General features: G+C 36.4%; 3 protein-coding genes across 4 annotated transcripts; 1 reads left to right on the top strand and 2 right to left on the bottom strand.

Annotated features, from left to right (window-relative positions):
* Window positions 1-5872: 5872 nt before the first annotated feature.
* Window positions 5873-30533, bottom strand: mpzl1l (myelin protein zero-like 1 like). The gene is made up of 6 exons (XM_023263061.3): window positions 30376-30533; window positions 26336-26517; window positions 21459-21669; window positions 18428-18557; window positions 13252-13357; window positions 5873-11778 (listed from the first exon to the last, which is right to left on the bottom strand). Exons 1-6 carry the CDS (start codon window positions 30446-30448, stop codon window positions 11683-11685), a joined length of 798 nt encoding a protein of 265 aa, XP_023118829.1. The 5' UTR covers window positions 30449-30533; the 3' UTR covers window positions 5873-11682.
* A 3357-nt stretch (window positions 30534-33890) lies between these two features.
* On the bottom strand, window positions 33891-78170 carry rabep1 (rabaptin, RAB GTPase binding effector protein 1). The gene is made up of 18 exons (XM_023263063.3): window positions 78031-78170; window positions 72268-72396; window positions 70447-70650; window positions 68031-68191; window positions 66371-66490; window positions 65722-65857; window positions 65340-65518; window positions 63707-63817; window positions 61385-61846; window positions 60221-60325; window positions 59988-60104; window positions 55432-55530; window positions 53022-53162; window positions 47747-47936; window positions 44981-45036; window positions 43801-43899; window positions 42609-42725; window positions 33891-38745 (listed from the first exon to the last, which is right to left on the bottom strand). Exons 1-18 carry the CDS (start codon window positions 78074-78076, stop codon window positions 38644-38646), a joined length of 2574 nt encoding a protein of 857 aa, XP_023118831.1. The 5' UTR covers window positions 78077-78170; the 3' UTR covers window positions 33891-38643.
* An 8-nt stretch (window positions 78171-78178) lies between these two features.
* On the top strand, window positions 78179-92149 carry LOC118469793 (uncharacterized). Of its 2 annotated transcripts, none has more exons than XM_035944850.2 (5): window positions 78179-80624; window positions 81301-81419; window positions 86551-86599; window positions 87015-87091; window positions 89700-92149. In XM_035944850.2, exons 2-5 carry the CDS (start codon window positions 81311-81313, stop codon window positions 90203-90205), a joined length of 741 nt encoding a protein of 246 aa, XP_035800743.2. In that variant the 5' UTR covers window positions 78179-80624; window positions 81301-81310; the 3' UTR covers window positions 90206-92149. The 2 variants fall into 2 exon arrangements, with proteins under 2 accessions (XP_035800743.2, XP_035800742.2); XM_035944849.2 differs by having other exon boundaries at window positions 81304-81419.
* Window positions 92150-102476: the final 10327 nt, after the last annotated feature.

The following is a 102476-nucleotide window of genomic DNA, read 5'->3' on the forward strand; positions in this document are numbered from 1 at the left end:
ACTCACTCCCTGTATATGAATCACGCCTGTGTTAATACCTGCCTGGAAATTTTTTTTTCTTTTGCCACCAACTGCCAGGTTTCTGGCATTGTAAAATCCCAGCGACCTGCAGACGTTTCCATCTGGAGATGCAGTGACCTTAGTTTGGCATCAATTTGTTTATTTCAGACAACATTTCCACTTCACATTCTGGAGTGAGTTGAATATTGTGCTTCCAACAACTAAACTACCTAAATGCTTAAAAAAATTGTAAAAAGCACTTAGTAAATATTCTCTAGTAAAATCCAGCTGAAACACTGATGCATCAGTAATAACTGTCAATAAATGAGCACAGATAATCATTTTGATATTTTAAGTACATTTTCTTGATTATATTTTCCCATCTACACTACTTCAAAAGTTTGGGGTCACTTAGAAATGTCCTTGTTTTTGAAATTTTAAAATGAAGATAACCTTAAATTAATTATAAACACAGTCTAGACAATGTTAATGTGGTAAATGACTATTCTAGCTTGAAACAGCTGATTTTTAATGGAATATCTCCATAGGGGTACAGAGGAACATTTCCAGCAACCATCACTCCTGTGTTCTAATGCTACATTGTGTTAGCTAATAATGTTGAAAGGCTAACTAATGATTAGAAAACCCTTGTGCAATTATGTTAGCACATGAAAAAAGTGTATGTTTTCATGGAAAACATGAAATTGTCTGGATGACCTCAAACTTTTAAATGGTAGTGAATAGGTTCAACAAAGTTCTAGTAATGTTTTCAGCAGGCAACTGGTTTTTATTCCCTGAATGTTTGTTTGTAAGTTAGGATACCATTCCTTTTCTGGGTGATAAAAGAATGTTCTGCAGTATGTTTCCTCAGCAAACATCCTCAAAACATCGCCAGAACACTGCAAGACAAAATGTTCCACCTTTTTTTTTCAATATAGCAAGTGAGTATTTTGACCTTATTGTCATGTTCATGCACATTTTCCAACTCCAAGCTGTATGAACTTGAATGCTAAGTGGATCTAAGCATTATCAGGTGTTGCATATTTGTGACCTGTATGAAAGGTGTGCATAATTATTAGACATCTTCTTTCCTCAGACAAAATGGGCCAAAAGAGAGATCTAACAGACTCTGAAAAGTCCCTCCTTTCAGAGGGATGCAGCACTATTGAAGTATCTAAACTATTGAGGTGTGTTTAGTGAACAATCAAACGTTTTGTTGCACACAGCCAACAGAGTCGCAAGAATTAAACATAAAGCTACTAGGAACCCATTAACCTCCAGTGTTGCCATATTCCAGAAATGCAACCTACCCGGAGAGTCCAGAAGTACAAGATGTTTGGTGTTGAGAGAGGTGGTCCAGTAAGGAAGGCTGAAACACCACCACCACTGAACAAGACTCTTAAGTTTCAAACGTCAAGATCAGATTTGAGATTTTTTTTTGTTATTTTTAAAATGAAGTGTTAATATCTAATGAGTTTTGCTGCCATTTGCTGCCATTTACAGACATTTCCATTAGAAAAGAATGACGGGCGTCTTAACCCTTAGATTCACAACTGATTGAACCCTACACTCTTCCATAAGTGGGTCAAAAATGAATTGCATAAGAATCAATGTGTTTTTATGCCATTTTGAATGATTCCGTGTTGTTGTTGTGTTTGAAATCAGTTTTTTACTTTATAACAGGTTTTAAACATTTTGATAATTGAAAAAGATGAATATTCAGAATGTCAACATCCATTCTGTGACTTTTTTCCACTCTGTTGCTGCTCTCTGCGTCACCCCTTGTACGATATTATCAGTGATAAAGAGCTTAAGGTAGAAATACAAATACTACAATTTCTTTAAAAGTATAGAAGGCAACTTAAAAATTTAAGTGAAATGATATCAAAAACATGTTTTTTGAGGAATAGCTGGAAAAATGAAATGATTACAAAGATATTATGCATCTAAGGGTTAAGAGGTTAACATCTGTGAACACTGGTTTTGACATTTTAATCATAAAATGTGACATATTACAGCCTTTCTTTATATTATATTATACTAAATATTTCTATTTATATGGAGACTAATGTCATGTGTTAAAGAAGAAAAAAGCATGTATGACTCAAAATTGCTGCTAGGTAACTTCTTGTGTTACATAAATTATAATAATGTAAACAGTTTACCCAGTAATTGTGATGGTTTACAATAATAACAACTTTATCAGCACACGTGGACAAAATTGTTGGTACCCCTTGGTTAATGGAAAAAAAAACACAATGGTCACAGAAATAATTTTAATCTGACAAAAGTAATAATAAATCAAAATTCTATGAAAATTAACCAATGAAAATCAGACATTGCTTTTGAACCGTGGTTCAACAGAATTATTTAAAAAATAAACTCATGAAACAGGCCTGGACAAAAATGATGGTACCCCTAGAAAAGACTGAAAATAATGTGACCATAGAGACATGTTCAATCAAGGTGTGTCCTCTAATTAGCATCACAGGTGTCTACAAACTTGTAATCAGTCAATCAGCCTATTTATAGCGTCTCTCTGTGGTCTGTGACAGAAATAAAGGCAGAGAGAGACTTTTTACTGGAAGGATATATATTTCCTAGGTCTTATTTTTCTTTTTATTAAATGTATATGCTTGTATTTTTAGCTATGTTATAAATTTACTTTCATGTAACCTAAAGTCTACAATTTGTAAGTTTATTCTTATGTTTAGACCTTTTGTTATTATCTCAGGAGCCATATGAGATGAAAATAGTATGTTCAACAAGATGCACATTTTCCAACTCCAAGTTTTACCCTACTGATGATGTGTTGTTGAATTACTATTGCAACAACACATCATCAGTAGGGTAAAACTAACCTGACTCATGACATTCTAATCCCAGCTCATGTTCCCAATTAGTGAGTGAACAATCCAACGCTTGGTGAATTCATGCATTCATGCATTGTTCTCCACAAACACTTCAGATTCGATCTTTTCTTCCATACTGGTCCTGATCAACCTGGTATCAGAGTCTGAGTCCAGATCGTCACTCTGGTGATGTTGCATTTTCTTGATGTTCTGATTTAGATTGTTCAATTCATTGCTACGTAGCAAGTTCTGTGTGGTAGGTAGGGAGATCAGATGGTCACCATGGAGAATGCAAATCTTCTTCTTCAGAGGTGTGGTTTTCCTCACAGTTGACACTTTATGACCCTTATCAGATTCTGGTGGAGGTAGGAGGCATCCTGTTGTCCCCAAGAGGGCCATTATTGGTCCTTTATTAGTAAACACCTGATCTGCAGATGTTGTATTTGGATGTGAGTTTTGGGTTAGCTATCTTCTGAAATGGTTCCTTACCAAATTTACAGCTTTGAAGAAAGTATCTCTGAACTATCTATATTTTGCTTTGGATTGTTCTGTTCTTCAGTCCGCTACATCAACAAATTTTATTGTAAAATTACAGTGTAATACTTTTACATTGTTTTTGACAAGGCTTAAACTGTCATTAACTACAATTTTCTACAGCATAACATGAGGAGTACTGTTTACTACTGTAACTACACTTTCTAAAATGGTATTTATAAAGGGCTGCCACTAATCAACATTAAATGAAGTAGCCTATAAATTACAACATTATCTAAGTTAAGGCTTTGACTGTTTAGATGTTACTCCTGAATTAAACTGTGGTGACCACAGGCAGAGAGGAGGAAGTTCATGGTTTTACATGATGAGGTCAAAGAAAGATGAAGATGAACACAAGCCCTCAGTTAATCTCAATGTGTGCGCTGAGCTCGGACACCAGCCAGAAATTTAATAAAACAAAGAGCTTTGATGCAGTTTAGAGACCAGAAGACAATGTTATTTAGAGTCTCCATATGACTTGGTTTCCTGTGTTCACTCTGCAGTCAGAATGCTGTTGAATTCAATGTGAAAACCACACAAAGGTGGACCATGAAGTGTGGGAACATGTTTACAGCAGGTGTGATATACAGAATAAACAACACATAGTTCACTGCTGTCACCTGTTCAGAGCTGGAAACGTATAGTAACATTCTAATCTTGGTTCTCTGAGTGAAGAGACTCTCTCTCCAACTAGCTGCATATTTCATATCATTCCCGATGGATGAAATCTTTAATTAAAAAATAACCTTCCGCTGAGCACAGGCATGTGTTATGCATGTGCATGTTATGTATGGATACCGAATTGCGTGTAAATTACTCTTATAAAGGTCTGTTGATCAGTTCACCACTTTTGGCAAGCCTTTGTTTTGCTTGTGTTAAAATAACCGTTTCCTCCATGCTTTTATTTTGAAGGCGTATGCGAATCACTTTCATCGAGCGTTGCCATGGTATCGCTGTAAACAACAGAATCTGACAGGTGGAGCGTTCCTCCCGACTCACCCATCTGTCTGCGTCCGCCTGTATCGGACCGAATACCGGCAAAGTACTGCTCCGGCGGGTCCGTACTCAGAACTGGTAGGGACGGCAGTGCGTATCCGTGCAGCTCCGGTGCAAGTTGTGGATGTGGCAGTTGAGCCACACCATTCACTTCCGATGTTGTCAAGGTCCATGACAGGCGCAGCCGACCAGACGATCCAGATGTTAGCCGGGACCGAGGCAGCAGCAGCCGACCAGACGATCCAGGTGTTAGCTGGGGCTGAGGCAGCAGCAGCCGATCAGGTGGTCCAGGTGTTAACCGGGTCCGAGGAAACAGTAGCTGATTAGGTGATTCCGGTGTTAGCCGGGTCCGAAGTAGCTGCAGCTGATCAGGTGAGCCAGGTGTTAGCCGGGGCCGCGGCAGTCGCAGTAGATCAGGTATTTCAGGTGTTAGCCTGCGCTTATGACCGCTTATGTAGCAGTTTGTGCTATCACAGGACAGGCCTGTTGTTGTTCAGCTATGACAGGTCCAGGATTAAGGTGAATATCTCCAGCCAGGAGTAGTAGTACCATAAGTACTTTGATTGTGTTGGCTCTGCCATGTCGAGATGCCTGCTTGACAGACCTACTCCTGCTGTTTCTGCACAGGCCCCTTGAGGACCAGATAGAGTGTAGGATGGAATAACCATGCCCAGATATAGCTTTGCGGATTCACCTTTAGATAAGTTGGCTGAAATCCCCCGCTTGCTATAGGTCCAGACACATGATGGGAGCACCACAAAGCAGACTAGCATTAAGACGTATAGATTGGAAGTGGAGCCCAACCAACCACTCCTCCTCTCAATGGCAGCCATCTTCTGTGATTGATGATGTTAATTTCAGTGTATCATGTGATTCACTGTTTTCTTCTTCTACCTGCTAAAAAGGTTATGCTAACATGTTGTGGGACACATGTTCCATGCATAATAATTAAATTTTATATCTTTTCCCCAACAATTACAAGCGATATCAATGAAAAAATATTACCAAAAAGAGATTTAAATTTCATTTTAAGTGTTTTAATTTGAGATTCAATTTGGTCATCATTGAGGTGGGACAAGAGAAAATGGCATTTTAGGGAGAACTCCTGATTTATTTGGTATTTTTAAAAATATTTTCAAACATTCTTTTCTCCTAGTTTTTTTTTTTTTTTTTTGATTTGGTCTCAGGACAAGTACATTTACACAACAACTGCATGTTTTAGTATTTTGTACAAGGATTATTTGAAATTTGATTTGTGGGATGTAAAATGTCCTCCAATTCCGGAATGACCCCTAAAATAAACAGGACATAATGCAGAATAGAACAATAAAACTAATTAAATCTAAAAGTAAACTTCACATAAAAGCAAGTCTATAAAAGTAGGTTTTCAGAAGTGATTTAAAAGAATATTCTGACTCTGCAAGCAAGTTTAGTCTTCATTTTGTTGAAAGGAAAGAAAAGAGTACAATAATGAGACACAAACACACTGATAATTGGCCAGGAATAAGTTTTATATAAAATTTGAACAGTGGATACAGAGGCGATATTATGTGTATAAAAAAATACATACAATAAAAGGAAAATAAATGAATCTTATCTTTTTTCTATTTTGAGCAGATGTTCAAGTTAGCTGATGAAATGTAAAAGGCACTAAATGTACAACATTCCAGTTTTAAAGACGTTAAACAGAGGCCAAGGTCATTCAGAGATGAACGAAAAAAATAAAAAATAAAACAAAAAAAAAAATCACAGGGCATTTTGTTGTCTTTGATATGCAAGACATAGTGCAGATTTTACAACATAACATACCAAACAATTCTCAAATAACACACAACTATTTACCATCGAGGAAATGCTGAGCGCCACACTTTAAGACTCGTGAGCGAACCGTGCAGCCTGCATTCACTCAAAAACACCACACGAAGCGCGACGGCTCGGTCGGATCGGAAATCTTTCATAATTTATAGTTTACACCACAATTTCTACAACAGCACTAAACACTGCAACGAGTCACAATCAGGAGCAAAGCGACCAGCAGTTAATGGTTTTTGTCAGTATCTTACATTGTTGGTTTCTTTTTTCATTTTGGTCAATACACTGAAAAAACATGCTGCTAACTAGTAAACGAAGTAAACAACAGAAACTGACAGAAAAGACTTAAAAGATGGAAGACAACACAGCACCCTGCAGCCACAGTCGAGCCAAAATGGATCGAATTATTTTTTTTCAGTCAGAATGCTGTTTCAAATTTTTTTTTAAAAAAAATGTGGGAATAAATAAACTTCTTATGCACACAGAAATTAAGTTGAAACGAAACTCTGCCAAAAAAAACAATCCTATTGACTTTAGTTGTAAATGAAAAGGCAGTTTAGCATTGTGCAGTCATGATTTATTCAAAATTAAATAAAAAGATTTCACTTTCTGTGAGCACACCGTGGCAGTAAAACAAAGAATTAAAGTGATGCACATGGTTCAAATGGTACAACTCTCTTACTTTTCACTTCTAGCTCCACTAACAGCTGAAAATGTCTGTTTAATCCTTTATTTAGCATATATAAACAAAATCACAGTGTATTTAACACATTTTAGTGTAGTTATAAGCAGACATTAATAACATTTTTAAGTACAGCATTTGTCAACAACTGGAACTTCAACAATGACATATTTCTGCATTATGTTTCAATATCTGTTTATACAGCAGCTTTACTCATTCTAGCTGTTGACAAACACATTATTAAACACACAAATTTGCTTACAGTTACATTAAAGCGTGTTAGAAACCATTTATATAGTGTTTAGAAATTCTAACTGGGAAGATTTTACACGTCCAACTCTTCTATTCCAAGAAATGAAAGCATTCCTGTCAGAGATTATTGCTAACGTAGCATGCTAATATGCTAACTGCTAGCGTGTTCTGTTGAGTTACAGCTGTTGCAATGATGTACTAGCAAAATATTACACTCCTATAATGTAATGAAAGCTAACTGTTAGCATTGTTAGCTAGTATATTAACCGTTGCACACTTTGTCAGGACAACATTTTAAAATAACAAAGTATATTTTAAATTATTGCATAACATTTATCAGTAAAGTAAAATGATCTGAAAATATAAGGATATTATTTATTTATGCTCATTTTGTGAATCTAAATAAACTCTTTGTTTCTTAAACTGCTCCTCAACCCAAAGATTTTTTGGTAACATTTGACTGCTCAAGCAAATTATTTTTTTCAGAAAACGGGATGTTGTTTTATCTGTTAATTTCAACATCCTTCACTCCTCATCTGCTAGCAAAAGATCACATCTATATATCACTCTTCTGTCGACTGATGTAAATCAAAAAGCACATTAAAAAACATTATAAAGCACATTTGACTTCGATTTGCGCCAGTTTTTTCCTGTTTTACCGACAGTGCATAAATACAGCTGACTGCTAATGTTTGCACATGATAAGAAAGGGGGGAAAAGGTAACGTTAAGTGTTTCTTTACCGTTTATCATCAGTTATATTTGGAACATATTGCTTTAACGCTAATGATTTGTGAACACATTTTCTGGCCTGATGTGATGATAAAGTTGTATTCTACGTACAGATTTAGTTTTCAGATGTGTGATGAGCTCGACAGTCTTTCAGGTTTGTAAAGTTCATCTAAACCTACTGTTACCAGCAACATGAACATGATCTGTGACATTCACAATGATACAATCAATCCTGTGTGAGAAAAAGAAGCAATACAATGTGCTGTCAGTGGTTTATGTTAAATAAACCGCAACAAAATGTTCTACATCGTGGATGTAAATGAGAAAAAAGGGTGACTTTCTAGCATTATAATAGGAAGTATAACTTATTTTCCATTTATGCTGCCTCTACTGAGACATTTACTTGCAAAACTCCTCCAGATCACATCATCTAGAAGAGCTTTTCAGGATCCAGGCTCAACTTTAAACTGTACAGGCTTAAACCTGGAATGAGCAGATCGCGAATCATTCTGTTTGTTTCCCTTTTGAAGCTATTTATTCTGGTTTATTAACTTCATCTTTTCACAATATTAAGCGATGGATTTTTAATTGAAACTAACTTAAAGCTGCAGAAACATCACATTAATTGTTTTTTTTTGTGTGAACCCAGTTGTTTATAAAAAAGAAAAAAAAAGAGCTTAATTCATTCCATTTTGGGCCGACAGGCTTGACACCGGCTGCAGGCACCGTATACAAGATGTCAGAGTGTCTGGTGACAAATAATTAAGACTAAAGAGAGGAAACATAAAGCATGCCACCATCTGTCCAGACCTCTACAGCAAACTACTTCCCACCTCTGGAAAGTCATCCACAGCCCGACCACACTGGAATGAGTTACAGTAAACAGCACTATATTTTACATGATGAGCAAGAAATATATACAAACACTGATCAGCATGGAAATTTACTGCATTCGGAATCACAAGCTGAAGGTGTTTAGACTGTATGCGACACAAGTATCATTCTCATCGGTAACCGAACCATCAACAGACAAAATTACAACATAAAATTTGGCTTTTAAATGCTTTAAGACAAAAAAAATAATAATTTGGAATGCATTTAAAGCTGAAAAGCAACTGGAAACAAAAATAAAAAAACTGTTGATATTACATATTTGGCCCATTAGTTTGGAAAAAAAGAGCTTTACATGATACATAGCTTTAAAAAAAGGACGGATATTTTCATAATCATGATTGTTATGTTAGTAAATTGCATGCAAACAGTGTATTTATAAGTCGTCTTGTTCAACAAATGACATCTCCCAGATTTTATAAAAAGGAGATATTTCACCTCAATTGAACATTTAGTTTTCAACGCACGTATTTTAAAATGAATTAAAGCTAACAAGAAATAATGAACCGCCACTAAAGGCTTCTCAGATGAAAAAAATCTATATGGGTTGCATTACTTGTGTGTTTATATGCTTTTTTTTTTTTTTTTTTTTTTAAATAAAACCGACATACAATCGGAAACTCAGAGTGATCTGGAATTAATTCAAAACTGAAAGATGCTGTATGTTCCACTGAGGTGAAAATCAACAAGGGAGGCAGTGTCTTTAAAAGGTACCACAACTACATGCCAGAACTTTTACAGAGAACTGAAGCATTCACAGTAATACAACGTCAGACGGCTTCTTCTGCTTAACAGTAGCCGAGGAGTACCAAAGTTATTTTCTGTAGATGTTATTACAACTGCATGCAGAGTTTACCGAAGGCTATGTAAAAATCTAGCTCTACATTAGACGCCTCTACAAAACAAGATCACTATGGAAGTGCCCGACGGTGGAGATGACCTGTGGCTTCAGCAGACTGTTGCACCTGCTATGTGCAAAGTAGTAACAACGTAGAATTGCGATATGAAGCTGAGACGAGGACTCTGAACTCGCGCTGGCATGCGTAACGCTGGACAGACACAGTGTGGATTAATCGCAGCACCAGGAATAACTTAAATTTGACGATCATGTGGATGGTTGGGATGTGCTGTAAGGGGGGAAACACAAACAATAACCCCTGATATCCTGGAAATTTCAAGTTTTGCTTAAAGATTTTGCTCGTGCGGCAAGGCATTCTACTTATTGTTAATTAATTTTCTAAATGTTCCACCAAAACAACTTCCCTATCACTATTTTGAAGGGGCACCATCACTACATCCTGGGCTTAGCGCCGCCTAAGACGGCTGGTTTAAAAGGCATACAAAGTGTTTTTGATCGGAATGATAATTAGATTTGATTAAGTGCAGTCAGGCCATTCTCCACAGCGGTTTAGATAGGTTCAGCTATGCAAGACTAGATTGAAGTTTTTCTGGTTGAACTTAAGGCAAGTCAGATATTGTTTGCAGTTTTAGTTGTTCCAATCCGATTTCTCACAAAACTGTTGTCAGAGATCATTACATACATTTAGTGTGCTGAAATAGTTCCGCTTAAAGGGGTTTTGAAGTGTTGTTTTAACTAAGACTTTGCTGAAAACCAGACTTTTTCACAGCCATTTGTCCATACCCAGTTTGCATTTCAGTTTCATTTTTTCCCCACTCTTCACAGTAAACCAAATCTTTGGGTTGCAGGCAAAACAAGACATTTGTCATCTTGGGCTTTCGGAAACACAGATTTTCACCATTTTCTGCCATCTTACAAAATGAACAATTAATTGAGGAAATAATGGACAGATTAGTCAACAATGTAGATAATTTTCCCTTTTATTAACAGCATTTTTTGGATGCAGACGTCTAGCTTGGATTAAAAAAAAGGTGGAAATTGCTGAAGAAACATAATCTGTTCTGTTCTGATCTGTTTTTGTCGTGAGCAGATACACTGTGAGCACCGGAGCCCAGAAAGGCAGGTAGGGTTAATGCAACGTAAACGATGAATTAAATGACGCTGTGTCTGCCCAGCTTTACTCTTTCCTTAGATGGAGACACAAGGAGCATATAGTTTGTGACTTTTTTTTTACATTTATGATGTGGCTGACATGTACATTTGATGAATAACTACAGTCTGCTGTTTATAACAGAAACATGTAAGTTGAGGTTTTGACGTTGGCAGAATTTCTTTGATACTTATTGACGTTTGTATAGTTTTTGACCAACTGGTCGTACAGCCATGATTATAAAGCACCAAAATACCGCAGAAAGCGATCGATGAATGAGGTGATGAAGAAGGTCGAACAAATGTGATATAATGTGTTTTTTTTTTTTTTTTTTAAATAACTAGTTAGTAGTGGCTTCTTTTTCCATTTCAGTTCAATGCTGCTCTGGATAAAACATCAATTTCTGCATCGATGTCTTAAAAAGCGTTCCCTCGGTTAGGATGTAGCTAGCTTAGGTAGTGATTCTAAGTTAGTGTGCTCTCAGATTTATTAATTTGAGTTGGTGCAACAGCCTGCAGAAGTTTTTTTTTATTCTTCTCGGGGGCACAAAGCTACAAGGAATAAAGTAAAATATTTTTACACTTGGAATGATATCTATGAAAGGCATTCTTATTTTAATTTGATCCCTGTTTTGGAGAACAATTTCAAGGCTGATGTGATGGAGTGATGTGAAACTGGTGTTTCTTAAGTTTTTTTGTCTTCACAACAAAGCACATGGAGACTTTATCATAGCATAGCATCATGCTTTCAGAGGACAAAATTTGGAAAAGAAAAAACAAAAGAAAGAAAGAAAGAGAGAGAGACAAGCGAGAGAAACTGCACCAATTTTTGTCCCTGTTGATATATTCCCACCCTTCCCAAGAGCAGCTGATAGAGAGGTCTCATACTTTACTGTGTTTTATTTTTTTGTCCCCAGTTCCTCTTCAGTTTTTACGAATGTCAGCGTAGACCACTGGCTCCATCTTATGGAACGAGTTTTTGCTGCCTGAGTGATCCAACTGGGCATATATCACCGGGCCCTGGAAGAAAACAACAAAACGAAAAGTAGAAAAGACACGACATGAGTTAAATACACCAAATAAATCACACAATCAACAGGAACTTTGATATATGCAGATGTTTTTGCACCACTACGTAACATTACTCACAGAGGTGGTTCAGGGTTTGTGGATAAACGGATTAATTTAAATTTTTGGTTCATTGTGAAAGTTTCTCGTAGGTTAGATTAGTGATTAGCCACCAGGGTGTAAAGGCAAAAACAAATGCACACAGGTGGTTATTCAAAAATGATGAGCTTAGACAATTAGTCCGCTAACAGAAATTAATGAGACTAAATTTTATGAGAATGTTAGGATTGTGCATATTGTATGTGCATATCTGGGTATTTCATTTTGTCATTCTTAGTAATCTACATTTTGTAAAACCTTTAGTGATAAGTGACTTTGATAAAAAGTGAAGATTTGGTGCTATTCTTTGTCATATTTGACCATAAATTGAATATTTTTCTGAGGGCTGAATTGCTTGTTGGATAACAAGAACTTTAACTTGGGCTCTAGGAAATGATTTTGACACTGACTGAAACAAACTGATTAATTATTCAAAAAACAACATTATAAGATAAGATTTTGGTGAAGTGAGACATAAATTGAATATAAATATTTTAATACTACTATAGGCAACAGAAAAAACTGTATTATAATACTGCAGATTAAAATGTTCATCCATATCAGAACAAAAGTATTACACTATTTGTATTTTTGTTAAAAATTCCAATAGCTAACTACGAGAAACGTCACTGGTGGCTCTGACACATTAGACATTCACAACGCTTTTACTGAAATCAAACTGCTGTGGTAGTAAATTCCTCAGTCACTCCTTCTTGGACGTTAATTTTATTTTAGTTTTTATACTTTTATTGGTTCTTATTTAGTCATAAATAAGGGGTGGGGGGTGGGGAGGTAGGTGTGGATGGGGCGAGCTGAGCCGAATATTAGGATCGGCTCATATCGTAACGTCTGATTGGGGGGGTCAGACGAATTGACGAAACGAATACGGATCGCGTGGAAATCCAAAGGTTCGGATACCACCGTCACGATCGAATATTCGGGTCCAGCCCCAATATATTCACAGGGAAATAAGAACTGTTGACTTTTTGTCACCTGAGACAGTCATTTTTGTGCTGTTTGTTGCCTTGGTGCTATTCTAAGCAGATTGACTGTGACTTTATAGACAGATATTTATTTACAGATTTACAGATATCAACGCTGTCTTGAGCACTTTGCACTGCTGCATTTGATACGTTCTCTACCAATAAACTTCAGTGTTTTTAAACTTATAGTAAGATTGTAATGACTAACTTGAACCAAATACTGGAACTGCAGCTACAGAGGTATTTTCATGCGTGTTTGGATAAACAACACGGCCGCATAAATGCGACCCTCTCCAAGAGAAATGGTGGCAGCCGGTAGATTTCTTTGTCCCCCAGCTCCTACCTGTAGTGGACCCGAGGGACTGGTACACCTGGAGCCCTCCAAGCTGGACTCCACCTTCTTTCGTGGCTGCGGAGCATGAGAGCTCACGCTTTCCAAGGACGTACATCTAGTTTAGGGTTACGATTTGCCATGGTGTAGAGCAATCATTGGTGCACAGTCAAATTGAGACAAACACAAATAATGGGACACAAGACAAAAATAAAACAATGAGAGATGAGCACATGAAACACTGCAGCTGAGAGCAGACTAGAGGTGCACTGATGGGATTTAGACGATACTGGACTGGTGGTCAGTAAGCTTCCAAGGACTCATAATGAAATTTAATAACGCAGGTTTGATGGGTAATGTGATAACAGACTCCTTAGCACAATATACTGTAGTATGTATAGATTTTACAGGTGAAATATCACTGTGTTTTAAGAGTAAATCTACAGTTTATCATAATCTGAGTTTGATTATTTTTATCTTATTTATTCACACTGGACTAGATTTTCCATTTATTTTCACTCCTGCTGCTCTTGTTTGTTTTATGTAATACAGTGCTACAATCTTTTGAGTGTGTTTGCTGGTTTTATATCTTACTTTTTTGTTATTTTCATACATGTAATTGTGTTTTGTGCCCAAAAAACAACAAAAACACTACATATTTTCTTGTCTAAGCTTCTCATCTGTTGAGATTTGCAGTTTTTCTTTCTCAGGTGTGTTGGCAAATTTAAATAATTTTGGGTTTTAAGCAATATCACCGTGTCAACTTGGGGTTTCGAAAACTGTACAGGCATTTCATCATCTAACTGGCAATATAAATTCAACAGGGCAACAAATACAAGCAGCCACATGATTGCATCAGTAAATAGAACTAATGGCCCAAGCTTTTAAAATAAATACAATATAAAAGGTGTAATCAAGTGTCTTTCGATTACTGTTAATCTGAATTAGTTGTGTTGGTCTGTCAGTGTCGACAGGTTCGTCATAAGAAACTACATAGCTTTTTTTTTAATAGACTATTGTCTGTTTAATCTGTTGGACTTGCGCTTATTTCAACTGGAGACACTTTTGTAAAGGTTTGGGCAAAATACATAGAATGACTGTTAATTAGAGATTAAATAATTAGTCAACTAACAGAAACTTGACAGTAGAAACTGTAATGGGCATTTCTCACAATTGTTTTGTAGATTAAACGATGAATTAAAAGTGAACAGAACTCAGCAACACTTAGTTGGTTAATAAATTAACTGAGTGAATGAAAAATAACTCGAGACAATCAAGTCATAATTAAATTTCAAAAATCTAAAGTCCCAAACATTTAATGATTCTTGCTTCTCCAATGTGAAGACTTCCTGCTTTACAAAAGAGTAAACTAAATAGATTTTGGCTTTGTCCTATAATTCAGACAAAAAAAAAAGTCTCTTTAAAGACATCACTGTGGGCTCTGGGAAGTTAAAACACTGTTTTGGTCTTTTGTATGATGTTTAAAACAACAAACTGAATAATAGAGAATATAATCTACTGGTTTGTACTTGGATCTGTCCACCTATTCAATTATTCAGTCCATTGTCTGTTGTAGAATTTAATAATCAAACAGGTTATCAGTGCATCTCTAGTAAAGACACTGTATAACAGTATGTACAGGTGGGAGAGGCGTTTTACCTCAGAAACTCAACATGAATGCTACATGTTCAATAAATGAGCTGTCAGCTTTCTGTCCTTTCATTTCTAGGTGACTGAAAACTGTCAACAAAAAGCCTCTAAACATTTTGTCGTTTCATCAAAAAAGAAAGCTGGTGATGGAGGTGTGTTAGCGATATGGAAAAAGATGAGCAAGGTGGTTAGTTCTGGATGTTAGTGGCAAAACATGATGGAAAAAGACTGTTTATGTCCTTAAGTAACCTGATAACTGTGAGAAACCTGGTTACAGCAGAAATCTGACAAAGGGTTGATTAATTTATTCAGAAATCAAGTATATGTGCAGTTTTGTTATGTATTTAAGGATGTTGCACTCTGTTATAACAGTCAACATTAAGAGCGTTTCTTTATTGCTCATCATGTTACCAAGAAACTTCATTTTGCACATGCATGAAAACTATGTGCAAAGAAAATCAGTTACCTGGCAAAAAAAATATGATGAAAACAACATGAGGAAACCAGGGTTGGCTAATCATCCATCTCAACTTCTATAACCAGGTTCCTTATTTACAGTTGACAGGTAAGAAATCAACTTACAGGAGAAAACTGACTGTAATCAGTTTGTTTGATTTAATGTTAGTGCACTGAAGACAAGACAACATGTTGACTGGCTGACAAAGAGTTCATCAGCGACGTTAACAGACACAGAAGTCGTGAAATTAGTTATGTTAACACACTGTAATGGAGGAAAGTGATTGGCACCAGTGCAAATAGCAACCCCAAAGACTGCTCGTACTTCAGCTCACCCATCAGATAGCCAAGCACAATGTTTTCTTACTCAGAACTGAGTTTAGCTGCTTCTTCAGCATCTATGACATCTCTCATTTATGTGGTTTTCTCACTGAGTTGAACAGACTAAGCTCATGAGAGTGTTGCTGAAGTATGCGAGGTAGACATGGTAAAACTACCTCAAGCGTACAAAGTCTAGTTTTTGACAAATATGTTAATAATTAGTGACATCAGATCATCCAAACACCCAAAAGCACATGTTTTATTCAGGAGAGAGAGTGAACCCGGCTCCCATGCAGAAAGAGTTAAGAGTCAGAATCATTAAAACTTTATTATTGATTGCAAAGTTGTGGACATTTGTCTTGGAAGTGGCACACACATATACACGAGGAATGAAAACATGCATGTCACCAACATTATGCACATAGTGTTAAAGGAAAAATATACACATCTGTATTTACACAGAGTTAAGAACAGTTTGTGAAGTGTTAGTGTTTTGATCTGATGAGTAAATCTCTTGAGGAGTACAAAGTCACAAAGAATCAGGAAACCTGCTCAGTCACGTGAAACTTACCTTGAATTTCAACAACATTAAATATCATTTGTATAGCAAATTCAATATGCACCAGGTACACTACCATTCAAAAAGTTTGGGGTCGCCCAGGTAATTTCATGTTTTCCATGAAAACCCACACTTACACTCATGTACTAACATAACTGCACAAGAGTTTTCTAATCATCAATCATCCTTTCAACACCATTAGCTAACACAATGTAGCATTAGAACACAGGAGTGATGGTTGCTGGAAATGTTCCTCTGTACCTCTATGGAGATATTCCATTAAAAATCAGCCGTTTCCAGCTACAATAGTCATTTACCACATTAACAATGTCTAGACTGTATTTCTGATTAGTTTAATGTTACCTTCATTGAAAAAACTGCTTTTCTTACAAAAATAAGGAAATTTCTAAGCAACTCCAAACTTTTAAACCGTAGATGTTGCTCACTTGATTGTAATGGCGGCATTATTGTTGTGCAGTTATATTTATTACAAAAACAGATTAATAGCCCAAAAAGCACCAAGACTAATCAATTTTGATTGGCTAAGAGCTTTGATTGAGTATCGTAACCTCTGCTGTGGTGTCACCTACTTGTTGGAATAGAAAACAGCATTTACTGCTTGTTAGACCCAATAGTGTTTGATATTTTCAACCATAGACTAATGTCGCACATATTGCTGGGAATAAACAAGTGGTACAGTCTATTTATCCCAACTGATAGCTACAAATAAATATCATCCTTTTGGTAACAAACACTGTTTCAGTTCATTCTGACAATTTTTCATTTAAAATCACTTGGCACTTGCTGTATGGCAGGGTCAAAAATAACTGTTAAATAGCTAAATATAAGCCAAATATAATATTACAATCAAACAGCTGCCAGTAAAACTGGCATAAACACAGATGTAAGCATTCATGTAACACCTCCATTGATTTAACATGTATAAGCACTATGCCAACATTTTACAAAATAGCTTTTAACATAATAAATGTAGGACTTTAAGACCTTCTTTAATACTACATAGAATGTGATTTAAAGCCTTGCCTTTCACAATTATTATACAGCTGCCTGATCGGAATTATTTGAGCTGACTGTGATCATTTTGTATTACTGTTTCTATCACCAGTATAAAAAAGCTGGGTGGAATTAAGAGAAATGTTATATTTTAAAAAACGTTTGTTCCCCTTCTTCTGCAGCGGTTTAGAGGACCCAACTGTTTATGTCGGGGCAAGTAACTTTTAATATTTATAGTTTATATTTATTAATAGTTGCAAAGCCAAACATCACATCATCATGGGCACATTACAGTCTTAAGCCAAATGAAACAGGAGAGCCCAGTAACTTGCAGGAGGAGGTATGCAACAGTGCAAGCAAAAAGATGGCAGTCAAAGGTGCTAACAACATTAATGTAAAACTAAAATAGATTGTTAAATTTTAATTATTTGTACATCAAGTAATCATGAACTAAAAGTTGCACTGCTTCAAGCAGTGAATAGCAATAATTAATGACAAAATAGCTACTTACAGCAACCTGTGCTTCGATAAACAGGTGAAAATAGATAGTTAAACCAATTAGAGATTGCTAATTTAGATAAAGTTTTAACTAAAGCCTACATTTTTATTTTCAGAGAAACTGAGCTCACATACTGCTGTAACTAACAGTGACCTGAAAACGCCACAAAAAGGATGTGCGTACTGTCAAAACAATTCCACTTTTATATATTTATAACATCTGCCAACAGGCTGCAAGTTCAAAAAGATTTAATGCTACCTTCTATGGAAAGCAGGATAAAAATATCCAAGACTTTTCACATATGCCAGATTTTAGTACTTTCAATGGCAAATTTGTGAAGTACTTCTCAAGGAATGCAGACTGTGTAGATACTGTATACATACAAATATGAAAACATAAAGGCCATGTAAAAAACAGTGTTTGTATCTTCTCCTAATTGTGTTTATTGTATTGTCCTTCATTAAGAAACATATCTGCTTACAGGTAGATTTTCAGGGATCATACAGGGGAACAATGTTACATAAATGTGTATACCATGTTTATAAGTGCTTAATATGGGCATTAAAGTAAAGTCTTACCAACACTCTTACTGCTTTAATACAATGTGGTGTTTTGGAAACTAGGTCTTGTGTGGCCCTACTGTACTTGTCTTAATGATAGCAATCAGAGACAGTGGAAAATTCACCTACCCTTCATAATCATGGCGGTTGTGCAGCACCCTCATGGCAATGCAGGCAGCTACAGCGATGACGACGAGCAGAAGTAAAGCACCGCAGACTATTCCGACTATAAGGGCAGTGTTGCTCTGAGGAAGAGACTCTGGACAAACACAATAAGGAGAAACAATCAGGGTTGGCGGATATTTCCAAAAATAACAGCAGTTCTATGCGCTAAATTCTCGGCTTTTATGCATTCATTATAACTTTCCTCACCCCACACGCATGGTATCCCATTTCAGCTAAAGAAGCAGCTTTGAAGTTTCACCCAGAAACACAAAATCGCAGATGTCTTTAAATATTTGTGAATCTTAGTAATAATCACCCAAAACATTTCATATAAAGATTTTTGGTATTTATGGAATTATTTTTTAGCTTTGTTTAGCACTTTGTAAATGTTACTCATCCCACATACATGGCATTTATCAGTAAAAAAAAAAGTTAATAAGTTTGACCCAGAAACCCAAAATACAAGAAAAATTACACAGGAGTCTTTAAATATTTGTGAATCTTTTGTGATAATCACCCAAAATATTACAAATAAAGATTCTGGTGTTTAAATATCAATTTTTATGTTTGTTTATTACTTTTTAAACTTTCCTCATCCCATGTGCATGGCATTCTTTTTCAGCAAAAGAAAGTTAAGTTTGACCCAAAATCTCAAAAGACAAGAAAAAAATACACAGATGCCTAGAAATCTTTGGTTATAATCACTCAAACTAAGATGGATAAAGATTGTGAAAAGCAAAGTTTCACTATTTATACCCATAAACACAACAGAATATGAGAGTAAAATAACATGTCAAGAGATTACATGTATGTCTGTATAAAAATGTCTTTCAAAACATCTACTTGGCAACACAAGACACTGTGTGGGAGGCTACTGTCGCTCGTGTAGTCACAGTTATAAACACTGTTCTAAACTTTTAGCACAACTTCAAGTCCCCACTGCTAAAAGTAAAATCCAGAGCAGAGCTGGGAGTGTCGCTGATACCCAGCAATCCCGCTGTAACAACAGCTCTGTGAGTTTGGAAATAATCCTAAGGAAACTCTTTGTGAGAGCAAAAAAAAAGAAAGAATAAAAGTTCTAGTCAAACATATTTGACTCGAGCAAACAAGTTCTATTTCGGCTCTGCATTGCTCCCTAGATACAAAAGCTAGATACAGAACAAACTCCCGCCTGGGAGGCGGCACAACCACATTAAAGCCAATAGACAACAAGTCATCACATGCACATGTGGGCTTCATGTAACCGACAACAAATAACAAGAATGCACCTGTATGATTTAGGAGTTGGAACAGTTTTTACACTGGATCCTTCCTTCAAGAATATTTGATGATATTTAACTAAAGACTGTGCAAATTCGCATTATTACAGTATTTCTAATATAGCACAGATCTATCCATTCAGACATCAGTAGAAACAAAAGCAAAAAACCCCAAACTCTCCAATAAAGTTATTACTGTGACCTTGAAGTAACCCTTGCAGATGCTCTGATCAAGCTTCCTGATTCCGATTAATCCTTTAATATTCCAATCCCATATATTTATATTCATTTATTTGCAGATTCTATAAGTATCTGACACAGTGAAATACCGACAGGTGGAGCTTTTTACACACTCACAGCCACTTGATCTAAACAGTGAAGGTCCTGATCCTAGAGATGATAACTGACAACATAGTAGTGGTTCATGCTTTTGGCTTTATGACTGAGGATACATTAAACGAAAATCTGTTCGACATGGTTTTGTGGGACTATCGTAAATCTTAATTCTACCTACTTACCTGTTCTGTCTACCTACCTGAGCATTTCTTTCACATATAACACAAATAAAGAAAGATTTCTTGGACATTTTTTAATCCACACAAAAAAAAACACTACTTTAATCTACAACATCTGTTTTCTTTGGTCACTAGGGGGCAGCCAAAACACCAGATTGAAGGCAGGTTCATGATTTACGAGAAATAATCGGTGTTTCTTAGCACCGTTTTTGGCCTCTACCAATGTCTGAGGAAAATGTCTCTTCAGTTGCTAAATGCTCTACTGTACTCACCAGTTACTTGCTTAGTGTTTGTCTGCTGTTTGGTGCTGAGCAGGTAGTGAAAAGTGGAAAAGAGCTGCCTGCTGCAATTAAAACGCCACTATGAGAGAAGTGAGAGTGAACCAAAACAGTTCGGTGAGCAGACAGCTAAACAATGAGCTAAAAGTCACTATAAAGCTCTGCAAAGCTGAGACTAGCTGCAGGGGTGGGTGATAATTCTCTCACTGTCACTGTCTTCAGTTTATTTTAGGTACTTTTGAGGCTTAACCAAAGAAACTTAAGCTTTTCCAAATCTGTTAAAATAGAAAGACTGCTGACAAAAGTGAAGCATATAATGTAGAGTCCACAAATATGCAGCTGAACTGTTTGACAAGCTGCATATACGTAACCAATTTATTGCCCAACCCTGAACTTAACAAACTGTTACTTACTTGTCACCTGCCTATGCGTCTGTGGTTTAGAGAAGACTACAGTAAGATTTAAAAATGATTTAGAGGTAATCCTGTTTGTCTTACAGGTAGGTTGAAAGCATTGTACAGCAGTGTGTTAAGATAAACTGTGCAGCCGTCTCGGTTTAAATTAATTATAGGTGTGTCCAAAATGGCACCCATGCACAGTCGATTATATTCAATCAAAGTGTAAACCCCAAAGCTAAAAGCCATATTGAAGAGAAATGTCTTCTCGTGGAAACATGACAGATTGAGCACAATGAGGCACACTGCAGGCTCATACCACTCTACACTGCGTTTTCTCAGCATGTGTGCATGTAGAGCGTCGGTGAGTGGGTGAACATAACCAACAAGGTCTGGCCAAGGCGCAGTCCTGCTCCTACTGCATGTATGGCATCTTAATATTCCTCCACCTCAGGCTCAAGCTGGTTCTCATTGTTGAAAAATGCAGATTATCAGTATTTGTTTGAGTTCACTGCATCAATGTGTATAGGAATCTGACAAAAATTCACCTTTCAGGACAACCCTGAGCTCCGTTCGAGCCTGCGTTCCCTGTACGTCTGGTGGGTTCTTGACGTCACAGAAGAAGGTGCCGTTGTCGCTGAATTGAGTCGGGCTCAGCTGTATTGAGACGTCCCTCTTGTTGATATCTCCGACAAACTGCACTCTGTCTTTGAACTCGACTGGTCCCGGGAATCCTTTCCCGTTGGAAAAGTAGTAAATCTATAAAGAGAAGAAAAATTAGATCAAACCGTCTCCTGGAAATCCAGCTGGAGTGGAAATAAAGTAAAATCCACACATTTAAGTTAGCACAGTTGTCTACCACCTAAGAGTATTATATTCTGCAGCAACAGTAAGAGTAAAGTGAAAACGCCGCTGCAGCTGACACAATTTAAGCAATATAGAGGAAGATTAATGTTCTAATTTCCTTGATTCTTTTACAGTTGATTTGGATGCAGACAAATCATTTATTATACACATTATTTTAATGCATTATAATATCATAATTGGTTAATTTGTTGTATTAGAGGGATGCAACATTCAGTGTGTCAAAAGATTATCCAACTGACAAAACCTTTCAAATATATTAGGATAATCGACAAATTTTTTTTGTCACAGTATTTAAAGCGGAAATGGAAAACTAATTCCCTGCTTTGAGCTTATCAAAATTTTTTATGGTCAGATAGATAGATAGACAAACAGATAAATAGATACTTTATTAATCCCAAGGGAAATTCAAATATTCAGCAGCTTACATACAACAACAAAAAAACAAGAAGACAAAACAGGCAGGTTAGTAACCTCATTACCATTAATAATTAAACAGTAAATTAACAGTAAATTGAATATCTTTACATTTTGGACACAATGAAGCAACCCCTGTGTCCTTAACACTTCTGGATATGAAAAATAAGAATTATGTTCTCACAACTATACAATCAATGAATGGAGAAAATTATCATAAAACTAATTGCTACAAAAACAGTTGTCTGTTGCAGCCATATTTACTACATTATTAAATGTATATATAATGTCCGACTCACTGACCAAATTACAGCGTCTCATTTTGAGTCAGAATGATGGCTTTTATTCACAACGGACATTATGATGTGTCATAACTGGAAAAGCATCAGGCGTTACTATTCGCACAAACAACAGCTCAGCTCTACTGTAGTAGTGTCTCTGCAAGTCATGACAGGGTGCCAGTAAACCAGCAAGCACAATACCAGAACTGTGAACCTGAAGCTTCCCAATGGAATTCAGCCATTTTTTATTTTATTATTTACACATGTCTGTTACTGCTGTGACGTCAAAATGCCGTCTGTGAAAAAAGACTTATAGCTGCAGGAAACAAAAAGCTGCTGCAGCTGTTTTTCTGCACTGGTAGTATTGTTCTAAAGTTCTCTCATTCTCAAAACTCAAAAACAGGCTGACATCTATCATAATTAAACAACAAGGAAGTTCAAAAACATGTCTGACTTTTCATTTTGTTGCAACACGCTGCTGTAAAATGCAGGTGGCAGCTTGTCATTTATAGTAGGTGCTGACAGGTTAAATTGATCGCAGGTGTTAAGATTATATCAGCAGCTAATTAATGTTAAATCAACACCAGCCGCACGTAAACTTTAGTCTGCTGATTACTGAGCTCCATCCAAGCCACTGATTTAATCCTCCCTAAGACTGACAGTAAAAAGACACATCAACCCTGTAACATCACGACACAACAGTGAGCGACCGGTGTTTTTGTAGTTCAACACAGCGCAATCTCTGTATCTTTAATGATCAGCTAATCTTCAAATACAGTTAAATACACAGTCACAGTTAACTCATGGTGGACAAAATCTGTCTTTGGAGCTCTTGAACTTCACGGTGGCGAGTAAAGATGTCTTTATTTAGAGGCCTTCCTTTTTTTTAATCCAGTGTAAAAGTCACAACACGTTCAAGCTGTTATTGCAGTGCGTCACAATGATCCGCATCAGTCAACAATTATCATTTCACCTCGTGTTGCTCAACTCTTCTTCAGGTTGGAGCTATAGGGTGTGAAAAAAATCTGAATGAATGATAATGTTGGTGAATTTAAGAGCTTCCACTATAAACTCTGGTCTTTCTGGCTTTATGTCAAAGCTGAATCTTTGAGTCGTAGTTATTTATACCTAGGGCTGCCCCGAATACCGATTCTGGAGCTTCGAAGCTTCAGAGAGCGGGTTTGTGCATAGAAAATGACAGGGGCGGCTGTTTTCATGCACGCCGTTCAGCAGCAGTACATTGTGGCCTTTAGTTTTCTCTGTAAACACTGAAACACAGAGCTGACGTTTTGAAATGCACACACCCCCTTTTCCTATTTGTGGAGGGAGAAAAACGATGGTTTAGTTTGAAATGATGGGGCTGGAATGTCAGACAGAAAGACGTTTTAAGAATTAACCGGTTTATTGTGGAACACACTGTAGGTGCTCGCTGCATGTATCTGTTCTGGCATGACCGCTCTTCAAATTAAAGACCCTTTGGCTATGTCATTATATTTGCGGAACATCACAGCAGACAGATGGGCCCTCGCCCAACCTGACTGGTCTGTAAACAAAAAGGAGTATGTATTGTAGATGGGACATAATCCACTGCCGTCCCTGCCCGAAAAACTAGAGCTGGCCCGAATAGCAGTTTCTGGACTCCAGATATTCAGCCCGGATTAATGACGAATATCCGAATATTTGGTTCGCTCTCTAACGTCCGAGACGAAACAAATACCGATCGTGCGACACCGCCCGACGGGGAGGGGGGAGCTGACTATTCGGATCGCAAAATAAATATTTGGATATCACTGTCACGACCGAATATTCGGATATTCGAGTCCAGCCCTACTAAAAACCTTCGGCTGACTTTCCATTCAGGGATAAATTCAAATTTGATTGAAAGCTCAGTTTAACACAAACCCTTTAGGAAAACCTCCTGAATCCCATGATCTGTCAGCAAGTTTGTAATATACTTATTCAAAAACACTGAGATTACAGCATTTTACAGAGCTAGAAACTGTAAAAAACAGAAATAATTGTCAGATTTTCAAATACTCATCGGTCACATGTGGTTCTGTCTGAAAACTTCATCAAAATTGCTCTGTTCTACTAGCTTCATTTTTCAAAATTACCAAAAATAAACCATATTGATCTTTTCAAAAGTTACTAAAACTATACATAAGTGATCAAAATTAGGGTTATTTCTTTTCTGTCAAGGAAATCATCAGTTAATTGTTTCACCTTTAATCAATAGCTCTCTGGTCCAGTCTTGCGGTGCCTTTTAAGTATAAAAAAACAAAAACGAAGGTAAGATCTGTCCACACCAGTTAATAATTCATATCTCTGAATTATTAATGTTTGCTCCCTTTCACATGACTTAATTCATTACCTCTAATAAATATCATTAAGCCATTGTAGCAGTAAGAAAGTGGGACAGCACTATGAAATTAGTCAATTATTTCCTACAAATTACTTATGATGACTTTGTTAAAATTGTTTTTATAAAAAAAAAAATACCAAAATGACACAATTTTACAGAGTAAGAAATTGTAAAAAACAGAAATAACTGTCAGATTTTCAACTGCTCATCTCTCACGTGTGGTTCTGTCTGAAAACTTAACTGAATCCAAGCTTAAAATTGTGATATTTCATCAAAATTGCTATATTCTACAAGCCTCACTTTTACATTTGCCAAAAAATAAACCGTTTGTACCAGGTTCTGTAAAAAACTAAAAAAATCTACAACTTTGGTGCAACCTTGAAGTCATGAGTGACTCAGCTGTGACAAACAGTGACGTGACAAAAACTCAGGGACTTTTCAGCTGAACTGTGCTAAACTGCAGACTGTGTTTACACCAAGCAGTCAGGGGAGGTATGGAAACAATTTTAAAATTTAAGTAGCGTAATTTCTGGACCATCTTGAGTCACTGTTTTTCCCTGTATGAGACCCTTTGGGCACTTGGAAAAATCTTATATGGGTTAATTCACTTTTTAAAAATACATAATCAATCAAAGAAATATCATTTTTGTTTTGGTGTTTTAAAAAATTTATATATTATAAACTATATGATGCACATAAGATATTTTTGAGTTCTTTCTACTTCTAGCCATGGTTGTGCTGTTTCTATAAAATTGCAGGATTTTATAATGCAGTGAAAAAAGAGCCTGCAGTAAGTAAAAATACAACAGAAGCTAAAAAAACCCCACTAAGAAGCAGCTATGGGGTTCAGAGGGTAAACCCACGAAAGTGTCTCAGATGAGTATAAGCTAATACAATCAGAGTAATATGTACAATAAACTATGCTCACTGAAACAGACGTAAGACAGTTTTAGCACCTGACAGTAAATCTTAACTGCTTGAGAATTACATCAATGATAATCACGAGCTTGATGAATCATTTCGCCAGAAACAAATCAATTTTCTTGCTACAAGTGGGCGAATCAAACATAAACACTGTATGGAAATCCTGTAGCTGAAGCCAAGGGCTTTGTGTCGTCAGTCTGCTACAGAATAAGAAATAAACATGAATACTGAAACACATCATGAGAGAAAAATTACACTTCTCAAGTGAGCCAGAGGCACACAAAGGAAAACAAACAAATAAACAGCAATACAGAAACACAAGGTGGAAGCAGGAGTGAGAATAAAAACAATATACAAACTGTACCAAACGTAAAGCATAAATAAAAGCTTGGCTCTGTATCTAAGGTGGAAACATGAAACCTGCTGCACACTGAAGCAAAATCATCACAATAAGCATTTACCAAGAGGAACAGCTGAAGCCTTTCTTCTTGTGTCAGGGCAGATAAAACAATCGCAGGAAAACATCCTGAAACTGTGGGAAATCTTCCTTGAGCGGATACAAGCAGCGAGCACTTACCACGTACGGAGCTTTGGAGAACTGATTGTCGGGCTGACTCGACTGAAAGTACCAGGTTACTGAGGTGACGCTGCTGACCACTTCGCTGGACTTGAAGGTGCATCGGAGGACACCTGTGGTGCCGTTCTGTACGATCACTTCAGGATCGGCGTGGATGTCGATCGCCGATGTAGGTAATGTGACTGTTCAGAAATGAGGAATATAAAGTTCCTGGTGTTAGTTCAAAGAAACAACAAGGAGCACCTTGTTAACAGAAGGTAATAAACATATTAGTGGGTGTTAAGACTATAGAGAAACCTGCATTAAAAGGGGGGAACCACGAAATGTAACAAGAGTCCAGTTTAAGAGATTTCTACATTAAATGGCCTGTAAGACACTAAAACACAACAAGCGGTTTGTAACAGAAATCTCAACTGATACCTGAAGTAAGAAAATCTAATTAAAAATCAATACCAATGCTGATAACTACATCTTCAGCAGAGACAGAGCCTGTTTCGTAGTATGTTTTGTGGCTTCTTTTTGAATGGACACTGCTTTCTGAAACACCATCTAACGTTACTGCTTATTTAATATTTATGTTTTTATTGGCATTTAATATTGACCACTTCCCATTAGCCCCTGACATCTGCAGGATGATCGTCACGGTTCGAGAGACAGACATGGCTGTAAAAACAGAGATAACTGAACTCTGTAGGAATTTTTAGATTGCACAAAGTGCGCACTAAAAAGCTGAAAAGTGACTTGCACAAGCTGCTGCACTTACACAGTTGCAGCAGTAGCCTTCTCTCCATTTAAATTTTGAGATTTTCACTTTCTGAGATTCAGCGCTGTAGTGGTTTCCCATTTGTTGTAGAGTATTGACAATAAAGCCCAAGTACAAAATAATGAGAGAAATGCTGAATCAAAGAGTTACAGAAGCAAGAGGAGGATTGACTGTAACATCATGACTTTCTATCAGTCCTCGCAGACAAGATTTACAACTCTGGAAAGCTATCAAGGCAGCAAGTATTTCATCTTTTATCACAGCAATCACAAACTAGACGGCAAAAATCTGGAATTAGGATTATATTATAATCTATGGTACCTTTCCAGATAACACTGCAGAAACCTTGAGCCTGGTTGAACTTTGGTCTCATGAGGGATATTTGAATGTGGACTCAGGGCTGCAACTGCCAACTGTTTCCATCAATCTGCTAATTATTTTTCACAGTTCTTCAATCTAATTGGACATCTTCAAATGCCTGGTTTGATTCAACACCCAAAGACAGATGTTTACACCACTTAAGACTATAATCCTATTTCTAAGGCAAAATAGATGGCAAACTTACATATTAGGTTAAAAATTACTTTAATAATAAACCTATGATCAAAACATTACAGAGGTGGCTGCTAACAGTGATTTTAGTCATGTTTTAATCTGTAGACTTTGTTTGATTAATTAACTGTTTAGTCTGTGAAATGTCAAACAAATGAGAGGAAATTGCAGTCACAATTTCCCAGAGCCCAAAGTGACATATTTGAATGTCCACAACTTAAATATGTTCATTTTAAAATGATTATCTACAAAACAAGCAGTAAATACTCTCATTTGAATAGCTGGAACCAGAAATCATTAGCTGTTTTTTTCACAGATTTTATTTGAAAAGTGGCTAAAACTAATAATCTATCTAATGATCAGTTAATTATTTAATCAACAGCTCTCTAGTCCAATCTTGTGGTGCCTTAAGGTTAGAAAAAACCCACAAAGGTAAGCTCTGTCCACACTAGTTAATAATTCATATCTCTGAATTATTAACGTTTGCTTCCTTTCACTTGACTTAATTCGTTGCCTCTAATAAATATCATTAAGCCATTGTAGCAGTAAGAAAGTGTGACAGCACCATGAAATTAGTCAACTATTTCCCACAAATTAAATTACTTATGATGACTGTTAGCGTGAAGAAGTGTTGTGCAAAACAAACAATGGAGGTCAGAGCACGGACAGTTTAAACTTCCTGATTGGGTTTAACACAGCTACTGTTTTACTTTGGACTATGAGACATGGATATATTATATACATTTTGGCTGATAAACACAACCTTGCGCCATTTATAAAATCCCTCAAACAGTTTTAAAGTGATGCAGGGACTGAGAGGACATAACAGTATAATTTCTCATATGGACATTCTAATTCTCTAAAATGACACCTGATAGGTTTTACACAATCTTTAGCAATTAATTAATATTGTATTTTTAACCACTACGTAGCAGAGTCACTGCTTTAGATCGGATAATATTGTTCAGGTGCATGGCAGATTGCTAACTTCAATAATTTGGGTTGATAAATGCTGAGTCCTGCCTGCACAGCTTCATGATTAATAACTGGTCCTGGCAGCTCTGAGTGGTGAATGTTTGACAGTACACTCACCTTTGTGTCAGAGTTCTGTACGAATTTAAACATCCTTAAATATCAGGTCACGTCCTTTCCAAACAAGAGACACGTGATTTTCACATCTTCCTCTACTATCAGCGGATCTAAAAGGCTGGATGTATATGAAACCGCAGCACAGACAGGCCCTGTGTTCTGCAGCAAGTAGATGTAAGTCTCTCTAATGAACAGAGAGAGATTTAGACTCCGGGGAATACTGTGCATCAAAAACAAAAGAAATTCTTACAGCAGTATCTAGTCAGACATCAGTTGAAGACAATTTCACAATATATATAAACTGAAGGAAGTTTCCCTGTCAGATGATATCAGTCTGAGATTCAAAGCAGAACACCAGTAGTCTACTTCTCCAAACTTCATGATATTGCTGTGCATTTATTTAAAAGGCAAAATTGTGTAGTCACTGAAACCATGTGGTTTGCTGGTTTCCAGATCCAATTACCAAATAAGCCCTTTTTTGCTTGAAGCTGTCCAGAATCAAATAAGAACTCAATTATCTACTGGTGGATCAGCTGCATTAGATAATGAAAAATCCATGCACATGCTTCCTAAAATGACAGTTCATTCCTTGTCTACAGAAGCAAAACATAGCCATAACATGTAAAAGACGACTTCTTGTTCTTGTTTGGGTTTGTGCTGTTTAATAGCAATTAGCAGTAACATGTACTGTAAAAACACGAAGCCATTATTGTGTTTAATACCCAAAAAAATGAAGTATTTAAAGCTAAACTCGAAACAAAATCATTTGTCTGCAGTTTTGACGCTACCTCTATCATTAAGTGAATTATTGTACGCGATGGTAAGTTCACTATCTGGGTCAGGAAAAGGTTAGGCGACTAGGAAATGAGATGTTATCTTAGGTTTCGGATGCTAAGCTAGTCAGGACGGCCAATTACCTACAGAGCTGATGTGTTGGCACAGTGTGTTAATAAAACACAGCAACAAAAAATACGATATATTGTGATTTAAAATACTGCAGGTGAGGTTAACGTGGTTTGCTAGTTAGCTTAGTAAAGCACTACCCCCATGATGACACGTAAAGACACGCCTAACAAAACAGTGATTCAAAAATCTGCGACTTTAATGTGGCTTTGTTTATAGCCCCGGCTACGTGTGTAATAGCACCCATTCGGGAATATTATCTGTATTAAGAGACGATATTCTTCAAATCGGCGTACATTAAACACACCAAGTGAGTCTTATTTCGGCTAAATATCAACGCAAACCAACTGGCTAGCCTCCCTACTTCCACAGCTGGTCCCACCGTCACCTTCCACAGGACGACACTACCAGGGGCGGTAGCCACCATTCTGTACCAGTCCCCATTCAGATTTTAGACAATTTAACTCTATAAATGATCTGTCGGTGTGCGTACACGGAGGCTCCGGCTAACATTGTTCACACAAGCGGCTACCAGTGTGTTGCTGCCCACAGCTAAGCAGGCGAACAAAGGCATATTAATTAGCAACACCGTGAACAGAGGTTAGGGGTGTAACGTACAAGAGATGTGAAGTAACATCGCTAGCTAGCTAACCTGATATCCCACCTAAAATAATGAGCCCAAATTCAACATTTCCAAATTCAAATTTAACACACGTCGGGCTTCAGCACTCACCGAATACAACACATAGCGTAAATCCAGTCAGTAAAACACGCTTGCAGACGGTATTCGACCATTTAGGCTCCATTATGTTGTTGTAAACAGGAGTAGTTCCTCTGCTTTTTTTCCACCCTCTATCGTCCAAACCGTTTCTTTTTCGTGGGAAGTCTCTATCTGCGGGTCCACAGTTCTGGGTGCAGCTGCTGCCCCCAACAGGCCCACCGGGTAACTACAGGCACCTCCCACCAGCAGTGCCACAACACATAGCAAAAAATTTTACAATTCCAAAAATAATTCCACTTCATGTTAAAAGGTAAATTTGTCCACTGAGGTAAATTATAAACATCCCCAGTTTAGTTCGATGGTTTGTTTAGTTGAGGTACTCCACATCTAGGGGACTCTTATGGACTCATTTTTATGTCATAATTTTCATTTTCATTAGATTTTCTTGATGCAGGTCCCAGTTTATTTCAGAATTAGTTTTGTAGTAGTTGTTGCTGTAGTTCAGTGATTCCCAAACACATCATCCCAGTTTATACATGTAAAGATTAGCTCAACAGTGTGGCTAATGGTTGTGAGCTAGCAGTATCGCTAAAGGTTGAAATTGTTAGTTAACAGCATTGCAAAACAGCTGAACATTTTTAGCAAAAAGTGTGGCAAACAGTTGAAACTGTTGCTAACAGTATAGCTAGTGGTTGATATTGTTAGTTAACAGTGTGGATTAATAGTTTAAGTTGTTAGCTAAACATAGTAGACAAATTCTTGACGGTGGAGCTGAAATTCGCAGCAGACAGTTGAAACATGTTAGCTAAGAGTTAAACACTTAAAACTGTTAAGTGTGTATACATATATATCATTAATTACAATTAATTGTTGTTATTAAAATTAAATAATGAATTTAAAAATCATGTATTCTGTCTACATGCTCAAAAAATGTTCTTAAAACATTTCTGAATGTTGCAGTGAGAATGTCTTTACTTTGTTCATCATGTAACATTGTTTTCTTAACCTCCCAGAATGGTTTGTGTCCTTGGTATATGATTCATGCATTTGGTTGATTGATCACTAATTCACCTGCTGTTAATAAAATCACCATCATGGCTTATTTTATTTTTTAAATTGAACATTTTTTTGTAGATGTACAAGAGGTAACAGCAGCAACTTGTCATCTCTTTTAGTAGATCTGGTGTACAATTGTCATTATGTGCAAAGAATACACACACTTCATGTTGAAAATGGATGTTTCTGGCTGTTGACCGTATTTTCTGATTTGTGGTCTGATTCAACGAGATAATCAAAATCCCCACAGTCAAAACCTTGTACTCTAATATGTCAACAGAGACTGTAGAAACAGGATTCATTCAATGTTCAGATGTCTGTGTTAGAAATGTATCCATATTTATTGACAAAGTACATAAGTACATTTATAATATATACTGGCATATTGTAAGTATTTCCAGATCATAGATCCACAAAACCACCCAAAGCAAAGGGGGGCTGCTCATTTTAGGGGCTATTTGTGAATATATGATATATTGTGTCCCGATCAACTCTTACCTTTAACATGCTTGTCTATAATTTTCTTTCTAATCTCCTGAGACAACTCTCTCCTTGGCTTCCTCTGGTCCATGTTTAGTGTGGTACACACCATGTCACCAAACAGCACAGTGACTACTGTAACCCTATAAATAGGCCGACTGACTGATTACAAGTTTGTAGACACCTGAGATGCTAATTAGAGGACACACCTTGATTGAATATGTCCCTATGGTCACATTATTCTTTTCTAAGGGTACCATCATTTTTGTCCACGCTTGATTCATGAGTTTATTTTTTAAAATAATTCTGTTGAACCACAGTTCAAAAGCAATGTCTGATTTTCATTGGTTAATTTTCATAGAATTTTTATTTATTATTACTTTTGTCAGATTCAAATTATTTCTGTGACCATTGTGGGTTTTTCTTTCATTAACCGAGGGGTACCAACAATTTTGTCCACGTGTATATCTCTGACTGGTGCCAATGGAGCTTTTCTGTCCTCCTTCAGTTACTATTGTCTTTAATAATTTTATGAGGTCTAACATGACATATTGCATGGAGAAACTGATGAAGACAGTTGTACCATTCATCTAACGGTGTGGCTAACATCAGAAGTTGTTAGCCAACAGCATAGCTAATGGCTGTGAGCTAGCAGTATTGCTAAAAATTTACGTTGCTAGCTAATAGTATGGATTAACAGTTTGAAATTTGTATTAAAATATTGTTAACAGTTGAAATGGTTGGCCAGCAATATGGGTAACGGTTGATTCTTTTAACTAGCAGTATGGCTAGAATTTGAAATTGTTAACGAGCAGTATGGCTAACAGTTGATATTGTTAGCTAACAGTATGGATTACCAATTGAAATCGTTAGTGAAACATGATAGACAAACTTTTGATGGGCTAGCTGAAATTAGAAACAAACGGTTAAAACATGTTAGCTAAAAGTATGTCTATCAAGTGAAATTGTTAATGAGCAGCATGGCTAACGGTTGATATTGTTAGCTAACAGTATGGATTACCAATTGAAATTGTTAGTGAAACATGATAGACAAACTTTTGATGGGCTAGCTGAAATTAGAAACAAACGGTTAAAACATGTTAGCTAAAAGTATGTCTATCAAGTGAAATTGTTAATGAGCAGCATGGCTAACGGTTGATATTGTTACCAGCAGTGTGGCTAATGGTTGATATTGTTAGCTAACATTATGGATTAGCAACTGAAATTGTTAGCTAAATGTGATAGAAAAACAGTTGAAATGGCCACCGGATAATAAGAACAAACAGTCAGTTTGTTCTCTATTGTTAGTTAAAACAATGGTTAAACTGAAGATTTAAGAAATTAATAGAACGTGAAATATATAGCTTGAACTAATCAACAAAGAGCTTAGACCAATGTCACCTCTTGCTAACAGGAGCTAACTGGCTAAATTTGATAGCTGTTGGTGAGGTTCCGAGCCACTGATATGAAGAATGACATTATCAAATAAAACATCAGAACTGAGAAAAAATGTCATTATAAAATAAAGATATCTGGAAAAGCAGTGTAATTACATAAATGTAATAATAATTATTTCTATAATTAGTTGACATATTATTTACTATTTATTTAATAAGGAACACTGTACAGATGTGACATATGAAATTTTCATGATTACCTTGTAAGACAGTCACCTGAGAAATTTTTGTAAGGTGATTTTGTAATGAGTAAGGCTTTGGGCACTCCTGGAAATGACACCTCAGTGGTTATGACCGTACGTGGCAACCAGTTAATCTTGTATTGTGTTCAGACATGATGATTTATAAGTCTAGGCACTCAAACCAGCAGTTCTCAAGCTTTCAGCCTGAAAGAGGGTGTGTAACCAGTGTGTGAATTTCTGATTTATTTTAATCTTCCTAATAAAATGTGCAGGTATGTGGTGGTACATGGTGAAGAAAAAAGAGAAAAAGAGCTGTTCTTCAGTGTAGGACAACCAAAACTCCACACACAAATTCAGTGGGCAGAACTTTATAGTAAATATGGTTTAAATGTCATTGTATTCATCATTCAGCGTGCTGCTCATGCCTCTCTTTCTCATATGAGTAAAATTAAAATCCCGTTCACCTTTTTTTTGTTGATTAGCAGGTTCACGCTCCAGTATTTGACCAACTGGAGTTTCTCAAGGTTGGAGCGTGACCAGCCAACACTGAGCGCTGAATTTCGACCATTTTTATGACACAAATGCCTACAAATGTATAAGCATTCAAGGCATTATGAAATACCATTTTCCCCACACTTATACAATTTTTTTTTTAAAGGTAGAAACTCAAGCAAACTGGCTCTGGAGTGTGTCCTTTAAACTGGATGCAGCAAACTTAAATATCGTCTAACCGTTGAACAGATCTTATGTGGGACACTGACGTTGCTTTGAAAGAGGACGGTATAAAATGGAATGAGAAAAGCTGCCTATGAAAGCTCAAACTGTGCACTCGAGTCAGTTTTCAATGGTTAATTCTGAGGAAAGTGCAAAAACAAAATCTGTAAAATGTCCAGTCCACATTTGCAAAGATTCTCTTCATTATTTTGTCCCATCTAAGTTACTGAAAACAAGAATTTATCTTCAATACTGTTTTAAAACAAATAATTAAACCTCATATTTAGATTGCACAAACACATCTTGGGCTTTGAGTGCACTTTATTTGTCATGAATTTGTATTGATACTAAAAACTAAGCAGCAGGTACAGCAGTACACAGTGTGAGCTTTGAGAACAAACTGTACGTCTGTCACATGTCCGTCTCATTTAAACATCTACCAATAATTTTTTTGGGATCCAACATACATTTTTAAATGATCCAGTGACGTTAGATCAGAAATTACTTCAATAAAAATCAACTTGTCCGTGGGTCACCTCACATTAATGCCATATGGGCCATGAGTAAAATTCATTACTGCAACAGACAAGACATTAAATTAGAGGGACACAAATAAAATGAGAACACACCAAGCCGATGCAGTAAGGCTGTCGGAGAAAATAACGTCCAGATTTCACACTGTAAAACTCTTGCTGTAACTTCACCGATTCAGGTTTCTGTCAGTGCAACTCAAAGGCCGGCTGGCTCACGCACCCACATCATCTCATTATACACCGCATCAATCTGCCATAAATATCAGCTCCAGATATCTACAGTATCGACATATGCAACAGAAGGAAATGGAACACATGCAAGTCAAAAACCAAAACAAAAACAGTGATCAACAGGTCCTTAAACCAAACAATGCTGCTGTATTCACGTGTTCTCTCAATCCCTCCCTCCATCTGAGGGATTATTTTATACTTTACAGGAAACTCTGCAGTCTCATGTACAACTGTTTCAAACAAGCACAGAACACACGAATTTGAGAAAATCTTATTTTCTCGAATTTGTGTATTTTCTCCATCTGCACATTAGAAAGTAAAGTATAAAGTTTCTCTCCATCTCATTTTGACTGTTGCTTGGCATTTTTAAAATAAATTTTCATTCTTATTCAAAATGCAGTTTGTCTAAATACTAATCCAAATATTCCCTGTATGACTTATTTATTCTAGTGTAAATGGGCAGCCCTGTCTAATTTGTACATCATAACGCTGGTGCACCAAGAGTTCCAGCATAGGTGCTTCCCAATTAAATATCCTGGATTAAATTTGGATTATTAAAAGGACTATTCACTTTAAATATGAGTAAAGGCCTCAGTATGCTTCAAATTAAGCGCTTGTTAGATTTACCGACCAGTTAAAAAATGCATGCAGCCACCGTGAAGTTACTTATTGGTGTGCAGACTACTATTTTAAAGCCTCAAGTTTGGATCTTTGTTGTCAATATTTTGGTTTTTCAAAACCAGACATAGCAAGAGACAAGTGAATCTGATTAAAAATTCAAGGACACAGTGCATGTACCCATGTGTTCAAGACTTGTCACAATACCCATCTTTATCATCTATTTTACTATAAATGAGGCCATTATTTGCAAAATAAACACCATGTTTTATTCATAAAGTCTTGAAACTACCCATCGAGGTCATGAACTTAATAAGAAAATGTTTACTGAGGTATTAAATCAAGTGAGAAGCTGAGCCATTGTCTTAGACTTCTATACAATCCAATTGCTATTTTCTGCCTGAGGAGTCGCCCCCTGCTGGCTATTAAAAATAAGACAGGTTTAAGATATTTACTCATTGGTTTCAGTTTTCAGAACTGCAGACTACGTCCATCTTTTACACAGCCCAATTATCAATGACTATTTTTCTTAAACAGAAGCTCCAATAATCACAAAAAAATATGCAGAAACTGGCCAGGAGAGGAAAAGCTGTCAAATTAGGGCTCTGCAGAGACAATGAAAAGACAAAAGAGTTCTTGAAAAGGTGAGGAACAGACAGTCACTTTGTCTTCAACGATGTGCTGAACAGCCCAGTCTGTCTGAAGTATACTGAGGCCTTTGTAGCATCCTAATTGTCTCTGATGGTTGTCAGTATTTTTTATGCTTGTGTCTGGGATCAGAAGCATTTATGGTTGTTTCATGATGATAAGTTTGAAGTGAAAGAGAAAAGTGAAAGTGATAGCCGGAGGGGAAGGGAGACCTGACAGTAGACTAAATTGGGGAAAGTGAAACATATTTTCTGACAGCCTTTGCTGAAAAACATTAATAAGATGCGTTTACATATAATTCTTAAGCAAAAAAGCAAAATTTGAACAGTGCACAACCTAGGAGTGCAAATTACGCTCGTCTGCTAGCTGCATAGTGTTGCAAAAGGTGGCTGTGTATGGTAAGTGGCTGTTAAAAAGAGCAAAACTCCAAAATAATATCAACGAAGAAGAAACAAACAGAACTTGTGTTAAATTGGGAAAATTGCAATTATTCTTTCTTGTCAGCTTTCATGATATCTAAAGACAGCAGAAGAAGTAGAAACAGCCGATCAGACGTGTGAGCCAAATGTTCACAACATAGAGAATTACATGGAAACACAGCTGTAGTGTTGCACTCACGCTAAAATAAAGATCGGCCACTTTACGCAGTGACTGGTTAGTTGTGCAGAACTACAAAAGCAATAGGTTTCTTTTGAAAACAGTTTCTGTCAGTTTTGTGCAACACTGTGTCTTCCAGGAGAGACTGTCAGAAAGTGTGAGCTGTACACTCCCAAAAAGCAAGACTTCTTGTAGAGAAAAGGTGGAAACACTTTTGCCTTAAGTTGTGATCGTGACACGTCAAACCATCTGGTTCATTTGGGAGCAGACTAAAGCATTTTAAATCCATTTCTAAGGATTGAGTATACTGTTGTAGAGATGCAAAAACTTTTAAATATGAAGATACAGATTCATATTTCTAGACAGTCTCTCTTCGAAAACAGCTTTTTGCATGAAATGTTACAGAAACTGAAACCAAGCACACTTTCTCACCTTTGTCACAGTGAGGAAGGTGTCAAGAATGTCAGTTTGGAAAAGAAAACCCCTAATCTGGTATCGGAAAGTTGTCGAGGGAGGAGGTTCCGGATGCTATTCAACCAAACAGACTGCAGGTTTGGTCATGTAGCAGACAACAGTTTTTAAGTGACTTAGTTTTGATCTTTAAGTCATTCCTGTGTTTTCACGATCGTACATCAAACACAGACTTCGGTAACGACAACACCGACCCTGACACTTTAAGGTTGTTCAACTGAAATCATTCAGTAGCCTCACAAACAGCAGACTTTCTCGTAGTGATGAATGGACCATTTCAGAGCTGTTTTAGTGAAGTTTGTGGTCTGATAAGACCAAGTTAGGGTTGTGCTCCTCCATCCTTTAAAAGCTGTGATTAAAGATCTCAGAAGTCAGTAATAGGAGCAAAGTATGTAATACAATCCATTCATTTTCTTGCCCTGCTTTAATTTTGACACCTTGTTCTTGACCTCAACACTTACTAGAGTAATTAGTGTTTCTCAACAATCAAGAGCTGGAAAATAAAACCCACAACCTCAAACACAACTAATGTTTCGTCACTGTATTTCTGCAGCTTTAAAACAAAAAGGTTTCTGTCGGACACTATAAAGAGCAACAACAGAGCAAAACCGCAGCAGAGGATGTTAAAGAAATGGAGGGTATTGCTTGCATTGTGTTATATTCCTGTTTTTTTCCTTTTTTTATAACCCCAATTAAACTATGTGCAAGTGTTTTCCATCCTTCATTGTGTCTTTGCCAGAAGGGTTAAATCACCAGAACAGGGTGAAAAATAGCCAGAAAAGGAGGGAAAAAAACGAAACACACGGGGAAAGAACAAGAAAGTAGGAATAAGGAAGCGATTATCAACTGCTTTGAGAACAGAAGGAGAAAATCTGTGCAGCCAATTGTTTTCTATTTAACCTGGAAAGACAAGTCGCAGATGAAAAGTGCTTTAGAAGACGACAAACCTTTTTTTTTGGTTGAGCTAATACAGACAGTCATATCTACAGTAGAAACAAGACACAGACGGACCCACAGGGAGAAGGACGTCCACTCCTTCTGTCCACAGTCACACATTTAGCTATTTACATTTGTTTTTAGTAGTGTTCTTCTTCATTATTCTCTCCATGGTGTGTTCCGAGACTTTTAATATACACAAAAAGGCCGTGAGCTCCTCGCGCCACGTCTGTCCGGGTCCCTCCAAACTGTTCCAAGGTGGTTATGGGGAGGAGGAAGGGTCAGATCAATAATGTTACTGGGCCAGTGATAGAGAAAGAGGGGAATGAAACCGAAGGCAGTCTCCGCATGACGGTATCATGTCTCTGGAAGCTGGTTGATGTCAGTCAAGTTGGTGTCATTGAGGATTATTTTGATTCGATCCAAGGAGTCTGCCTGTCGTATTCGCTCCAGTTGTACCTGAGGACACGGAAAAACATTGATTCATTAATTAAGGTAGGTAGGTAGGTACTTCAATTCAATTCAATTTTATTTACATAGCGCCAATTACAGTCAAATTGTCTCGAGACGCTTTACAGAACCCATATGCCTGACCCCCAGAGCAAGCAAGTCATTGATTGCCAGGGAAATTCAAGAAACCAGCAGCATATTAAGCATACAGAATATACAGAAATAAAAGAGAAGTGCAGAAAAAAAACATCTAATTAGACTCACAGGGCTGTAATACTTACCAAAAAGTTAGCTTAAACGTCATTTAGCTGGGTTTTCTGTGCAGAAACTTTATTCAACAAATCATCAGGGGCCTGCTGCTCAGCATTCTCCAAGTTGCTTAAATTTGTCTAATCATAAAGTATGGATATTTAAAATGCTATCTTGTTAAATTTTAGCTTGTTATGTCAAATATTTTCTGAGTATGTAAAAATTACCCGTCAACCCGCTTCCAACACGTTTTGTACAATTTTAGGCCATTTAAACATTAAGATCTCAGAAACTAGTACAGCTAAAAGCCTGAAATTTTCGTTGTTATTTCTCATCGTGTCATTGATCCAGAACCTGCAATATTGAACAAGTAGATCAAAAAATCTCTGATTATGGCTGAGTTGAAATATTTTTGGGATTTTCCATTTGATTTTGAAAGTTTATTTTGAACATTTCCACACACACAAAAAAGAAAACAACAAAAGAATGAATAACTTGCTCAAAAAGGAGTGGGAAGAAGTCAAAATTTATCTAATCCCACCTCTTCTCCTTACACAAATTCTAAAAATATTCTTCCTGCTTTTTCAAAATACTATCATTTATAAACAATAATAACAATAATTATAATAAAGAACATGATTTATAATAAATATGCACCAGTATGTCCATCTCCTTTTATACAAAAGGACAAAGACAAAAGGACTTAATAGCAAAACACAACAGAAAGAAAAGAGCCAACTAATAATATGCATAAATAAACATGGAAAACAAATCATTAAAGAAATCAATAATTAATATGAAAAAAATGAAGCCGTCATTAAAATCCCATCTTTGTACACATTAAAAATCTGATAATGCAGAAGTCAACTTGTGATATTTTCACAATAATACAAAACAAAACATGTAGATTAATTCGTAGCATGAAATACTTCACAAAATGTCTAAAAAAAGAAAAGCTCTTTTTTGTTGAACTTTCATCAGTGACTGACACGTTTCTTACCCACCTGCTCAATCAGTTATAAAAGTTTGACCTAAATTACCTTATTTTCATTTTGTGACCAAGTACTTCAGATTATTTTTATTATTGTTGAGACATGCAACCACATATGGTGCAGAAAATATCACCAGTTGACTTCCGCACAATTATTTTTTATGTGTGCTCAAACATGGATTTTTCATGACAGCTGTAAAAAAAAAAAAAAAAAAAAGTCTCATTTCAACTCACCCATAATCAGAGACTATTTGATCTATATGTCCAATATTGCGGATACTGAATCAATGACATCATGAGAAATAGCAGTGAAAATGTCAGATTTTTATTATCTTGTCATCCAAACATAGCCTCAAATTTCAAGGTGTATAAAGTGGGTCGATAGGCAATTTTTAAAAAGGAGAAAAAAAGCTAAATCAGAAAATATTTAATGCATCAATCTAAAAATTCACAAATCTCTTTACAAATATCTATATTTTATGCTATAAAAATGAGAGATGGTTGAGCAGAAACTGGTCTAAAAATTTGATGATCTGAGATGAAATGACCCAACTGCTGATGCAACTGATCTCAAAAGGATTCATTTAAAATTTCAGGTCTGGAATATAAGGAGTTTAAAGCTGCTGCCTTTTTCCATTAAAGCTCCATTTGGGGATCCAGCAGCAGACTAACAGCAGACTGAGGTCCAGCGCTGCACCTCCAGGAAAAGATTGATTTCTGCAGAGTCCTTGTTCACTCCTACCTCTGACCCGCAGAGAAAGACTGAGCTGTATTACAACACAGTGTCATGTATTGTGTCGCTGTGAGGACAACTGGAGTCACTGCTCCCTCAGCAGTGGCTGTCAGGCACAAGTCCACACCATTGTGTTTAGAGACAACTAGAGCAGATAGTTCTCAGGCTCCCTGACCAGCCACAGCTGAGACTGACGGCAACTGTGATGACGACAGCAGACGACAGCTGTCACTGAAATTTATCCCGCTGTGCTTTGTTAGTCATAATTCTGGCTTTAACACATTAGATGAAGTGACTACAAGCAGCAGTTGTGATGTATTGACGCTACAATACTGCACTACGAAGCAAGTTTGACATATATATATTTCTTTGTGCAAGTCGACTCAACAAAACTAACAGAGTTAACTGGTATCATGAATATGGTTTTCAACTGTCTTGGTTAACTCAGACTTTCTGATTCAGACATAATGCACTGATGATGAAGCGCCTCCTTCAGTCAACAGGTTTTTTTTAATGGAGAGCTACAAGGAATATGCCACTGCAAATGATGAAAGACAAGAATGTGAGCAGAAAACTCTTAATCACGTGTTAATATATTTACTTTACTGATCAACGCAGCTGATTATTTCTAACGTGACAGCCACACATTAAAGTTAAACTTCATTTATTTAAACATTACATTGTATTGAAGTGCATTTAGGTCTGACACTTTAGCTGTTGGCCAAGTCAAAGTGAAATTAAAGCTACTGACTAAATAAACACCAGTTTTCTAATCTGTGTTCTATCTGTAGTGTAAACGGACTTGACAGCAAATCAGAACCAAACATTAAAACGTATTTACGCAATTTCTGCATCACTAGCTGAATACATGTTTGGTTTCCATGGCAACGCGATCCATACAGTGTGTGATATTGTAACTGCACGGCTTCATTCAGTGGTTTAAGTAATATACAGCTCAACAGGTTCGCAGACAAAACTTATTCCTTCAGCTGAGAATCTGTATCGCTCATAGATAATCGTAAGGAAGCGATTTGGTTAAAGGGAAAAACTTCTTACAGCCAATTTAAATCTGAAACTGCTCCCAACCAGGCATCAGTTACCATGGAGATCTTGCATGTTAACGAGAGACACCTTCGCTCAACATACAGTTGTGTTCATAAGCTTACATACCCTGGCAAAATTTGTGAAATATTGTCCTTTTTTCTTTTTAGAAAATATGTTTGATCATGGAAAAACTTTTCTTTCATTTAGGGTTAAAGTTATTTATTCTAATAAATGTCTAAGAATGGTACATATTATACAAATTCTGCCAGGATATGTAAACTTATGAGCACATCTGTACCTGCTAACCCACTAATCTTGCTTCATAGTACAGAATTTTGAACTCCTGTGGCGTGTTGGTAAAGGCCAATTGAAGGTTGATGGCGCAATTCAATTTTATCTGTATCAGTGTCATTTATTTCAAGCTGATTAAAACTTTTGTGGGTTGTTAATGCTTACAGATTGGTCACACATGCGTGTTTAGATAAGCCCAGTTTCACTATTTAATAGCCACATCTCACAGAGTCATCAAAGTGTCACGTCATCTCACGTTTCTGTAGTATCTTTGTCAGTTTTTCTCTTAACTGGACTCTATGTACATATGTTTAAGAAAGGAAAGTACTGAGCAACAGAACAAAAATATTCCCCTCTGTGACGTTTTGCAGGCTCCACAGATGATCAAAATTGTTGCTAATAGCATCACATCAAATATAATGACCCCCTGTATTTAAATAAAACAAACTTTTGCTCGGGACAAAAACAGGAATGATAACAACTCAAGTCCTTTCATTCAACCACAAAACGGTTTATCATGTGCTGACAACTTATCTAAGACATAAACCAGCATTTCCTGCTCACCTGAAGGGTCTGAGAAAGTTTGACAAAATCCTTCTGAACCTGCTCGCTGACGTCCAGCTCTGTCTGCAGCCGCTGAGCTTTGTCTCTCTCATCCAGGACTTGACTTTCTAGTGCACTCTACAGCAGAAACACACATTTATTCAGAAACAGTAAATGGAGCCATTAAAATCCAGCTCAGAAGAAGCTGAACACGCACTTTATCGAGGCACTTTGCTGAATAATTTAAAACGGTGTGACTGAGTGAGAAATCGCAGCTGTTTACAAGTGATTTGAACGTGCTATAAAATATCTCTCTGTCGACAGCCTCACGCTCAACGTCTTCTAACATACAACCACTGTTATTTTTAAGAAGCAGATAAACACAGCAACTCTTACAAGACTAAAGCATTCATTAAACTGCTGACATGATGGACTGAGACTTTATTGAAATATGAGCTGTTTGGTGGATTAGATGCTTTATCAGCTAATTCTGACAAGAAAAGTAAAATATCTCGAGTTTAAAACCCTTTTCTATTGAAAAAAAGTAATATTAATAAAGCACCAAATTTACACCATTAATCAGAGTCAGGAACTGTAAAAGCAAAAACAAGAAAAACGTATGTGTGAGTTCCACTTCAATCAGGACAAGTTAACCAAATCTGAGCTTAAAATCAGGATATTTGATCAAAGTCGCTTTATTCTACATGTCTTATTTAAACATGTACCAAAAATAAACAGTTTGTTCAAACCAGGTTCTGTTAAAAAAAAAAAAAAATTTAAATTCTACACTCCTCATCTATAGTATGTAGAGTCACCATTTTTTCAGGAGTGTTAACATCTGTTGGCACTTGGAAAAATGTTATAGATTTTAAAAAAAAATTATAAAATGAATAATTGAAGAAATTCAACTGTCATTTTTGTCTTTATAAAAAGATCTGTGACATTCTAACTGTAGGATATCAAACAAAAAACATTTCTGGGTTCTGTCTACTTCTAGTCATGGTTGTTCTGTTTCTAGAGAGGTGAAGAACTTTATATTGCAGTGAAAAATGAGCCAACAGAGAGTAAAAATGTAACAGGACCAAGGCACTGCTTGGGGTTCAGAGGGTGAACAATAGAGCTCAATATCAAATGAGTGATTCTGTTAAACAGAGCAGCATTTCTGGACAGAGTTTGGTGGATCTACAGATAATTTTCTGGGCCAAACACAGACCTTTGCAGTGGTGAGCTCTTTGAGCTGCTGCTCCAGGCTGATCCTCAGGCCCTGAATGCTCTCCAGTGTGTCAGTCTTCTCTGCTAAACTGCTCTCCAACTACAGAAACCAGGTAACGCACACACATTGTTAACAAATAACAACACAACTAATACACTCAGTTTTACAACTAAAGGAAGCCAGTGTTTGCAGAGTTGTTGCAGAGATCTGCAGGATGAAGGCAGTTTTAAGCTTAACACTGAGTCTCAGCGGTATGAAAAATGAACATCAAAACTGCATGAATTGATTTTTGGCCACTGAAAATTTGATATGTCATTTTGTAAAGCTGCTATGGTGAACATAGATTTCCTTTCATTTTTAGGTCTACTTTTGTTCTTTGCTGTTAAATTACACTATTTTGTTCTTAACGTAGCTCTACTGCTCCATTTTAAGTTAAATTCACCCATTGTTGTGATATTTTATCCATGATATTTTTTTTTAAATTATGTGCATTTTGTGTTTTGTGTTAAGCACTTTTTAACACCGTTTTTTGCTCAGTGCTATACAAATAACTTTAATAGTATCACTATTTCTGTAATGATATACATCCAGCAGCAACATTAGCATTTATCTGGAGACCGTTCTTTAGTCAAATACTCCCTTTTCTCTTGTCTCCTGAAATAAATATCTGCCTCTTTCACTTTTCATTTCTCTGCAATAGTTGCAAACTAGTCCCTAACGTTACTTTGCTGTCCAGAATAACTTCATATCAACTATATAATGCACCACATTGTCAAATGTGAAATTTAAGTTCTATATAAAAGGAATAGATAAGACAAGCACACCACTTCTGCTCACAATACCAAAATAATAGGTGTCCCATTTTTATAGATGTGAAAATTAGATTTATACACTTCTTATGTTTGATTCAGGGCACTAACAGCTGTCCGAGTGGTGATCCATAATATCCAACCACTGAGTTATTTTCTGCGGGTTCACCTCCACAAATGACCCCTTTTATACTGCAGTAATTTGATCCAAATATTGATTAGTGCAGCTTTTATAATCAAGGTAAAGAGCGTGACCTTCACTGATCACGTGACAGGTAAATAACAGAAATCTCACCCACCAGCTACATATACACAATATAATTTTAAACATATTTACAGGTACAGTAATTGCACCTTCATTGATTATTTACCTGTTCCTTCTCTGCTTTTATTCGCTCCAGCTCCATCTTCAGGCTGGAGAAAGACGCTGTGGGAAGGAGACATCGTTAGAGAATCACACCGCTTGTCTGAATCTCAAAGCCCAAAGAGGATTTTCTTTCTGGAATTATTACGGAGTCCCTTGAAAGTTATGAATAATGCAACAAAGCTGAGAGTGCTGAGAGATTTTGTTGTGTGTGTTTTGGTGTGATCTACACAACAAGCCCTAAAAGCTAATAGACTGACGGAGCCTTCGAGTCACAGCTGAACTAAAAGACAACAACAAACATGAAGCACTTCAGATTTTAAGGACCACACAGGCTCTTTGGTCACTTTAAAAAGACAAGAGAACAAATAACTAAACTACTCAATCAGGTGGGAATATTCAACTTAATTTAACAACAAACTTCATAGTAATCCAGACATGGTTTTAATGGTGTTATCTTTAAAAACTGGTCAAAATCTCACAGAAAGACAAATGCAATGCAAATTTTACAGCCTGAAGATGATATTTTGTTAATTTTTTAAAATAAATCATCAGTTATTCAACAGAAAATGTATTGGTAACAATTTGGATAATCAACATACATTATAGCTGTTTTGCAAGAACAAGTATTCTTTGGTCCCTGCTTCAACAGTATCTTTATTTTACTTTAAAATCAATTTGAGTGGGCTTAGAGCAAAACATGACGATTTCAAAATACTGTCGTCAGCTCTCTGGACTTGTTTTTTGACAATTTACGCAACAAGTGAGTGTCTTTCCTTCAGTAAACAACAGAACATCTGTAAAATTAAGGTTTTCAATGCAAAAGGCATCAGATCACACACATACTTTTTAATTAAGGAGACCACATGGACGGGTTCTGATAGATGGATGGTAAAACACCAGGTTTAATTCAGATCTGTGACCCCTGAATCCCTTTACCGACCTTTCAATCAAAAAAGCTAGTAATGCATAAAAACTAGAGCTAACTGAGCAACAAAGTAAACAAGAAACTTTTGAGACGAACAATGACTGTCATGGTTAAACATTTATCTGAATAATTATTCGTCATTCATGTGTTTAATTACATACTTGTGACATTTTTGAGAACTTAAAACGTATAAGTGCTCTATCAGTTTTCTATGACCGTCAAATTGCGTGACCTGTAAAAAACAGTTTGCCTTCAGTTTACTGAGAATGACTTTGGTAAACAGTCCATATTATGTATACTAGAATATCTTTACAGGCATTAATGTTAACAAAACACCTTATTTTTCTCACATTGTATATGGTCGCAACACCTCTTCTGTCTGAAATGCTGTTTTAGCTCCTGTTTCTTTAAAGATCGCCTTCTGAAAAGCCCAGACTGCTCTGATTGGTCAGCTGACATAATGAAAGCAACGCAATGTTGGTTATAAACTCCAGACCAGGGCTGTAGCTGAAGCATAAGTAGTTCCAGTAATGAAATAATGTCGCACAGCGAGGCAATTGTTTATTCTTTGTTTGACGGCCAAACTAGCTGTTAGTCAAGCATAAATGTGTGACATGGTGATGTAGTTAGGCAACAGAAGAGAAATTTGGATTTCAGGCAGGTAAGAAGCAGTGTTTTCTTTTTTTTTTAACTTCTGCATGCACAAAATTGCGATAACACACTAATGGAAAGGGAAAAAACAAAAAAGCATAATACGGTTTCTGTAATATTCACTGAATTAAGTAGTATTGTCAGTATCATGACATATTATTGCGTCTACATTGAGGAGACAATGTACTGACGTGTACATTAGGATTTTCAGCTTGTTTCTGCAAATACATCTATCCACATAACAAAAAGACACAACAGAGAGCAGCAAAGACGGATCAAGACAAATCTGGCTTCATCGCAGAACAACCAAAAGTCACTGCTTTTAAGGGTTTTCACAGAGTATAAAGTCTGTATAACATTCAAGAAAAATGTCAGAAAACTGTTCCTGCTGCTTCCATCTGTTTTGTCAGCAATAACCTTAGGATTTTCCTGTATGCACGATAAGAAACCAGATTGTTTTCCCCAATTTAACCATTCGGAAAAGCTCCATTTTCAGAAGAGAAAAACAGCCTTTTCATCTGAATGGAAGGCCTACATGAAGCGTTTATGAATTAACCTAGCTTAGTTTGAGGGATTTATTTATCTGAGAGAAATGAATGAGGGCATCCAATCAAATAAACTATCTATTGCATCGAAAGATTTGATAAGGGATTCAAAAAGATTCAGATTCAATAAACAGACTCAGAACTCGATTTAGATTCAATAAAACGCTATCAAATCCCAGCCTCAGCTGTACATCAGTGTTACATATCAGCAGGACACACAAAGATCCCTGACATCACCTTTAACCTTATAGTGAAACACATTATGACCAGTGTTTGAGGTGCGACAACACACAGCAAGGTGAGCTAACTAAAAGCTGTTGAAGACAGTTAAAAAACGTGAAGGAAAGCGCTACGGCGTATATTAACTGCACTCATTAGTCTGATGCTATTAACACACACAAACAGGCAGTTAAAGCGAGCTTTGTCGTACCTTCCAAGATGTCTGAATGACAGTGATCAATGGAGGAAACACAAAAGTAGAAACAGAGGAGAGTTTAAAAGAATGTCCAGAAAATTAAAAAAAATGTATACGTATGCTGGATGCAAACCCAGAGGGATGTTTTACTAAAAATGATGGGTTAGTTGTTCACCTTACAGCAGATCAATGATTAGTCGATGATGTTTCCGGACAGTTTTAGTCAAGTCTCACCTATTTCCTCCTTGCAGCCCTCTATCTCCAGCTGCAGAGTGTCCTCCAGGTTCTCCTTTAAACACTGCTCTGCCTGGATCTGCTCTTTCAGAAACAGGATCTCAGCTTTCAGTTTTTCCTCCATGTGATCAGCGGACGTCAGTAATGCCACCATATCCTCACGCAACCGCAACACCAGGCCTTGAAGCTCCTAGAGAAGATGTCAAAATCATCAATGTGGGCATGAATCATTGTATACTGCAGAACAGATTGGTATGAATGAAGCAAGTAGTTTGCAGACAGGGCAGCAACTTATCGTGATACTCTACGCTGATGACACGCACCTCTATATTTTTAAAAAATTTGATTTTAGGGGGTTGGGAATTGTGCGTGGATGTGAACATGTGTTGAATGAGGGAGTATAGTAAGTCTTTCTTCTAAGTATATATCTGAAAATCACTGAAATTTTGTTGCGTATCTTGATACGATGACAATAAAGTGATCTTGAATCTTTATTCAAATGAAGACAAACACAAGTGGATTAACACTGCTGGTGGATTAACACAAACACTGTACTTGTATTGTTTATCTTGGAACTGTTGCAACAAAATAAAGTCACTGCCAATATGATAACTTTGCATATTTTGAGGAACTGCAAATCCATATTAACAATCTCTATTTATAAAGCACTTTGCAAAATTCATCTCACAAAGTGCTTCTCAAGGCAGTAAAATAAAACAGACAAGTCAACAGATTTTAAAAGAAGGCAAACAAAAACTTAGTAATGTGAAGATAAAATCAATACAGTGTTGGACAAGGTAAAACAATAGTTAAAAAAACAAAAGCTGATTTTAAAAAAAAAAATTAAAACTAAAGTAAAATCAGGAAAGCCTCTCAAGTAAAAGTATGTTTTAGGAAAGGACAGACTGCAAACACTAGTTTTCAGTTCCTAAATCGACAGAAGACCACTGCCTGAGGATCTCAAAAATATAACTGCAAAGGAGGCCATGAAGGACCTTAAATGTAAGCAATAAAATCTTAAAAATGTGCCCTAAAAAATACTGGGAGCCAGTGTAAAGATGCTAAAACAGGAGTGATACCATCGTATTTCTTGGTTTACGTTAAAACCCTGGTAGCTGAGTTCTTTATTTTAACCCTCAATTTTCTTATATTCTATGTATTCTTTTACTCTTAACCCTTTTATCTGTATTTTCATGTTTTTATTATTTTATTTACATTAATTTGTGTTTGTTTATGCTGAAATTCTGTATTCACACTTTGTATCTTTTACTGAGACTAACTATTTCTCCAGTTTTGGCTTTCTGCTTTTTTCTGTTTGGGCTGTTTTGTTTTTGAACAGTGTCCTCTTGAGTATCCTCCTTTTTTGTCTCATCTGTCAAAGCACTACGTAAATTCTGTTTTTAAAAGATGCTATATGAATAAAGTTATTCTTCAGCTCAGTCAATCTGTGCTGCAGCAACCCACACATGATAAGACGACAGTGAACAACATGGTCTTTGTATTTAAAAGTTTAGATAAATTCTATTTTTGAGATATTTCTAATTTGCAAATTCTTAATTAATACTTTTAATTAGTATTTATGCATTTGCAGCCTCACTGTAACCCAAACCACAGCCCCTTGCATAATTACAACGCCTAATTAAGGAGCAGATAAATAGTTACACCTATCAAATACCACATTTAACTGTTGGGTAGCTGGTTGGTAAAAAGACAAGATTTTAGATAATATTTTGCAATAGAGACATAAAATTACAAAATATTATTTCAATAACTTTAAGTACAAATCATTCTGGTTAAGCTGTATAATTAAATACTGAATATTAGCAATTACAAACTATTTTTCCAGGTATTCTGCAGATAATTGGAAGTTAATTTGAATTTATCACTCACTGTTTATGCAGGGTTGTTTTTTTTTTTTTGCATTTTACCTTTTAATTCGACGGTTTCAGTGGAGATAAGACAGGAAACATGGGAAAGAGAGCAGAGGGATGAATGTGGTTTGCCTTCTAACCACTCATCCATCAGGTCGCTCCTTTAAAAGGCTTCTGACTGGATGTTCTACACATGTTTCTGATTACTACTGTTTTTACAAGGTAAGACATTCTTCATGTTTTAACGACACGACTTTGAAACTAACCAGCAGTTAAATCAGGAAGGACTTCACACACCATTCCTGGCTTTATCAAATTCTAGGAGACATCCCAATGCAGCAATCTTTCTAAAAACTGAAATAGGAACAACAAGAAATTACACCACCTCAGTTCTCCGTTGGATTAACGTGATCTAACACAGTATCTAACAGTAACTGAATTAGGACATCCACACACTAACCGGAGGAGGATGGTTCACACAGTTTAGAATTAAATTATCATGTTGTGTGTGGTTTGTTTAACCACCACCAAGCTGGAAAAGTCACTGGATCTTCAGAGCTCCTCCACCTCCACTAAAAATATAAGCCCACTCTTTGTAAAAACTGCGTAACTCGCCAAGAGGCTCAGAGTAACGGTGTGGGAGGAGATGTGAGGGGAGGACAACACACAGTTGTAAAGCAGATATATGTGGTATTTTCTTCTCGTCAGATGGTTTGGAAATGGCAGTTAATCACTGAATATGAGCAGATGGAGGCATAAAGGAGCTACAGTTGAAGCAATTAGCCGACCACTTCGCTGCAGGGATTATATTCTCTGATTTGGTGTCAGTGTTTCTACTCTTGGTGGCATTAAATGGGGACACCACCATTAAAATCTAGATCATCCCCGTCTGTTAACATGTCCATCTGAGCGCACATCATTTGCATAAGACGTGTTGGAATGTGGAGAAAATTCAGAAAATAAGACGTCAGACACACCAGGGACAGTTTAGACCAGAGGCTTGACAAACAGACTTCAGACAGACACTTAGGGTGCTTTCACACCTACGTCTTTTAGTCCGCTTAAAGCGGACTGGAGTCCGCAACACCTGCAAGTACGGTTCGTTTGGGCTGATGTGAAAGCATACCAGATTTTTTTGGTTCGGACTAACGAACCGCACCGAGACCACCTTCGGGAGGTGGTCTCGGTCTGCTTCTATGTGAACTCCAGTTCGGTTCGCTCCTGGTGAGAACACAAACCTGTCTCCATTCGGACCGGCTTGATGGCGCAGCAGACTTTTTGGTCTACGGGAGCTTCCGTAGCAACCGGCACAGGGAATTTTGGGAGGCGCAAAAAAACTCGCGCTAGCTAAACCACATTCTCCACACGAGTTTGATCGAGAGCCTGCGTTTACGATGAACAGGGGACAAACTTAAACACCTTGTTTTGTAAACAGCGCCGCCAAACGACTGGGGGGAGATATAACATTAATTGGAGTAGGCTCAACTGCGAAAACACTGGTGTGAATGCGAACCGAACCAGTTGAAAATAGCAACATTGTAACAACTTTTGGGTCCAAACGAACCACTCTAGCGGACTAACAGGTGTGAAAGCACCCTTAGATTCATCCATTTCACATCCAGACTCTACGAAGAACTCATTTCCTATGAATTCTGGATCAGTTTTTCTAACCCCTAAAAACTGATGAGCAAGCAGCCTTGTCCAATCCATGAATGTATTAGAGAGGACAAACTGCTCAGCTCTGCTCACAGAAAATGTTAAACAAGACAGATAACATAAATAAACAAAGAGTTTGGATTCAGGGTAAAAAAAAAAAAAAAAAAGAAAATCAGCAAAATTTAAAAATTTTTCAACAAAGACGGGAGCTTCCGTCCATTTTAACAGGTTACTGCAGCCTCTAAAATGTTCTCATTACTCGCTCAGCAACACAACTTATGAGAAACATTTTCCATATTTTTTGTTGTTCAGTGGCATTGTGGGTCAGCAGGCGTCATTGATCGTTACCTAAGTGGATTGTAGGTCAGGTCGGCAAAATGTTTAGGATTAAAATAAGAAAAGAATTATGTAATAAATGACACATTATCGTTAGATTTTACTGCACATTTTTTCTGTGCAACATTCAGAAAAGCCTTATAACACTTAAAGAACCTTCAAAGGACAAAAACTAAAAAGAGATGAAAAAATACTATATACATATATAATATATACCTGAAGAGGGCACAAACCAACACATGTTGAAATGAAAGCATTTTACTTTTACTGTGAGTGCCTGAATCTGGATTTTTCAATGTAATTTTTTTGGTTATAATTCCTCCAACCTCCTTTATTATTATTACTATAATGTGGCTATAAACTGTATTTGAGACAACAGATTTTAGACGTTTCCTGCTTTTGTCCCTTCATGAATCCAATACCATGTCGATGTTGACCCTCGATTTCTCCAACAACTTTGGTCACATTGACGTTTGGCCACATGTGGTAAAACTGGCTGACCACTGACAGCCAGTCATTTCTAGACGTTAATTAACTTGATTTCTAAGGTTACATTAGCCAGTGTGGTGCAGAAAAGGGGCACTCAAGTGCTCAGCAGTGAGCATAAACAAGAGATCATTTGGATTTTTCTAAAAAAATTTCATCCTGTCCACGGGCTTTTATAGGCAAACGAGACATTTGAGGAATGTTTAATTTTTTTAAGTTATGTTCGCTAATTTGCAACAAAAAGCAATTAATATTTCACATTCTTCCACTTAAAACCTTTAATTAAACTTATATTTCATGCTTTATATCATCTTTATGTAAATTTAATGTTGCTTAATATTGAAATCTCATTGATTTATCAAGAGCAATTAAAACCAGGCCAAATGATTAGAGCTGGGAAACGTTTTGATACTGGTGCCAATATGAAACCAGAGCAGAGATTCAGTACTGATACCAGACTGTACTTGGCAAGACGAGCTTGGCCAAATCAAAATAATTAAAAACTGGCTTTGAAAAACAAAGACTATAATCTAGTGCAATGTCATCACATTCAACCTGTGCATTACGACTATTTTGTACATTTAAAAACTCATCATTCTTTCTGCATAAACAAGAATCTGTGCAATATCAGCATTTCTTCTGTGTATTTCCACTGTTATACCACTGATGTGTAAAATACTTTCATTTTACACTTTCAGAGGATTTTTTTCGCTGCAAATGTTTGAATATTCACACATGCAGTATGACTATGTTTTTGTATATTCTACTGATGCTCCCTACATGTTTGCACTTTCAAATTTCTTCACAGTGGGATTAATAAACCTTATCTGCTTTGATTCCTGCTACTTCAGACACACTCTCTCGTGGTTTCAAACACCTTTTTCAGATTGATGCTGAGGTTGTCTGAAAGCTGAAGCTTCACATACTTGCACAGTGTTGGGCATCTGGAAGTCCTCTTGCTGTTGCAGTTCTACATGCAGCCGGTGTTTTCCCTGCAGGCTCTCGTTGTCTCTCTGTAGTCGGCTTAGCTCATCCGCAACCTGCTCCCTCGACTTCACCAGCACTGCCTGAAACAAACAAAATAAAATCACATCGTCGCATCATGTGTCAGTTAGCTTCCCTTTTATTTTTTTTTCACCTCCCGTCATATGGAACCAGCAGCTCTTCACCACCGGGTGAAGAGTGACTCATCGGCCAGTGTCTGCTTTCAAAGCCACATTCCATCTAATTCTCCCTGCGGAGCTAATATTTTATGACTATATGAGTTAATTTATGACAGTAATAAGACTCATGCTTCTTCACATCAAAGCCAAACGAAACAAAAGGAACGTCTCACATCCCTGGAAGACAAATCTGTTTGCAGCCTTTTAAGTCACATCGATGCATGTGCTGCAACAGCTTGCATTGCACATTCATTATTGAGAATATTTCTGCCTCACGTGCTTCCTGTTTTTTTCCCTTTTGGACGATGATCTGACAGAACAAGTGAAGTTATCAAATTTAGAAGAGCACATGGCAACTTTGGCAATAATGTACAGCATCCAAATCTGTTGTTGCGTTAGAAGGAGAAGATGAGCAACTTCCAGACATATTTAACTGACTTTGTAGAACAAAGTCTGTAGCCAAGAGCACTCCAGCCTATCAGCAAATAACTATAAAAACAGTACAAGTTTTACCCCAATAATTATGTTTATCTTTTAGATTCAAACTTGACATAAAATAAGGCACTGAACAACCAAGAGAAGGTGAATAAATTGCAATGAATATAATAGATAAATGCTGAAAATGTGACAGTTTCTATGTTATTTTACATTAAATTTGACTAAACTGAATCAAATCTTTGAATCTGGGAGTGTTAGTTGGTACTTTCAGTATTCAATAGCAACTTGACAGACTTTATTGTCACTGTTTGACAAAGAAGTTATAGTAGTTATGTATACTTCTGTTAAATTTAAATGAGCAGGTCTTTGGCATGTAATTGAAAAATCTGTTCGCCACAACCTCCATCATGTCAGGGATGTTGTGACGTTACTGCCATTGAAGCAAAACAAAGTAAATCCAAAACAGTGATTCTACATCCACAATAATAATGTGGTTTCTTTTGAGAACAGCATTTTAAAACAGAAACAATTTAAAATTAGCTGGGTTTCAGAAATAATTTCCGTGCATACTGGCGCAAATCTTGTATGATCTTTCAAATATATGAGACATATGAGTGTAAAGATGAAGCATGTGGTTGGTTGCATAGTAGCAGATAATACTACGGAGAAAGAACAGCAAAGTACAATAAGAGATTTCCTTAATGACACAATAGCTGCTAGCAGAGACAACAAGGTCAGCAGCTCCTGTGATTTATTATCATTGCAGAATTACCCACTGGAGTCAAGGCTAATGTCTGTTTTCTTCTGGATAATGGTGATGTGATAGTGTAGAGCGTAGTGAAATAGAGAATGACAGCTAACAATTAAAAACCCCCTATGATGAAAATCAAATGGTTTTTTAACTTCACGTCCATATGATGTTTTTCATACGCTAGAAGGCATGTCATGGGCAAAGTAAGTAGAAAACATCATGGCTGAGTATTTCCACCTTGAAACTACAGTGTACTTATGCCAGTCTCAAAAGCATGAATTCAGACTTTCAAGGTTTTAAATGTCTCAAACTTAAAGAAACAATCCTGTAATCTTGCAGGGTGGGACTTTTCATACCATCAGTCTTCCTCAGAATGGGTATCTGGTTTCAACATGTATGACTGAATTATTACAGTATTATAACATGCCATTGTTCAAAGTATTTTTCAGTATTCAAGCAGATTTGTAGGTGAGCTGGTGTGTTCGAGTTGCCCTGAGTGGCAAGAAAGGCAATATACCTGCATGTTATAAAGAAAGCAATGGTGCTACATCTGTGCCATTTTAAGGTATGAATGAAAACTCTGATAACCTGAGATGAGTTTTTAGGGGTGTAATTAACAACTGAAGAAAAAAGTGTATGTGTTGTCTGCATTATTGTTTCCAAAAGTCTTCATTTCTGCCCGTCCAGATTAAAAAGCAACCCCAGAGTACACAAACCAGACCAGGGACAGTAGTGTTTCCTAAACCCAGCAGCAGCAGTGTGGACACTGGCCAGAAGTCATGTGTTTTAAAGCTAAAACATACCAGAAAGGAAGCGTCAGTGAGCTGCAGCTCAGTTTGGCTGCATGTCTGAAAAGTGAGTGAGAGTCTGTTTTTGATGTGCTTGTTTGGGAGGCTGCAGTCGTTCTGATATTGGGAACCAGTGATCCAGACACAGCTGGCAGCAACAGACAGAACAAATCTAACAGATGAATATGCTGCTCACCATCTGTTCCTGTGTGTTCCTCTTAGCTTCACCGAAGGCCTGCTGTAGAGCGCCGAGCAGCGTCTCCGACTCCTGGACTCTCTGCATGAGGGCAGACACCTACAACACAGAAACAACATGTTGGGAAGTTACAAACATTTAAAGCCAATTAAATGTACAGCCTGTGGTTGTGCTACACTGCGGTCATTTCACACTACTTAAGAAGGAATTGAATCCAGGTTTTAAACTGTCACTGTGAGCTCAGGTCAGAAAACTCAGTACAATGGTGTTTGTATGAGCTGTGACTGTCCACAATTGGCCACTGGTTAGTGAATTAATAAAATCAGAGTGTTATCGGAGCCCAGATAGCTCAACTGGTTGAACGGGCAACCCATAAACAGGGACTATAGTCCCCGACGCAGCAGCCTGGGTTCAATTCCAGCTCACGGCCCTTTACTGTAGGTCTTCTCCCCTTTCTTCTCCCTGCTTTCCTGTCTGTCTCTCTACTAACCTAATCTAATAAAGCCAACAAAAAAATAATTAAAAAAAAAAAAAAAAAAGCCGTTATCACATTTTTTAAGAGTCTGTTGCCAATGTGACAAGACCTGAAATGCAGAAAATAAAGAGTAATTCCATCTAAAACTATCAGGGGCCTTCTGCTCAAGCATCGCTGATTTGTCTGAACATTTTTATGAGAAACTGTGTATAGTAAAAATGGTATCTGTAAAATTTTAACTCAATATACCTTGTACTTTGCAAATTTTTTTTTTTAATTGCCTTTTTTTGCACACTCAAATTTGAGGTGTGGATGACAATATCGCGGCGTTATTTTATGGGTGCTCCAAGAAGGAATTTTTTGATGATGGCCTCAAATTTTCCCTGATAATTATACATTATTTGATCTGCTTGTCCCAAAAATGATTCTCTTGCTGTGTGATAAAAACCAATGTCACAAACTACATTCTGTGCAGAAACTTAAAGTGTGAGTTCATGTACACTACCGTTTAAAAGTTTGGGGTCACTTAGAAATGTCCTTATTTTTGAAAGAAAAGCAGTTTATTTCAATGAAGATAATATTAAATTAAGCAGAAATACAGTCTAGACATTGTTAATGTGGTAAATGACTATTGTAGCTGGAAACAGCTGATTTTTAATGGAATATCTCCATAGAGGTACAGAGGAACATTTCCAGCAACCATCACTCCTGTGTTCTAATGCTACATTGTGTTAGCTAATGGTGTTGAAAGGCTCATTGATGATTAGAAAACTCTTGTGCAGTTATGTTAGCACATGAATAAAAGTGTGAGTTTTCATGGAAAACATGAAATTGCCTGGGTGACCCCAAACTTTTGAACGGTAGTGTATATTCATAGGAATTGCTTAAAAGTTTATCTTCAAGCATCTCTTCCAAATAAGTACAGTTGTGCTCATAGGTTGACATATCCTGGCAAAATTTCTGAAATATTGTCCTTTTTTTTTTTTTTTTTTTTAGAAAATATGTCTAATCATAGAAAAACTTTTCTTTCATTTCAGGTTAGTGGTCAGACAAAGTTATTTGTTGTTATACAACTGTATTTGCTCTGATCATTCATGTTTTCATTACAGAATGGTCCATATATTACAAATTCTACCATGGTATGTAAATTTATGAGCACAACTGTATATAAACTTAAATTATAAAGTATAATGGGTAACAGATTTCTCTCGTTCTCCAGTCTCCTGAGCTCGGTCCAAAAATTAAAAATCTGTCCACATTAAAGGGAAATAATCTAGATTTTCTTAGTTATTTTTGGACATCAAATTTGAAACACCAGAACTCTGTTCAACACAACTTGTCAAACCTGTTCAATCAGTTACAAAATTTCAGTGAAAGTAATTTTTTTCTTCATTTTTGTGACCAAATATTTCATATTAAAAAGTATTCCATGTTTTGTTTTGTATTTTTGTGACATGCAGCTACAGATGGTTCAGAAAACATCACTAGTTGCCTTCTGTGTTATCAACAGCTTTGTTAATAAGGGACTTTTCTTGACAGGTTCTGCTATTTTTCATACTCTAATTTCTATTTTGGCTATTTGATTTACTTGTCCAACATTATACTTGTGTTATTATTCTGAATCAACTGCATGATGGGAAATAACAGTGAAAATGTAAGGCTTTTATCTTTAAGAGTTCCTGAGATATTGTGGTTCAAACAGCCTCAAATTTCAATGTGCGAAAAACATTGCTGAAAGTGAGTCGACAGGCAATTTAAAAAGAAAAACCCCAGAAGTATTTGATAAATCAAGCAAAAACTTCACAAATAGCCTTATAAATATCCATATTTTATCCCAGAAAATGTTCAGGTAAATCAGAGATGGTTGAGCATAAATAGTTTGAGATGTATTTTATGTTGTGACACCACAGAACTGCTCTCAGCTGCACTGCGGCATCCTCGCAGCTTTTTATCAGATCTAAAAGGAGATCAAAACAATTGCATTTTCCTTATTCCTGCTGGTGAGAGCGCTCAATGCCCACGCTCTGTAGTTTTTAGAAGAAAACCCTGGAAAACACCTTCATACCGTAGGCAGAAACTGGGCTGTATTGTCGTGATTGACGGCTCACTGTGAAAAGTACGACTGCGCACTTTTATGGTTTGCTTTGCTGGAGGCCGGTGCTGCATCCGTTAAGGCTGGAAAAGGAAGAATCCATTATCACACATTATCTGTGGGCACGTTAGCGGTTTGTGAGGGACTATTAACAATGAAGGCCAATCACATCGGCTCTTCACATCCCACTTAAAAGCAGCTCTTTTCCCATTATGTTCCCGGCAGTTTGGTAACAAAGCAGACAGCCCGGAAAAGCTTTTCATGGGAGGAAACTACAGAACTATTGTGTTATTGTGACAGGATAACACAAAAATGTCTCTTTGCAGGTTTAATTCACAGTTTTGGACTTACTGGACCAGCGTTTCCTGTCAAGATGTATAATTTTGGGGGGAAAATCACTATAATCAACAACCAGAGCGGATCAAAATTAAAACATGTAACATAAAAGCATCATTAAAGATGCCCTCCAGATTTTTTTAAGACATATAATAATACTGCGCTCGAAATATTGATCTTTTCTTGTTAATCAAACTTCAAAAACCTTGATAAGCCATATCATTTCTATTTTTATAATGCACTTTTTAAAATTCTGACTTTTTCTATGCAGAAGCATTATCCACATTTTTTTATATTGTGGTCAAACCTCAATATAATGATAGCAAATCAACTATTACTTAATCTAGTCCTTGTCTCTCATTAAAATATCCAGAATCGCAAAATATACATTCTATTTCTAACTGTTTAACTTGTGTCTCATATAAGTCAATATAAAGGAAACAAAGGTGAGGAGGGGGATTTTATTGTGCAATTATATTAAATTTAGCTAGATTTCAAGAGCAATTCATCAATAATCTGATTTCTTCATAAATAATTTCAGTCATTTCTCGGTGAGGATGACATGTAAAGATGCCATCTTGGATTTTAGGAAATTCTAAAAGGCATAGTCTGACGCTTTATAAACGAAATGATGAATAATCTGATCTCAATGTTGAAAACAGCCTTAATGTGTCTATATGTGACAGAAACATCACCACTAACAGTTCTGCAAAAACTTCCTTATTAAATCGGTGTTTCTGGTTACAGCAGTGCAAAACTGAAGCACCACAATCACATGAAAAGTCGTGGCTCCGCTCATCATCGCACCCACAGGAAAACTGAAAACAGGAAGTGCTGCAGGCGCTAGTTCTGTCAGACTTGCTGGAATAGAAAGATGATGATGATGACTCAGGCTGTCGTTGCCGCGGTAACCTGCGGTTGTTAATTAGAGAGGACTGATGGGAGTAGAAATTCCTCACTGACGTACACACAAATACACTGTACTGTTGTGTTTAAATGTTGTATCTCTGGATTTTAAACGCTGACATGCTGGAGATACAACCGACTATTATGATGTCTACAAAAAAAAAAAAAAAACACAAAAGGTTGTGTGCTTATTTTGCAATTATCTACAATGTGGTTGTTTAACATGTAATCAAGGTAACTGGCAAACACTTTGGCAATGCTACAAGTCATTAAAATTAGAGGTTGCACACACACCTGCTGCTTTCAGATGACTGTAAAAAAAACAAAAAGGTGGCAACAGTTGAAACGAAACTTTTATTAATCATAAAACTTTACTTGGCCTTTCTGGTTGAAATCTACAGCTGATCAGTTGACGGTTTAAGACATTTTTCTAAGTAAAAATGACCACAAACTCTCCAGGTTTAGCTTCTCAAATGTGAGTTTTTGCTACAATTCTTTAGTATTAAATACAGTAACATTTGTGTTTTGGGTGTTTTTGTTCTGCACAAGTGAACAATTGAAACAATGCAATTAGAAAATAACATATACTAAATATGATTACTGTCTTATTACCTCTAATTTGAAAGTAACAGACTGGAATGCAGGTTTTAGGTCTTTAAATTCATCCGTCTGTGTAGCAGTAAGCTAGACGTCTAAAAGGAAAAGAGTCGAGATAATCATCTACTGTTACATTCACCGTGTTCGTACCTTAGCAGTGGTTTCCTCATTGCTGACTTTGACTGAATCTTCTAGAGTTTGCTTCTCAGCCATCGCTCTCTCCATCTGATCGTTGGCCTGTCGCAGCATCACCTGCAGCTTCTTCACCTGGAAGAAGGAGAGTCGCTCGAATTAGCATTTTCTGTCAAGAGCGGCTGCGGTTTTTCACGTAAACAAAGATTCACGTAGATAAAAAGCAATGAAGAGACTTTAAAGACACAAACCTGATCTCTCGTCTCGGCCTCTTGTCCTTGAATTGCCTGCAGCTGCTTCTCATAGTTAGAACACATATCGCAGCGTCGGCCAAGTTTCCTGCCCGCATTTTTCACCTGGTGGCAAACCAACAAGAAAACCATGTAAAACAATGTAACACCTAATACAGGGTAATATTTTGGTTTAAAATACTTCTCAATGTGCATTTACCGCAAACTTCTTTCTGTTTCCAAACTGAACTGAACTTGTGATATTTTTACATTAATAAATCAATCCATAGGCATAGTCTTGTACTGGGCCTGAACACTGGAAATGTCATGCAGATATGGACCTGGATTTGTTCCTCCAGAAAAGCACCTGCAGCACATGTACTTGAATGTCTATGTGCACTGGAGTGGTTGTAAACCAAAAGAATATTATATAATGAAGCAAAGACGCCATCACCAGATCTCATTACAGCCTGCAGCCAGCTGTCATAGTCTGACTTTAAATTGCAATTTCTGCAGTAGACTTGATCAGTTTTCCACCTGAAGCTCTATCTTCCAATTATTTTTTATGCTAAAATGGCTGCTGGAGTCAAAATCTGTAAGCTGTGCAGACAGATTAACAAGTGGCCTAAACTTAACTGAACACTATACACTAATTCAGAGCATTATGGACAGTTTCACAAAGATATTCACGTAAGATGAAGCATCAAACGCTGGAAGTTTATCTCACAATAAGCTCCTCTTCATATATTCATCAAAATATCCCCCAGAAATGGATGCTTGTGATGGATTTTCCTTCCCTGGCACTGCACACACTAATAACCTCATTCAGATCACTCACATAGGCCTGCTCAGATTGTTAAAAGGATTTGCTGCCAAAAAAGAAGAGGAAACAGCTCTGTTTTTAATCTAGATATATGTAATTTAACAAACAATTATTAAAGAATAAAGTCAAGAAATTAGCCTACAACAAACACTGCTTCATGATGGCTCGTGTTGCTCTGATAAAAAGATGATACTTCATTTGTGCCAAGAAAAGACCAATATATTGCCAGGATGTGTAAGGCAGTAAAAACTTGAACCCTACCCAGAGCTGTAAAATCTAATGTCCTGTCATAACCATTAAGGGTTATAGACCACATTCGGCCCCTGCAGTGTTCAGACTGTTGTAGCTGTGAGGTGACTCACCTCTTGCTGCAGCAGGTTCCACTCGCTGTCGCTGACGAGTCTGTATCCTGCAGGCGGTAAATACGCCGTGTCGGGGGCGTGAGAGATGCTGGACAGCAGCGACGCCGTCTCCTCCTGCTCGGGCGTCATGGCTTTGATTGCCTTCTCCTGATCCTTAGTCAGCAGGAAGTGACTCGCCGTCAGCTTGATGGAGCTGATGGACGAAGTCTCGCCAAAACTACTGTCTGTGACGCCGCAGTCGGCCCCCACCAGGGGCCCAAAGTCCGACTCGTCCAGGTGGCTGGCTGACTTGGCTTTGTGGTTGTGGCCGCCAAGACCCTGCTGGGCGGATAGCGAGGAGCCGAGGCTGTCCGTCGACTGGACTCTCCGAAGGTTGTCCTTGTAGGGGTCCGAGGGGCCGCCAGCCACCACCTCAGTGTCTAAGGAGTGCATGGAGCCATGAGCGCTGTGGTTGGCATGAGGCTGGAAGAAAAAAAATGAGTACAATTATAAACAAGGTTCTATGAAGTCCTATCTTTTACAGTTTAGAATTAATTATTTCTTAGGATGGGAAGAATCAATACAATTTTATATATTGTAGTAGCGTCTTAACTCACATCTAAACTATAATATCAATATGATGTGCAATCTTACTTCTCAATAGTTTGTGCAAAATGAAAAAAAAGCAAAAATGATGTTTTCTAAAGCTACGCAGACACTGTGTGCTTTTAATAATTTTGTATGTTGGGTTAACTAGCAATGTCTAAAAGGTACTAGGCAGTCGAAAACTCTTTGCAGGACTTATTTTATGAATGAATCTCAGGTATTCCAGTGCATATCTACATGGACACACATTCCTGTTGGTGGTTTCACATTGTTCTACAATCGTGGAAATGCAACAAAAACACACAAAAAAAACAAACTCCAACAACAGAACGAAAAAATAGACTGCAAGTATATAAACAATGCAGGTGTAAATAAAAAGACCTTTGCAAAGTAGGTATCAACTGAATAGCAGATATAATATCAAGCACTGTTCCAGTTATCAATCTTGTTTATTATTTTACTACTTCCTGATAAAATAACAGTGTGCTTCATGAAATACTGTAAAGTATAAATCAGACTATTTGGTGAATAACAATGAAAAAAAAAAGGAAAATAAACATATTCGTTGACCTCCGCAGCAAAGAAAGGAAACATAGCCAAGCACAAACAATGAACTTTGCTGAACATAAATAAAACTCCACCTTTAATTGAGGTTTTTTGCAAGCTCGAAATTAATAATGCCTATTCTCACTCAGATTCAATAAACAGACAATCGTAACATGAAGACAAAATCTCGACAAAAAGAGAAATGCAACGTTTCTGTGTGCAACTCTATGAACTGAAGTAAGTAAAGAGTAATATGGAGCTACAGATGACAGAACATTATTGTCTGTGTCTTCAGCAGAAAAGATAAGTTTCATTTCTATCACAGCAGCATCTGCCAAAGCTACTGAGGTCCCAATATGTTAAATATTACTCCAATATTAAATCCGGTTCACAGCAGAGACCTTTAAAACGTGTCACTCCTCGGCTCTCTGTCCCCACATTTCCTGTCACTGTCTACTGTGTCTGTCTAATAAAAACAATAATCCACTTCATAATCCAGCCCACTGCAGTCTAACAGATCATCTGGGCAACAGCCAGGTGGAAATCAGACCATGAAACTGCTCAAACTGCAGTCAGACGACCAATTTGTTTCAAATCCAGCAGCAGATTTTTATCAGCCATCATGATCCATCATGATCCATCATGATCCAAAAAAAAGTATACAACAACAAACGCAGTCAAACTTAATAATCAGTCAAGAGGCAGCATCTAAAAGTAAAAATAAGAGTGAATCCACAGCATCTCAAAGACATAAAATCGTGAGACAATCTAATATGTCAGATAGGAAAACAGGCACTGGGATGCCAGGATAATTGAGACCTTTTTTAAAAATATTTTTGTGATATTTGACACATTAAACAGTATTTGTACCTTTTCTTTGGCTTCAGAATAACTTTAAACCAAAATCATATCAAAAAAAAAGTCTAATTTTCTCTCCCATTAATTTTCTCACCACAAAAGCCCATTTGTAAGAAATCACATCGACCAAAACACGAGGAAAAACAGCACTTTTGAACGTCACAAAAACCTATTTTTCAAATCATCCCAGGTTTCAGCGCAGAACCGCTGCACAACAAGGACAAGAGTGAAGGTGAAGCTCACATTACTCAAAGGGAACATAATGTGACGTAATACAATAACCGGCTGCTCTGTTCTCTCTGAGGGACGTATCTGATTACATGACGTTCGTACCTCCTCGACGCTCAGCCCCAGTAAAAGGTCCTCCAGAGGCTCGGTGTTGTCTCCTCCATCGTCGTCGTGCAGATCCTTCACTTGACTCAGTCTCTCTTTCTCATCCTCCTCCTACAATGGAGAAAAACGTGTTTAATCCTTATTTGTCACATATTTCTCCACCTACTAAATCTAAATTTACACTCAGTGGACACTTTAGGAGATACACCCATGAAATCTAATTCATTCAAATCAACAGTTCAGCCATAAATTCTACATTTACAGAGTTTTACTGACATCATCTCTGAAGAAAAATCTGACTACATGTTTACAACTGAGGTCTAAAGTCATTGTAAACTAGATTCTTTCGTTCACTCACCTCAAAACGTGATTTTACACAGGCTTATGTTTTTAAATCTGAACACAGAGCATATAACCTTGAATTCAGGCAAGACTCTGCAGGAAAAAAGGTCTTATTTTTGAAGCATTTTGAGATGTTTTGGGATATTTTGCTTCCATTACACATCTCCTTTCTGTCTTGTGGAAAGAAAGCAGCCATTACACACATTTAGGCTCCTATTTTACTACACTTTGTCTATGGAATTATTACGTAAAACAACACATATTTACAGCTCAACATGGAAGATCATACAGAAACAGCTGTTAACTTGTCTGTATCATATTCCTCAGTAGTTCTTGTGCTGGGATTTGTCCAAAATGACCAAAACCTTCTCAAAATTGTCAATATTTGTCCAAAATGCCTAAAACCTTCTCAAAATTAACTCAATATTTTTCCAAAATGACTAAACTTTCTGAAAAATGACTCAAAATTTGTCCAAAATGACTGAAACCTACTCAAAAACAACTCAGTATTTGTCCAAAACAACTAAAACCTTCTCACAAATGACTCAATATTTGTCCAAAATAACAAAAACTTTGGAGACTGAAACTTTCATCTGACTTTACATCAGCTGTGCAAAGCATCAAAAGTTTCATTTATTTCACCACTGAACAGACATTTTTTGATCTAAACAGAAAACTATAACACCAGACTACATTTTATTTGGACAAACTTTATTTAAAGCTTTTTTTCTTTTGTAAATTTTTTAAAAAGGAATTAAAACATGTTATATTCCATTTAACTGCTTTCAAATCTAAGGGCCAACTTTATTTAATAACTCATGCTCTCTGCACTTTAGATGTTAATAAACATCTATGTATTTCTACCCACCAAAACACGTCTAATTCAGACTATTAATCGTCTCTCTGACTCGGGTTGGTCTCTAACAGCAGCAAGCAGAACAACCGGCTGCTGCGTCAGGAATATTTATTTTGGATTTACAAATAGTGATGCACATTCATGCTGCTGACAGACGATGAACTTCGTGATTTTTGGGTTTGTGTTATTCTTCAAGTTAGAGGTTGTAGACTAGCAAATCACACAGGAGATCATTCTATAATGTATTAACTGCAACCACGACTCAGAGGAAAAACTTCACAGCTGGAAAGACAAAACTGAATTATCCGTCAACCCTCTGGCTGAATCTGCAGACTGAAAACTGATGCTCTGAAAGTCAGTTTCTCCAGAGCTGCACCCTTTCCACTCCACACACAGTAAAGAGTTTTATATCACTGCTGCTGCTGCTTTATGTACCTGGTCCTTCTTCTTCATCTCCTCCACCTGCCGGAGCTGCTCTGAGGACAACACGCTCTCTATCCTCTGCATGTCCCTCATGAGGAGGCGCTGAGACTCCAGGAACTGGTCATTGGCTCGCTGCCACGTGTGCTTCAGCTGGTTGTGCTGCTGCCGCTCTAACTCCAGTTTATGACAGACTAAGAACGAACCAGAGAGGAGAGCTTTAGGATGTGGATTACTTACAACAAGGTGACACAGACACGCAACAGAGAACATCGCCGTGTCTGAGAGTTTCTTTAACAACACAAGCAGCAAACTAATAGAGCTTTTTCATAACCATAGCAGACAAAACATCATCCTTTTTGACAACTCTAATTTTGTAAGAAGTGGAAGAAAATACCCTCGTGGAGCTCTTTCCGCAGTTTCTCTGCATCTTCCTGCAGGACGGACTTCTGAGTGTTCAACACGGCCACGTACATCTCCAAATCCGTACGACAAGACTTCTCAGCCTCGAGGACGTGATTCAGCTCCTTGACCTGTAAAAGAAAAAGTTTACTTGATTTCAACAGACTTTTCCCTATTAGAAGTTGGTTGTTTTGACCATTTTGAGGCAGCAAAACAGGCTGTAAACAAACACAAAATAAAGTTTTTGCATCTACTTGTCTATTTACACATCCTGCAGACATGGTAACTTAAAACAGAATTTTTCTTTTTACTGGTATTTGCATGGGCAAATTCCATTACAGGTGTACTGGAATTCTAGCGCGTTGCTAAGTCAGCTTTGTAAAAAAAAAAAAAAGAAAATAAAGAAGAGACTATACATTATATAGAAGATTCTTTTAATTATACAAGATTGCTGATGATAAAAGACACTTTAAGTTCTGAATATTTTTCTAATCTAATTAGAAAATGGCACAACAAACTTTACTGTGCATAAAAATGTGAAAGTGATAGAAAGGTTTTCTACTTCAACTCAATTTCATGCAAAGTTAACATGCTCTAAGGCATTATGTTTTCCCCAGTGAAACATGGATTAGGTGCAGACTAACCTTTGAGGCCTCCAGCTCCTTCACTCGCTCCTCGGCGGTGGTCAGTTTGGCCTTCAGCACTGCAATCTCCTGCTCCATGGGCATCACCACCGAACGCAGCTTCTCCGCATCCTCCTGGGCCTTTCAAGGGTTTCAAAGGGCCTCATTAAAAATGCAAACATACGTAAAGCTACACAAAAATTAGTCTGATGATGTGCTTAGTTTTCTTTCGAAGCGACAAAAATATTTCTGTATAAATTCACTCAGATATGAGGCAACAAATTGAAAACTTGAGAGATATTTTTTGTTCCCTGCATTATTTTGTCCATTAAGCACCTGGAACCTACATTACCCACAGCACAATGATGAACAGTCCAGCTAAAAAACAACAGGAACTTTCACCAGATGACTTGATTAACTATTTGTAAAGAATGAATCATTCTAGTGGAGTGTATCTGCAGTGAAAATAAAAAATAGCAAGCAGTTTGGAACCTTTCTTATATGATGTAGCGCTGTCGAAGTCGTCCGAAATAGTTTTTGTGCTTTGGATGACGTTCAGATGTGGCTCTCTCGTGTAAAAATCATTCATGTAGTTGCAACAGTTTCAAGATCCTGCTGACAGAGTACCTGTTTCTGGTCAACATCAGCTTTTCTGCAGCTGAATTACAACTGGCATGTATTCATTTTTGCAACCAGATCTTTAAGTGTTTTTCTCCTGTTCTTTTGCTGTGCACATGTGGATCCTGCACGTAACAAAACTCTGTGTTTTTCAAATAGAGCAAAATGAAAACCTCCAAGAATACCTAAAATGGATACATTGTACATGGATAAATGTACATTATTCCTGTAAAGTAAGACCCCTGCAAGTTTTCTTTTGGTACCAAATTGTTTCAGCATCAAAATTGTAATGCTGTAACTTTTTGTAACCTCAAGCAGAGATCCTGTGTGTTCCCTTCTTTCCAACTCACCACATTTGCTTTTATTTATAACTGAAGTCACATATTTATCAGCCTTCAAACAGCTCCCTCCGTAGCCACAAAACAGTTTATAATGCTCCTTTTTTCACCTGTAAGCACATCTTAGCTTGTAAAATTGGTGAAACATTTTCAAGTTCCAGTCCTGTTTATGAAGCTATCATTTGATTTCTGTCATAAAGATTTGAGTGTCTTCTGAGTGCCTGTAAGCGACTGGGCTTTGGGTCCAAGTGATTTGCTGTGCGTTTTTGGATCTCTCTCTGCGCTAACACGTGCTCTAATTTATTAATTTCTCCTTCATCTACAACTCAATCTATCACCGTGGGTGAAGGCCAGCAGTCCTCTGCTGCATTCATCGGCAGCTTTTGAGCGATCCAGTCAAACCTGCTCTCTTAATCACAGTGCACCTACATATTCAGTCCTCCTCGGGAACACATGGGCGCTGTTACTTTTTGTTTTCTGGGACATGAGGCTGGAATCTTTGCTATTCCTATCTTGCGAAATCCAGTATTGGTCAACACACCATAAGGAGTCCAGCTGGCTCAAGAGTCTGGCGCATTTTTAGGGGGGAAACTTGAGGGGAAATGCAGGAACTCGAGACTCCAGATCAACACAAAATATCAGTTTTCCATCTCAGAGAACATTAACGAATAACACTTCTGTTGTGGCAAATATAGTCCCTAAACTGTACACAGTAAGACGCCTACCTTCTTCATTTCATCCTCCAGGTTCTCCTCCTCCTGACCCTCAGTGAGCCGGCGTCTCAGATCACCCAGTTCCCTCTCCACAGCCTCTCGATACTGGTTCCACTGGGCTCGCTCCTGCTCCAGGCGCTGGTGGAACTGGACCTCATATTCACACACTGTGTCTGTGGGGAGACACACACATAAGGAACATGAAACAACACCAAAAACATGCACAAGAAGTCATTTAGTTGAGCTCGAATCCATGAAATCTGCTTTGTTTTTTAACTGTGGAGAAAAAAGGACACACCACGGTTCATACTGGTGGAGCGTTTCCTTCGTATTTCAAGATATTTTTGTTTTTTCCTTGAATATTCCCTCCAGATGGGCATGTAGACAAATATTTCAGGGTTGCAACTAACAATTATTGTTAGAATTGATAAATCTTACAAACTTCTTGTTGATTATTTGCTATAAAATGTTTCAAAAGCATTAAAAAAGTATCTTAAATGCTTGTTTTGTGCAAACAACTTATAACACATGATGTTACAACGATATAAAACATTGAAAACTAACAAATATTTTCATTTCTGAGCCTGAATCAACACATTTATGGCATTTCTCTACATATCAGTTACTTAAATATTACAATTTTTCAGCATCGACTTCTCCAAAACTTGTCTGCACTTTAATTTACTTCATTCTTGTGTATTTCTTTTAGATTTTATTGCACACTCTATGTCTTTAATGCTTTTATTTTTCTCATCTCTCGCCTTTTTTTTAGGGTTTTTGTCAATCTCTTTAAGCCCTTTTTTCACTTGTCTGTACTGTTTCTGATCAATTAGATTAAATTTATCAAATTTTCATTGCATGTTTTATTTTATTGCATTGTCTCCCTCACAAATTAGCTGTATGTCAATCTGAGCAAGACAATCAAATAAAATCTACAGAAAATTTGACTATAATATCACTTTAGGACATCCAATGGTGCTATGAACACAAGCCTTAGACACCAATATAAAAACAGATGCAAAACGTTACCAGCTCACATCATCTGTCAGCACTCATCAGCTCACCACACTTCATTTTTTTGTGCGTCTGAAATCCCCTAATCGCACAGTGTAAAGTCAACAACATCCTCCTGACACTGTTAAAAGGTTCTTCACATGCAACAGCAGAAAAAGCACAGCTGAAATGATTAAAATGAATGATGATTTAGTTTTAACAGACTCTGCACCGCCTTGGGTCACAGTCATACTAGTTTGCATCCAAATGTTACAAATGTAACCAAATTTGCAGAAAATCTACAAAAGAAAATGCAAATTAATGTGTTTATGTAGCGTCTCAGTCATCCAGGTCATGGTAATCCCAGAAGCTTCAGTAAAAAGCAACTGAACTTCTCTTTAAGGTTTAAGAAATAGTTGTTGAAGGAGTCAAGTTGCTTTTACTGAATCTCCCAGGGCAAATTAATGTGTATTTCTATGCACTGCTCTTATAGCAATAATAGAGGTTGAAGGGCACCAATTCTCTTGTCAAGTGTCATTAAACCACCACAGACGAAGGGTTTGCAACAATTCAAACAACAGTAAAATACTGCAGAAATGCTGATAGAAATACAGCATCTCTGTCATTTATTAATCAGAAGAGGAATCCTTATTTCCCCACACAAATCTTTTCAGTCATGATTCATTCACTGACCTGTTTCTGTCATACTCCGTCACATAATTACAGACAGACATCTCAGCTCAGCATGAAATTCATATGCATTTTGGCTTTTTTTGGTCAAATTTCCAATTTCTAAAGCAAAAATGCACAGAACAACAGCTGGAAATCACACTAGTCTCACGGCTAACAAGGACACTTAAAGGGAAAATGGTAGAGCGGTTTAAAAAAAAAACCCAAAGGAAAAATCACCAGCAATGAAATAATTAGAATTGAGGCTAAAAATACCACATTGTTAAATGTTTTAACCTGTTTTGTTAATTGGCATTTCATTTAGTCAAGCATAATCAACATTCATGTTTGCTGAATAATCAGAAATAACAGGAAAATGCATAGATTTTGCTTTGCTTTTTCTGCTATTACAAGTCAAAATAAATGATATCAGTTACCAGAGATCCTTCTCTTTTACCTACATTTAGACCAGTTCATTAAGTTCACTGACATTAAGCAGCATGTTTAAAAAAATTAAACAGTTTTCACACCTGCAGACTTTGCCAAAAACAATCAGCTTTCTGACACTTTCCACTGCTGTACAGACGATCAAATTAGCGTCACCTGGACAACTTCATTAACAGTCAGAAACCGCTCAGAGCATGAAATGAGGACGGCGATTTCGCTGAAACCAAGGAAAACTTGGTGCCGTCTTTCCATAATTATTCCACAACATTAGTAACAGAGGTTTTCACTGCAGCGTTCGTGTAACAGCAGCTTAGTCTACCTTTCATGATGGCCTGCAACGAGGCCACTTCCTCCTGCCACTGGCTGCGGACCTGGTCGATGGCTTCCTGCTTGGTGTTTTCCGACACAGTGGCCACCGCTTTGATGGTCTCTATCTCGGCTCGGGCCTGAGCCAGCTGGGTCTGGACGGAGCTCAGCTCGGTCTGGGCGCCCTCCAGTGCTGCCGTCTGCCTCTTGAGCTCCTCTGGAGAGGGACGAGATGGATCAAACATGACATGAATGATGCAGGATGGAGGTAAACGAGCAGGAATAAAAGGAAGGCTGAACAGGAGAAGAGGGGGAAAGGCTTACAGAGGAGCCGACAGCCGAGCCTGGTGAGGCAGAGATAAAGACGGCGGCACAGCGGTTTATTTGTTGCTGGCAAGGTTTCAGACTTCAATTATCACTTGAACCTGATTCAGCACAGGTTAACCCTCTGAACCCCAAGCAGTTTCACATTTTTACTCACTGTGGGCACAGTTTTAACTACAATATATAGTCCTTTAGCTCAATAGAAACAGCACAACTATGACTGAAAGTAGAGAGAAATCAAACATGTCTCCTGTTCAGTGTGACAGAAAAATCTGAAAAAGTTGGAATTTCTTTGAATATTTACATTACAACAAAAAAACCTGCATTTTTTCATGTTCCAGTAGGTGCTACTATGATGCCAAAAATGGTGTTTCTACACACTAAAGTCATTGCACAACTTATATTTTTAAAACTTCCACAAACTTAGCAGTTTTCACACAACTCTGCACATAGAAAAATATTTGCTGAATGTATCTTCCAACAGTTTGCTTGCAACTTACTCCTCTGTACACTGTCTTCGAGTCACCCTTCATTCATTTTATTGCAGAAGTATGTTTTCTCTCAATCGCTCTAATTTGTTTCCGTATTTGTCTCTTCTCCACTCGATGTAAACACTGCCTGCAGTTCAGCCGAAAACTTCCTAAATTTTTGACATGTGACTGTTGGTCGCAGCTGAATCATTTGTGGCTTCACAGTTGAGCTGACCAGTGCAGAATTTTTTATTTTTTTTTTTATTTTTTTTTTTTACAGAACATGGTTAGTACAAACAGTGTAATTTGCGGAGTATTGTAAACATGCAATGCAAGATAAAGTGATCTTGATTAAACAACACAATTTTAAGCTTATACTTACCAAATTGTCGCAGTAGAATCAAATATCACTTTATTAGTTCAAACACCTTTTGAAAATTTAAAATCTTTCTTCCTGTTTTGACAGATTCTGGCTGGTAAATGGTGTAATGTTGGTGATGTTTTTAAAGATAACATGTCTTTCAAACCATACTACACTGACTTTATGTCCAAAGTTTAACAGAATTTCTCTTTATCACAATTTAAACAGAAAAATAAGCTGCATCATGTAGAGTTTGTTGATTAGGATATCTAACACTTCCTTGGAGAGGTGCAGAATTACTGAAACCTGACAATATACCACAGTTTCCAAAACCGTTTCACCTGTTTAGACATTACAATGAAGCAAAAACAATTTCTGGCCACTCATCTCAAGCTGTTAACAAGTTTTTCTTTTCAAGAGACATGATAATGTACCATTTTTTAAAAGAAAACTACAAAACTTAGAGCAAGACTGAAAAAAAGAAGTCTAAATTGTGTTGCATAAATAGGTTTCTGTGCCGTTAATCTTCTTGCAAACTACTTTCATCCTCATCAGAACCATATGCAGCACAGCCCATTTTTATGTCTATGGTTTTACAGAATCCCTGCCCCTCCCTTCAATGACTTAACCAGAAAATGCAGCTGCACTATGTCCAGTTTAATGACTATGATTTCCGTACCTTCCTTGGACAGGTAGAGCTCTTTGAACTTGGCTCGTTTCTGGTTGAACTCGGCCTCCAGCTGCTGCTTGAGTTTGATGAACTCGGCCCTCTCCTGCTCCAGAGCAGCCACTCGTTGCTGGAGCACCTCTGCACGACCAACAGGAGAAAGAAACAACAAATCAAAGCTGTAATTAATCAACTGGTGAACGCATTTAATTAAAAGATGATTGTTTGAATGAAAGGCAAGCCCCCACAAAATCAATTTTCACTCATTATATTGGCCATGTAATGAGGTCTCATTAGCAAGACCTCAAATGAAAGGCTGAGTAACAATAAGCCATCCTTACAATACGGTTGTGCAGCAAGAAAATAATCTTCAGCAATTAACAATCCAGCTTTTTGCTGCTTCTTCTCTAAGAAGGAGACTAAATATTTTTGGCTATTGGACTTTTTAAGAACTGTGATGCACAATTTTCTATTTATTAGACTATCATTTATAAACCAGTCAAGAAAACAATGGTTGCATGAATAAATCGTGGTAATACTTGTGTTCAGTCACTATTTATGTAGCTGAAGAAAATAACTCAGGCTCTAACTAATGATAATTTTCATTACTGGTTAATCATCTGTTTGTTTCACGAACTGACATTTGTTTTAATGTCTAAAATGTCTTGAAATAGTAAAAATGCACATTAAAATGTCCTAAAGCCCAGATAATTTCTCCAAATAGCAAAAGAAAAACAACATTTTTAATTTACTGAAAAAATTCTGAGAAAATTCCAAGAAAAACTAAATCTGCAAAAAAATTTAAACCGAACAGTAGTAGATTAATTTCCTGTCTTAACACTGATGATATGATATGAGATTAAATATAGTCCTGGATATAATTTATTGTAACAATGTAATATAGCTTAAATTTAAATGTTTACTTAAAGAATACTTAAGAGGAAAAGTACTTGTACTGAATTATCTGACAACAAAGTAAAATAAATTTGTGGCCTAAGAGTTGCTTTACGCTTTAAGGATTTATTTGAATAAGACAGAAAAAAAGAAAGAAAAATGCAAAGATTAAAGCAACAAGTGGAAAAAAAAGGATGCATAAATAGATTTTTCTTTGCCGTTAATCATCTTGCAAACTACAAATCCTATCATGGCACCCTCTTGCAAGGGTCCTGATTTTTAGGTTGGTAAACACTGAATTAACCAAATTAAATTAAAACAATGAAATGCAATCGTACAGATGTTTAATTGCCATTGTTAACATTTCGCTGAATATAAACATCCTGCTATAACGCCAAATGCGACCTCTAAAATATCCAAATTTGTTAAGTAACTGCTGAGTACTTGGGGCTAGACAGAGTTTAGACTTTTGAATTTTTCTTCAGCTCTTCATTTTATTCATTTCCATTCAGCTTTACCCCTGATGTCCCCTCAAGGACATTTACGGACATAATTACACATAAATAAACAGGAGTAAAGTAAGAAGACAACAGCAACTTCTGTGCAGCAACATGTAAATGCACTATATAATAAAGAAAAAGGAAAATAAATGATAGGTTAATAGGCAACTAGGTACTGAAATGAGCAGATTTTAGTGACAATTCAACAGTTACGTAAGGTAGCCATTATCAGTATTTTTTCACGTGTTTCTTGTATTGTAAAAACAAAGAAAAATAAACACACACAGAGCCACTAAAAAAGCCTTAACTTGCAACCAAAACGCTGTCAGTCACAGGTTTTTCCTACACCAAGTGCAGCTTAAATCTGATTTATTTCATCTCTTATTTAAAACCAGCGTTCTCAGCAGAGAGACGATGACATTCCCAAATGCAGACAGACAAACGGAAACATTTACAACTCCTCCATGGTCATGTGACAGCTGAACAAACTCTGCAGAAATTCCACCACCACATATTCACGTGGCCTCTTGTTGTGTTTTAGCACAACGTATGTTAAGCTCTTTTGTACATTCACGACTTACTTTCACTGAAACACGGACATGTGTGTTTTACTTCAGTGGTTTTAAAGTGACGTCTACCTGAACTAGCTGTTGTTGACTTTCTGTTCTGCTGAGAAAAACTCAAACGTTCATGTGAGGAAGTCACAAAGATCAGATGAATCACCGTGTAAACAAAGCTGGTAATTAACCAGCAGATAACCGACACCAACTATGTGCAAAGGATGAGCCTTAATCTCGCTTTTGCAGCCACAGAAATGTGTCAGCGACTCGAAACTGTCAGCTGAAGCTCATTAACAATGGACAAAGTCTAGATTAAAAAAGTATGACTGACAGTGGACCAAGAACTGAGTTGACCTCTGAGTATTTCTAATACTATATATCATTTCTAATAAATGTATGCAACGATAAGTCTTAGGGACAGAAACTTAGGGCAATTTTAAATCATAAACTGGTATTATTGTGGAGGTTTTATACCATTTACAGACAACAGATCACTGCAGAAAAAGAAAAAAAACAGATGTATTTTAAGGTTTAACTTAACCAACAGAGGATTTACTCAAATCTGAAGTTTTCTCATAAGCTGCAACACACGCTGCTAAAACCATTACAACACGCTCCATTTCCAAATATTATTTGTTTTGTACATTTCTCATCTTAAATTAAATAAAGCCAGCTGACCAGGAAAAGCAATTACAAAACATGTCACCATTTAGTTGTCATTTGTTTGTCAAGGTTTAGGTGGTAATTCCACTGTGTACCAACACAGACCCGACACTACATTAAACAGAGATCATTCAAATGACTGTCAGATATTAACAAATACAGACTAACAGCCTGTGCTGGTCTGAACTGGAGAGATTACGCTGCTGTTTAATCTTTGTAGCAGTCACCAGTAAATCATTTTTATACTGTGGTTCTCTCATATTTCACTGCATGATGAAAAAGGGACCAAAGTTGCATATAAAAAGATATTTGTTGCTGTAGTATTAACTGTACAGCTGGTGAAAGAAACAAGAGGTGCAGTGAAATATACATAGATGATATGCATCTAAATAAGGTGCAAAATAATGACTTTATGCGTAAATATATATAATAAGGCATTTTTTTTTTTTTAAAGTAGTTTTTCCAAATGATGGAAAACAGGGCTGAGTAGATCCAAGTTATAATTTTAGTGGTATTACTCATTTTTGCATTTGTTTTCCTCTGAAAAACAAAAAATATTAAAATGTCGATGTGATTTTTGCTGTGATCTGTGCCAAACAGATGTTTCCTTGCATCAGGAGAATATGATTTGTGGGCTGGAGCACTTCGGTAGCATTATAATACTACATTAATAATGGCACCTTGTGACACATTTTACATTTATCCAAAAAATTGCTTCTCCTGGACATTGCATGAGGTCATATTGTGATTTTGATAAAAATTTCCAAAGTCTCTAGTGGAAATTAACTACTTATAGGGACTCAGTTGTAGCTGTGACTGATGACAAACCAGAAGTTGTTTACTGGAGGGTGAGACTGTGCTAGTAAATAAAATCTTGCAAAATTAAACCCACAACATCCATTTCCTGTAGGACTTAAGGATGGTCCCTGGACCGCTGATTGAGAACCAGCAGAAAAGACAGACCAGCATACTGTTTTATGGTCCATGCCACCTAAATGTGCAGACAGGACAAAGCACATAGTACTAGACTGATCATGACGTCAATATTTTCAATATCCAGATTTTTTTGTGACTTTATCAGGTCAAAAAGTGCAGCAAAGCATGTTTTAGTCACAATTACACTGAGTTCAAATATATGTGATATCTGAATCTATTTTCTGCAGGGAATTCAACAACTCAGTGGTTTTTAATTAAACAAATGCATGCCACAGGCTGCACAGCAAAAGGTAAAGTGACAGCAGTACTGCATGAAAGTAGACTAAACACACAGAACTCAAGTCAACACACGTCCTTGGCAGCGGTCTACACGTTAAGCAAATTTTCTAGTTTTCTATTGGGCCAAAATATTTTTTTAAATAAAAATTAGCGAGAACAGACTCTCTCAAAGATAGTTTACAATCTACATTGTTTGAATAAATATTTAATATTGTATTATCTTTATTGATCAGTGCTCAAACAGCAAATTGAATTCTTAAACTTTAGTGTTTTCTCATCTACTTCTCATCTATTTCTAGCTGTACTCACTTTAAGCTACAGCATGCATTCTCTGCAGGACCCAAGGATGGTCCTTGGACCATTTTTTATGAACCAAAAGTAAAGTCTGCTGCAGGATTAATTTGCATCTTGCATTATGGTTCAGCCCCAAAGTGTGCAGAGGGTACACAGCAAACAGTACCGGACTGATATGAACCATTTGAATCTTATCCTAAGGAATTTTATTTGCTCTAAAACACTGAAAATGTGTTTATGACAAGCATCACCACCATTAGACTCAGTTCAGTTATGATCTGTGACATCTGAATTAAGCCTGAACTAAGTAGAAGTTATTTTCAGTGGTGGATTCAACAATTCAAGGGTTTAAATTGAACACATGCATACCACATCGTGTACTTTGAAAAGTAAAGTGACAGGCATTCATATGTAATAATTATACTTGCATACATAAAATGCAACACTTGTTAAAGTATTTTTTTCCAAGTGGTTGAAAATCACTAATTGTTTTCAGTCACTAAACAGAAAATGCTAAAATGGAGGGTGTGATGGTCCTACAAAAAAAATCCCACAAGATTAAATGTGTTAAATCTACAGCATCCATTCCCTGGATGGGAAGGTCCCCGGAACCGTTTGGGAACCAGAGGAAAAGCCTCCTGCAGAATACATCAGCATCCTGTATTATTTTTCCAACCCTTCAGTAAGTAGACAGTTCACAGCACCAGTACCGGACTAATATGAGCCCTTTGAAGCTCATCTTACGCAATTTTACCTGGTCAGAGAACACTGCAAAATGTGTTTCAATCATCCATACCATTAGACTCAGTTCAGATTCAGAATAGAAGCTATTTTCTGGAGTGCATTCAACAATTCAAGGGTTTAAATTGAACACACGCACATCACAGGACACACAGTGAAAGGCATCTCAATATTGTTCAAAATAATTTACTTACACATATATAATACAACACTTTATAAGTAGCTTCTCCATTTGGTGGAAAGTTACCAGTTGTATTTACTCAATTGTGGCTGATGACTTACTAGAAATTATTAAAAATGGATGGTGTGACTGTTCTACAAAAGAAATCCCACAAGAATAAATCTACAGCATCCATCCCTGCAGGACCCCAGGTAGGTCCCCGGACCCCTGTTTGGGAACCAGAGGAAAAGCCTCCTGCAGGATACACCAGCGTCCTGTATTATGCTCCAACCCCCGGGTGTGCAGACGGCACACAGCCCCAGTACCGGACTGATAGGACCCACATGACCGGTACTGGAGACTGTCGGAGCTGGGCCAGACTGCCAGAGGCCAGAGCCCAGAGCCGACCTTAACATCAAATTAGTCAGACTAGCTCAAGCTCACCAGCTAGGTGGTGGAGTCAGTGCTACAGAGAAAACAACGTTAGCATGGCTAGGTTAGTCTGTAGCCTCACGTAGCTCCTGTTTAGTGACACACAGCTTCAGTAGTTTCCAGCAAATTAGCACAAGTTTCTAATTTCTGGTGCTGCGCAACGTTAAATGTCCAAAATGAGGCAGTGACAGCCAGTGACACGTCGCCCTGATGTTGCTAACGAGCTAATGTTGTCAAGGATGCAGAGGCCGCTGCCTTCGCTGCTCACAGCCCACAACACTGCCGTCGAGAAACGGCACAAAGTCAGCAAATTTACCGTCATGTTGGGACGACAGAGGGGATCCCTCGGCCTCCTCGGCCATGGTTTCCTGAGGGTGCTGGAGGCAGTTAGCAGGGCGGTGGGATAACAGTTAGGAGCGTCCAAGAAAACAGGCTAACATCACAACTACCTTCAAGCTAGCGAGAAGAAACGCCGCGCGTTCTGGTAGGACTTTCAAAGTAAAATGCACATATTCGGTGCTGCGTAGCTGTGTTTCGAGCTTTAATATGTATCAATTGAGCAAGATGCACGCTTTAAAAAGAAAATTGAAACAACTAATTAAAAATATGTACAATTTCAGAACAATTTATAACTCGACATTCTTTTTTACCATTATGTAGCATTTTTGCGTTGATATTTTGAAGGCATTAAGCCGATTTCCTGCAATGCTAAATTTCGCTAGCTTGATAGATTTCTGTTCCATCTTTCAAAATAAAAACCATATACAGAGAATTACTTCAAATTTAAAGGTCTCTTATGTTGAAAATCCATTTTATTGCGTTTTGTGGTTATTATAAACTTGCAGGTGTAAAGTTAAAGCTGTTAAGATATAAACTCGTTTATTTCTGCCATTCCTCAAGCCTTCACACAAGTAGATAATCTCCCAGCTTTACAGGCCAGTAAGAATTTAACCTAAGTCCTATATACCACCACAAGCCAAAAGTTGTCTAACTCAAACTTTGTATAATTCTGCCTCTTTACTGCCTGCTGCTTCACAATCCACCAGGCTTGTTTACTTTCTAGAGCTGCTTTTGCTAACTTTAAAATGTATTAGCCAATAGCAAAGCTCACCAAATGTTCTACTGTTGGCTGTAATAGTGAACGCAAGAGTCTTGTTGCACTCCCAGCATCCGAGGAACTGAAGACTTAGTGGATTGCATTTATTGCCAATGGCAATGTCCCCACAACTGCGAAATCCTCAGTGTTAGCATGTTGTGTGGCTTATGTGGCTAATGTTAGAATTAGCTGTGATCGTATGTCCACAAGTCAGAGTTTGTGTAAAGCTGAGAGACATTCAGAAGACTGATTAGAAACCAATTAACCTATCTTGGGTGGGTAATATTCTCTCCTGCTACCTAAAATAATCACTCAGAAAGAAAGCTGGAAGCAACTGAAGGCATTCACAGCTGTGTTGGCTGCTGTTCAGTCAGCTCTTTTAGGTACCCGCTGTCAATCACTGACACAGAGAGAGTCTTCTTCCTGAAGGCACCTGGGACAGCAGCAGCTCAGGTGCATTTAAAGTTACAGACACTGAAACAGCCCTTTTAGAACAGGACTAAAACCAGGAGTTACGCAGTCATAGTGAGAGGAAGCATCTTTGCAGTACTTTGAGCTAAACTGAGCTGAAAGACACACTATGTTGACATGTGAGACTTTCATTAATATGCTGAAAAAGGGTACAAAATGCAACTTTTAAGTTCTCTCTTACAAGTAATTCTTTAAAGCTTTAGGATATTTTGTAATATGACATATGAAGCAATTATTATTCCTTAGATGCATGACTGATTGGACCCTACTCTCTTCCGTAGGTGCATCAAAAATGAGCCGTAGAAGAATCAATGTCTTTTTATACAATTTTTGTCATTTTGGTTAAGAATAATCAATTGTAATATTGATTACATTATATTTTTGTCCACACAAGAATTATTTCATATTTGAAATATTTTTATTTTTCCACTTTATAACAGATTTTGAACATTTTGCTAATTGAAAAAGAAGAATATTTCAAAGAACAGTAACAGAAGAATGTCACCCTCCATTTTGGTGATGTTTTTCACTCTTCCTCAAACTGTTGCTCCTCTCCGCCCCTCCAGTTTTGTGCACTTCATCACCTCTTCTATGATATTATCGGTGATAAAGAGCATGGAGTAGTAATACAAATATTAGAATTTCGTTTAAAAGTGTAAAAGATAAATTAAAAATCTAAATGGAATGATATTAATGCATGTTTTCTGAGGAATACCTGGAATATGAAATGATAAAAACTTTTCATTACAAAGATATTGCAAGAAAACGACCTCACCGGGTCATTTTTGACCCACTTAAGCAGCAAAGGGTTAATTAGGGCAAACTTGCAGCTGCAAAAGAAAACAGATTTTTAACCTAATCCCTAAAGGCTGTACAGTTATCAACTAATGTAGCATCATGCTGCTAGAAGAGGAACTGAAAATGTAAAGTAAGGGACTCGGAAATTAATGCAGTTTTCTGTCCAAGTGCTGCCGTCATTTGCTCAACTCGGTGAAAAATTTATGCCTAAAATATTAGCCTTGACATCTGTGAGATTACAGATCACACAAAAACAGAGCATTTCTCAAAACACATCTTCTCACAGATGTATAGATTTACTAATCTTGTCTTACTGTCCCACTGACACCCACATGCTGTGGTCGGTGAAGCATGGCAGAGGGTGGGGATAGAGCAAGTCTCAGCCTTCAGATTCTTTACTAAGAAAATTAGAAGCAGCCATGCAAAAATGCGGCCCATGACGACTCTTGCTGCATCTCGCCATCCACTTTCGTCTTCCATTTACTGGCATTAGCTGCCACCTCGCTTGAACCAAACTTCAGAGCCATCAGCGGTTCTCTGGAAAGGTAAGACACAGTCTGAGTGTTTGGAAGTTGATTTATGGTGAAATTATTTAGAATAAACATTATTTTATTGTTTTGAATCCAAAAAGTAAAGGCTACACCCAACTTTAACATTTTTATGAGCATATTTTGCAAAAAACAGATCAGAATACCCTGCAAGAGTCCATTCTGAATCAGCACTCTTTGGGTTTGGAAGTTGTCAGGAAGCTGTTGCAAGCTGAGGATGTGGTGCATACAGATAAACTGGAAGAAAGTACATTTATATGATCCTGTTCATAGAGATAAAGGAGTACGTCTTCCTGGCTGGAGCAAACAATTCATTTGAAAGCTGCCCTCGTCTCCTCAGGTTCACAGCAGGCTCGGATGCCTTCACTGAGTGACTTCAGGTCCGCAGAAATGATCTGTAAATGTGTAAAGTGTGTTGGCAGTGCAGGAAGCAGACTTCCTCACAAAAAGAGTCCCTAGAGGAGGGTTTGTTTGATTCTCAGAATGCTAATGTAAACACCAAAATAACCTTAAGACTTAGTCAACGCATAAAAGAGGAAGTGGTGAATGGCCTTCTTTCCGATCCACAGCTGTGTATACTGAAAAGCAGCTGCTCAGTGTGATCTTAATATAAAGTGTGACTTTAATGTGTGTTTTTTTTGTCATTTTCTTTGTAATATTCTGCGGTTTGAAGCAGAGCGGCCATGGACTTTTTTCGCCAGTACGTCTTGCTGTTGCTGATTGGGATGATTTTAATCTCATTAGTGATCATCTTCATCTTCTTTCTCATCAATAAGTGCATCTCCAGAAGAGGTAGGTGGAATTGCTGCTCGGCACCTCTGACAAAAGTTAACAACGTTTGTATGTCACACAATTTCTTCTCTTGCTCTTATATCAGGAATACCACAACTAGAACCTGTGACAAGACAAATGACCAAACATTTTGCAATGAATGTTGAATATAAACAGAGCTGAAGAGATTGTTGTAAATAAACACCGCATTATGGTCAGTGTTTCTCCTTTAGAATGATAGTCCTGGTAGTGCTTTTATCATCCAGTTTTCACATAAAGCGGAATTTAATGTGCAGAATATGTGAAATATACTGAATAAAATGTGTAGAAGTTGAACATCTTAAATCATATCCTCAGTATTTTCAACGTCCAGGTATTTTCTATCATTTTATTTCACGAAAAGTGCTATAAAATGCATTTAAACCTGTCATCATCACTTGAATTAAACAGAATAGAATAGAAGGTATTTACAGCTGTGAGTTCAACTTTCATAAATGTACTTTCAATTTAAAGTACAATAATTTTATGTCACTTTATACTTAGTCTCCACTACATTCCGTTTATTTCAGTTTTTAGCTACACTGTTAAAAAAAAGGTTTAATTTACATATCAACAGCAAAGCAAAGTTTGAAAAACCAGCCAAACCTTTAAATAACATCCACATTAAAACTCTGTCGTTTTCTAAAGAATAATTCATTCATTTACAACATTTCACCATAAAATTACACTACTGTCACTGTATTAAAATCAGCAAAAAATCTATTGCTATTCTTGTATTTTTACAGATAACTGCCATTATTTGAAAAAAAATGTACTGTATGTATATTAGGGATTGAAAAATTGTAAATACATTTTTAAATCTGCTGCTATACAAATTTTCCCACAGAAAAAAGGTAAAATTTGCATGTTGACCATAAAATAAATAAACAGGACAAAACTGTACAATAATATCCACTTAGAAAAGCTATATTTCTCATTTGTTTGTTCTTTCATAATATGTGGTGTTAAAATTATAAACATTTTTGTGACTTTAAAAAAACCTGCTGTATGTAATGAAAGTTTTTTTAAAACACTTTTTAACCTCCAACCAAAAGTCAACATAATGTTCACATCCAAAATCTGCAGGTTTGCAAATTGCAGTTTGTTCTTTCACCATAGAATTACATTATTGTCACTGCATTTAAATCAGCAAAAAATATATATATAATCATCTTTATATTTTGACAGATATCTGCCATTATTGGAAGAAAATCTATGTATTTTTAAAAATTGTAAATAATTTTAGAAACTATTATTTTGCAAATCTTCCTGCTGAAAAAAAGATAATTGCAAAATGATGTCCACTTGATAAAAATCTGTTTTTACAAATAGTACTTTGTTCTTTTATAATATGTGGTGTTAAAATTATGCAATTTTTTGTCATTTAAAAAAAATCCACACTTTAATTAAAGTTTTCAGGGGAAAAAGCACAATTTGCGTGTTGACAAAACTGAAAAACAATATCCACTTAAAAATCAGCATTTCTACAAATATTACTTTGTTCTTTTATAATCTGTTGTCTTAAAGTTATGCAGTTTCATTGTATTTAAATAAAGCTAAAAACATTATCATTTTTATCTTAACCACTGTAATATTAAGCTACTACTCACATGAATCCATCAATAATTAGAAATCAAGAAAATCTTGTTGATAATGAGGAATATTTGACATAATGCATCATTAGTTTGGAGAAAACTACAAAACTGAAATGTTACTGAGCCCTGGAAGCTGAAATATAATATAATAACTAGAGGTTTAAAGGGTTCGTTCACCCATTTCATAATTCTGTAGCCTTACTTTTTTTGCATTGTTTGGGGTTGGTTTGAGATTTTGAAATATTATCCATTAAAGTTGTGCCAGCAAACCACATCACTGTGGGTAAAAAGAATTTAGTCTTTACTGCACTAAGAAGAAAAAACATCATTGTTCCTGTGTGTTCAGTCCATGCTGACCATCATTACTGCCGGGAATCCCTCCTTTAATTCTGCTCATGAGATTTCTTCTTCATTTTCCCTCTTAAACTGCTACCTAAGGGACTTTCTCTTTGTCCAGATCGAGGGTCAAAGGCTGCAGACTGTAAAGCAGATTTGGTGATTTTGTGCTCTGTAAAAAAAACAACTTGACATCACATGATGTGACTCGTTCATTCTGGGAAATCCACAGACTTTGCCAGAGAAGTTAGTTCCTGAGAAACCAGTAACAAAACCGCTGTTAGGCTAAACTAAACTCACATATGTTCAACGGTACAAAAAAGAAGCTTGAGACATTCTGACAGACAAAATCCTTCCATTTCATATTTAGATATGAGAGCTGCCATTAATATACTACTATGGTTTCTAAGCTTATATTATACACAAAGAGGTGCAAACATCCCAGAAAGCTTTTTCGCAAGAGCATAAACGGTTTTAACAGCAAAAAATCTGCACACTGCCTGATTAATACAGGTGATCATGCAAATTATTGAGATTTGAGAAATACAGAAAGTGTGAGAAGAAGATGCTACTGATTAAAAATATGACTTTGTTCGTAATATTTTGTGGGAGCACAGCAGAACTTTTCTTATTAATTTTTCATGCACCAGCATTATTCACAGTTATGAACAGCAGTATAATATAATCATTAATTTATGACAAGTCAAATCAAGTCACAGTTATTTAAATGGTACATTTAAATCAGCAGATATTAAGCCGATTTCCATTAAAGAAATAAGATTAAAATTACAAATATGCCCGTTTAACGTTAAAATATTCAAGTTAAGACCATACAGTAATGTTTGTTATACATATTTCTGTGACTAATTTAAATAAAGACCCCACAGTATTATATATAAAATACGAATCAAGCCACAGTATAGCTAATTAAAGGCACAACTATATCTGCTATTACTTGAAGTATGTATTGTGCTCTGTCTAATATTGTAGTTAGAACTATACTATAATTAGCTCTGCTAAAATTCTTATAGACACACACTATTGATGATGATATGCTGCTGCTTTGTGCAACTAGTTATGTTCTGAAAGTGTGTCCCTGTTTAAGATGTTTTTGAATCCAATGCTCCAAGATAGGTACGGTGTTTTGAACTGCGGCCTCTCACTGAGAAGCTTCTTCAGATTAGAAAGCTGCTGGATATTTCAAATAACGAAGACAAAGATACAGCGATAAAAAACCCAGAAACCACAAAAGAAGCATACATTTAAAAAATCTCAAGCAATATTATGTCCCTGTAAATATGTAACACTGTATTCCTACAAAAACAGACGCATACATGTTGAAAAGTGTTTCACTGGTGCAGCTATTAGGGGAAATTTCATTTCAACTACTTTGTAAACAGTTTATTCAAGTTGTTCCCAGCATACAGCCCTTCAAAATAAAACTGTTTCAAGATAAAATCGTCCTGAGTTAATAAATGATAAAGATGGATAAACTAAATGTGGCTTCACAAGTCACCATCAAAAATCTGTAGTTTTTTTTTTGACAATGTCTGACGGTAAGCTATTTTTTGACTGTGTTGAAATATTATTATTATTATTATTATTATTATTATTATTATTATTATTATTATTATTATTATTATTATTATTATTATTATCAAGGGTTTTTGATGTGGACATTATTTACATTTCTGACCTTTTGTGGTTAAAATGCAAGTTAATAAATAAATAAATTAATGTTATTTCACAAGGTGTTTTTTTTTTTGCAATTTCACAAAACAGGAACAATCTTTAAAAATAGCTGTAAATTTTTCCAAAAATTACCATTAAAAACAGATTTTTTTACAGTGCACTGTGCCCTTATTCTTTTTCTTATTCTTGTTAGCAAGGGTTCCAGAATTTTTTTCACAAACATGGTAAAACTGTAACATTCAAAAACTGTAAAAACACTGGAAATAATGATGAAATTAATTATATTTTTGGTGGATTTAAATATAGTAAGACGGTGTTACTTTATTGCTATTTTATTTTCAAGCAGTGTAAAAGAACAAATTATAATTTCTAAAAACACAGACTTTTGATGTGGACATGTTATTTGACCAATTATTTTTGTAATTTAGCAAAGCAGGAACAATCTGTTAAAAAAAAAAAAGGAAATTGTTCCAAATTTACAATTAAAATTACAATTAAAAACAGATTTTTTTACAGTGCACCGTACCCTTTTTATTATTATTATTATTATTATTATTATTATTATTATTATTATTATTATTATTATTATTATTATTATTATTATTATTATTATTATTATTATTATTATTATTATTATTATTATTATTAAGAACAAAAACTCTGCCACAAAAAAGAAAAAAGAACTTTCTTTTTACAATGCACTGTGGCCTTATTATAAAGCGTAGTCAGTTTCGGTAGAAGTTAACTTCAGAGATAAATGAAGTGACCAATGGACACTACTTTCACTTTCAAATTCCACAACTACCCGTTTTCTTTAGTTAACTGAAAAACCAAAACTCGCACATCTTTGCCGCGCATGTAGAAGCAGAACGGGAAGAGAAACTGAGCATCAACACTCTGTCAGTGTAGCTGTAAGATCACCCCGTCTGAGGCAAAACAGAAGGAAAACTATTATAATTATATGAATTGCTATTATTAGTGGGACCCTCTGGATCTGATTAGCTCAGATGAAACTTTAATGATCCCTGCGGGGAAACTGGGCTGCAGCAGCTTGTGCAGGGCTTCGTGCTGATTTAGAGTTTGGATAAAAAAAGAGCAAATAAGGGGAAAAAACATCCTACAAATAGTAATCAGAAGTGACACCACATGTTGAGATAAGACAAGAAGACAGAAATATATGTGTGCTTATACATTCTGACATTAAAGTATGCTTTGTAGAAGGTATATTTATGGGTTTTTTTGTATGATTTTCTTATAGTTTTGACCTACTTTAGCTCCAAGTAGATGCAGAACCTTATTGTTTGGTCGTAATGTAATAATAATAATAATCCTGATTTGTTATATTAATTTCTTTTATAATGTCAGCCAAACAATCAATTGCCTTCTGATTTTTTAAAAATCCTCCAAGATTTTTACATTTTATACAAGTTTTTTTTTCTGCCACTCATGTCAACTGTATTTTCTCTGTTTGTTTTTGTATTTTTTCACAGGTAAACACAAAATCCCACATCTTGAGAGAGGAGCTCTCTTCAAAGCCGAGTAAATATATACAGTATATTTCTTGTGTTTAATATTTTATACACAAATTAGATTGTAGTTTACTGTAAAAAAAAATAATAAAAGAAAAAGTAAGGAACAGTTCTATGTAGTTATAAAGAAATGGGCAGACAGTTAGCTTAGCACAAAGGCTGAATGGAAACTGTTAGCCTGGCTGTGTGTGAAGGCAAATATTCATTCTTCATTTTTTGTTTTTAAAGGGGAGATGTACACAATTAAAATAAAGGTTTCCATTTTATGTGTTTAGTTAACACGAAGTTAAATTACATCTACAGGCTATAAACTGCTGATTATTGTCTATTATTGTTGTCTATATGTCAGCAAAGGAACTGGACAAACACATTTTGCTAGATTCCTCACTGAACCTAACCACAAGATACTTTATGCAACTTTTCAGCAGCAACAAATACCAGGAGAGAAACCCTGACGCTGTCAATCCTCCTCTTCCTCCTCGGACGCAGTTTCTCACAGCAGGCAAGTCTCTATCGCATCTCTATCATCTCTATCCCTGAGTCCCCCCATCTCTTCTAAACCACACTCCGTTCATGCACTTTCAACAGATTATCGCAAAAACACTGAAATAAAACCTTCATTCATTCTGTCTTTTGACCATAAACCAAAACCTTAAACACAAAAATAAAAGGGTATTGTATTTGCGGTCGTCAAACAAACACGGATGACAGTGAAATTACGCTATAAAGAAATGGCAGAGAAGAAATCGCCCTCTGTGACTTTTTGTTTTTGCAAAACCTCAAGACTCGGATCCAAAAAAGAACCAGATATTCTCATCCAGACTGAGGTTTTGGGACCAGAGTTTATTAAACCCAACTGAGAAAGAAGCCGAGATTTTATCTGATCTGTCAGTGAGCCGGACAAAACAAGAAAAACAAGAGAATCCATGGTCATTTTTATAAATCAGACCAAAGTCAATGATTTTTTTGGCTCCATAATTACAACTGTAACTGTGGAAAAATTCACAGAAGCCTTTGAATGTGTAACAGCCTGCTGAAAACAAATAATACTTTATGTAAAAACTCTTTAACTTCAAAATGTTCAATTCATCATAACATGTAATTTTCTTAAAACACTACATATATGTACAGAAGTAGATAATAAATTCAACCTTGATTATGGAAACAACAAGACACACAGCTTGTTTCCATTGTGAATAGTTGTTTAATACCAGAAATAAAAGAGTTTTCCCTCTGAAAAAAAGTCAAAATAGGAAATCTGCCTTCTAAAAACCTAATTTGATAAGTTGAGTGAACTTTCAGGTGTTCTTTCATTCAACTCATCAAGTTAAAAGACTTCTGCTCAGAAGAATTTGTGTTTATAAGTAGTGAAGTTGACTGCAATAAAATTTCAAAGTAAAAGCCTCAAATGTAAAAATAAAAAAGCTGGTTTGACCTATAGCTCTTAATCTGCTGTCTGATAAATATTGCCATTTACCTCTATTTCTTTGCACTTTTTTAATACTGAAGCCCCTTAACCTTAAAATATTAAGTTGTGATAAATAATGCTGACTAAATAGTCTGATCAGACGCTAGCAACATGTTTTTTAGTGACATGGGCAAGACTTTTCATTAGAAATTCTAATTAAAATGACTGCTAAAACCAACAAACTTGTATTACAATCTTAAAATGTACAGACATGAAAATTAAAGTTATTTTAAAAAAGTGCCTTGTTGAATCAATTTATCTTTTAAAAGCAGGAATAGTTCATCTTCCTTGTAATGAAAAGAGTTTCATTCAAAAGAGTTAGTTGCATAATTTGCCCACACAACAAAATGATTCCATTTCATAACAGTAAAATATAAAATTGATTAATCATTATTAAATAACATTTAAAAAGAGTCTACTTGTTATAAAAACTCTGAAAATTGTGACAAATCCTACATATTTAGCATGATTCTTTAGTGCTTTGTTGCATGCATTTTTAGAGAAGTTTAATGCAGAAACATTGTGTGGGGAAGCATAATTCAGGGGAACATATTTCTAAGAATCTGATTATTATTATTAATTCTGATTATTAGAATGTTAACCAACACTGAGAAGTGCATCATACAAACATGTGAAAAGGGAAGTTTAAAACTGCTTCTGTTATCAGGAAACAGGTCTTTTTAACACCCTCTTCTTTGTTGCCCCATAAAACCTCAACATTTTGGTACAACCACCACACGCCCCCTGTGGTTGGGTTTGGTATTACACCCGATGACTGAACCTGAATCTGTTGCCGAGTTTCCTCTTATCAGAAGTTGTTTTAGCAGATATTGATTGCAGCAGTGCTACACATAATTATAGTATTTGACCAATTATATTAGAACACTTTACGTAATAATCAGTTAAGCTGCATAAATCTAGTAGACAGTAAAAAAAGAAAAAAAATGTAGATTTACAGAAATGTGCAAAAAAAAATTATAAAATGTAAAATAGCAATAAAACCTATAACTTTGGATTATTGGATTCGGATTATTTTTTAATATTTTTACAATAAAACAGTAATAAATGCATTCACAATTTTATATTATTATTTTATTACAAATATTTCTTCTTTTTTTTAACAAATTCAGGTACAATACTATAAATATATTTCTAAAAGTACTGACAATTAGCAGGAAAAAAGCACTGGTTCTATAATTTTACATAGATTTGTTTGTTAAATGAGAGATATCAGGAATTACGCCCCCCCCCCCCAAAATTACAATCAGTTTTTTTTTTTTTAATCAAAAATCAGTGCACATTATCGATATACATTTGGAATTTTCCGTTGTTTTTATTAATACATATACAATCGATGTAACTGTATCATTTAAATATATATGATTATTATTCATTATACATAATTATTTTGTTTTTAAACACACACACACACACACACACACACACACACATATATATACTTCATTAAACATGAAAAGACAAAATATATATTATAAACATATTATAAATATATTACATATAAATAACTGTATTTTTACTGTTATTTTACAGCATTTTTTTGGTGCCCAGTTGCTGGAATCTTGTCCTAATTTTACAGTTCAATTTGTGCACTAAACCTCTAATATGTAATTTGTTGTTTCAGAGGCCCAAAGCTATGAGAACCTGGTCGAGGTTTCCGACTATGAAGAGTGTACAGCCGACTACGAGCAGAGCACCGACCAGCAGCCGGATTACGTGAAGGTGGAGGAGGAGATCCTTCCTCCTCCTCCACCGTATGAGCATCAAGGTCCAGGCATGACAGCTGGTGTTGCCGGGCAAAGCTATGAGAACCTGGCCGAGGAACACGACTACGAGCAGAGCACCGACCAGCAGCCGGACTACGTGCAGGTCCAGGAAGAGGAGGAGATCCTTCCTCCTCCTCCTCCAGGCATGACAGCTGGTGTTGCCGGACAAAGCTATAAGAACCTAGCCGAGGAACCCGACTATGAGCAGAGTCTGGACCAGCAGCCGGACTACGTGCAGGTGGAGGACGAGGCTGAGACGTTCCTTCCCCATCCTGCAGATCCAGCAGCAGATAATTCATCCACCGAGGACTACGACGACATCGGAGAAGATCAGGGAGAAGAAGACTACGATGACGTGGGATAAAACCATAAGAGAACGATACAGAGACACTGACTTTCCCACCTGGATCCTGCTGAGCGGAGATTCTTCCTACCACAGATTTCTTATGTCACTTGCTTTTTTTTTATATTATTCACAAAAGTGTGAATAGCTGAAGACATCTGCCGAGTGGTGAGGAGACAACTGGTTTGATCTTCAGAGGGTTTGAATCTTCTAAATTTTCTCAATCTCAATCATGATGTCTTCTATGATTCTGATTTCAAACACAACTTTTTTAATCTTAGTATTTGAACAAACTTCTTGGAATTTACCTAAAAAGAATCTATGAACAAGCAGGAACTCAACATCACAATAGCTTATTTTGTAGTCACAAATCCTAAAAACACAACAGTAAATGAAAAATAAACAAGATAAACTTTACCTTTGTACAGTGTTGGTGCTCATGCAAGTCCTTTTTCAGCAATTAATCAAATTTTCTGACAGTAAATTCCAGAGATGTTTCAAAAAAGAGCAGCGACAGGAGTTTTAAAGGAGAATAGATTACATTTAGCTGCATAAAATGAGTTTAAACCACATCCTCAACAGTTTACAGTAAGTTATTTATCTGCAATGAGGTAGAACTTTCTAATAGAGAGTTTCCTCCTTGTAGTCTAAGAAATATCAGTTTTCACAGATTTTGTGTTTTATTATTGAGCTGAACCAGTAGTGTGAAGGGTGTTTTGTTTCTGCTGGGTTTAATCTGAAATAATGTGGAAAACAAGAGAGGGTTGTAGGAAAAGTATACTATATGACCATACAACTATATTTAATCTGGAAAATGTAGTAATAATGATTCGAAACCAGGCAACGGTAGATTTATAAGGCTGATACTACTACTAAAGCAATGGATTTGTTTAACTTTCCAGCAACATTTTTCACAGCCTAGTTAGCGTTTTACCACCAGGCTTGACTCCGCACCACCACATGCTCTGCTACATGTGCTGCAGACAGTGTTGAGGATTGTGATCAATGGAATCTGAGCCTCTATGCTCAACAAAATATGTGGTGACACCATTTCTAAGTTACTCCAAACAGCTTTTTCTGCATTATGTTCTGTAAAAGACACATATTAGACAACATATACAGCGATACCGATATATCTGTGACAGGCCAATATCGGCTGATCGATATATCAGTCGGGATCAAACAATAATAGTTTTAATTGTGCGGCAAAAAGTAGCTTTCTATAGACAGCATAAAAAGCAAGCACAAATGCTAAATGAAAACACAAGAACTACAGAATAAAAGCACACAATTAAATGACAAAATAAAAAATATTACAAGGCAAGTCTATTTGTATTACACAATTCATACACAAGACATTTCAAGGTGCTGGCAAAGATATACATTCAGAAAAATGACTGAAAGGTCGACATACATTAAAATCACAGAAATAAAGCATAAAAGTAGACATTAAGATCATGAAAGTGCATTAAAAGACAAGAAACTAGATGGAGCATCTATGAGATGGTAAACAATATGGTTTTCAGGTCTGATTTAAAAGAGCCGGCAGTTTGAGCAGACCTCAGACGTTCAGGAAGTTTGTTCCACAGGTGAGGAGCATAATAGCTCAATGCTGCTTCACTATTTTTGGTTCTGATTCTGGGAACACACAGTCAACCTGTCCCTGATCATCTGAGGGCTCTGGATGCTTCACATGGAGCTAATGAGTCCAGGATGTATTTTGGCCCAAGACCATTCAGTTCATTGTAGACCAGGAGTCACATTTTAAACTCTATCCTTTGACTAACAGGAAGCCAGTGTAGTGATTTGAAGACCACTGTAATATGGTCCAGTTTACTGGTGTTAGTTAGGACTCTGGCAGCAGCGTTCTGGATCAACTGCAGCTGCTTGATCAATTTCTTGTTCAGACCTGTAAAGACACCATTACAATAATCTAACCTACTGAAAATAAATGCATGAACAAGTTTCTCTGTGTCTTCTCTAGACAGGAAACCCTTGATTCTCACAAATAAATCCCACAACAGATGGACACAATTAAGAAAAGATGGAAAACCGTGTGATTGAATAACAGTATTAAATGTAAATGTGGTAGTCAGATGAGAAACCAAGTCTATAAAAATTACTTTCAAAACATTAGTTAAAGACAGAAACAGTATCAGTCGATTTAATACTAAGTGGATTGGAGTTAGTTTAATGGTGTTGATGTCAAAAGGTACAGTTATCACTGCATTGTGTATATATCAAAGCTTTATTTGTGGTATTTGATCATTCCGTCTTCAGGATCTTATTGTAACAAACATAAATCCATCCAGACAGTAAATTAACCATTTACAGATCACATTTACATCCAGCACTAAATATTAAATGTGTGTATTCGGAGCCTGATATGAGTTAATCTGTTGTTCCGCGGAGCTCCTTCCATCATGTTGTCTGAAATCTATTAAAACCCCACTAGAGTTGAGTCACTGCCATGTGTGAACTCTGCTCTGCTGCCCTAAATACCCACTTTAGCACCAAATGTAGTGAAAAATAGTCCAGAATGTATGCACTATTAACTCTTTTTTTGAGTTTGTTTTGATAAAATTAAGTTGGTTAAACTTTAAGCACATTTTTTGGGAGCAGTTGTTGTTTCAGAGCCACAGAGAGTATGAGGAAGTTGCAGCTTTGTTGGAATTTTAACTGGACGTGTTTGTATTTACTATAAAATATAGAATAATGCTGGCATTATTTTTGAAATATGAATCATTTTGCCACAACAAAACAGCTTCAGTTACGAGTTTAGTAGGATTCATGATTCTTTTCAGAAGTTATGGCGCCTCGGATGAAATAAAATGTCAGCTCAAGTTAAATGCTGCATTTATTATTACAAAGACGTCGTTCCACATTCAGCATTCAGGCTGCGTTCATATAAACTGAGCGCTGCTTTTGCATAATTAATCCCCCCTGAGAAATGAAGATGTTCAGGGACTTTCTGATGGATGTCTTCATCCTTCACCCTGAATGTCTGCTGTTTGTTTTTGCACCTACACTGTAACAAACTATCTGCAAAAAAATTACTACTAACTAAAAAAGAGTAAAGACATGGTGGAATACTGTAAAATAATATCTGTACAGTAATGATTTTTAGCTGATTTAATGTAAATTTAAATCCATACCTTATAAAAGAAGGAATTACTGTTTATAAAAATACAGTTTTTGATGTGAAAATGATGTACAGTTTGGCCTGTTTTTTTCACAATCAACATGTAAGTTCACAATTTTTTTTCTTTGATTTTAGATATTATCTGTAAATTATCAAAACAGGAAAAATCTGTAAAGTTACACCTTAATCTTTATTGTATATATTTTTTTCTTTCAAATAGCAGCAAATATCTGAAAGAGGAATGCTTTTTGCTGCTTTAAATACAGTAATTAAAGCAGCAAATTAAAAAAAACATATGTACAACCAGGATTATGAAGCAATATCATATCGCAATTTAATATATATTATATGACATACATAAATACTCATTTTTAATGTGACAGTTAATCAGAGTTCTGGCCTTTTTTTGTTTGTTATTGTTCTTTACAATGAACATCTAAATAAGTACATTTGTTTTAGACATTTAACTTACTGTTATCCATAATTTAACACAGCGGGGATAATCTGCAAAATAATACACTTTTTCAAAGAAATCTTTTAAATAATGTCAAGTTTCTGTAAAATGCTAAAAATAAAAAATGCTGATTTAAGTACAGTAAAAAAAAGAATCATTTTAGAGTAAAACCCTGCAAAGGAACAAAATACAATTTTAAATAATTACAGATTTTGGATGAGGAGTTTTTTGTTTTGTTTCGTTTTGTTTTGTTTTTTTCACAGTTTGACTTGTTTTTGTTTGTTTTTTCAAAGTCAGCTTTTATTAGCAATCTGTAGTTTAACAAAATCAGAAAAAATCCGTAAAATAACAGTATAAAATGTTATTTAAGACACTCTGAGAATTGAAACATGGATGTTGTTTGCATTACATAATTATTTTTAGTAAAAATTATTAAATAATTGCATCTTTGGTTGTAAAAATGTGATTAATTAGTTGAAAAAATTGACATTATAAAATCCAAAAATAATTTTTTATATAAAATAATATAAAACTTTTTCCCCCAAAGGCCAGCAAATATCTGTAACATAGCAATATTTTTGTCTTTTTTAAATACAGTTTTTTTTTTTTTTTAAAGTGTGATTACCGTTTATAAAAATACAGATTTTGGATTTTTTTGCTTTTATAGTTTTTTTTCTTTGATTTTTAAATGAGATATTATCTGTAATTAAAAAAAAAAAAAACAGGACAATTCTGTACAATAACAGTGAATTACTCAAAAATTACAGTTAAAGTTTGTTAAAAATGTTCATCTATTTTACAGTGTAGAGATTAATTCAGTGCCTCTTACACAGACAGATTCAGATTTAGATCAGATTTTTTTTTTTATAATATCTTCCAACCTGCAGACTAACCTAAGCTGAATTTTAACATTACTTTTCTGGAATTCAACTAATCTGGACTTCTTTAATAGTTTGCACTTTCTTGAGGACAATTTTCTTTTTTTTAAAAGCCGAAACAGTTCTTGGAACAATTTTATATTCTTCAGTCTATCAAACAATGTGTACTATATGTTCTCATGTTGTCCTCTTAATGATTCTTTTAATGTTTTTTTTTAAATTCCCGAGTTCTTTAGTCCTTGTGACTTCACTAATTTAGATGGTTTGTGCATCAAAGCGAATTAATTACGCTAAACGACATTCCTATGTTGAGTTATTGCACAGATCTAAAGGGAACAAACTGCTGCATTACGCTCCATGAAGGATTTAAAAGCAGAAAATTGGTAAATGATCCATGAAATGCAAAGATGGTTCTTAATTATCAAGCTGCTCCGTGAGGATAAACTGAAAATACTATCTCCTCTATAATTAAAGAACCTCAGAGTCGCTGGGTAACTTTCTCATCAAGGCTCGTTTCTGGAGTAGAGAATGTACTTTCTCTGCTCGACACATTTCTTTGCTCCACAAAAAAGAACAAGAGCTTCGTCCGCTGAAACCAAACATTTGTGCACATTACCGCAGTTTGGCATCGACTGCAGCGACAGTCAGCAAAAACAACGATGTGGGTCTAATGCTGCCAGCCGGACCGACAGAAAACCAAACCAGAGTTCATTTCCTGACCTGCTCAGAAGTCAAAAGCGTTGGCAAAGTCAGAGGATTTCTGGAAGGAGGACTCAGATCTGACAATCCAACAGTAAGAAATGCAAAATCAGAAGCAAAAGCTGCATCCAAACTCCAGACTGAGTTAAAATACAGAGAGATGATTAGACAAACGTGACAGAAAAGCACTCGTTCTGCAAAAAAATGTGACTGTTGTTTTTTTTTTCTAACGCTGATGTATCAACATGTATGAAGCATGTCATTGCTCTGTCTGGTTCCAAAGTATGGCTCAGGGCCCTCCAAAAGGTCACAAGATAAATCTGTGAGGTCCTGACTTGATTAACCCTTAGATCCATCAAAAATGACCCGGTGAGGTTGTTTTCTTGCAGTATCGTTGCAATGAAAAATTTTTATCATTTCATATTCCAGTTATTCTTCAAAAAACATGTTTTTTACATCACTCCATTTCAATTTTTAAGTTACCTTTTATACTTTTAAAAAAATTGTAAGCTTTGTATTACTACCTGAAGTTCTTTATCACTGATAATATCATACAAGACATGATGAAGTGCACAAACTTGAAGGGACGGAGAACAGCAACAAAGAGGAGGAAAAGAGTGAAAAAATGTCAGCAAAATGGATGATGACATTCTTCTATTGATTTTCTATGCAATACTCCATCCATACGTCCCAGGCCAGACGAGATACATAATCCCTCCAGTCAAAGACGACAAAATCTTTGACTTTAGTGTTTTCCACAAGTTTTCTAATGACTGCAGGATTTCCCTGCATTGGACACAATTTGATCATCTCATATAAACTGCTGTTATGCATCAACATCAGGAGTCAGGATCAGAAATATCAACCCAGCCTTTGAGGACTCCAGTGTTTGCCCTTCATAAGTTAAACAGAACCTGTGGTTGTTGACAAATAAATATCCCTCAGGATGATAAATGACAATACATTCTTTGCACATACAAAACACAAACTGTCCCTCTGTTTCTCTGGAGTAAACACTGTTCACATGGAGCTTTAGCGGAATCCTGAAGAGCTTCCTACTTCAGGAGATCCCTACTCCGGGGTCTCCTCCCAGGCGGACATGTTCGGAAAACCTCCAAAGGACGTCTCCCCGGCGGCATCCGAATCAGATGTCCAAATCACCTCAACTGGCTTCTTTCGACACAAAGGAGCAGCAACTTTACTCTGAGCTCCCTCCCAATGTCCGAGCTTCTCATCCTACCGTGTGATACTCTTCTTTTTCAATTATCAAATTGTTCAAAATCTGTTATAAATTGAAAACTTAACATATTTCAAACATGAAATTATTCTGGTACGGCCAAAAATATAATACAAACAATAATATAAATTATTATTCTTAACCAAAATGACAAAAATGGCATGAAAACACATTGATTCTTACCTGGGTCATTTTTGACCCATTTATGGAAAAGTGTAGGGTCCAGTCAGTCATGCATCTAAGGCAGTGGTTCCCAACCTGGGGTCCGGGCCCCCCCGGGGGGGGCGCCAGAGATCTGAGGGGGCGCGAAGCTTTGTCTGCTCTGAGGCTGTGATGTTATAAAAATAGATTTTTACATTCTGGATAAAATCAGAGTAACAGACTCACTGTGTCATCACAAGTCTACCTATAAAACATTTTTATAACACATTTATTTGGTCTTTCTTCAAAAATCCTTTGCTACTTCGATGGCCACACCTCCTTGACCTTTCAACTTCTCTCCACATTTTCTTCAGGTTGGCTCTAGTTCATCCAGATTCATTCGTTTGTGTGCAGTTAGAAAATTACTGACTGGATCGATGTCTGAAAAACTCAAAACGGGTGAAGATTCATCAGTACCTAAAAACTCCGGCTATACCTCGAGAGTTACCTTAAATTTGGTTAAATTAAAGGACAAGACAGAATTATGTTATTTGTGGTGAAATGCTCATAAATGACAGCATGAAGCCAGCGAATTACGGCGATGTCAGGAAATAAAACGCAGTTCGGTAAAGTCAGAAAGATATTCACAAATTCGGACTTCCGGCATCAATAACTCATTAAATATATGTTGTCTAGACATAAACGATGCCTCTTTTCCATCGTTGTAAGGTAGACAATGTAATACAAGCCCAGTTTAATCAAAAGTATCTGTCTTTCAAGCTGCAGGAGCAACATTGTTGTCTACGAGCAGCTGGCTGTGCGACGAGTGAACAGGGACCATCTGCAAAATGCAAAACCGCTGCAAACAGCAAAGAGACACAAATATTCAACACATTTACTCCTGCTGGTCATACTACAACTCTTGGTTTGATATTAATTTTTTCCCCATAATTTTAAGGATTTTTTTAGTTTAAAAAAAAAAAATCAATAACTTAACTCTTATGCATTGTAGTGTCACCAAATTGACTGCAGCCATAAACTCTCCTCCTCATAGTACAACTCTTGGTTTGACTCTATTAGTAATACAATTCAATAACTTTCCTGTTATGTTTTGTAGTGTACTTATGGGGTGGTTTTGGTGGGGGTGGGGTGGGGTGGGGTGGGGGTGGTAGGCGCCCCGCTGGGGGGCGCTGGCGCTGGGGTGCAGCTTATAGGGGGGCTCCAAGCCAAACAGGTTGGGAACCACTGATCTAAGGGTTAATGAAGAACAAAAGAACAAAAAGTGAAGAAAAAGTCTCCCTTAACTGCAAAATAAAATGCTAATAAATCACTTACACTGTTTTTTATGGTAAACTATCAAGTCTGCAGTTGTAAATATTCATAAGAAGTTTCTAAATGGGTTGTAGCCCAGATGCCCTGCAGCTCTTCTCCACGAGCTGTTCGAGGGGTTGTCCTGATCAGTTTTTTTTTTTTTTTTTTAAAGTGTGAATGCAAAGCAAATGTGATGCTTGTGGTGGGTTTTTCCCCAACCTGGCAACCCACAAAAAAGCCTTTGCAATTCTAGCTGATTTATAACTCATTAAACAGTTTATTAACAATTAACAAACCCACTAATTGCTCCCTATACAGCCTCAATAATTAAAGTTATGCCCAAAAAAATTTAGAGTTTTCTCTAGTTTTTTGCTTTCTGTAAAATAGTTGCATAACTTTACCTCTTTGAGCCTCGAGCGTTTATTGAAATTAACCATCCACATTGAACTGCTAAAATCTCCTAGATATCATATAAATACATATATATAGATGTTACTCCAACAGCTTTTGTGTACGTTGTTATACGACTAGTTTTACAATCTTTCATATAAGCTTATAATGAGTTTCTCTTTAATAACATTCATCTAAAATCTAACCAGAAACTACAGCTGTAACATAAATAGTGCAGTGATGAGTACAATATTTCCATCTGAAGTGGAGAACACAAATCAAGCAGTTTACAGTTCTTTAGGCCCTGAGCAGAATTTGATCCTCCGTTAATGAAAATGGAATGATTCCAGTCCCCAGTTGTCTTGGAGGCCCCCTGGTGGCTGCAGGGCCCCTCAGAGTCCAAATATTAGATTGTCGAGGGAACAGATGTGGCTATAATCTCCAAAAACATCCTCTGGACACCGTTTACTCTCAACCGGCCGTTTGCTGACCTACATACAGCTAATAATCCTCCATACAGGCCACATAATAACATCTTGTCTCTGCTCACTTGGTGCTGAGATGAAATAAGTGGGTTTGGAAGGATTTTGTGTCATAAAGAGATGATAGAGGCCCCAAAAAATGGACAAAGAGTTTGCAAAAAAATTGCATGAAAGTAATATCAACTAAATTGCACATTATCTTTGCATTCGAAGCTTATCAGCTGTGCAACTGATTCTTGGAAGAATAATTTCATCATGATTATTTAATTAATTAAATATTTAGCATTTATAGGCAACATAGAAACATTTAATTAATGCTTTACACACATTGACATGATATACTGATATTTCAAAGTGATTATTAATATAAAGTCATAGTTTGCACTTGTTTAAATGTGTTTTATATAATAAATAATTTGCTTTATAGCCACTTTATATATAGTATGTTAAAAACTGTTAAGATAAGACAAGATAAGATAAGCCTTTTTTAATCCCACAGTGGGGAAATTTGCAGCGTGCCAGCAGCACAGATAGTGCAAACACTTAGAACATGTAATACAAAAATAAAAAAATAGCCAAAAATTAACCAAGATACACGTAAATTCTAATAATAGGAATAGCACTATTGCACATGCTTCTTTGATGACATAAAATACTGACATAAATATGATTATTGCACAGATTATTATGTAAGTAGAAAAAGTATCTATGTATGTGAGTTTGTTCTAGTAATTAATGAGATGTTTATGCTGCTTATAAATGCTAAATATGATTGATTAAAGTGTTCAAGGATCATTTTGAATGAATTATTAGTGTCCTAATCCAGTCAGTGATTACACATAACATAACATAACATAACATAACATAACATAACATAACATAACATAACACAACACAACACAACGCAACACGTCTACAATTAGTCAAGAAATTTGTCATTTTTAGGACTTTAATTTTGAAAAGTCTGTAAAGGAAATTGAGTTGGAGCTAATTATTTCAACTTGACACGATAAGCGAAAAGCATCAGTTTTGGTTAAAAAAGGAAACAAATAGCTCAACTAGTGGCAGTATGTGATTAGTATTAACAAAAGTGAGAATATTTATCATGTGATGATATGGCAGAAGTGTTACAAAAATAAAAACGAAGAGCTTTTTATTTGACAATGTTAAAAAATAAAAAGGAAATACCTCACAGAACCGGTATGAACTGAAATAAAACTGTGTGTATCTTCACTTTAGTGTCAGAAATAGATAAAACATTTTTAAAATTAGGAGAAACTGTGCAAATCAAAGTTCTGCAAACAGTAAAAAGCATCAAATTGCTATCCAGAGAGGAAAACTGGAGTCACTAAAAGTCAAGCTAAAGTTTAAACCATGGTGGACTAGAAGGAAAATGCAAATTAATTCAACGAGTAGAACATTCTAACATTGTTTGGCAAGATTTGTGGATCAAGATTTAATTTAAAGCCTTAATTGTGGTTTTTAAAGATACTCGCTCTTTGTTGTGACCTCCTGCAGGTTCAGGTTGTGGTCATTTCATTACCTTTGTTTAAGAAGCAGGAGTCTGACGGACTGTTGTGTTGTTTTAGTCGCTAAGGAAACAAGGAAACACAATCCAAGAAGTAACATTACCTTAACCGTATGGTAAACAGTAGAAGTACTTAGTTTTTGTTGCACAGCAATAATCTACCAGGAATGTGTGTTTGCGTATGTTTGACTTCCTCAGTGATTTCTTGGCATTGAGTTACTGCAAAACTGGAGTCATGTTTTTTGCATAGTAACCTGTACTTTGTTTTGCAAGAACATTTTGCAAAGGAATGTCTGTGTAAGCACAATGTTCATTTAGCTAATCTTGAAGTCAGTTCAGCTTCGAAACCTTCAATATTTGGATGTTGTGCTTAAGTAAATGTTTAACCCTGATAAGAATGTCATACTAGACAATTCTACATATATTTAGTGATAATTTTCATGTCTATTTCCACTTATTTTCAGATTCATGCACTCAACAGTACAATGTAGAAACTACTTCTTTTTTTAAACCGTTTCTTTTTTGTCATATTTTGAAAATGTTACTGTTATTTTACAGATTTTTAGCGCTTTCTTAATTAAACATACTTTAATACGAAGTGAAATGGCTGACAAAAACATCTGAATTTGTACGTTGCACATGAAAAATTTGCCCAAAAAACTGTAAATAATGTCTAGTTAAAAATATGCAGTTTTATAGATACTAATTTGATCATTTGCACTGTTTGACTGTATTTAAATTGGCAACAAATAGTGTTATTTCACAGCTATTTGTTATTATTTGAAAGAAAAAATAAGTATATTAAGGTCTGACAAATAGTTAATATGTACTATAACTGCAATTTTCCAGATTCTCAGTGTTTTTTTAAGTTACAGATACTATAATAATTAATAAAATCACAGAAAAAAATCCATAGCAAAAGAGGTAAAATTATAAAAATCTTTTGTATTTTCACAATTTCATTATTTTACAGTGTGTAACTGTAAAAATTTAAACATTTAAATATATTTAAATCAACTAAAATATATTTTTTAGGAATGCTTACTGTTTTTCTTTTCTTTTCTTTTATTTAAAAAAATGTTTTGAAACAGTTTTTCCAGTTGTGAAATGGTACTGTATGTTTTGCATATTTTTATTTATTTATTTTTTAATTTTTTTAATTCTTTAGTTACAGTGTACATGTTCATGCTGAAACCGAAGCTCTGATAAAGAGGTTGGTCACAAGCTGTGAACTTTGGTCTGCCACATAGAGGTCACGTCTTCGGACAGCCTTCCTTCTATCCCTTAAATAGTTTAATCAGATTAACACACAGAGACCCCGAGGCCACGTATTCCTCCATTAGATTAATATTGTACATAATGCATGAAGAGAGACAGATAAAGGAAGGAATGGGGGTTAATAAAGGAGGACTACTGGTTCGTTTCTGCCCCGGGGCAGCTTTGCTGGTTAATCCAGCCCAGCTCATAGTAATATCCTGTTTGAATACTTACATTTTTTACTGTATACTTTAGCAAGCTTTTCTTAACAAAGGGGGGGGGGGGGTCTCTCTATAATACTATTAATGAGTGCATCAAACCACATACTGTGACCACATTATTTACAGCTCTATGGGAGACTACATGAAAGCTGCATTCATGAAACTATATTCCCAGTATGCATAAATAACCTTATTGTATTGTATTGTATTAAAAATCACTAGCTGGTAGTTACATCTTAGAATAATTGTGTTCTTTCCTGGATGCTCCGTGAATCAAAGACTGGATAGACAAATCTTTAAATCACTTCAGGGTGTAAAAGACGAAAAGCAGCATTCATCCTCTATAAAGGCTGTCTAGTTTAGGAATAAATAATGTATAGTCCTGAAAATAGATTAACAGTAGGCCACAAACCAGTCTAATGCTGCCACCACCATGCTTCACATCATGATGCTTCTGCTACCATGTTTCATATCATGATGCTGCCACCACCATGCTTCATATCATGATGCTGCCACCACCATGCTTCACATCATGATGCTTCTGCTACCATG

The sequence above is a fragment of the Amphiprion ocellaris genome, chromosome 14, assembly GCF_022539595.1.
Source record: "Amphiprion ocellaris isolate individual 3 ecotype Okinawa chromosome 14, ASM2253959v1, whole genome shotgun sequence".
Taxonomy (NCBI): domain Eukaryota; kingdom Metazoa; phylum Chordata; class Actinopteri; family Pomacentridae; genus Amphiprion; species Amphiprion ocellaris.

Coding starts and splice junctions, on each gene's coding strand:
- mpzl1l (XM_023263061.3), bottom strand. CDS start 30,448: ATGGAGCCTAAATGGTCGAATACCGTCTGCAAGCGTGTTTTACTGACT. Junction 26,518..30,375: donor TACGCTATGTGTTGTATTCG/GTGAGTGCTGAA, acceptor ATTTCTGAACAG/TCACATTACCTACATCGGCG. Junction 18,558..21,458: donor GCTCAGGGTTGTCCTGAAAG/GTGAATTTTTGT, acceptor GTGTTTGTCCAG/AGTCTCTTCCTCAGAGCAAC.
- rabep1 (XM_023263063.3), bottom strand. CDS start 78,076: ATGGCCGAGGAGGCCGAGGGATCCCCTCTGTCGTCCCAACATGACG. Junction 68,192..70,446: donor GTTGCAGGCCATCATGAAAG/GTAGACTAAGCT, acceptor GTCTCCCCACAG/ACACAGTGTGTGAATATGAG. Junction 65,519..65,721: donor GCGGAAAGAGCTCCACGAGG/GTATTTTCTTCC, acceptor GTTCGTTCTTAG/TCTGTCATAAACTGGAGTTA.
- LOC118469793 (XM_035944850.2), top strand. CDS start 81,311: ATGGACTTTTTTCGCCAGTACGTCTTGCTGTTGCTGATTGGGATGATT. Junction 86,600..87,014: donor GGAGCTCTCTTCAAAGCCGA/GTAAATATATAC, acceptor GCAACTTTTCAG/CAGCAACAAATACCAGGAGA. Junction 87,092..89,699: donor GACGCAGTTTCTCACAGCAG/GCAAGTCTCTAT, acceptor TTGTTGTTTCAG/AGGCCCAAAGCTATGAGAAC.